The sequence below is a fragment of the Ictidomys tridecemlineatus genome, chromosome 5 (genome assembly GCF_052094955.1).
Source record: "Ictidomys tridecemlineatus isolate mIctTri1 chromosome 5, mIctTri1.hap1, whole genome shotgun sequence".
In the NCBI taxonomy this organism is placed as follows: Eukaryota; Metazoa; Chordata; class Mammalia; order Rodentia; family Sciuridae; genus Ictidomys; species Ictidomys tridecemlineatus.
The window spans coordinates 13,721,902-13,863,707 of NC_135481.1; the positions used below are offsets into that span (position 1 = coordinate 13,721,902).

At 50.8% G+C, this 141,806-nt stretch overlaps 1 protein-coding gene across 15 annotated transcripts; it reads left to right on the top strand.

Annotated features, from left to right (window-relative positions):
• Positions 1 to 52,339: 52,339 nt before the first annotated feature.
• Tle3 (TLE family member 3, transcriptional corepressor) lies at positions 52,340 to 100,996 on the top strand. 15 transcript variants are annotated; one of them, XM_078049364.1, is made up of 20 exons: positions 52,340 to 53,460; positions 53,997 to 54,097; positions 54,579 to 54,642; positions 55,666 to 55,710; positions 74,134 to 74,196; positions 75,952 to 76,056; positions 83,996 to 84,200; positions 85,621 to 85,637; positions 89,572 to 89,691; positions 90,634 to 90,684; positions 91,291 to 91,443; positions 91,813 to 91,954; positions 92,488 to 92,687; positions 93,395 to 93,471; positions 94,413 to 94,662; positions 95,019 to 95,266; positions 96,244 to 96,391; positions 97,142 to 97,292; positions 98,111 to 98,187; positions 98,968 to 100,996. In XM_078049364.1, the coding sequence occupies exons 1-20, from the start codon at positions 53,437 to 53,439 to the stop codon at positions 99,073 to 99,075; spliced, it is 2,349 nt and encodes a 782-aa protein (XP_077905490.1). In that variant the 5' UTR covers positions 52,340 to 53,436; the 3' UTR covers positions 99,076 to 100,996. The 15 variants fall into 15 exon arrangements, with proteins under 15 accessions (XP_077905490.1, XP_077905494.1, XP_077905492.1 ...); XM_078049368.1 differs by having other exon boundaries at positions 92,488 to 92,672; XM_078049366.1 differs by having other exon boundaries at positions 91,813 to 91,945.
• Positions 100,997 to 141,806: the final 40,810 nt, after the last annotated feature.

Consider the following 141,806-nt stretch of genomic DNA (forward strand, 5'->3'; position numbering starts at 1 on the left):
TTGGGCTTGGTCCAATTTTGCCTCCACCTATGCCCTTGAGGCCCCGAGGTCCACTCTCTGAGCTCCCCCCTCCCCAGTCTCCTGCGCTGCTGGTGCTGCTCTGAGAAGCCCCACAGGAGCCAAAAGCAGAACCAGGCCAGGGCAGGGGCAGTGCCAGGAGGAAGCCCGGAGCGTGTGCCAATGCTGTGAGCAAGATGGGAGGTTATTTTTAGAGGTAGCCTGATGGGGTAGCCGTCTGTCCCCGATGCACGGTGACATGGAGATGCCCTCAGGAGAAGGAGAGGAGCTTTCAGTCCCACACTTAGACTCTTCTAGCTTCCTCAGAGCCTGGGAAGAGCCTGCCTCCTGCAGGAAGCCATTCCTGGTTCCTGCAACCTACCAATGGCCCCTTTTTCTCAATTCTGTGGGCACGGAAGCAGAATGGGCCCAGGAAGTTGCTCATGTTGTTGAATGGCTACTCAGAGAGGCTAAGTCATTTGCCCAGGGTCACACAGCTTCTAAATGACAACGCTAGGATTCTAACCCAAGCCTCTCTGATGCCAAATCCTGCCCCTCTTTTCATTCCATGGTGGCTCTTGGAAATGTGTCCTCCATTTGCTGCCTGGATGAACACCATAAGGGCTGTAGTCCTTTACTCCCTCTGCAACATTCTGGGTAAGTCAGCCCTGGCACATGGCTCTTGCTGTGGGCAATGAGCATTTATTAAGTACCTACTGTGTAGCAGGCACAAAATCTATTAATCCTCCACAGCTGACCCATGAAGTGGTGAAATGGACAGCCCTCTGTACTGGGGACACCTATTCCACCTATTCCACCCTCTGTGCCCTAAACTGAGCCTCTGTTCTTCCATTCGATCTTCAAGGTGACCCCGAGAGGTATTTATGATCTCCATTTTTCAGACAGGGAAAATACAACCTGGAGAGGGCTTTGAGATCATTTGGTTCAGGGCCCTGTTGCACTTGCATTGCCTCTTTAAGCTTCGCCATCCATACTCTCCCTTGTTCTTACCAAGTGCCTCCTGGTTGCAGGCACGCTCAGGATTCAAAGGATTCTTGGAGAACCCCTCTGATTCAATACCCTTAAACCTTATCTTGCAAATTATTATCCCAGAGTCAGGTACCATTTATTGAACTGTCCATTTTGCAGATGAGAAATGTGAAGTTCACAGAGAGCACCACATTTTCTGCAAGTCGCATAGCAACAAAGAAAAGATGGAGGGTGCTTCCTCTGTCTGCCCTGGCTTTAGACAGAGGCCCTTGGCCCTGAGTGGAGAAGTCCAGGACGCCGTCACAGGATGGGTGGAGGTATCCTCTTAGAACCTATGTCTGTCTCAGGAAGCCGGAGACTCTGGGCAAAGTCCCAGCCTGGAGAGAGCTTTAGAAACCCAAGGGAAGTGTGTTCTGGAATGTACCAAAATTCAACATTTCATCAGGCATCAGGGTCAGGGGAGGCCTTGTCGGGGGCCAGGAGCAAGGGATGTGGTGTAGCAGGCAGAACTGATTCTGGGAGCCCAGTGCAGGGGCCTGTCCCTATGATCTCCCTTGCAACCATCAAGGAGGAGGCTGGAGTCCCGGACTCCTCTGGGCCTCATTCCCATCTGTAGACTAGGGATGACTGGCCTGGGGTCTCTCAGGTTTCCTCTCAGCTCTGTGAAGTAGTAGGTAAGGGTCTTTCCTTCTGTTGGGCTGAGGAAGAGTCACCAACAAGGCCGCATATTGGAACCCAGAGGAAAATGATCAGAGGTCAGGGGCAGGAGGAAGTCGGGAGAATAGGAGTGAGCAGGAGGGCCACCTGGGCAGGGAAGGTACTTCTGCAAGGATGCCTGTGGGAGAAGAGTAGGGGCCTGACAGTGGAGAGAGGCAAACAGCCCTTCAGCCTGCAAAGAGAGGGCCGTGGAGAGTGTGGCAGAGGGGTAGTGGCCGGGGTAAATGTATTAGTTTCCTGTTTCTGGTTTAACAGATCCTACAAACTGGACGTCGTAAAGAAATTGATTCTCTCGCAGTTCTGGAAGCTAGAAGTCTGACATCAAGGCATCCGCAGGACCGTGCTCCTCCAGGGACTCCGGGAGGAACTGTCTCCATGGCATGCCAGCTTCTGGAAGCTCCAGGTGTTCCCAAACTTGCGGCCGCATCACTCCAAGCTTGGCCTCACCAGCATCTGTCTCGAACTCCCCTGCCTTTCTCTCATAAGGACACTTGTCATTGGATTTAGGGCCACCTGGATAACCCAGCATGAGCCAGCCAAGATCTTTAACATCTGCAAAACCCCTTCTGTCAAATAAGATAGCATTTCCAGATTCTGGGAATTAAGAAAGATGTGGATACATCTTTGGGGGCCCACATTCAGCCCCCTTCAAAGCAGCCTATGGCTCTGGGAGTCTGAGAAGCCCTGGCAGCTCAGTACAGCTAGGTAGGAAATTCTGGCAAGGTGCAGCCTGCTTCCTACCTGCCTGCCTGGTGGGCCAACAGAGGGCTAAGGGCAGAGACCACTCCTAGAGAGAGGGAGACTTCTGTGCAAAGTCTCCAGCTCTGGGGGATAGCCACCTCTGCAAGCCTCTTCCTGCCCAGAGACAAATTTGCCAGCTGATTCAACTCCATCAACTCAAATGACCAAGCCCCTTCCTTTTAAACCCAAGGACAGAGAGAGCACAATGAATGGGGTAGAGGTCCAAGAGAGGGATTTCCAGCACACAGGATGGCATATGGTAGAACTTCCCTTGCAGCTCAAACATGCTCCAATCCCAACTCCACCCCATTTTCATTCCAGCTAAAGTGTAAGCCTCCAAGTTCTGATGGGGCACATTATCAGAACCCTTGCCATTCATGCCCCAAATCAGGGTTTTGAGTACATGTCAGGGACACACAGGGCTCTTCTGGCCCCAGATCATCCAAGGGTGAGCTCTGAGCAGTGCCATGGCCTACTGCTGACAGCGTGGGGAGAAGAAAAGCACAAGGCATTGTCCCAGGGACCGGAGAGCTGTAAGACTGAGCAGCAATTGTGCACACGAGGAAACGTGACAGAGAGTGGCCTGGAAGACAGGGAGATGGGCAATGATGCAGACAAGAAAGTATTCTGGGTGTTTGGGGGAACACCTGGAAGGAGGCTTGTGTAGAGGGAGTAGCTTTGGGATTGAGGCTAGAAGCAAGTATTCGAGGGACCCCAAAACCACTGGATCTTGTGGCTTCTAAATGATAACACTAGGCTGGATCCCAGAAAGCTATGCAGCCACCATATGTAAGATGGAATGGAAAACAGGAGAGCACAGGACAGAGAGACAAGCTGTCCAACGCTATTGAAAGGCAATGTGGGCTTAACCAAGGGTGGCGGCTCTGGGTCCGGAGAGGAAAGGGCACGGGGTGGAGGTGGGATACCCACGGGACACCCGTTCTGGTGCCAGCATTCAGCATGACACCTCTCACCCACCCTCCCCTTTAGTCTTCCCAATAATCACTGTGCAACTGGCTTCTCAGGAAACTACATGGTGTCGGGGGGAAAAAAATCCCAGAAGGAACTTTTGCAAAAGGAAAAGGAGAGATTACAGAACGAAGAAAATGGATTCACATGGAAGTTATTTTCTCTGTAGTAATTCCAATAATTAAAATGCTTCATAGCCAAACTCTATTTTGTGATTGCAAGCTAAAAATAATGGGACAGCATGTTTCCCACATGTAGGGGACATTATGTCATCACCCACTGTGATTATGTCATCCCCGATACAGTCCAGTGATAGGTCTCATGTTCCCTAATTAATCAGCCCTTCCATCTCCAGTTGAAGCCATGGACATGTGTGCGTGGGGAAGTGGAGACGGCCTGTGCTCCCCCCATGTTTATGTGGGGAGAAACAGGCTCGTGGCTATCTCAGAAAGATCCATCCAGCGGCCAATTCAGGAGGGCTGAGCAGACTTGAAAGCAGCCTGTCAGATGGGGGCTTTTCCACTCCATCCCCAGGACAAGGAAGGGCGAGGAAGGGCCTGGTGACGGATGCCCACTGACAGCCCAGGGGGAAGGGCCTGCACAGGTGGGGCTGCGGGCCAGAGCCTTAGGCTGGGCTGAGCCTCCCAAGCAGGCAGCCGAGGCCAGGCAATCCCTCTCCCGCTTGGCTAGGCTGTCCCTCTCCCCGCCAGGAGCCCTGATTGAGTGCGGCACTTTCAGAGCAGTGAAGGATGAAAATGGCAAAGGAGGAGAATGAGCAGACAGGGAGGGAGGGAACGTCTCACCCAGAGGGAAGACAGCACCCTATTTAGGCCAGACTGAGGGCAGCTCTGCCTGGCTATCTCTGCACTCCCTTTTAGCACTTTAATCAAATGCCTTACGAATGGGCTCGTCCGGATGTCAAAAATCCAATCGGATACATTTATTGGCCTGACAACCAATTTTCTGCGATGTATCATCAGGGACTGATGGTCTGTTCTCTGCAGCAGGGGAGTTGGTGATAATGGAGCTGGGAGAGCCACTGCAGGCCCTCGATCTTGTTTCAGGCTGTCAGCAGGGAGGAAGGGAGGCTGAGCCCACAGGCATGGACAGACAGACAGAGGGACAGGTGAATGGAGTCTGTCTTGAGCCTCAGCTCCCCCCACAGGAAAGAAGTGCAGAAGGAGAGGAGAGATTCCTCGTGGACTGGGACATTGCTGCCTCCTAACCTGGGCCTCCCCAAGTCCTCACTGGGACAATGGGAAGGTGAGCCCCTGGCAAGGTGGATGCCAAGACTCAGTACCCACTCAGTGCCTCCACGGGCAGGGCACACAGCCAGACAGGAGACAAGGACATGACTCCGTTTTCTGGAGCTTCTAGGAGTTGAGGAGAGACTTAATGGAAAGATTGGAGGGAAACACAGACCCTCTCCCCTGTCGTGTTTTTCTAGTAGGCACTGAGGTTTGGGCTGGTGTCGGGTGCCCTGAGCTTGCTTGGAGTGAATGCTGTCAGGAAGCAAGGGGCCACGTTTCTGTGCCAGGGTGGGCATCCATCAGGCTGAATGGTACCTAGAAGCAGGGATGCACAGGGCAGAGCTGAAGCCAAACTCTGTGAGGAAGCCGGGGCCCTGATATTAGCCAGGATTGGGGATGTTTGGTGAGCTTTGTGGTTTGGACAGAGTTCTTGTTTTTCATCTGTGTTCAGACACAATTATGGAGCGGTCTTGTTTTCGTCTTGCTGTGGCCTTGTCTGATATTTCTGTTCTGGGAAACTGTTTATGTCCAGCAGGAGATTCCCGCAGACTAGCCAGCAGTGCCAGGCCAGACCTGGCTGTCCGGGGCTGTCTGTGTCCTCCAGGGCAGGAGCTGAGCCCAGGGCCTGGCACAGGGCAGGCACTCGACCGTTGAGTCCGACGTGGTACCCGGGGCTGCAGTGTGCAGGGCAGATCTGAGGAATCAGCGAGCTGCCCAGGGATGCAGCTGGGGGTCAGGAGCAGGCCTCGGGTGCCAACTAATCACAGGAGATAACTGAGGGGCTCGTGCTCTGGAGAGTAGAAAGTCCAGGCGGATGGTGAAGGATTAGTCTTATCTCCTGCTCCTTCCTCCCTGGACATTGGCCTGGAGGCTCACAAGCTGTTGGCAATCTCGCCAGCCTCTAGAGACAGGAAGGGAGAGAAAGCCCAGCTCAGCAGAAGCAGGAGGAACCCCTCCCGGGAGGGAGGGAGGGCCAAGGAATGCTATTTATCCCGAGGACGCCCCTGACCTTTCCCCACACAACAGGGACAGACGCACAGCCTGGCTGCATCCTTCTCCTTTAAAACAAGAAATGGAAGCATTACTCACCAAGCCTGGCCATTTATCATGGTCTGGGGACATTAATTTGACAGTGTGTCATTTTCCATTTGGTTTGGGCCCGATGGAGGCTGCCCTCGAAACACCTTCAATTAAATGCAGCTAATAACACAGAGCTATTTTGAGCAAGGAGGCCCTCTGCCTCCCCCCAGAGCTCCCAGTGTTCTGGAGTTGGGAGGGTGGGTTGCCGGGGTGGGGAGGTGGGGAGGTGGGGCTAGAGTGTGCAGTGAACTTGGGAGGGCGGATGGTTTCCCACAAGTCTAGGCCCTGCTCCAGCTCCAGGCAGGTGAATTGCAGGCAAGATGGGGAGAAGAACTGCCTCATGCCTGCAAGAGGAGATTCCAGCAACCAGCTCTTTCCAAAGGATGAGGGAAGATGTGGCCCTCATCCAGCACAGAGAGAGCGCAGGTTTTGGAATCCACACAGACCTGGAAGTGGATCTCAGCTGTTCTGCTTTCTGCTGTGTGACTTCAGGCAAGTCCTAACTTCTCTAAGGCTCAGTTTCTGCATCTGTAAAATGGAGACAGAAGTTCTTTTACAGGACAGCATGATGATTCTTATTATTTTATGAGTCCAAATAAAAGAGCATATGCCTGAGGCTTAGTTATTTCATGAGGGATCACTCATAATAACCTTTTTTTTTTTAATTTTCCAAATTTAAAATTTGGGGAAAGATTATGAATTATTCAACACCCAAGACTCCTCCTGTAGTGGGACTCGGAAGTGTCAGAGAGCGTTGGGGAAAGCACACCGTTTCCAGATATCTGTATTCCAATCCCAGCTCTGTTACCAACGTCCTGTGTGATTTGGGCAAATTTATTTAACCTTCTGTGCCTCGAGTCCTCATCTGTAAGATGGAGATGAACTTGGGATTTTTGAGAAGCTGTACTGATATGACATACAAAGTCCCTAGCAAACAGTAGGTGCTCAGTTCACCTTAGCTCACTTTTTCTTCCCTGCCCAAGCCCTGAGTCTAGAAAATAACACTCGCATTGCTGGTTACTTCAGTTTAGTGAGATATGTGTTAAGCATTGGGTAAAGAGGATCTCATCTGAATCCTCAAAATGCGGTTAAGTAGGCCACGTGAAATTTGTTGAGTCTGACATCAAAAAATGGGTATTATAAATTTCATACATTCAAACTGACCCCTTCCCTCTATTGGTGAGGTCCTGAAACTCTGGAACATTAAAGTGCTCAAGGCTCAAGGGCACCAGAGCATATTAGCTTCAGCCTGATGGGGAGGTGCAAACAGTCCACACACAGGCTCTGGGGAACAAAGCACAACACCCAAGTCCTGTTTTTAGCTCCATCCCCAATTCAAACTGGTGGTCCCAGAAACACAGGGTCAGACTTCATTGGAGATCCAGAAAGACCCAGCATAAGGATCAAAGCAAGACTTCCATGTGGGGCAGGATGCCAGGGTCTTCCCTGTATCACCTGAGGGCCACCAGACTTCCCTCCTCTAAGCTTCAGGGCCCAGCCCACCTCCCATGGCTGCCCTCCCCGCAGGAAGGCTTCTGATAACTATGAATGCCGCTTGTCCAGCTCTCCCGGGCTCCTGCAAGTGTGCTGTTGGTTCAACTATTACTGCCAGGGTTCCTCCGGAGAACTATACTGGGGGAAAGCCCACAGCCCACCTGCGCCACCACTGAGATGTTATTTGTCACAAGATGCTGACCGATGCCAGTCATGATTCAGCTGACTCAGGGCAGCGTTCTGGTCCAGGTGCACAGAGCCATCCGGCAATGGTGGTTTGTGGTCCTGGACCAGTCCCCTCCCCTCTCTGGGCACTCCTTCTTGTCTGCAGAATGGGTCCCTGAATAAATGACCTCGCCCAGACCTCCAGCACATTCAGAAGGTGGCCGGCTCCATGGCTGCATGGAGACCCCTTTGCGTCTGGAGGAAGGAGGGGAACAGTACGACGCTCTTGTTCACTGTGACTGACCGTAACAGGCTGGTTTCAACTCAGGTTATTATTTTTTTTTTTAGGTTGATATATCTCAGGTATTTTATTTTAGTAATGGAAATCTATCAGAGCATGCCAGATATCTTTTAAGAAAAGCCTGGAGAAGAAAATTATAATTTGATTCAAAGTATATTCATTATGGGGAAATCCTAATCCTATAATGAACTAATCTAATAATCCTTACTTTAAAAGGATTCACTTGAAGATATTATTTCACTAAATATTTGAGAGGTATTTGGGTGTAAGGAGCCATGACAGATGTGAGGGAGATGTGAAGATGAATCCAAATAGACTCCATTCTTCAAAGAACTACCAGTTTGGAGAGAGACTTGACCCACTCACACTAGGGCTTCTCTGATGATTGGCGTGGTTGGATTCAGACTCGGCCATTAGTGGAAATTTTAACCTTTTAAAATGTATCTTTCTTTTTCCTGTACTTTGTCACCCCATACAGAGGTAAGACTATAGAAGAAAAGAAGGGAGTCCATGGCACTCACCTGTAGTCCCAGATATTAGGGAGGCTGAAGCAGGAGGATCCCTTGAGCCAGTCTGAGACCTACCTGGGCAACAAAATGAGACCCCATCTTAAAAAAAAGAAAGAAAAAAAAGAAGCTGTTCATTTTCTTTTTTTCATTTACCAGCAATTTTCCTTTTCAAATGGGTTGAGACAAAGCGTTTGCACTATTCTCAGCAAGAATGGACACCCTTGTCAGATTCCACACACTCGATTAGAACTGGATACCAGAGCAAACCACAGGAGACCTGAAGTTTGCCCAGGAGACAGTACAGCCATCAAAGGCCACGCTGGGCAGTTTTGTCCAGCTACTCCTTCCTCTTGCCCCTAGGTAAAACGAGAACAAAAATTCTTAGGGCTGTAGAGAGATTCATATCTTTTGGAATGTGTCCTAAGGACTTGATGCAAAGAGTCACAGGCATCAAAGTGTTCATTATGTGAAAAATTAAATCAAATGTCCGGCAATAAGGGATTGGTTAAGTAAACCATTCCACATCTTTTTGGTAGGATATAAAACATTATATAGCATTTTTAAAAAGAAGTCCATAAAACGTACAGTTACATGAAAATAAATATGTTTTAACAGTAAGCGGGGAAAAATCAGGGTTCCAATCCAGTTAAGCAGGGTGGATTAAATGTACATTGACCTTCTCTTCCCAGTAACATTTCATTAAATTGACAGTAAGGGAGGGGCTGTTTAAAACCCCAGTCTAGAGTGGCTTGGCATCAGGAGAGAAGAGATGTCAACAACTACCTGGGCTCTGAGTGGCAATGACTCAGCAGAGTGGGGAAGCGACAAACCACCACGCTGGCAGAGGGGAGACCAACGAGAAGCAAATTGATTTGTCTCAAAGAATTCCTGAGAGGCTCAATGCTTGAAAGCTCCACGTCTGCACAAATCCATGGTGATGTGCAGAGCTGAAGGCAGTTAGTTAAAAGCCTGCATATGGAGCCTCCGCCTTCCCAGGGACCCCTCCCCATCTCCATAGCATCAACGTGGTGTCAGGCTTCAGCTGGAACTGAAGAAATAGAAGAGAGTGGAAACACACCTCCAAAATGCAGACAGGAACATTATTTCCAACACAAATTCTATACTCATCCTAATAAAAAATCAAGTGTGAGGATGATAAGTGCATTTCAGACAAGTAAATAATTGGCTTCCTATGTACCTTTTCTTAGGAAGTTACTGTAGGATGTGCTTCAGGCCAACGAGAGAATAAACCAAGATACAAAAACATATGGGATACAGGAAATAGATGATATCACCTCAAAAACTGGTACAATTCAAATTACCACTGTTGTGTAGTAACAGCATGCAGAGAGACCCAGAGAACAGCCAGACCAAGAGTTCCAAATGAAAATGTGAGGATGGAAGGGGAATGAAGGTGAAACATATTATCCAATATGTCATTTCAACCTTTTAAAAAACAATATTGGTAAGCATTCAATAGTTCTTTTAGTTCTCTTAGAACATAGAGAATGGAGCAAATAGAAAAAGCAAAGATCCATACTAAGAAAAACAAAGCAATATGCAAGAAGGTGTGTGGTTTTAGTACCTGACCTGGGTAATTGGGGAACAGTATTTTCATAGCCATAATAATGTAAACACAGCCCCAAACTGTAATATAACAGAGTAGGAAAATGAGAGGAGAAATAAGGATGGGAGTGTGTAAAGTAACTAAATCCTCAACTACCAGAATAAGATGTCAATAGGTAATGGGAGGAAAAACAGCATAGCAGAACATTTAGATGCATATGAAGATAAACAACAGAAGCAGTTGCTACGGGAGTTAGATTGCTTCCTCCAGGGAATGATTGGGTGGATGAGAAGCCACAGGGCAGGAGATAGCTGCTTTGCACGTGAACACTTTTAGAGTTATTTGATTTCTTAGAAATATATTCATATATTACTTTGGGAAAAATAAAAATTAATTTTTCAAAAATTTTTTTCCAGTCTGGTGTTGTGGTGAACGCCTATAATCCCAGAGCCTCAGGAGGCTGAGGCAGGAAGATCCAGAGTTCAAAGCCAGCCTCAGCAACTTAACAAGGCCCTAAGCAATTTAGAGAGACTCTGTCTCTAAATAAAAAAAGTAAAAAAGGATAGGGATGTGGGTCTGTGGCTAAGTGCCCCTTAGTTCAATCCCTGGTACAAATATATATATATATATTTTTTTTTTTCTCCAGTCTAACCCTGTCAGCTCCATGCATGGTTCCTGAAGGAAGCTGACACAGCTTCATATCATGCCCCAATGCAGCTATTAAGTACTTGCAAATAGCAAAGTAGTAAAGACTTGGTACTTTGGTGATTTTGAGCAGTTTCCAAAGCAATGGCTTCCTTTTTGCTTCCTCACCTGATTCTCACACTTCCATGCCCCTTGCCCTTACCCCTGATTCTAAAGGATGTCTGTATTTTTGTCTCTGATTTTCAGTTTCAAAGATGCTCTTGGTTTGTTTGGACTCAGCCCTTCAATTTCAGTTTCCCCTTCATTTTCTCCCCAGCTTCCCTTTGCCAGGGTGGGGGCTTCCCAAGACAACCCAGGCTCCCGGCAGCCATGTTTATACCACATGACCCTGCCCAGTGGTCCTCGCTGATTGGAACAAGGGTGAGCACCTGACCCAGGTAGAGCCAATCCGGTTCTTCCTTGGGGAAATTTGTAATTGAGACTGAGAAACAGCCAGACAGCTGGACTGCTTACTTACATAGTGGCAATGTAAATGTGGGAGCTGTGGGCTGGAAGATTTCCAACTCCATGGGCATGAAGAGCAGACAGTCAGTCTGGAGAGAGAGAGAGAGAGAGAGGCTCAGATAAGCACTGGAGAAGCAGACTCAAGAGCCCATGGAGTGTCAAGTAGAAAAACAGGTCAAGAAACAAGCTAGGTGCTAATGGTCCTTCTTGAGGCTTTGAATTCTTCAAGTCCTTCTACTTCCTTAGGAGAGGCCCCCTTTTTTCCTATCTTGAGTTAGTTTCTATCACTTACAACACCAACCCAATACATTTCCCAAGCCCCCCACCCAGGGAGGGACAGTGAGAAGCAGGTAGTTGGATTTTTGAAACCCCAGAATCTAGTCCCTTCTCTCCACATTCTGCAGTGACCCCTCTCAGTTTGGAGTCAACAGGGGAAGGCTGGCTCTCACTGGAAGGGTGGAGGAACACCCTACTTCCATTGACTGGGACCTTTCCCTCACTGGTTTGCTTCAGCCAGGGGACAGACACGTGACCAACTCCTGTCACATGGGACAAAGGCATTGGAGGAGGCAGGGGGTTCATTCAGCCCTCTAGGGGTGCGCAGCCTGGAGGTAGACAAGAGTTTCAGAAACCACGGTTCACTTTTTATCCTCCTTTGCATCTGTGGCTTCCCCCAAATTCTTCCATTAAGCACTTTTTGTTTGTTGGAATTAGTCCAATCAGCTTCCTGTTGCGTGCAACCCAAAAGCCCTAACCCAGCGAGGAAGAAGGACCGTGAGACAATGGGGCAGCTGTGTGCGCAGCCTCCACAGCTCCAAAGGCTTCCAAGGCCTCAGAGGCCACACCTCATGCTGTGGCTTCAGCAGTGGCAGCAAGAGAGACTTCAGCAGCCACGGAGGCTTTGGGAATGCAGGAACAAAATGACTGATGGCGTGTGGCTGCGGGACAGACAGACTCCCAGAGCAGTGGACAGGTCCTTACAAGCAGTCTGCAGAGCCTTGGGGCCTGGAGCTAGAGGCTGCCCGTGCGCTGTGTGGTCATGACCTTGTTTTCCCCACCAGGCTGCGTGGCCTGGGAAGCATGGATTATATAGCTAGGGATTTGGCTGGAGGAAGATTACACAGTGAAAAACGACTGGCAGGAAATAAGTAGTCTTTGTTTTTCTCCTTTTTCTTCTAAAAACTCCCTCTCCCTTTCTTATCCCTTACTGCCATGTCTGTGACCATGCCCCTCTCATGCCCACTACGTCTTCTCAGATAACCCATGTGAATTTAATGTGTGTCCTTCCTGGTTGTTTTTGTTTTGTTTGTTGTTTGGTTTGGGTGCTGGGGAGGGAAACTAGGCACGCTCTACCACTGAGTTCTATCAGCCCTTTTTATTTATTTATTTTTTTTTTAGTTTGAGACAGAGTCTTGCTAAGTTGCAGGGACAGGCCTTGAACTTGTGATCCCTCTGCCTCAGCCTTTGGAATCACTGGGATTAAGTTTATGGAGCCACCACACCCAGAGCATCCTTCTATGATATTTATACACAAACTAGTATGATGCTCTACAGAGCCACAGCTACAGCTACATATAGGTACACATATACAAACATGAAAGCAGTTCTTGTGTGTTATTGTTTTCCAAAATGTGTGTTATGTCACACATTTTTCTGTGTCTCCTCTCTCTCTCTCTCTCTCTCTCTCTCTCTCTCTTTGGTATCAGGAATTGAACTAGGGATGCTTAACCATTGAGCCACATCCCTAGCCCTTTTTAATATTTTATTACAGACAGGGTCTCTCTCAGTTGCTTAGGACCTTACTAAATTGCTAAGGCTGGTTTGAAACTCAGGGTCCTCCTACCTCAGCCTTCTGTGCCACTGGGATTACAGGCGTGTGCCACTGTGCCCCAGTTTGCTTTTCCCTCTCCACTCCAGTCAACTGGGGTGACGGTGCTAATTCATTCCTTTTAATGGCCCTATAATAGTCCACAGTTTATGCACTCTCATGTATGCAGTAATTCTCCTGATGGGCATGCACTGTGTTTCCGTCGTGTGTATGTGCTCGCACATGTGCACAAACATAGATGCAGAAGCACTGCTCAAATAATGCTGCCAATAGACATCCTTGTGCTTATATTGTTACCTAATGGAACTTTTATTCCCCTGGGCTGCATTCCCAGGAGTGGGACTTCCTAGCTGAAGACTATATACAGTTTTTAAAATTTTAATAGATGTTGCCAGACTGCTTCTTGCAAAGGTTATATCACTTCTTATTTCTTCCCAAACATAAGAGGGTAGGTACACGTTCCCCACATCCTCCAGGGCTGGCAGAAAATACTTCAAAATATTAACAGCAGCAGTATTTGCATATTGAAACTATGGATGTTTTTCTCCCCTCTATTTTCTTCTTATTTTCCAGAGTTTTCCTCTTTAAATGAGAAAAGTCATAATATGTTACCCCACCTGCACCCATGAGGCTGCTCAGGTAAAGGATTCCCAGCAGCCTGCAGGCCCTAGGACCCCCTGTGCAGCCCCTCCCAGAATACCAGCTGCCCCTGGTTCCCTCATGGGTGATCTCATGCCAGCAAGTGAAGACCCAGACCCTCAGCACAACATAGGCACACCATAGGTTTGCCAGAACTCACCCTCAAGGTCACTTGGAAGGTACACGGTGCTCTGGCAGAAACACTTCTAGGCTCAGATGCGGATAGATCTGGTCTTGAAGCTGCAGTTTGCCAAGTGGCTTAACACGTCTGAACCTCAGCTTCCTGGTCTATAAAATGGGGGCAACAAACTGGCTACATCTTGTTAAAGAGCTAAGTGCTCCCTATTTACAATGTTTAGGGAAAGGTATGGCAAAGAGTCCAGGCTAGGCTGGCTCAATGACAGCATCTGCTTCCTAATGTCGTCCTCAGATCACGGGAACCCAGGTGCCTCTCCAGTGCACTTGTTGAGAATCTGAAAGATCTGAGTGTCTGTTGGGCTCAGTGCGCTCCTTGGCCCTCCCTGTGCCACTGCTGTCCCTGTTCTCAGAGGCCACTGCAGTCAGCTCTGGTTTCCTTGCTTTCCTCTCTGCTCTTCTGGTGCCTGACTGGCCCTGCACGTGGTTGAATGCACCGCTGTCACCACCTTGAATGCTGACCCTATGTGTTCGGTAGCTGGTCCTTCCTTGCATGGTGCCTGACGTGAAATGGGTCCTTAATAAAGGTGTGTCAGAGGGAAACCATCTAAATGATAAATGAGGCGTTGCTTCTGCTTCGGAGTGCTCCAGGTCTCATCAAGAAGAGAGCTACAGGACTCTGAAGAGCAGGAAGACCCCCACCGAGGACGTGGTGTGTCCATTAGAAGCTTTGGCTTGGAGTCAGACTCAGAGCCCAGTGAAATGCAGGGTGAAGAATCGACCCCCTAGGTGCCTTAGTTTCCTCAGCTGGGAACCAGAAGTAAGATTGGCAAGGCAGCCTGTCTGGAAGGTCAGTTCCCAGGGTCAGCCTGTGGGGGGGGGGGGAGAGGGGGAAGGGAGAGGGGGAAGGCAGGGGGGAAGGGAGAGGGGGAAGGCAGGGGGAAGGGGGGATAGATAGGGGAGGGAGGGGGAGGGGAGGGCAGGGGAGGGTAAGGGCAGGGGAGGGTGAGGGAGGGGGTAGGCAGGGGATGGTAGGGGAAGGGGAGGAGAGGGGAGCACAGGGGAGACAATCTCCTGCTTAGTTGTCCTGGTTTGGAGCCTGGCTTGGGCACTGGCAGTCTGTACCTCTGGGGTTAGTGAAAGGCCCCGTTTTCCATAGTCCCTTGGGTCCTCAATCTGTCCTGGGGTTTCTTGATGGCCTTGTCAGGGATGCATTCCTGGGGACTGTAACACCTGGGCACTGAAACGGGCCTTGGCTGCAAGGGCACAGCCTCTTCTGCTCACAAGAGTCTGGCTAACATCTAAAGGCCACGTGGGCCTTAAAGCTACCAAAGGGCAGCATCAGCACGGGTCCCCCAACTTAATCCCCAGCCCGTTCTCCTCACCCCCAGATTCTAAGGACAGCATTTCCCCATTCTTCTCCACCATCCTTACTCCATCCTGGACTGACCTATCTCCAACATGGCTCCCAAGGCCTGAGGCCCCTGGCAGTCGGGGTGGAAGTGATAGCACCAACCTGCCTGCAGTCTTGCAGAAAGCAATGGGGTCCAATGGCCAGCGCTCCAAGTTCCTCTCTGGGAATTGCATGGACCTAAACATATCGCTCACACAGATCTGCTGAACTCCAAGGGCGAAGCCTTGAGTGCAACCCAGTTCACGGGCAGTCAGTCGTTCAGGCAGGGGGTTGGTGGTGGTGAACAATCACACAGGAGCTCTTGATGATGAATGGCTCGGACTAGGTTAGCCTGAGTTACCTGGCTACAAAAATTAAGATTCCATTGTGAGGTCCATCCTGGGTCCCTCTCACCTCTGTCCCCAACCCCACCATCGGCACCTCCCTGAATTTCTCTAGTGTCACTTCTTCTCCCCCAGGCACTCCTCTGTTCTTAAGGCCATCTTCAGAGAACCCCACTGTAGGAGAGGAGGGATCTTAATCAAATTCTACCTAAAAGTTCCATGGGCTTCCCAGCGCCTGTCCCCCACCTACTCACCCCAGCCCCCACCCACGAATCTTCCCACAGGGTCACCCTGAGGACAAGCTGTTTACTAACTCAGGAGAGAGCAGGGAACTCACAACCCAGGTATCAGTGACATGTATGAGTCATGGATCTCCTAAGACCCCGCTTTCACTGGACTTCATTCACCACTTCCTTTCTTCATATTAATTTCTCCCAACAGCCCACTTATCTCCCTCTTGGAGCCCTGCCCACCCTCACTCTCCCCGATATGGCGGTATCTCTAACAGCGAGAGCACTCAGCACCGTGATTGCTGCGGAGCTGGCGCGCCCAAGCACTCACAAGTCACTCTCTGTGGCTAATCAAATGTCAAAACAACCTCCTCCTGCGATTTGGAGGAGCTTGGTGACAGGAAGACATTGGCCACAGAGCCATCAAGAGCAGACCACGTTTGTTTGGTGGCAGGCAGTGAGACCGGTTTCCATCAAGTTATATTCCTGGTGGCAGCAAGCAAGTTGTTGGCTTTTCCTGAGAGGCAACTGCTCTGTGGTTGGTGGCGTTTGGCTTTTTCTTTTGAAAGCAAAGAGATGCTCCGCGCCAAGGGTCAGCTGAGTGGTGGTTAAATTCTTTTCTGTGATGAAATGTTGCAAAGCCTCTGAATCATAGCAGCAATGGCAGTGGTTAAAGGGAAGAGACTGCATCTAGGAGGTGGTCTTGGTGCTGCCACAAGATAATTCAGAGAAGTCCCAGCCACTCTGAACTTCTGTTTCCTCTTGTGGAATATGAGAAAATTTGGTTAAGTGGTCAATAAGGTCCTTGAACCGGTAGTTGATGCAACGTTATTCTGTACCTTACAGTTGAAACAATACTTCTGTCTTGTTACTTCAGCTGATGTTCACGAGAACCCCAACAGCGAGCCAGGAGAGGGATAATTATCTCCACTTTATAGCACTGAAATGATCTGCTTGTGGTTACCTATCCTGCACACGTCAGAGCTGGACTTGATCATGGACTGCTCTCCTCTTCCTCCCGGCCCAGGCTTGTCCCTTCCTCATGCGGTCAGGGCAGCCTCCCCACTGCCCTTCCCTTCATTTCCAAGCAGGAGCTTTTGCTCAAATCAGAATTCAGGAATCATCTTGCTCCCCTGGGTTTCTGATACAAAAGCTAAGCCCCATCCAGGCACACAAATGGGCCTTCTCAAGCTCACACTGCAAAGTACCCCATTCTGACACACGCTGTGAGCTGTCCCACTACATGGGTCTCATCGCTTCCATGGGAATGAGAACATCAGCATCTTAGGCCAGGCTAGGGATGGGTCTGTCAAAAGGAGATATCAGCAAGTCCTGAGAGTATTCGAGATACCAGCACCTGACTTCACTACTTACACCGACTATCATGGAACCTTGAGAAATTGTCACTGGGGACCCCAAGGGACTCAGGTGTCAAGAGAGGCCAAGGCAGGGTGATCAGTGTCCTCTCAGCATGTCTGCAGTGACCTGGCTCATCCTCAGGGAGCCTCAAAGCCCTAAGTTCTACAGAGGTCCCGCCCCACCCTACTTTAGCCCCTCCCAAGACTCAGAGTAAGTGCACCCTGGGCCACCCTGCAGTCACAGCAAACACCGCTTGCTGGCCTGGGTGGCTGCCGAGCCTGGAATATCCTCTGCAGTTCATCTGCTAGGTACAGGCCAAGGCTTTCTTCCACTTGGCTCAGGTGGCTCCTCTTCTAGGCATTGCTCTTTGCCCGACTCCCAGCATCCTTTGGAACTCTCTGGGAGAGCCCTTGCACTCTCACATGAAAGTCCATGAGGCCGCTCCGTGAAGGCGGGGCTGCACTGCATCCCTCTGGGTGTCTTCATTGCCTGGATGGCTCGACTCCCGTGACCTGGGAGGGAAGGAGGGAGGGAGAGAAGGGGGAAGTACACACCTTACACACTAAGGGGCACGGCCCTCGCAGCAGGCGGGGCTGCACTGAAACCCGGATGTCATCCACGCCTCTCTGAGCTTCACTTTTCTAATCTCCAAAATGGGGAGAGCACACCCACAATCTCATCAGGATTCAAGGGGATAAACCCTGAGAAGAGCTTATCCCAGGCAATAACCGGGAACTGTTAGCTCTTCTTCTTCTTCTTGGGGAATTCCCCAAAGGTTCCTCCATGAGCTCACAAGAAAGCCCCAGGGTCTCCACAGGGTTTGCAGGAAGCGCTCAGGGGAGTTGGCAACTCCTTCCAGGCTGCCGTCCTTCTCCGGCCCTGGTTGGAAAACCCCTTTGTTAGGCTGCCCCGGCCCAGTCAAGCTGTTTTCCTTTCCCTTGTTGACACAGGGAAGACCTGGCTGCCCCACAGCCTCCCTGGGGCCTCCCACTCTTTGAAGTGCAAACACTAGGCTGTGTGTTTTGGGCCCCTCTGAAGGGCCATTTCTGCTGAAAGACCAGGTCCTGAAATACTTACTCCTTGTTTGCATTCAGAAGCTCCTACATGACCAGGTCTCTCAAGGCCTGTGCTCAGAGGATGGAGATTCTGTGCGCTGGCAAAATCAGGCCCCTAGGGGGACACACTCGGTTCTGCCCCCTGGCTGAGGTGCTCCAGGGATCCGACCTGCAAAGAGTCCAGGTGAGAGAGGAGACAAAGATGCTCAGGGGAGGGGAAGTGAACCTCCCCCAGGCAGCTCTGACAAGGGCAGGAGGAAAAAGCCGAGCCCCCACATCCAAGCTCCAGACACCCCCCCCCCCAGGCTCTGCTTCCTCAGCCCCTGCTCTGCTCCCACTGCCCCCTGGCTCCACCCAAGAGTACATAAGATTTTCTGCCTAGGAGGACAGGGAGGCATGGCTGCTTATCTGAGCTGTGTTGTTCTAAGAAGGTGCTGTCTTAGCCCAGAGGCCTGGAACAGACAGCAGCCCAGTGGGGAGGTAGTGCTGACTCCATGGAGAGCCCCAGTTTGGAGAGGTTTGATCTGGTCCTCTAGGAAGACTGGGGTGATGGCTGGGCCCGGGCTCTACCAGCCCTGTCTACTCCAAGCCTCATAAAGTGGGTGGACACCGCCCAGACCATAGATGAAGCTGTTTTGAGAGATGGGCCCTGGTGGAAGGTCCTGAGGATGGCACCTGGAGGGGCTCATCTGTCCCTGTCAGAGCTCCCTCTAGGGACCTCCCTCATATGCAAAGGCTCTTAGGAGATGTCCTGAAGGAAGGTGGTGGGGCTTACAGAGAAGCTGGCACAAAAGCATCACAGTGAGGAGAGGCTATTGGGGACAAGTTCAGAGGCCAAGGGAAGTCACATTGGCAGAAGGGCAGGGGGCTGTGGGTGGAGAATCACAGGACCTCCCACCCCTCCTTATATGGCACAGGGTGACCCACTGTAAGACAGCCAATGCTTGGAGCCTTGTTGATTGTGCCTGATGCTGGGATCGCCCAAGGAACAAACAGAAGGCAAAGATTCAGAGATCTCAGGAATCAACAGAGATCTCTGGAATCCTCCACAACAGAGATCTCGAGAATCCTCCACAATGACGACAGGTTTCCAAAGCCTATGCACAGCCCACTTGAGTTACCCAGAGAAAGGGCCATTATCTCCCGCCTCCATCAGAGCCTGCTTCCTCTAAGTTTGCAGAGTTCCAACTGAGTGGCCTATAGGGCCAGCTCTGGGTTGACTAAAGCTCTGGTCCAGAACAGTGTGACACAGAAGTGGCACGCAGGCCACATGAAAGGATGTTAGGAGTGACCAGCTATGAAGAAGGGGCTGGAACAACCAAAGCAAAGATGGGATTTGGTCCATCCCACTTATACAGCAGGACTTGGGGACAAGACAGCCAAGCATCTCAGCTCTGCTGCTGGCTCACCAAGTGAGGGTGGGCAAGTTCCTGCTATACTGAGTCTCAGTTTCCCCATCTGGAAGGCCACCAAATAATGGCAAGGATTCAAGGAAACGGGACCCACAGCCACCAGCTGAGTGTCTGACCCGGGAATAGTCGCTTGGATCACTGTTTCTATGTTAGATATTGCTTTTCATTTTTGTGGGAAATTCAATGCTCTCTAGCAGAAGTAGGTCTCAAACTTGTCTACACATCTGGGGAGATTTAAAAAACACTAGGACCTGGGTCTACCTTCCAGAGGTTCTCGATGAAAGGGTCTGAGGTTGGTATGGGCATCCGGACTTTGTAAAGCTCTCGAGATGATTCTGACATGCATCTGGGGCTGAGAACCACCACCTTAGGAGCAACTGAACCTCCACCCAGCCCAGAAACAGATGTTGAGAATTCTATCAGAGCTGCCAAGAAGGGGCCAGACCTCTGTCTGCATACCCAGGCTCTGGAAGCAGAGCAACATGCTTTTGAGAGCCTTCTGTCTAAGTGCTTCATTTGTTTTTGGCCTGGGCTCTTCGGGGAATAAAGTTCAATTATCTGGAAAACTCACTTATGTGGAACTCCTCATTCCCTAATGACACTGGCTAAATGAGGTGTTGCGAGTCTATAGATTCTCAAATTGGAGTCTTTGTGATTCTTCACCCAGAAGAAAAAATTATCCAAAGGCTTGTACTTGAAGTACACCCTCTCACTGCCCTGAGCCCAGGTGCAGCTGAGCCCTGGTGAAAACGTGTTTTAGGTAAGGGCTCCCTTGGTAGTGTAAGAAGATTTTTCTTCAATCCTTAACCTGCCAAATTGACATGACTCCCATGTGCTCTCTGCTCCATGGGGTCTTTGAGCCCATTTGCAGTGAAACGGCAAGTGCCCTCTTCTCCCACAACCAGTAACCACATCCCGCCACCCTGGGAAAAATCACCTTCATCCTGCCAAGCACGTGGCCACCTGTGAGTATTTTTTTTGTGTGTGTGTATTTTTTAATATGTAAAGAATAAAAATAAAGGATTTCTTTCATTTGTATTCTTAGCCCATTTTTTTTTAACCAGAGGAGTGAGAAAAAAGAAAACAAAAGGTACTTCAATTATTTAAAATCACATTTTGTTCTTAAGGATCCCACATAAGTAAAACTCAGAGATGGAACATTTTTTTCCCCATGAATTTCACGACTCATATGAGAGAAAGAGAATGGAAAAAAAGGAGCCGGGTGCAATGTCCCACACCTGCAATCCCAGCTACTCAGGAGGCTGAGGCCACAGGATCCCAAATTCAAGGTCAGCCTGGGCAACTAAGCAAGATCCTGCCTCAAAGGAAAAAAAGGGATGGAGATGTAGCTCAATGGCAGAGCCCTTGTGGATTCTGTCCCTAGTACAAAAGAAAGAAAGGATGGAAGAAGAAAAGAAAAATGAGCCAGATCCCAGGGCCTTTGCCACCACCATTGTTAGATAGGTACTTGCTTATTTATTTGTGGCCTGTCTCCCTTCAGGAACAGAAGCTCCAAAAGGGAAGGGATGGTGTCCCTTGTGTTCACTGCTGTCTCTCCCAGGCCACGACACACCTTGCCCATAGTAAGCAAGCAACAAATGTGTAGAATAAAAAGAGACCCTTGAACTCTGTCTGCAGTCCAAGTTCTCAATGCGCCCACTGCCTTCTGCTGTCATTTGCTAGGACGACTGTGTGACGGGCTGGCAACAGAGAGGCTGGCACAACAGAAACATGCTCGCTTACAGCTCTGGAGGCTGGAAGTCCAAGATCAAGGTGTCTACAGAGTTGGTTCTCTCCTGAGGGCTGTGGTGGAAAATCTGTTTTAGCCCTCTCCCTGAGCTTCTAGAGGTTGCTAGAAATCTGTAGCATTCCTTGGCTTATAGAAGCACCACCCAATCTCTGCCTTCATCCTCACATGGTCTTCTCCCCGTGTGTAGATCTGTGGGCAAATTTTCCTTTTGATAAGGGTCCCAGCCATATAGGACAAGGACTTTCTCTAATGACCTCACATCTACTTAATTTCTCCTATGGAGACTCTGTCTCCAAAGGTCACATTCTGAGATACTGAGGGTTAGGGATTGAACATATGAACTTTTAGTTCACAGCTCAACCATATCACCTGCTGATTAAACATGAATTCATTCATTCATTAAATCCATTCTTATCATGACATGTAGTAGGTGCCTTCTACCTACTAGCTGCTTTATGGGAGGCTAAGATGGCCAAAATAGATCTCTTCCTCCACAGAGGGCAAAGGCACCAACTGGAAGATTGAGGATTAGCTGAAGTCACCCAAGGGAGAGAGGGACAGAAGAGAAATGCTCACACATGGAGCAGGCTCCAGGATAGGAAGCGGTCACCTCTGAGGAGGAGTCAAGGCGCAGAAGTGACATTTGGGCTGGGCATTTGCAGGACATGTGGGGTGCCCATGGGTGGACAAGAGAGGGAGGGTGATGAGAGCAGGAACGAAGGCAGGAGGCAGGAGGACACTGGGTATGTAAGGGGGCACTGAGCAGCTCAGTGAGGCTGGGACACCAGAGGTGAAGCTTGTGTGTGTATTTCCTGTAGGTCAAGGGGACCTATGGCTGGTGGTCAAGGAGAGGAATGATTTAGGAAGATCACAAACAGCAGGGAGCTGGGGCTTAGCAACTTCCAAAATGCCCTGTCTGGAGCTATTCGGGTAACTTGATCAGGAATGGAAAGAGCCTCAGACCTCCCCAGGTATGAGGCAGAACAGGGGGAAATCCTGAGCCAGGGGCAAAAATAGAGAAGACAGGAAGAGGCCCTGAGGTAGGTGGTGGACATTGTGAGTAGATGGTGGTCTAGGAGGTCTTGAAAGGCAGGAAGAAGGGGCTGGGGTTGTGGCTCAGTGGTAGAGCGTTTGCCTAGCATGCATGAGGCACCGGGTTTGATCCTCAGCACCACATTAAAAATAATACTAATAATGTGTCCGCCTAAAATTAAAGATACATAGGTAAATAAAATTTCTTTTAAGGCAGGAAGAATGCCAGAGGAGGTCAGGGTTGTAAACAGAAGTGCAAGAAGAAGCTCTATGCAAGACACAAGGTTCAGGAAGGTGGGGGGAGGAGGGGTGTATGCTTGGAGAAAAAGGGTAAGGACAGGGCCCAGAGGCCTCTTGAAGGATGGGTCTCCATGGTGGCTACACATGACTCCACTGGAGAACTTGGAAGTCATACAAATTAGCCAAGACCTATTCTAGAGGAGCCTGGTTCAATTTCGTGGGAAGAGGAATCAGTATTGGTATTTTGTAGAGGTTCTCAAATTTGGTAGCATCTTAGGATCACCTAGTACTTCTCAAAACATGACTGATGCACAGAGATTATGCCAGAGATCCTGACTCAGTCCATCTGGGGTAAGGCCTGGGCACGCACGAGGAGTTCAAATGCTCCCTAAAGGAGTCAAACACACAGGATCAAGAGCACTGCTCCACAAGGCAGGTGGTGAAAAGGATCCAAAGAGAAGCAAAGGTGTCTGGTGAGAATGAGAGCCAGAAGGCCCCTTCAGGCTCAGAAGCCCAGGGAAGGGGTCAAGTACTGTGGAGAGGTTGGAAGAGTTGGTGCTGGGAGGTAGTCTGGCTGTGATGTGCTGAAGCTTGCATTCATGCATGACAGCCACTTGGGCACATCTGTTCAAGTCTGCATTCAAGGGTTTCATGTGGGAGACTTGACATTAGCCTTGTTGAGAAGATGGCCACAGCAAAACTCAGCAATGCTACCAATCAGGGTGCAAATCAGTTTTCTCCCATAGAGCCTGTTGTTAAACATTTACCAGCACACCACTGTCTTTAGACTCTGCCAGCTGGGCAGAGTCTGCCGGGCTGGGTCAGGCAGCGTGGAAGCAAGCCAGGTTATAGAAGCTGCCATTGGTAATTGCAAAGGGAGCTCAGGCTGGGGACAAGAAAGTGCCTTCTGAGGTCAGAGTCTTAATCCATGTGCCTTCCATTCCAGGTCAGGCTCCAGGGCTCCTGGTTTCCAGGCTGAAATGGGACTTCCTTGCTCCCAGCCCCGGGGTCTTTGTTTTCCTCCATCCAGGCAACTTTACTTCCTGGGTCCCCTGCTGCCCACAGCAAACCAGAACTACAAACACTGGCTGGCCCTTTCTTTGCATGGGGCTCAGGAGGGACCACAGAGACTGTAAAACTTAACTTTGGCCCTCAAGGTCTCCATCTCACTGGAGATGGAGACAAAATGTAAATGACCACAGAAGAGGTTGCTGCCCAGGCTTATCCAAATCTCCTCTCTCCATCTCCCACACACGTTCAGGTTTGATCATCGAGCCCTTTCCACACACACTCTGGTTGGGCAATGGTGGATGAGCTTATCTGGTCAACTCCAGGTGGTTTCCACAGTGGTCCTCTGAAGCACCGGCAGGGGGGAAATAAAGATTGGCCCATTCTTAGGGGGAAGCATTCATAAAATGGAATAGATCCAAAAGCTAGTGATCAAGTTCTACCTCCAAAGCTAGGTCACTGGAGGCGGCCCAGGGACCAGGTATCATTCACTCAGGTGAGATTCTGCCCCAGGAACTTACCTTGGAAGCTGGCAGAACCATCATGTGGATGCGGAATACATCTTCTCTGTGAAAGTGAAGGGCCAAACTTGGCCAAAGAAAGGGGCATCCACAAAGCATTGCCACTCGGTTCCAGGCATCACTCTGGCTTTTAATTCTATCCTGCTGCTGCCTCTAGAGGCCTTAGAAGTTGGCATAAGTAAGGTTAGACTGTCAGCAGCCTGGACACTTGTCAAAGAGGGCCACCTTTTAAGATTATCACTGCTGATACACGGGGTAATGCCCAAATCCCTCACCACCCTCCAGCCCCAGTATCTAAGGGGATAAAGCCTCAGGAGGTGAACAAAGGGACCACTTTCTTTTCATTGTTTTGGTGCTGGGGATCCCACCCAGGCCCTCACAGATGCTGTACCATTGAGCTACCCCCCCAGCCCCAAAGCTGGCACTTTGTATGTGTTCACCTCTCCTGCGCTAGAACCGATTGCACATCTCACACCCCCTTCCTTGCTGGCATGGAGGCAAGACACCTGTGAAGCATGGTTCAAACAGGCCATGATGACATGGAAATGGCCAATCACAGTGAGATCTCAGTCTCTAAGGCTGGGAAGGAATATTAACCCAGACCATGACCTTGAGCTAAAGAGAAAAGCATCCTAGGTGTAATAACAGATAATGCCAAGCTGGACCTGAAACTGGTCATTTCAGACCTCAGTGCCAAGTCCTGTGCTGGGGGCTAGTCTTTCCTACTTTATTTAATATTCCTTCTCAAACCTCCCTGGAGACAAGGTCAGACCTGATGTGGAGTTGGGAAGGTGAATCTTTTAAAAGATACATGTCTTGACTCTCCTTCATGGAACAGCATTTTACATTATTAAACAGAATACCACACCGGAGCAGATCTTGCAGTCAGATAAAATAGACGGTGAACTCAGCCCCATTGCTAAAAGATCAGGACTGCGAAAACCATGTAGGGCCCGTAGGTAGCCTCTTCTCCAGTGTTTGTTTTCAGATCATTAAATACTTAACAGTGGGAGCGACCGAAAGCCCAAGTGTTCCAAACCACTGCTGATGAAGTATCAATCAGAAATTAAGATGGAACAAGTGTGAAATTGTAATGAGCCTTCTTAAGGACAGGTCCCGGTCCACGTGATGCATTTTTTTTTTTTTTAAACTTTGCCTGGCAGAAAACTAAGCAGCTAAAGCACACACTTAAATACAGGACACCTGTGACCTTGACAGTCTGCTAGGTATCCTTCTCCTTGTCTTACTGGTGAGAAGCCTGGTGCACTGGGGTGTGCAAGAGCCCCAAAGTCACACAGCTACTGAGCTGTGCATGGAGAGCCACAGTTAGATCCCAGCAGCGAGCTGACAACACCCAGGAAGCACTACCCTTACTGCCCACCACCCTCACTGCCCACCATCACATCTCGCTCCTGCAGGCGGAGGGCACACGTTCAAATCCTTTCCTCCCGCCTCTCTGGCAGCAACCTGGGTTCTCTTTGCCAGCATGAAGATGGGTTCTTGGGCAAAGACAACGAACTCACACTTATGGAGGCTTTTCTTTGTTTTAGGTTCTTCAGTACATTTATCAAGCCACAGGATCGCCACAGTCACCAGGTGAAGCGGGTACCACCATGAGCCCCACTGGACAATAAGAGCATTGAGACCTGGAGAGGGGGAGAAATCTGTCCAAGACATCAGCATGGTAACCACTGGATTCAACTTGGGAATCCAGCCATTTGGATTCCAGGATCCCCAAGCTGGGTGGACAGCCAGATCCTCTCCTGGCTGCAGCCTGGGCCCCAGGTCCCTCTGTCTTCCCAGATCCTGCTCTGAAGATCAGATGATGACATTGGTGCCGGCCCCTTCTAATTGGCTCCATGAGAAACCATGTTCCCCGGGGGTTCAGGAGTCAAGAGTTAACTGGAATTTCACTGCCCTTTCAAAGGAAATGAAACAGAGGCCTGATCTGAGGGTAGGCCCTAGGCCTGAGTCACTTTGGCACTTAATTGCTTATTATTTAATTGCTGTATTGGGGAGCACCAAGTGATCTACTGCAAAGTTATTAGTAAATTCCAGTTTTAAGGAAATAATTACTGAATTCTCCCTCCCTGGGTTGAGTAATTCCTTCCAAGATGCTCAACGACATTAAGCATTTTCACTGGGGCCGCTAGCAGCTCTGTAATATGCAAATAAAGTAACTCTGTAATTACCAATAAAATGCTTACTGAAGTGACAAATTTTTACTCAGCAGCGAGTTGGGGGGAAAAATGGCATCATTTGCTTTTAAGGATCTTTTAACCTTGTTAGTTGGCATTCATTTCCGGGCTTTTTTATGGTCATTTAAAAAGACAGGGAACCAACAGGCCTCCCCCAGTGGGGAGAAAGCACTCCTGGGAGCTCTCTCTTCCCACCAGCCTGGGTGGAGCCTTAGAGGCATGGATGGGCCAGGTTCCCCAGAGGCCATGTCGTGTGGAGGCACATTCTCCGGAGGCAGGCAAAAATAGGCCACTCTGCTGCACACGGCAGACCTGAAGGTGTCTGAGTGTGCCAGAGTTTGACTTTCAATGGGGTTCAGGGCTGATCTTTCCAGAAGAACCAGTAGAGACTGACCTTTCAGCCAGAAGCAGCTGCCAGAGTGATCATTCTGAAAGCCCAAGCATGACTGTGTTGCTTCCTGGGTTTAAAACCCTTCCCTGGTGCTCCAGAGTTAACAACACAGAGTCCAGTCATTCACCAGGTCCTCATGACCTTTCCTAATTAGATGGTCAGACTGGGCATTGAGCACAATAAGGGCTTCAGCCACCTCTTCTCTAAGGTTATCCAGGCTTCCCCAGGAGACTTCAATGTCTTCATCTGGAAAAGGGTAGATTGGTCAGCATGAGCTAGCTGAGGTGGCAATCACAAGCAAGTCCAAAAATCTCAGTGGGCTTAAAACAATCAAAATGGTCCCATGCAGTGCCACATGCCTGTAGTCCCAGCCACTTGGGAGCCTGAGGCAGGAGGATCCAGAATTCAAAGCCAGCCTCAGCAACTTAGTAAGGCCCTAAGCAACTCAGGGAGACTCTGTCTCTAATAAAATACAAAAATGAGTAGGGATGTGACCCAGTGGTTAAGCCCTCCTGGGTTCAATCCCCAACACATACATACATACATACATACATACATAAAATGTATTTCTTCCTGTAATTCTAGCTGCTCAGGAGACCAAGGCAGGAGGATTGCAAGTTCACAGCCAGCCTCAGCAACTTAGCAAAGCCTAAGTAACTCAGTGAGACCTCTTTAAAATACAAAATAGGGCTGGGCATGTGGCTCAGTGGTCAATGGCCCCTGGATTCACTCCCCACTACCAAAAAAAAAAGTCTTTCCTGCTTCTACTACATATCCATCATGGGTCAGAGGCATTTTTGCTCATTGTACTCCCTCAGCAAAAACTAGGCTAAAGAAGCAGTCACCTTCTCAAACACTACTGGCCTGTCACCGTGCTGGTGGGGGTGGACACAAAACATCCTACCCCTTAGAACGACATGTTACTTCCTCTCACAAGTCATTGGCCAGAACTGTCCACATGGCCCCACCCAACCACATGGGTTTATGCCATGAAATTCTACTTTGTACTCAGAAGGAGGGGAACCAGGGGGTGTAGGATGACAACCTAATGATTGCCACCAATTTGGGTTTTTAAATTGTATAAGAGTAATCTTCACAGTGATGCCCTGAGAGCTGAGTGTGCACACACTTGTAGAGTGCTCAGCACAGGCCTGACTCGTGGTCCATCCGATACACCCCGTGTGGTCACCCAGGACCAGTCCCCACCGCCACCCCGACACCACACACACTCTCTCTCTTCTACTCTCTAGATCCCTATAAATTGTGGTGAGCAAAGAAAACAAGAAAGTTCATAGAAAGAGTAAGGATGGGACCCAGTGTGTGGGACCTTGGGAGGGCAGGAGGTGGCACTTTGAGAGGAGGGAAGACATGGCCAGCACTGGGAGATGAACTTCACTGGCCGATGGTCTTCCAAGGACAGTGTTTACATGTCCTGGATGAATGAGAAAAGAGGCTCCATTCTGAAGCCCTAGTTAACAGAAACAAGTCACCCCTTGGGAAAACTCCTTCATGTCTCCATGCACCTAATTCTTGGCTCCCGAGATGTCACTGGGAAATAAGGTTCCAGTTAGATGAACAGAAACCTTGATCTGAAGCCCAGATCGCCACTGGGAACGGAGGTCTCTTGACTCCAAATCCAGAGGCCTCTCAGCAGCCCCAGGAAAATCTCCATGCAGCGCCTGACCTCCTTTTCTCTCCTTCTTACTGCCAAAGGCTCCATTTCTGGGTGACCACACTTGCCCCCGGGATAAGTCTTTTCCCTTCTATTTGCATTAGTAACTGCTCCAAGTCCCACGAGGCCTTGGAATGGTGCCAGCCACATCCTCTCACACTGGCCCAATTGTTCATGGCAAATGCCTCGCTTTTGAACTCTGGACCTTCTGGAGGAAACGGTTTCAATAGGAATAACTCCGAACTCTCCCCGGCCTTGCCATCTGGGCGTCGGGAATGGAGCTTCCAGGATATATGGCTCTTCTGAAGGAAATACATTCAATTGGCGATTGTGTTCCCATTTAATATGCTTAAGGAGTGGTCTTGTATTCCTGCCAGTGCATTTCTTTTTCATTCAACAAACACATATTGATCTCCTGCGAATTATACGTTGAGTTTGGGTGTGGGGCAAGAAGGTGGGAGAGTGGACACTTTAAAAATATGACTGACCCACTATAGTAAGAACATCATGGAGACAAGAGCAAAGGATTATGGGAGCTAAGCACAAGGGATGGGTAACAGCACCCGACAGAGGAAAGAGGGCTCAGAAATGGGTCCACGGCCACCAGGCACCGAAGGAAATGGCCCTGCAGAAATTTAGAAGGCATCTTACACCTACTCCAAAGAGGAGGCTCATGGTATTTCTGGACAAGTTTGAGGTGCACACAATATAACTGAGTCCACCGAACAGGCATTTTAATATGGACATGTTACCTGGCAGGCACAAGGTGACTGAGAGATCCAAAAAAGAACAGGACATCTCTTTGCCTTCAAATTGCTTATGGTCTGGTGGGAGAGACTGAGCACAGATCACTGTAGCATACAGCCAACAGCGGGAGTCACATTGTTTGAGACACCCTATGAAAGTCCTTCCACATGGAGAGGTGCAAAATATTCCCAGGAATAGGGAGATCCCAGGGCAGGCTTCCTGGAGGAGGCCGCAGAACTGGATTTGTGAAGGAGAGAGAGAATTTGGAAAGATGGCGTGGGCAGCAGGGAGGAGGGGGCTTGAGCACAAACAGGCAGGGGGCCACAAGTCAAGCCTCAGACACAACCACACATATGTCCCAGATGGAATGACAGGCTGTCTGAAGCAGTAGGGGCAGGACTGGGAGGTGAGCCTGAGATCACCAGAGTTGTCACCACTAGAACACTTTTATTCCATGTTCTTTGAGGATCTCATTTTTTGCAGGCTTTTTCTACTGAATATGTCACATCTATTAAACACCAAGTCATGTGTTTTCCCACAGCATATCCAGTGTTGGTTGGGTTAAGATTTTTCTAGCCATAGAGAAAAAGATTTTTAAATATACCATTCTGTTGCTCCAGACTCTTCAATAGCTCCCCATTTCCCCTAGGATGCAGTCCAGCATGCAAGGTCTTCACCTTCTGCTCGGCCACACAGAAGTACTTATAGTTCTTTGCACGTGTGTATTTCCTCTTCTGGGCACAGTAAACTGTTCCTCTACATGGAAGCCTCTGGCTTGTCCCCACCTCCATCTCTCCTGGCCTGTGAGCCACAATCCTGAACGCTTCCTCCAGGCACACTGAGTCCGGTCACACAGTGTTCATACGTTCTTCGCGGGTCTGTCTCGCACTGGTGCTGTGAACATCTGGAGGACAGGAATTCCATGTCCAATGCCCAGCGTCCCACACTACAGACTATAGGAGTATTCCAGAAAGTCTGAGTGGATGAGATGCCACTTTAGGTCACTGTTTTTATGCACAGACAGGGTGCATTGTCACAGCACAGGGTCCCCACCAAACTCTTGGAAGGAACAGAAAGAAGCTGCAAAGGGAGGCTTCTTCTCTGCCACCGTGGAGTGTGTTTGGTGGCCCCTTTGCCCAGCTCATGCCTGTCAATTGGGCTCTCTGTTCGCTGTTGAAAAAGAGATCACATCACCATTTGCAGAGAATGTCAGGGGTCCACAAAAGCAGCAGCCAGCCAGCCGTGTAGTTATGTGGATAGTGGCGACTGTCTGGACAGAACTCCCAGCCTTGGGGGTAAGGATAAGAAGGGGCAAATGAAGCAAGGGTCTCCCTGTTTTCCATGGAGGGCCCCAACCTGTCTCTCTCTCTGCTTCTGGTCTTCCCCCACTCCCGACCCCAACCATTAGAACCCACACTTGTTCCTAGTGAGCTCTGGTCTGTGCCAGATTCTGACCTCACTCGATCCTCTACAACCCGGGGGGGCTCTGTCACCATCCCTGCTCTACAGAGGAGGAAACAGAGGCTTAGAGGGGCTCATCATTTGTTTTCATCAGCTTTTGCATCCAAAATCCCTGACTGGCACAACTTAGAGGAGGGAAGGTTTATTTGAGGCTCACAGTTTTAGAGGTCTCAGCTCAGAGACGGCCGACTCCATGACTCTGGGCTTAGGGTGAGTTAGAACATCGTGGGGGAAGGGCCCAGCTGAGGAAAACCGCTCAGCTCATAGCAGGGTCAGGAAGCAGAGGAGGGTGGGCAGGGAAGGGGTGGCAGGGAAGATGCACCCTTCCAGGACATGTCCCAGCGACCACCTCTTCCAGTGAACTCATGGTTCCCCTGCTCCCCACCACAAATGTTCACTGAGGAGGGGGCTTTTCCTGGCCCCACCGTAGCCCCAGTGTTGAGCCCTGAGCCTGGTGCCAATGACTATTTAAGGATTGAGCAGCTGGCTCTCGTGCTGCTTTTCTAGGGTCCCGGGACCTTAGGTCTGTCCCACCTGCCTATAGTTACCATCCAGCCATTCAAACCAGGACGGGCTGACAGGTCACAGTTCTCATGATCGACTCTTTTGACCTCTGGAGGCACCTCTTACTCAAATCACAACATCATCCAAGGCTGTGAAATCAGGGGCTGGGATTCCAACTCAGGGCTGCCTGTTTCTGGCCTCTCCCAGAGTCCAGGAAGCCTCTCATTTACTCGCTGTCCAAACAAGAAGGGAGGAGCCCAGGAGCTCAGTATCCATGATCAGAAGATTCCAGAATCTAGGGCCCTTTCCCCTCAGACTTTGGCCCAGTCCCACACCCCTAAAGGAAGTCCCTTGCCTCCCTTGGGTTCCCCCCCTCCACAGCCCCTGAACACTTATCTCCATCACCAGGGCAGGCGAGAGAGGACTAATTAACAGTCTGCAGAGGGCTTTGAAGATGAAAAGCAGCCTTCAAGTGGCAGCCTATTATCCCCAAGCATCACGTGGAAATAATGAAATTCCAGGTTCCAAATGAAGAGCAAAACTCCTTTAACAAGGTGATAAAGAGGCGGGTTGAGGGGAGGCTGGAGGATGGAGAAGCTTCCATGTCACTCATACCTTCTCTGTGCAGACCCCTAGGGTAAGCTAAAAGCACGCGAGAGAGTGACGAGTGACTGTGTGAGCCATGTGCTCCTGCAGCAGCCTGCGGTGGAGGCCAGAGGTTCCCAAGGCAGGTGTCAGAATTAAGAGGGTGGGGCTGGGGGCATGGGGCCCCAGTTTCTAGTCCCTGTTCTGCTTCCAATCACCACCCTGGAGGAGTCCTGCCTTCTCTGGGCTCAGGACTTTTACTTTATCTTTACCCATGGTCCCCTGTCCCCCACCACAGATGTCCACTGAAGATGGGGGCTTGGTCTGGCCCCACTGGATCCCCAATGTTGAGCCCTGAATCTGGTGCCAATGGCTATTTGAAGACTGAGCAGCTGGCTCTAGGGCTGATATTCTAGGGTTCCAGGACTTTAGGCCTGTTCCAGATTAGCACAACTGACAAAGGACAGCTCTCCCTGTACCTCAGGGAGTTTCTTGACTGGCTGGGAAGCTAAGAATCACCCTCCCCACGCCCCCTCTCTCCTCTCTCTCTCTCTCTTCTCTCTCTCTCTCTCTCTCTCTCTCTCTCTCTCTCTCTCTCTCTCTCTCTCTCACACACACACACACACACACACACACACACTCTGGACAATGCTCTGGGGTGGGCATGGCTGGAGGTCTAAAGCACGCCTGTCTCCTCTGCTCCCACGCTCCACTCCTGGCTGTCCCCATCCTGGGAGATGTGCTCCCTGGGTATAGGGATCAGTCCTGCTCACTGCTGGGCCTCCAGGGCCTGTCGCAGAAGCAAAGGCACACTCCAACACTCCTGGATTTAGCCGTCCGATAAACAGTAATGAAACCAAACTAGCAAAGTTATTACACTAAGAGGATTTGAAAAAGTCCCATCAAAAATTAACACTTGATTCTAATTCCCCTATTTGGTCAGGTTCCTCCATTTTTTTTCACCTATAAAACAAGGACCATAATGGCATCAACCTTTTTGGGTTGTTTTAAGTTTATTTTTATTTTTTTGACAGTGCTGGAGATTGAACCCAGGGCTTTGCACGTGCTAAGAAAGCACTCCACCACCTAGCCAGCTCCCAGGGCTTAAGGAGTTAATTTTATAAAGAACTGAGAACAGCATCTGACAAAGTATTTAATAAAGGCAATTATTATTTTATTATTATCTACTTGGTTGTAATTGCTATTCCACTAGTTAGATGGTTATTCTCTTTACCTCTTAGCTGTCACCTGGAGTTTCCTTTAATCCCTTTGTGCACAAAGGAGGGGAGGTGGGGGGCAGCTGTATTTGGACGCACACTGTGACTAGTACCCTAGCACCCCAACACACATGGCAGGTGCTCAGACTCCTATCAAGCACCACATTTGATCCTAGCAATCTTACAATCCAGAAAGACGGGGTACTGTCCTCCCCATTTGCAGATGATAGGGCTGAGGCACCAAGGGCAAGGGAGTTGTCTCTGGTGACCCAGCCGGGTGGGGCAGAGTGCAGATTTGAGAAATCAATCCGACAGTCCAGATATACATTCTGAACACAGATGGGGCGGCCACCAGGGATGTGAGAGGGGAGGAGACACACGCGTATCCCACCCTGCTAGAGCCAACATTCTATAAACAGACAACAAACCCGAGGAAGGTGAGTAAGCATGGCAGCTGTCTTCAGGGCTATGAAGAGAAGAAAGTTCAATTATCATAAGGAAAGAGGTTGTTCCAAGAACACTTCTAACTTGGCTAAGCTAAACCCTGAAAGATGAACAGAAACCAGCGCCTTCCCTTGGCTTCTCGCTGCCTCACCACTCATTCTTAGGAAGGTGTAAATGACCAAGTGCACGCTTGAGCCTGGAAGCCAGATTTTCAGAGAATCAGAGAACAGAATGGAGACTCTAAGGGAGGAAGGGGGGAAAGATGCGAGAGAAGGAGCGGGCTCAGAAAGACAGGGGAGACTCGCAGAGTTGAGGATGTGGTTGCAACCCGTGGGACTTTGCTCAAAACAGAAAGCCAGGCTTGGAGGGCCAAGAAGACACATGGTGATGAAGGGAAAGGATAAGCGCTGAGGCCTCTCAGAGACAGGCTGAGATTGAAAGCTATTAAGGCTGAAAATGAAAGTCCTTGGAGGGACAGATGCTGAATGAAGATTTGGGGTTTTTGTTTTGTTGTGATTTTTGCAGAGCTGGGGATGGAACCCAGGGCCTGGCGCATGCTGGGCAAGTGCTCTACTATTGAGCCACGACAGCAGCCCAGGGCGTCCTTCTTAACCAGAGCAGAGTGGGGAGCACTGGCCAGCTCCCAGCCAAGGGCGTCCACCAGTCCTCCCCTCTGACAACCATCATGCCTTAGGTGGTTCCTTGTCCCTCCTCACATCCTACTAGTCACCCCTCACTCTGCTCAGCTCTGAGGAGAGACACAAGAAACAGGCTTGTGACAGCAGGGGTGACCAGGCCCGGGAAAGCAGAAGGCCTCCCAGAGGAAGCCCCATCTGAAGGGTAAAAAAAAAAAAAAGAGGAAAGCAGTTCCCGGAAAAAGGAGCACAGTGGTCTGCTGGTGAGTTCCCAGAAGCTGGCTCTGGGGGCGGGGCAGCTGATGAGCGTCACTTGCCCATAACTCTGTTGTAAACACTCTCACAGTAGCGTGACGTCACTGAATGTGGACCATCACCAGCCAGTGGAGCCTGTTCCAGCCCCACACTGAGACTGAGGTGGAGGCAGCAGGCACTTGGCTGGTTGAAGAAGGAACCAAGGGCCCTTGTGGCCGGAGCCCAGTGTGAGATGCCACGAGGCAGCTGAGGTATCTGGGCCCTGATGGCCTTGGAGGGAGACGGGCGTTAGCCTACAAGTGGCATGCATGGGCCGGGACCACAGTTCTCTGTTTCATCTCCCGGTTCCCCTCAGATTCCAGCCAGGGTACATCCCTAACCCAGAGTTCCTGGTGTCAGGTATCGAGGAGAAAATGAACTGATTAGGTCCTCATAGGAGCAGTGGGTGGCTTTTTAAGTGGTGAAAGGGGGGCCGGTGCTTTGGAACCCTGGATGGTATTCCTGGGCATGCCTCGCACCCCTCTCCACTATGGACCACTCTTTCCGCACCCCACTTTTTCCCCCTCAAAAGGCCTGGTCCTGAGTACGGTCAGTCTCTGGGACACTTCTCCCTTCCCTTTGTAGAGAAGGCCAGAGCAGGGCAGAGGCAAACCAGGAAAGGAGAGCTGGGAGGCAGGGACTCCAGCTCTGGACCCCCCAGGAGGATGGCCGTTCAGAAGGAGGAGAGGGAGGCGGCTTGGATGGTAGGACTACTGTTTGGCCTCTCTGCCCTCCACTGCCCTTCCGCTGGGCCTGACACCTGTGCCTAGGCCATCCCAATCCTTCCCTGCCCTGACCTCATGGGCCATCGTGGGGACTGGGGAAGGTCACAGAGTAGAGGGAGGCTGCCAGAGACCCCTGAACCTGCAGTCAGGAGATGGCCCAGCCGTGCTGCTCACAGCTGCAGGACCATGGGCCAGTCGTCGTCCCTCTATGCCCTCGTGCTCATCCAAACCACAGAGGGGCTGGGTAGTGACCTCTGAAGGTCCTTTACCTCTAACCCATGCGTGCCCCAGTGAAAGAGTTCTCCCTCTGGCCAGCGTAGTAAGGCAGTCTACCTAAAAGTGGGGTCGCAGAGAGGAGCAGGTGGAAAGAGGACTCGGAAGACCTCTCTGCTCCTCACAGTCTCTGTCTGAGAACTTGATCCATACTTGGTTTCCCTGGTGTATTCCTTTCTTTTTAAAAAAATATCTATTTATTTATTTATTTTAATTAGGTATACATGACAGCAGAGTGCATTTCGATTCAGTGTCCACAATTGCAGCACAACTTTTCATTTCTCTGGTTGTACATGATGTAGCATCGTACCATGTGTGCAGTCATATGTGTACCTAGGGTAATGGTGTCCACCTCATTCCACCATCTTTCCTGCCCCCATACCCCCTTCCCTCCTCTCCCTCCACTTTGCCCAATCTAAGTTACTCCATTTTTCCCATGTTCCTTCCCCATTATGGATCAGCATCCACTTATCAGAGAGAACAATCAGATTTGTTTTTTTGGGGATTGGCTTACTTTGCTTAGCATGATATTCTTCAATTCCATCCATTTACCTGCAAATGCCATGATTTTATTTGCTTTTAATGCTGAGTAATATTTCATTGTGTATATATACCATAGTTTCTTTATCCATTTATCTATTGAAGGGCATCTAGGTTGGTTCCACAGTTTAGCTATTGTGAATTGAGCTGTTATAAACATTGATGTGGCTGCGTTATTATAGTATGCTGATTTTAAGTCCTTTGGGTTAAACCAAGGCTTCGGATAGCTGGGTCAAATGGTGGTTCCATTATGAGGAATCTCCATACTGCTTTCCAGAGTGGTTGCACCAATTTGCAGTCCCAACAGCAATGTATGAGTGTGCCTTTCCCCCACATCCTTGCTAACATATATTGTTGTCTGTATTCTTGATAACTGCCATTCTGACTGGTATGAGATGAAATCTTAGAGTAGTTTTGATTTGCATTTTTCTAATTACTAGAGATGTTGAACATTTTTTCATATATTTGTTGATCGAATGCATATCTTCTGAGAAGTGTCAGTCTGCTCTTTTGCCCATTTATTGATTGGGTTGTTTGGTACATTTGAGGGTACATTTGTTATAATCTGTCAATCTACATGAATACATCATTTTCCCCCAGAATTCATAGTTCACATTGGTGTGGTACGCTCTATGAGTACTTTTAGTGTTGTATATTCTATGGCTTTTGACAAATATGTAATGACATATTATTTGACAAAAGTGATGACGTATGATCCTGTACAGGATGTGGATGCCATGTAGTATCACACAGAGCAGTTTCACCACCCTAAGAACCCTCTGAGCTCCAAGTACTCATCTCTCCACACCCCTAGCCCTTGGCAACCACTCTTCTTTCTACAGTCTTCATAGTTTTGCCTTTTCCAGAATGTCATGTAGTTGAATCGTGATCTGTAGTCTCTTCAGGTTGGCTGCTTTCACTTAGTAATTTAAGGTTCATTTATGTCTTTTCATAGTTCATATATTTTTAAGATTTCTGAGTAATATTCCATTGTCTGGATATACCACAGTTTACCCATTCATCTCTTTTTGGGATGAGTACTGAGGATTCAACCTGGGGTGCTTTATCCCTGAAATACATCCTCAGTTCTTTTTTTTTAAATTTATTTTGAGGCAGGGTCTTGCTAAATTGCTGAGGGCCTTGCTAAGTTTCTGAGGCTGGCCTCCAACTTGTGATCCTCCTCTCTCAGCCTCCCCAGTCACTGGGATTTACAGGTATGCTCCACAACACTCAGCTCCACTGAAGGACTCTTGAAAGAATGTGTCTTATCCTTCTATGTCTCCAAGACTTACACATAATTTACTCAATAAATATCTGTTGAAATGAAAGTGCAAATATATCTCAGATTTTACAGTATGCTTTAAATTTCATATCATTTTGTTCTTTGCAACAAAGGTGATTTAATACAAGCACAATCAGATGAAGACTGAAAATGCCTGTGTGTGGCTTTCCATATTAACATTAACCAACTGGTTTTTCACTGGTTGCCAGATACCTACCTACTTCTGCTTTGGGAAAAGTCCAAACATGCAGCTGCTAGAGAGAGGTGTGGGGAAAGGAACCCAGAATGACTTCAGCCAAAGCCTCTCCGACCTCAATCAAGCCCCTTTCTCACAAGGGACCTCAGTGTTCCCCTATGAAACAAGCACAGGGGCCGGACTAGCAAACCTCCAGTTTCCTTCAAGGGAGACTGTTCTAGGAATCCCTGGCCAAGGAACTCCCTACCCATCAACCTCTGTGGAAGAGGCAGAGAAGGGCAGCTGTGTGGGGAAGCCGGGTCCCTGTCAGCTAAGGTTCCACTCACAGAATGGCCCTCAGGCACCCCCAACAGGAAGGAAGAGGGCAGGTGCACCCTCCCCTTCATGGGGAAGCCCCTTTATAATAAGTATCTTCCCAGCCCGTCTGTTTAGTATATTAATCATAAAAACATCCACTGCGTACTTACCATGGCCAGGCGCTGGGCTAAGTGTTCCTAATGGACTGATTTAAGCTTCCCAGCCTAGTGATATAGGGACTGTTGTCATCCCCATTGACAGACTCAGCTCAACCCACAAATATTAACTGAGTGCATCCCGCATTCCCAGGGGCTGCTTTAGGGCTACAGTAGTGAATGAGACAGAGTCCCTGGCCTCATGGAGTGGACACACCAGGGCAGGAAGCAGTCAGCATCAGTGAGTTTTATGATTCGTGCTACTGAAGAGGCAGAAAGCAGAGCAGGGTGGGGTTGGGAGTGAGCTGACTTCAGAATAAAACAGGGCGGCCAGCTCAGCCTTACTGGAAAGGCAAGGTGTGAAGGAAGGGGAAAGCTAGTTCACAAGATTTCTGGGGAAAGATCCTTCCAGCTGCAGTGGAGGGGGTGTGTCTTGCACAGAGGAGCTGGTGGTGAGGTGGGGAGAGCCAGGTGAGCAGGGCAGAGGATGCAGGGACAGATCATGGGCTTTTCTCAAAAATGGGCAGTGAGGACAAGGCTTGGAGTGGCAGAGTGACATGACCATCCTGACTGTTCTATGGAGAGAACACTGAAATGGGGTGGATGGTGGAAACCGGGGCCTGATGGAGGGAATGCTGCAGTCACCCAGCAGAGACACCTTGGTGCCCAGGATGTGCGGGCTGCCGTGGGGGAGGGAGTGAGAGAAGTAGGATTTGGGCTCTGCTGGGACTAGAGACCCATCATATTCTTTGAGGAAACCGCTCACTCTAAAGGCTCAGGATGGAAGCCCCTGTCTGGGTGGTGTCCTCAGGGCAGCCCTGTGGCGGCCAGAGAACATGAGAGTCCAGGTCTGTCTCTCTCTCTGGTGGGCCGGTGATGCCGGAAAGCACCCCTTCAGGCTTTCTCCAGGGCTGCCGACGTGGGCCCCAGTCCCAGTTCTGCTTACCTTACTGGCAATGGCACAATGGGGGGGGGGAGCTTCCCATTGCACTCCCCAGAAGCTGACCTCCCGGTCACCCAGCCAGCATTCCAGTTAAAGAGGAAGCAAGCCAAACCAGAAGTGGAACTCCTGCCCGAGCCTCCCCAGAGCCCGCAGGAGCCAGGCAGGCATGGGCAGGGCGGGGAAGGAGCCAGCCAGGGGTTCCTCTCAGCATTACCCCTGTCCACTGGGCCAGGTGGGCTTCGCGGAGGGGGTCCTAAGTCATAGTACACACTGGAAAGTGCTGCACGAGGCTCAGATGAATCTCACAGCCTGCAGGAGAGACCCAAGCCTGCCCAGCTACACGAGGGCAGGACACCCTGGGGCGAGGGCATCAGGCATGAGGTGGAGTACCTGGTAGCTAGGAGGGGCAGTGACTTGGTCTGACCCAGGAGGTGTGGGCAAAGGCTTCACAGAAGAGCAGGGTCTTAAAGAATGGCTGGGATTTCATTAGCACAGAGAGGTGCATGGTCTGTGGTTCTAGGGAACTACAGAGGGGTCTTGAACGGGGGAGTAGTGGAACCCTCTTGCTTAGGGGTCACACCCAGCTAGAAGGGAGGAAGAGTGGAATCGCCACACACCCAGTGAGCAGGGCTGGGGCTTGAGTCCGCTTGGCTCTCCAGAGAAAGGCAGATGGAAATGGGCAGCCAGAGAGAGTGGGCGCCTGGGCCAGGCAGAGCCAGCTGGTTGGCCCTCCCCCTCCCCAAGCCTCCTCTGCCCCAGCTGGCCCCCAGCCCCTGGGAGTCTGGAGACCTGTTTGTTTTCTGTGTAAAGAGGGGAGCCCTGCCCTTTGTGAGATCTCTGCTTGGGAAGGAGCGAAATGTCTACTTGTGCCGCTGCCTGGATTTCCAGCTATTGACACAGACTCTGACAATGAAAGCAAAGGCCAAGAGAGGCTGAGACAAGGTGGCTGATTAAAATGTTCTTCCAGGGGGTTGTTCAGCCCTGCCCTGGGAAGGCTGTCTGGAAAACCTGGGCTGGAGCCCTTTTCTCCAGAGCTGCAGGCCCGGTGAGTTACAGGTGGTGCTTTGAAGCTGTTCCAGAGGTTTCGGCACTCACCAACAGTCCCTAGCGCCAGCTCCCAAACCCATCGCTGTAGTTTCACTCCTCCTTGAGAGGCAGGGTCACTTATGTGACAGAACTCAGTTTTCTGTTTCTAAAATGGGGGCAAGAGTAGTACCCACATCATGGTCATGTGGTTTGTTATAGGTCTGATATCCCAGAGGACAGACTCAGAAATGATGAAGCAGCCTTGCCAGATAAATATAGGGCACCCAGTTAAATCTGTCCAGATAAACAAGGAGAGATTTTTTTTAGGCAATTTTTTTAGTATTACTTAAAAAAAAAAAGTTTGAATGAAATTCAAATTTAACTGAATGTCCTGTATTTTTATGTGCTAAATCTGGCAACTGTAAAGCCGAGAACACTCATATGGGGGTTTTGTGAGAAATGCTTTCTGCGTTAACCCCTGTTGAGAAGCGGGATGGGGCACAGGGAAGTCACAGAAAGGCCTCAGTGGCCCTTTGGGGAGCTCTGGAACTGGGCTGGCATTTCAGAGTTACCCTAAACTGAGATACAGAGCCTCTGTACCCCACTTCCCTCCTATCACTGGATGCTGGCTTTCCCCTGAAGGGCATGAACTTGGACAAGATGTCTGACCTTGGCCTGGGGCAGTTCCTGGAGGAGGCCCAGTATTCCAGCTTCCAATACTCTCTGTAGCCAGGGCACTTTGGTCCTGAGAGGGTCTGGGCAGACCGAGCCGCTCTACAGTTTGATGAGTCAGTTATGTAAACAGCTTAGCAGGAGTCCAACAACCAGTAGTCACTGATTTCAGTGTCCCCCCAGTACGGGCCAGGTCACTTAGCCTGGCCCTCAAAATCATCAGCCACCCAGGGCCAAGTCATCTGCTCTTCTGCTCTCCCTCAGCTCCTTTTGGGGAGCTCTTTCTAAATCGGGGCATATTGACTTATCATCTGGGAGTCGGTCTGTGTTCACAGTGCCCTGGGTGGTGGATAACCACTTGTGTTGATTCTGCCCAGGCTGCAGTCCTGCAGATCCCAACCAAGAGCATCACACGTGTCTTCTCCTAGGACTCAGCCTGAAGTTCAGGTCCACAGACCCCATCGGGGAGTGCTTCTTCCTGTGTCTAGACTCACTCCTGCCTGGGTCTGTAGTTCTGAGCCCACAATTCATTAGGCTGAAGAGGGTCTCCTATTAGCTAAGGGGGATCGATGCTTGCCAATTGTGGGGGCAGCCCGACTCTGGTTCCCAAACGGAGAGAGGTGTGGCCTCCATAGTGAGGGAGGCTGCAGACAGGTGGCTGCTTCCACATTTGGCCCTTGCTGGCTCTGGATGAGCAAGTCCCCCCGCCCCAAACCCTCCCAAAACTTACACATTTGGGTCCTACTGAAAACTCATCTACCTGTACCCCGCTTTTCCCAGGGCTCCAAGAACCCTCTGATCAGCCCTGACTTCCTGCATTTGGGCCTCTGAGTATCCAGTTTCCCTTCTTTCCAGGTCTCCAGTTAACATGAGACATATTTAAGATCTGGGAGCAGAGAATCTGGCCCTAGTTAAGGAAAGCATCCATGCTTGGGGTTAGATACAGGCTGAGGAGTCCCTGTGCATTGAGACAGAGCGGTTGATGTGTCCTCATTCATTCAGAATCACTAACAGTCAGGGAAGGTTTGCCGCCTGCCCACAGGATCCTGTGTACTTCTCACAACAGCTCTGGAGAAGGGCACTATCATCGTTCCATTTCACAGATGAGAAAACTGAGGTTTGGCAAAACCAAGTGTCTTGTCCAAGGCCTCACAGCAAAAATATGTAGACATGTCAGGATTCCAAACTGTGCCTGTCCATTAATAGCTTCAGCTCTGCCAGGGTTCTTCTCCCTGTGCACACCACTGAGGGCCATGAGTCATCGATATCACCATTCTTGTGAACCAGGTAAACGTCAAGGAAAAACAAAACGCCTCAGAAGTTTCATTCAGGCCGAGCTGGACATGGCAGGGATTTGATGGAAGAAGCTGGTCCTGATTCAGGTACTGGAAAGAGGAACCAGTCCCTCTAGCTATTGGATACAGAAAACATTTAATAGAAGTGTGTTATTGAGCTCTTCAGCCCTGTGACCAAAAAACCTGACAAGAACAACTTAGAGGGGGAGAGATTTATGTGGGCTCATGGTTTCAGCTTATGGTCGGCTGGCTGCCTTGCTCTGGGCCTGAGATGAGACAGATACAGGGGAGTGGCAAGAGAGCGCTGCTGGGCTCAAGACAGCAGGGACTCAGAGAGAGGGGAAGGGGCTGGGGAGGAGACAAAAGCTTCCGGGGGCACGCTTCCAGCGACCTGCTTCCTCCAACAGGTCCCACTTGCCAGCCGTCCATTCGGCCATCAATGGGTTAACACACTGCCCAGGTGAAGGACCTCGGATCCAATCACTTCCTCAAAGTGATTCTTTTGAGCATCCCTTCTCTGGGCTCATGAGACTTCAGGGGACATTCCAGATCCAGACCATAACAAGTAGGAAGGAGAGGGTCAAGGACCGGTCTCCTGCAACCACGCTAGCCACATGAAGAACTCACTCAACGTCACTCACTTGCCCTCTGCTGCAGGGGCAGCCTGGTTTTTTTTTTAATCATCTTCCCCTTTTTTAGTGTTATCTATAGGCACGTTTGTGTGCAACAGATCCCTAGGTCTTTCCTTCTTGTAAAATTGAACTTCTGTGCCCACTGAACAATCCCTGTTCATCCTCTCCCCTCAGTGTGGAACCACCAGGATCCATTTCTGTTGCTCTGACTGTGACTTCTTTAGATGCTTCCTAAAAGTGCATATATTTGTCTTTTTCTGACTTGTTTTCCTTAACATCATGTTCTCAAGGTTCACCCAAGTTGTACCAGGTGGCAGGATTTTCTTCTTTTTGAAGGCTGACTAATATCCCATTGCATGTTTTATTCCATTTTCTTTATCCATATGTCTGTGGCCTAAATTCAGGTTGCTTCCATCTCTTGGCTATTATAAATGATGTTGTAATGAACAATGTTGATGAATGTTTAACCAATCTCTTCGAGATTCTGTTTTCGATTCTTTTGGATATAGAACAGATTGTGGGATCACTGTATCACATGACCATTCTATTTTTGTATTTGGAGGAAACACCTTATTGTTTCCCACCGTGGCTGTGTCATTTTACATTCCCACCAACACTGCCCAAGAGTCCCAACGTCTCCATGTCCTCACCAATGCTGCACTTTTTTTGTTTTGTTTTGTAGTGGCTATCCTAATGGTGTGAGATGATATCTCCTGGTGGTTTCTGACTTGCATTTCTCTAATAATTAGTATCATTCAGTATCTTTTCAAATACTCATTGGCCATTTGTATGTCTTCTTTGGAGAAATATCTTTCCAGGCCTTGGTTGATCTTTAAATTGTTTTTGTTGTTGTTGAGTTGTAGGAGTTCTTGATGTATTCTGGATACTAATCCCTTATCAAACACATGATTTAATAATATTTTCTCTCATTCTGTACGCTGCTTTTTCAGTCTGCTGACCATTTGGTTTGATGCTCAGAAGTTTTAAAATTTGATTTATGCCCATTTGTTTATTTTTGCTTTTGCTGCCTGTACTTTTGGTGTCATGTCCAAAACATCACTGCCAAATCCATTGTCACCAAGTGTTCCCAGAATGTTTTCTTCTAGTTTGTAGGGGATGGGGGACTGCCTCTTCTGATACAGTCAGGAGGACATGGGAATCAGGTGGTCCCCTCTAGACCCTCTGATTTCAAGAAGATTTGCTGTCACCAAAATTCAGAACTCAGAAGGTGGTCCCCTCTGCACACATAGGCCTTCACCTTGGCAGGTAGGAAGGCATGGCTAACACTGGAATGTGGGTGCAGAAGAACCCATCAACTCCACAAAGAGTTTGCTAACCTGAATGACTGGTGACTGCCTTACTGCTGCTTTCTCATCTTGCTTGAGAGCATCTGATCTTGCAACCATGTTTTTCATCCAGAATGCTGACAGGGAGGAAAGCATGATACTTAGCTGTTAAGTTTCCACAGTACAGGAAGTTGCCCCATAGGGGGGCTGGAATGCATGATGAGTGTCAGGAGGTCAACACCATAAGTTAGATGACATCTCAGAAAGTGCCAGCACCCTGTTTTCTAGAGAGCAGAGCACTGTTCCAACAAGACCTTCACTGGAAGGTTGGTGAGGCCAGATGGTAGTGTAGGGTAGGACAATGGGTGTGGGCACAGACTCTGCAGCTGAACCAGGTCGGCATGGAAGCCCAGGCCCGCCACTCATGAGCTGTGTGATGTGGACAAACCACTCCACCTCTCTGGGTCTCCCTTGCCTCCAATGGTGGGAGGGAGGGCTGCTCAGAACCTGCCATGACCATTTGTTCTGGGAGACAAATCCCTCAAATCTCTGGTCCTCTATCTCTTCTTCTACAGACAAGGTCACCTCCCCTGCCCCATAAGTGGTATCTTATCTAGAGTATATAGACATGGTGTCTAAGCCCAAAAGAGAGGACAAAAGGAAAGGGGTATTAGCTTTTGTTTTCTGTGCCTTGCTTCATCCTGTAGATGTTTTGTGGTGACTTCATTGTCAGATAGTTGGATCTCCAGGCTCCCCAAATGAGAGATTTTTGCAATTCTATTCCCGTATTAAAATCTGGAGCCATTTATTTGCCTTATTTCCTCTATTTTTCCAAGTGAAGTCCACTTGCTCTTTTTCTTACTACCATCTCTCCATGTTCCCTAACTTCCAGGGTCGACCTGAAGCCTAGACCTTCAGAGTCCCTTCATTCCCTCTGTTTTGCACCCCATCCTTGTTCCCTCCCACCTTTCTTTGTTGCCTCAATCTCCCTCCTGCAGAACCTCAACCTCAGGAAAGACACCCTTAAAGGAAGCAAAGAATACCCCCTTACTGGGCCATCCCTCCCCACAAACTTCATAGGACCTCCTTCTATTTGACCTCCCACCCTGACACCCTTTCAGAGCTGGGCCAACAGCAACGGCTGCCACTGCTTCCATGGAACCTAGACGCTCACAGGGTTCAGGCCTATGTTCCTGCTGCAGGAGCTTCCAGTGGATCCCAAATCTTGTCTAGATTCACCCAGCCCTCCACAGAGGGGTTTATTTGGAATAACTACAAAACTGTTAGTTTTTCGGGCAGCTGTAAAATAGAGAAACTCTATACATTGGTAGGAACCCGCAGCTGGTTGGCTTGGATCGCTTTCTAGTAGAGAGGACACTAAGAATAGAGAAAAGAGAATGAGCTTTGGAGGCAGAGGATTTGGGGTTCAACCATCAGCTCCTTCCCTTCCTGCACATGTGACACATTGTATTTCAGTTGACTCCTCTGCAAAACAGGGGCACAAAGAACTACCCTAGTTGTTAAAATTAGATAAGAGAGTATGTGTCAGTTCCTCAGCCTTAACATTATTGGCATTGGATCCAGATAATTCTTTCTTGTGGGGGATGCTGTAGGCATTGTAGGATATTTAGAGTGATGCCTACTCTGAATGCTTGTGGCACCCCCAGCCTGAGTCATGACTATTAGAAATGTCTCCAGATATTGCCCAATGTCCCAAGGGGGCAAGTCACCCCAACTGAGAAGCACTGGTATATATTAGCATACCTGATAAACAGACTCATCACTATTACAGAATATATATGACAAACTCATTTATAAATTCGTTTAATGGAAAGATAGAAAGCTGTGAGCAGATTTGGAAATGAAAATCAAAACTATCAGGCAAATGCTCTCTCCTCTCTCCTCTGACCCCGACTCAGAACCCCCATCAGAGACCAGATATGCTCAGCTAGAGTCCTGCCCTAATCATCTAGGCCCACCCCCAGCACTCCCCTCCACTGCCTGGATAATACTTGCTGTTTGGGCTCCACCCTTGTGAAGTTGGATGCATTAATACCAGCAAACTATTTCTTAATCTCCTAAGCCTCGGCTTTGAATCCTTAAAAAGGAAAGAAAGAAACAGCACAAATCTCTTAATTAGGACGCCCAATCACTTCGATAAATATTTACCCGGTTCCAGCATGAGGCATGGAAACCCTGCGCCATTAGTCAATAGAGGTCAGCAAAGTGCACCTTGGGGACAGCAGCTTGCAATTCGCTTGGCTTTTGGAGGACGTGTGGGGAGGATGTTTCCAGTCTTTGCCTCTGCTAAAGACAGGTGAACAAACACATTCTCTGCCCACTCTGCACACCTGCCCCCCCCACAAAGTCCCAGGTGGACACGAGTGCCTCATTGTAAATCGCCACCTGGCAGTCTGGCTGCCTTAGGTTTCTGGAGAGAAGGCAGTGGTATCCTTTGCCTGTTGGGCCACCAAGCGAATCGGACTTCCCCGGTGTTCTCTGAAGTACCCTAGCAGGGCACCTTTGCTCTTATCTGGAAGTCTCCTCTTGCCCCTTCTCTCTGATGTATCAGGGGTCACACTCCACAGGCTGCTTCCCTATCACCCTCCCTTCTACTCCATTCTTACTTCCCTACCTGGACTCTCATTTAATACTGAGAGGCTACAAACAGCCTAGAATTGAAGCAGTCTAGGCTTATGTATGTCCCAAAGGCAAGGCCTTCCCTAGATTTTGGTACTTCCAAAGAAATCTTGCCGAGAGTAGGCTTTCGGTAAACTTTTGCCAGGTAAGCAATCAGGTGCCATTATTTTCATTTTACAGGTGTGGAAACTGAGACCCCCAAGAGTTTTGAGGTCTCTACTGTACAGGAAGTTTGCCCAAGATCTGACAGATCTTCAGGTTTCCTGGTTCTGAGCAAGTGCTGCCACACAGGAGATTCATTCTGCTGGTGAGTAGATGCATTCTCTCCTGACTTTATTATCCTTCAGGGACATCCTTCATTGGAGCCTGAGATGAGAGAGGGGATGAGGACAAGGGTCACAGAGAAGCAAGTTCTCAGCTTCCTTTCTCAGGGAGCAGATGACACCTTGTCAGGAAATGAAACAAAGAAAGGACCCAGGAAGGGAGACTACCCTGGGAGGCTGAGAGGCAAAGGAAGAATTTTGTTAGAAGCCTTTGCTCATTCTGCTTCTCTCTCTTTACCCACTGGGATATGTTAATATTTGCCAAGGGCTTAGAATAGCATGAGATGTCTGTCCATCCTGCTGGTCTGAGCTCAAGCTTCACCTTCTCAGGAAGTCCTTTGAGAACCCCTTCTTATACACTGTTCCCCCTCTGAACAAAATTAAACTCCCCCCTCTCTCTCTCTTTCTTTCTTTCTTTTTATTGGGGATTGAACCCAGGGCCCTGCACATGCTAGGCAAGTGCTCTACCACCTGAGCTACACTCTCAGCCCAAGATTATACTTTTGTACACTTGTGTGGCTCATCTCGAAATCCTGTGAGCTCCACTGTGGTGGCAGTCATGTCTCTCCCTACCTCTGTCTATCCCTACATCCCTCTGGGGTTAACTTTGAATTGCCCCCACATTCTTTCCTTCCCTTCTCCCCACACCCCAGGGGTCCATGGGCAATAGGGATAACCAAGGTCATTTGAGGACCATGGTATAGAATGGAAAATCTGGAGAAGGAAGGAAGGCCCTAGGATGCCCAGAGGGCCTTCCTGAGAACTCCAAGGGAGCTGGGAATCCCTACCAGGGCTTGGCTATATGGATATAGAATACGGTGGGAGCATCTGCCTGACTTACCCTCCACTAGGACTGGCATTCTGAGCCTTCCTCGCCTCTACCGGCAGAAAACCTTCAAGAAGTTGAATCCCTGAGCTGGTACTACATCATCATCATGGCCACCGTAGCTAACTGTTATTGATCACTTAATGTGCCAGCTCTGTACTAAGTACATCACATGCATTATCTCCATCGATCCTCAACAATCCTCTGAGGTCGACAGGATTGTTATCTCCACTTTACAGATGAGGAAATGGAGGCTTAGCAAGATTAAATAGGTCCCCCAATGGGCTGGGGATGTGGCTCAAGCGGTAGCGCGCTCGCCTGGCATGTGTGCGGCCCGGGTTCGATCCTCAGCACCACATACCAACAAAGATGTTGTGTCCGCCGAGAACTAAAAAATAAATATGAAAAATTCTCTCTCTCTCTCTCCCCCTCCTCTCTCACTCTCTCTTTAAAAAAAAAAAAAAAATAAATAGGTCCCCCAAGGTCACACAGAAGAGGAGTTGGGAGGCTCTGGGAAGTCCCTCCAACTTCATGAGGCTCCTTTCCCTGAAATGAGATGACTGCAGGATGCATTCTCTAGAAGCTGCCTTAGGGACTTCTGGGGGCCCTTCAGATTCTTACGGCCCATCCTGTAGTTCCCGTCACAGTCCTGGAAAGCCAACCTTGTAGAGGCAGCAAGGGATGCTTAGTTAAGGACTCTGGAGCTGAATTGCTTGGTTCAAGTACCTCAGTCACTGAAGTAACCTTGGGCAAGTTATTGTACCACTGTATCAATTTCTCATCTGTAAAATGGGAGTGATATTAATGGCAACCACTTCATTCTTTGTGTGAGGATTAAATATGTTAATATTTGCCAAGGGCTTAGAATAGCATCTGGTACAGAGTAAGCACTATGTAAGTTTGTCAAATAAATACCAATTCCCCTTCCTCTTGCTCTCTGGTGAGGTGCTGGCTTGTGGAGAAAGGTCTGAGAGGATTGGTGGATGGAGGGGTGGAGAATTACCCTCGTGAGGAAGATAAAGTCTAAGAATCGGAGGAACCTAAAAGAATCAACTTGAGGGGAGTGGTGAGGAAGATTTCTTTCCCCTTTGGGCAGTTCCAGGAAGAGCCTTCCAAAAAATCAAAGCTTGTGGAGGCTCTAGGAGAAGGGATGACAGAGAGAGGTTTATAACCCCACCCAAAGCACTGTGATCAGTTCCTCAAATAGGAGGCCACAGCCTGGTGGCTGGCCAGAACCAGGTCCTCTAATTCCTGAGAAAAGGGTGGAAACATATATTAACACTTATCTGAAGTATTTGACACTTATTTTTAAAGGACCAGAGGAGCAGCTCTTGGGGCTGGAAGAACCTGCCCATTAATCATCCTGCACCCAAAATGAGGGTCTAGGGAACCTCCACTGTAGATCCAGGCCGGGCTTTCTTTCTCACTCGGTGACTTTTTTTTTTTTTAAATGTGCCAGGAATTCCTCTCCCACGTGGGGTGGACTCCGAGGTACTCAATTAAGCAGCCAATGAAAAGTCAGCTCTCCGGTAGCAAATGACCCTGACACTTCTTGTAACATAAACAGTTGAAACGTTTCCAATTAGAACTGGAGACAGAGACGTTTGAACTCTTTCTCTCCACTCCCCCCTTTCTTTAAAATAATTGTCAAGCACTTTGGACAGGGTGTTGTATACATGTTTTTTATTTTCTTTTCTCTTTCTCAAGCAAAAAAGAAGTATATTTTTCTCCTTGTTTTTCCTAATTTGTGGGGTGGCATGAGAGTGGGGGGCAGAGCAGTGGGGAGCTTAAAGGGGTGTTGGCCTGGTTAATTAGCTCTCTGCCCCCTTCCTGCTCTGGGTTCAGGCTATGGGGCAGAGTAAGGAGCGATGCTAGTGCAGAGCAAGGGAGATCCACAGGCGGGAGCGCTGCCCCCACCCTCAGACCCTCAGAAAGGGCTGGGAATGAATGAAGGAAGAAGGACATAAGGAAGGAGGAATGAATTTCCTTCTGCAAATGCTCGCACAAGGGCCAGCTGCCCTGGATTCTAATTCTGACCCTCTGCCCAGTCTAGAACAAATTACTAAGATTTCTCGCCTCTGTTTTCTACTCTGTAAAGTGGGCCACCAGCCAGGCCTCTTAGGAAGTGGGGTGAGGATGCACACGGTGGTGTCTGGGAAGCTGTGGCTTGCCTTGTAACTATTAAGCGATCAAGAATTATTCTTCCTTACTGCCTGGCACGCTTTGGCGGTCCGGTTCTGCGGTAGAGACGGAGCTCTGCAAAACCTCGTCTATCAGGCCGGGTGACTGACTCCTCTAGTGTGCCATGACCGGCGCCCAGACTTACAGGTGAACTCGACCTGGGTTTGTCTGCCTTGCAGGAGCTCTCTAGCTCGCGGGGTTTCCCGGAGAGCCGCCAGAGAAACATACGGACCTGACACTGAGCTGCTGTGCTTTTCTGTACATAGTCCGCATAGACCCGACCTGGGGGGCCAGTGGCTCCCTTGGCCGCCAGCGGGCAGGCGCCGTCGGAGCCAGTCCGGAGGGAGACCCAGAGAAGGAGACCAGGCGAGGCGCCGCTTCCCGGGCATCTTGAAGGCATTGTGTTTAATAAATCTGGGCAAGACGTACACTCGCTCTCTCCCCCCTCTCTTCTCGGCTCCCAAATCGAGACCTGCTGTAGGACCCTCAGTTTACAGGGTCTTAAAACCCCCTCCACTTTGATTAGCAGCTTCAAAGAGCTCTCTTTAAAGTTGCCCTTCTCCCCACCCCCACCTTTCTTCCTACTTTACAGGACACCCTTCCCCCATCACTCCTAGACAGAAAGAGGAGGACAACAGCAAAACACTAAATGCAAGTTTAAAGGGGCGGGAGTGGGGGTGGGGTGAGTCGTCAGGCTTCGTTCGGAACGTGGCCTTAGAAATTACCTATTTCAGTCGTGCGCAAGAGTTAGAACACCATGGAGTTTGGGATTTCTTTTTCTTTCTTTCTCTCCCTCTCTTATTATTATTATTTTTGGTTCTTCTTTTTCTTTCTTTTTTTTTTCGGGTTTGTGTGTGTGTTTTTACCTTTTATTATTTAAATTGATACGTTTCATTACTAGGGAGAAAAATAAAATATTCCTTTGATACACAAAATCAAATTGATATTTAGCCTCTGCTTACTTTTTTATGCATGGCTCCTTTATACCACATGGTAGTGACAGATTGTTTGAGCTGGAAGGAAAAGCCATTCAAAGCTAATTAAGCAGCCATTCCAAGCACTATTTGCAAGCGGGAGGCTCAGAAGCCTCGGCATTTGTCAGCGCTCCCCCACCCCGCGTGGTTTTGACTGACAGCTCTGGTCACGGATTGACAGCTCCTGGAAGCTCCACCAATCAGTAACCTGAAGCTCCTTTCGCTATCTGTGATTGGTTGTTAAGGCTTGCTCGGGGCGTGGTTGGCGTTCCCCACGTGGGGGCCAGAGAAAAGATGGGCGGGGCGAGGAGGGAGCGGGTGCGCCCACCCGTGACGTAAGGGGGAGGGCAGAGACGGGGGAGGGGAAAAGGAAGCTCCAAAGAGGAGCCATTTTGTGTCTAATGAATGCTGTGGCCAGATGCTCGCATCTGTCGAGCCGGGTTTCTTCTAACTCCCCCCTTTTCGGTGCGTGCTGCACACGATTTATGTTTTTATTTAGGAGAATAAATAAATGAAGAGAGACTCGCGGTTCGGGGCAGGCGGCCGAAGCGGGCACGGGGAGACTCAATTCTGAGGCCGGCGTTCACGTGTAACTCCCTGCGCACCGGCCTCAGAGGGCCGGCTTGCTCTCAGCTCCTCATTAAGATGCAAAAGCGAACCTTCGGCTCTTAATGAGGGGAAAATATAGATACGGGGGCGCGCGGCCGGTTTGCGCGCGGCCGCCGCCGCCCCAGGGTGCGTTCTAGCTTGCGGAGAGGCCGGGGGACCTGCCTGGGCCGCCCACCCGGCAGTGCTGTCTCCGAGGGCCGCTAGCCTGAGGCTGGTCTACCCTGACGTAACCCCGAGCACGGGAGACGAGGCTATCTGTTGGCGGACAAACTGGCCCAAGAGTCGAGCGGCCTTTGGGACTGCTCAGGGAGTCTGCGAGGAGCCGTGCAGGGGTGCTCCAGGCGTGCGCGGGAGGCTGGGGAGCGGCTGCGCCCCCAGGGGCGTCGAGGCTCGCGCCCCAGACACCACAGGCTCTCACATAGACTGTCCTCCACAAGCTGCTGCCAACGCTGAGATAATACGGCGACTAGGCCGAGTAAAGCGGGTGGGGACTCTCGGGTTGCGGCCGGGAGAGCCCTGACCCTATTCCCAGCTCCACTCCTTTGGGCCTGGAGCGAAGCGGGGACCCCTCCCGGGAAGCCTGCGGCCAGGACGTAGCTGTCCCCACTGGGAAGGAACCCCGAGTGGGGTCAGCCGCGAACAGAGCCTGTTGTCCGCGGGCTGCTGGGCCCTTCCATCTGCGCTACCCGCCAAGCCAGAGTTCCTCAGACTTCTCTCAGGCAGCCGACGCTCATCAGAGGCGCTGTTTATTTGGCTTTCTGAAAAGAAGGGCGAACGAACAAAGAAGGGAAGCTGGGGGCTAATGGGCAGCGGTAGGAAGGGAGAAAGAGAGGGACAGCCTCAGTTCCGAGCAAAATTTTAAAGATCGAAGGCAACTTTGGGAGCCACCATTTTATCCGTCCTAAATCTTGTGAAGTGAAAACATTAAAGTGACAAAGTGATTCTGTTTGTTTTATAGTATCTAATTGGGCTGCTTTGCAGACCTAATGAGATTAGAGGGAGGAATCGTTCTCACCACTGCAGAATAAACCGATACATTACTACTAGCCACAGGTTTTGAAGATCGTACAGCTTGTCTTTTTTTTTTCTTTTGTTGTTATTCTTGTCTTCTCTTTCCCCCTCCTGCTAAATAATTATTTGCTAGTAGATCGTGGGAAAAAAAGAGGAGGAAAAAACTAGCAGCCCAGGACTATAATGTATATCTATTTATTATATGTCTTTTGGTTAATTCCTGATCTGAGGAGCGCTGTTTTTCACTCCCATGCGAAAGTCACCAGCGGGTAGGGCCTGATTGCTACTTTTCATGCATAGTTTTAGACACAAGAGGGCATTGTGACGTCGCGCCCGGCGGCGCCCAGTCGCAGGCCGAGCCCAGCAGCCCCACGTGGGGACTCCGCGCTCCCATTGGCCAGTGCCGGGCGAAGCTGCCACATTATTTTGTTACTTTTCAGTCCCTATTTGGAACTGCTCTCGCGGCAGTTCAGACCTCGTGCGCGTCCCCCTCGCCTGTCTGTGTGTGGTATCCGCAGGTCCGAGGCACTTTTTTTGGTGTGTGTGTATGTGTGTGTGTTGAGTGTTTGTGTTCGAGGGGTTTCTCGGGGCTCGGAGAGAGCCGGGCCGAAGGGAAGGAAGGAAGCCGCAGAGCTCCCTGTCTCAGGCTGCGTCTCTCCTCCAGCGCTCTCCTGCCTGCGCGCTGTGAGGCGGCAGCGGCGGTGGCGCCGAGCGCTCCTCGCTGGGTTCGCACAGCTCAAGTTGGGAGCAGCGAGGACCCCTTTGCTGAGGTTTTCCGTGCCCGCTGGGATAAGATGCCAGGGCGGTTGATTTGCACCTACTGAACCCGGAGTTCCTCCCCGGCCCTGGGAAGGGTTGGCGGCGGCGGCGGCGGCGGCAGTAGCAGACGGAACAGCAGGCTCTCCTCTCCGAGGGGGGGCGTCGAAGCGCCCGCGCCGGGCTCCAGCCCTCACCCTCCCGCGCTCCTGCGGCCCCGAGCAGCCACCTTCAGTGCCTGCCTTCTTCCTCTTCTCGTCGCGAGTCCCCGACCCGGCTGCCTCTAGGATCAGACCGGCTCGCCCCGGATGCTTGGGGTTGCCCCGCGCACCCCGCTCCAGGTTCTACGCGCTGAGTAATCCAAAGGGGACCCGCGCTCGCCCCGGGAAGAGCCCCCGGCCCTGGGACCCAGCTCTGGACCCGCCGGGGAGCCGACGATGTCCACGCAGCCCCAGGCGTTGACACTGTCCACGCAGCCAGGGGAAGGCGGCCGGCTGCAGCCCGCCGAGCCCTAGGAGCACAAAGCCCGCTCCCGCCGCCCGGCCTCGGCGCCCGCCGACGACTTTGCCGCCTGCTCCGCAGCTCTTTGTCTCCACTTGGGGCGGGCGCCCGACTCTGGGATTTCGCTGTGATAGCGGGCTGGGGGGGCCGGGGGCGAGTTCTCGGTTCCCCGGCCGCCCCCCGCTCGGGCTCGGCTCCCCCCTCCCCCGCACCTCTCCGGCCCGGGCTCTCGGCGCTTCCACGCTCTCGGAATCACGACCCCTCCCTGCCATGTATCCGCAAGGCAGACATCCGGTGAGTAATTGCAACTCGGTTTATTTAAGCATCTATCATGGCAGGGTAAACGAGGCAGTTTATCTGGCACCTCCATTTTGCATGTTGCTACCTATGATGTGTGTGTGTGTGTGTGTGTGTGTGTGTGTTCTCACACAAAGGGGCTGAGGTGGGGGTACGCTGTTGAGAGAAGGGTAATTCCGCCGGAGTGGAGTGGGGGCCGTGGACCTTCGGGGGGGGGGGAGCTGTTAACGCTGCCCCCGCCCCCTCTCCTAAGTCTCCCAACTCGCCCGGCGTGTCTCCCCGCCCCCGCCTACTTGGGAATGGGGGCCTTTAGTAGAAAGGATGGGAGCCCGCGACGGATAGGGAGCGATCGGGGCACCCCCGCCCCTGCCCCGTCGGGGAGCTGAGAAACTTGCTGGGAAGGTTCTGGGCGGTGAGGGTGGCCTCTCCCGTGGGTCTCGGCGGGGAGGGGCCGGGACGCCGCGGAGGGCCAGGCGGCTTGGAGCCCCTCTGAAGCCCGCGTCCCTCCCCTGTCTTGTCCTTGCGGGCTCCAGGCTCCCCATCAGCCCGGGCAGCCGGGATTTAAATTCACGGTGGCTGAGTCTTGTGACAGGATCAAAGACGAATTCCAGTTCCTGCAAGCTCAATACCACAGGTAAGGCTGGTGGGGGCGGCCCCGGGGCTGGCGGGGAGGGGGCGGCTCCTGCCACCCCCAGCGGGGACCGTGGGGCTGCCGACCCGGGGCGACAGGGCCTCCGCCTTTTGTTTCCCCTTTCGCAGCGCGCCGCCTTAACCCTTCGCTGCCCGCAGCTGCCCGGCTCTAGGTGCCGCTCCCGCATGAGGGTCGGGGTCACCTGCCGGTTTGCTCGGCTTTCTGGGGTCGCAAGCCTGCGTCAGGGGCCGCACCCCGGCGGCCAGGATAAGTCCGCTCGCCCGGCCGTGGGAAGTTTCGAGTAGTTTCGGTCCCGGTTCCCGGTGGCAGGGACCCAGCCCCCGCCCCGCCCCAGGCTGGCGGGGTAATGGGGTACCCCCTGGGTATCAGGGAAGTGGAGAAGTGTCTCTCGGAGGCCCTTGGGTTGGGTCCGGGAGGAGGTCGTGCAGGTGCCAGGCCTGAGCGGTTCCTCCTGCCCTCGCAGCCTCAAAGTGGAGTACGACAAGCTGGCGAACGAGAAGACGGAGATGCAGCGCCATTATGTGATGGTGAGAGGCGGCCCGGGGAGGGGAGCAGAGGGCAGGTCGCAGACCCTGTCGGGTCGCAGCTGGGATCTGCGGAGGCAGGAACCTAGTCCCCCACCGCGGCCCAGCCGCAGGGTAGCCGGGAGAGTCATGTAATCTGAATGTGCCCTCCACCCCTTCACCAGCTTCCCTTAGCCAGGCCACTTGGAGGAGGGTAGTGAAAGGAGAGGCAGAGAGAGGAAACCCAGATTCCAGACTGGAGACCTCTGCACTACCTTTGTGTGCCTTTGATTTGTGTTTTAAAGGTTTCTCAGAGGGCCGGTGGCCCTGTCTTGGCTAGTGAGGTAGGATTGGATCATTCCGCGTCAGGATTGGGTAAAAATCCCTCTTGGAGACCTCCTGGGGATGTTTGGAAACTTTTCTACTTTGCAGCCTTGGGATCCAGCCAGAGTGGGACAGAAGCACCCTCCCTCCTCAGGGTTTTCTGAGAAGTAGAAGAGCCTTTTAAATCTCTCTGCCTTCACGTCCCTCCTCAGTAAAGAGTCTTGTCTGCTGTGGGATCATAGATAGACATCTCCCCCTTTACCCAGTGTCTGTTCCAGCAAGTTTACATCTTCTGTTTGTCAGAGGGTATGGGAGGCCCTAAAGCATACTCCCTGTGCCTCTTTCCACATAAGAGGCTTTCTACACAGTGCTAAATAACTCTCAGAGGACAAGGGGGGCCCAGTGTACACACCATTCCCTGTTGAGCCCGCACCTTGTATAAACAGGATATATGGCACATGTGGTGCTTGTGGGAGGGAGGGCCTGGCTTTTCTTACTACTGTGTATGTAATGTTCTGTTGAGATGAGAAGAACACTCGCCCACTCGCCTGATGCCAGCGCTTAAACCTCAACATGGGCTGGCTTTGGTGTTTGTTTTAAACTTCCATAACTCATGGATCATAAAGTATGGTTTTGCCAAAACCTTCTCAGGAAAAAAAAATGATGTTGAAACATGAACAGATTTCTGTGTTGTCTTTTAATGGCAGTTCTCTTTACTTTTAGTACTATGAGATGTCCTATGGCTTGAACATTGAAATGCACAAACAGGTAAGTGCTTTTCTCTTTAAGAAATGAATTTGGTTTTTAAAAACATATGTGTGGACTTCTGTGACTCCCCTTGTTTGAAAATGAGCTGGTTCTTCTGTTCCTCTCACTTCTCCCAGAGTAAGTGGATCTAGTCCTTGAAATGCAGGTGTTGAGTCTTGGCAGATTTCTTGGACATGTTGAGCTTTTAGCATTGGAGCTTGTGAAATTAGTCCTGGTCTTGGATCTTGGTGGAGGATAAAGGACCAAAGAGAAAGTCATACCTACAGGATTTGCTTTACAGACTCCTGAGAACCTAGAGCTGGCTGACTGCTTTTATCTGTTTTAATGTAAAACCCTCCAGAGGAAATGCAGTAGGTTTTTTTTTTTTTTTCTCTTTTTCTGTGTTTTTTTTTTTCTTGCAAAAAATGTGATGTTCTGCCTTGATAAGATTAAACTTCAAGAGCCTTAAAAGCCAGACTGAGCTGTCAAAATTTAAGGGAATGAAGCCACTAACGGCTTAAAAACATAAAACCAAAATGAAATAGAGCTCTAATGCCTCACATTTAGAAGGCGACTTTTTCATCTGGATCTTAATTTGAAGGCAGCTGTGTTCCCATTTTACAGAGAAGGAAGCTGAAGCTGAGGATGAAGTAACTGGCCCGGGGCAGCCTGGCCAGGCCTTTTGAGATGGTTGGGGGTTGAGCTCAGCTTTGAAATCCTCAAGTCAAACCAGTTTAGCTAGTGTGGTGTCATTTGATGGATATGTAAACTACCCCCTATTGTCACTCTTCTAATAACAGTATACCTCAAACCTGGCAAATACAAACACCCTTTATCTCGGTGCATATCAGTAACTAGTCCCAGTGCTAGGCTGGCCGTGGGAGAGGCCTGTTTGTGTATTTGTGTTCGGAGGAGAGGAGAGGCTGTCTATAATTTGGCTTGGCGGACCGATTAGCGTTGACTTGGCAAGAATAAATGGCGCAGGCCCGGTTGTTCTTTTTAACAATTGGTGTTCTTGAAATCTCAGAAGGCTGTTGACTCATTCTAGCCTTTGGTGACCGTGACTTGAATGGATTTTCTGCTCTAAATTAACAGTCGTTTACAAGGTTTAAATTTTGCTCTTTAAAGCAGGCAGGACCTAGAGCAGGTGAGAAGGGTAAGTGACCCCCTCCCTGCTCCAGTGGCTTCCTGTAAAGTCTTTCCCTGTCCTGGAGGGAGCCCCAGTGTTGGGTGAAGAGCCAGGGGCCCGAGTTTACAGAGCAGTGTGGGAAGCCAGTTTGTGGCTTTCTGAGGGGTTAGTTCTCTAGGAAGGCACATGAAGGCTACCACGTTTTCACTTCTTGGTCCACAAAAATATAAACAGATCCTGATTTATATGTAAATAAGGTTTCCCTTGGGAGACTAGAGATAGATTCTGCCCCATTGGAGGTGGAACTGACTAGGTCTGACTGGTCCAGAAAAAAATGCATGTGGCGAAACTGGGGTCTCCCAGGTATTTCAAGGACCTTGGTGTGTTATACAGGGTGTCACTTCCTCCCTTTCTCCACCTTTCAACACACACACACACACACACACATTCATATTCTCTCTCTCTCTCTCTCTCTCTGCTTAGTATCTTGGGTATGTTTAAAGAGGTTTAAAGAGGGTAATTGCAACCAGGTTTAAATTTATAGCAGCAGTTATTCTAAGAGCTTCGTAATTAAGGTGTAATATGTCGTTGCATGTTGAGGTCTGCATGGGTGGTGTCCCCATATCTATGAGTGGATGCTTCTTTGGCACAAAGGAACCACCTTGGCTGGCAGAGCAAAGCTATTCTCCAAGTCCTGGGGACACTGTGAACCCAGAAGAGTTAAACATCTTAACGCATTTGGTGGTGGGGTTTGTATAAAGAGCAGCTGTGTGCATCTGGGATTTCTGGCCATTCCCCAAACAGGGTTCTTAGGGGGAGAATGCCTGAGGTTTGGCTACATTGTCTCCTTTAATCCTCTCAGCTGCCAGTGGTGGCTAAAGGGATTCTTTGCCCTTTTTATAGGTGGGGAAACCAAGGCCTCAGGGAGGCCAGAGGGCAGAGCTAGGACTCACATCAGAGACTCTGGATTCTCAGCTGGATGCTTTATCCCACTGGCCTCTCACCTTTGCCTTCTAGCCCATTCCCAGCATGAATGCTTGTGCCCTGAATGTGCTGTCTCTGCTGGCTGTGGCAGTCTCTTGAGTTGGGTGAAATCACCCTGTGGCGGTATAGAAACAAAGAGGCAAGGAGGTGAGGAAACTCTGGGCTTAGAAATGCAACCCTGACCTAATGGCGCTGGCCACTCCCTAGGTTTGCTAGGGCTCTGCAGAAGAAAACCCTGCCACTAATTGTAGTGTGGGTCTTGGGTGCATTTGGTGGATGGTGGTTAGGCCTGAGCAAACAAGTTTATCAGCTGACCTGTTTAGCGGTTGACTGGTGTTTTATCTGCACACACAATCAAGTGACTGGAGTGCTTGAATTATTCATGCAGTGTCCTGCCCTCTAGACTTGACTGTTCGTGTGATTACATCTGCCTGGAACAAACAGGCTGGATTCTTCATCTTTAAGCTCCAGGGTGGGGGGTGGGGACTGTCTGTACTTTTTTATATAATAGATGATCTACGGAGCTCACACCTTGGGGAAGTGTGGTGCTCCACAGTCTGCTTACACACACACACACACACACACACACACACACACACACATGCGTACACTCATACACACTCACTACACCATGTTTTTTTTTTTTTTAAGCTCTTCTTTGCTGGCTCTATGGGAAATGCCAATTAGCTGGGAACCTCGAGTTCTGCCAGATGGGCCCAAGTATTGACAGAGGGCAGCTGATGAGGTGCGTCCAGCCCATTTTTATTTTACTGAGAGGTTAAACTCACTGTGGCTGGCTCCTTCCCTGGCTGTTTCTCTTTCTCCCTCTCCAAGCTGTCAAATCCCAGAGAAGTAATAAATGGTTTCTCCTCCTACTCTTCTGCTTCCCTCCCTAATTATGGTAAAGCAAAGATTACAGAATCACAGGCCTGGCCTGGGGCTTCAAGAGGTCACCCACCTCCTCGGAACTCCTGCTTCCAGGCAGAATGTCAAGGGTGATTCAGCAAGACTAGGGAGGCGAGGATGACTGACCAGCTCATCAGTTTCCATCTTGTTCCTGCAGAGGCTTTCCAATATCAGCCCCAGATGACAAAGCCAGCTGACAAGCAGGGGCTCCATAGCAATTGTCATGCATTGACTTTGAGGCACTGAGGCTGTGGGAAGCTAGGTCAGTCTGGCCTTTTACCCTCTGTTGGTGAGCATGAATGTTTTGAAAGTGAACTTCAGTTATTTTTTATTTGGGGACAGTGTCATTGCCAATACTGTGTGGTCACCTTTTCTGTAAGCCAAATAACCCTGCCTTTTAAGTTTTCTTTTGGAGTCCTGTAACTGAAAGAGCCCTTTAGATTTTCATCCAAACCTTTCAAGTTCCACTAAGGAAACTGAGGCCCAGAGAGAAGAACTGGTGTATCCAGACTCCTACAGCCCGGTGTTCATGATAAGGCTGCCACTGTAGGCTTCCTTTCTAACCTCAGGTCTCTTTTTGTAAGACTCAAGAAAGGTGGCGTGCTCCTTTACTAGCTCCTAGCACTAGGTGTCTTCAATTAACTATTGCTTCTCTGCATCATCATTCAAAGAGGCTAAGGCCATAAACCCAGCTCCACCAAAGTTCAAATTACCTCATTTCTGGTTGTATAACTGTGTTAGCTGAGCCCTCTTTGTCTGCAGCCTTGTTCCAAGTTGCCAGCTATTTGCACAACTCCTGATTTGATGTGTACAGTAACAACACAGAGTGCATAACGAGCAATCCCAGAGGGAAGGTTCATAGGTGCTAAAAACCTATGAACTTTTTAGCTGACAGGAGTGGCCATAAATAGCGGCCATAAATGCAAGGCCAACGTGGTCCATAGAAAATCTCTCTCTGCCTGTCACCCGCTTCCTCTCTGAACCTTCTCACTTAAGTAATATGGTGCTTGGGCTGGAAGATTTCCAGGCAAACCGGCTTGAAGTTCTGTGACCATAGTCAAGGTGCAGTCACTGGGTACAAAGTACAAGAGTGCAAAGAACCTGCCAAGGAGTTGGGTCTACCTTGGTAGTCTACTTTGAGACCACCCTCAGGAATGAAAGGGTGTGTGCTTATACTAGGGTCGTGCCTATTTGTGTGGCATTTGGGTTGAGCTGCAAATTTTTTATTTTATTTTTTTTTGCCCGAGTGCTGGCAACCAGGGAGCCCCTCCACACCCTGGATTCTATCTGGCCTTTCCTGCCACTTCTCTCTTCCCTGGAATAGATTCCTCTCTCAGCACACAGGTTATGTCATCTTACTAACTGGGTTGCTGCCTGGCTTAGCAGGGTCTGCTGAGCCCAGAGTATCCTTCACTCTGTCCAGGGAACTATAGGGAGCTACAGGTCTGCTGAGCCCCCACCCTCAGGACTGCCGGCCACCCCACGCTTCCTTTCTCTGGCTGATAATAAAGCAGTACAGAATGGGAGTTTCTGTGCTTCTCTGGGTCTTTTTCTGCTTCTGTATTTGACAATGGAAATGAGCCTGGGAGATGGACAAGTGGTTCCTTATCCTTACTGTACCGGTCAAAGAAACTGAGCCTGGGTGGGGACCAGGCTTCTGATTCTACTTGTTCCACGACCAGGAGCCTTGGATGGCCCTGAGCTTTCCCCTCCACTCTTTGGACTCCTCCCTCCCTGGGTGCCTGAAGGAAGGTTCTCAAAGGAAGGGTCTGGTTTACAGAGGCCCATTCATTTCCATTTTGTTTTGTTGAAGGAGTGAGTCAGTCAAGGAATAAATTCGCTTTTCCTTTCTGCATAGGAGAATGCTTTTCTCTCATTGTTTGTACAGAATCCCGGGGATGCCAGGGACCAAAAGGTGATAAAGGCCTACTCCCAGCTGGCCTGTCCCTGTGCTCTGGCACACATGTGTCTTTCTCACATCTCCTTATCTCATTGTCAGAGCTGTGGAAGAAGCCCCTCTGCTAAGGTCACTGTGGCACTTAATATGTAATAGTTGCTCAGTGAACACGTTGGATAGTCTGAGGGTGGGGTTGTATTCTTTGAGCCCCGTGAGTTGGAAGTGGGGGTTTTCATTGTGGGCTGGCTGCTGCCTGTGCAGGCTTCTTTCTGTGGCTCTGCATCCAGTTTCTTCATCAGTGAAATGAGGGGGTTGGATTCATTCCCAAAACAGTTATTAGGGGCCTGGGATGTGCTGGGTGTGGGCTGGGGTTGGTGACACTGACGAATAAGACACCGTTCCCTCCGCTGGGGAGTCAGGCATCTAAATAAGTAATTGCAGTGCAGTGAGGTAAGTGCCAATGTGGCCCACAGTGACAGGCTCCGCTAGCTCTCACTGTTCCTGGGAAAGGGGACTTGGGTCAGAGGGGACTGCGCTGAAGTGCTGCTACTTGAGAGCCTTAAAGGGAGGGCAGGGGTTTATGGGGCAGCAGCCAGCAGCCTGGGCTCCCCCAGGGTGGCAACGGGGCTCCCCCAGGGTGGCAACGGCTCCTGGGAAGGCTTTGAGATAGTCAGGAAGCCGTAAGCCTCTGGAATGGTGTGGGGCGGGGACTGCACTTGGGAAGTGAGGCGAGGTGGTGACATTTTGCAGCAAAGTGATCTCCAAGGCCTCTCTGCCCTCACATTCGCCACTTACGACTCAGTGACTCCCTCTGTCCCCATATGGCTCTCCAGAGCTGGCCTGAGTCCATCTGCCGCAGGGTGGGGGTGGGGAAGACACCCTGGGCCATCATAGCCCCCCCTGCCTTTGCCTCCACCATAATGTGCTGGTTTGAACTTTATTCCCCAAAGTGGCCTTGCCTCCTTTCTCATATTGGTAATTCCGTAATGACTGGTTATGACCCGCCCCCTCCCCCATATTTAATTCTCATCAGCCTAGCTCTCCACTTTGCTATTAATGATAGCAGCCAGCAAAATAGCTTTCAACATGCCATTGACAGTCTGGTTTAAGAGCGCACTTGAAGTAGTGCTAGACAGCTGAAAGCACCCATAATTGTGTACCAGAGTGAGAACTGCGTGCTCAAGGGCCTTGTTTTTATATGCTTAAAGGGACAATATCTTGTTTTCAACAAATGCTCTCTGAGACACATCCAAGATGCTTGCTTGCTTTCTCCCTTTCCTCTCCTCTCCTGCCTTTTTCTTTTCTTTCTCTTGCCTTTCAGAGTAAATGTTCCCCTCAAGTTGGGGCGAAAAGAAACTTAGGGAAGGGTGAATGTCCTTTGAGTGTTTGGTGAGATTGTTGCTCTAGGGTCTGACTCAGACCACAAACCTCCCTTCAGCCTCTCCCCACTGAGGGACTCTGGGACCTTGGATTTCTCCAGGAGGAAAATGGGGGGGGGGGTTGTCTCAATTCTCATGGCACTGGTTTCAGATTTTTTCATTTGATTAAGAAAGTTGCACATTCAGCCGGAGGGTGGGGAATTGGGGCTGCCGAGCTTATCACTGAGTATCCAGGCAGACACCTGGGGACAGTCACCCTGTGTAAGAGTTGTGCCCGAATGCTAAACCCCTTTCTAATCAGGTTCCAGGGTGCTATTCAGTGTACAGAGCTCCTGGGCCCAAGAGTCCTGCTTGGAAAGCCTGAGTGAGGGTAGCACAGGTTGGGTGTGTTCTTAAGTGGGGGTTCACACCAGGGTTGGGGGTTGCCAGAGTTCTCATCTAGTCAACCCCAAAGCATTTACCCCTTCTCTTTGGCCCCCTTTATTGTTGGCAGCCCTTGTTCACTTGCCTTCTGTGAAGAGTAAGGAGATAGTCAAGGGCTCAGCTGTGGGAAGGCCCCAGGTGGGGCCTGAGAGGCCAGGGAGATGTGTCCAGATCTGGGGTTGGGCCTGTGGCTGGTGCCCTATTCCCTCCCAACGCCAGCTGCTTCTGCAGAAGGGGCAACATGGGTGGACTTGGCTTGAATGTCTGTGGAAGACCCTTCCTTCTGTTCACCGACTATGCGAGTGACAGGCAGGGTCCAGCGTTCTGGAGCAGCTGCTGCTGCTGCCGCCAGATAATCCCAGGAAAGGCCTTTATTGAGGACAGAGTGGTTGAGAAATTGATCTTCCAAATATTGAAGATTGTGGCAATATAGCACCTTCACTTTTCTGTAGCAAAGCAGATTAGACATTTGCATCAAAAATAACGAGCAGTTGTGTTGAAGACAACAGCCATTAGTACAAAAGCATCCCAATCCCTTAGAAGGCCTGGGGTGTGGAGATGACCTATATGCACTCCGGTCACTGGCAGGTCACTGTCAGGCACAGGTGTGGAAACAGGGCTGTGCATTCCCTGAGGGACAGACCTTTTGTGGTTTTTTTTGTTTTTTTTTTTTTTATTTTTTTAGTTCTCAGCGGACACAACATCTTTGTTGGTATGTGGTGCTGAGGATCGAACCCGGGCTGCACGCATGCCAGGCGAGCACGCTACCACTTGAGCCACATCCCCAGCCCCGGGATAGATCCTTTGTATTGACTGGCCCCTGAGCCCTTCATGACCCTTAGCCCATAGAGTGAGTGTGTGCATTTTGTGGGTATTCCGGGAGGAGGGCACTGTCACAGTTTAGGGTTCACTCCCTGAGCCTGTGGAGCATTATACGTTTTCTGGGAAGGACACAGGCTTCCTAAGGTTTCTGAGAGGCCTGCAGGCTGCAAAAATTGTGTTTGTGGAAAGGGTCCTTAAAGTGTCATGCCCCCCCTTTATTTTTAAATGTCTTTAATGAATCCAAAGGTTTTTTTTTTTTTGGTTTTTAACTTCTCATCTCACTCCATGAACAGTGTAAATGTAAAAGGGGAAGACGAGGGGGAGGGGGAGAGATGATACAGCAGAGATGGGGGCGCAAGAAATGAGGAAGAGACAGGTGAAACATGCCCAATTTGGATTATGAGGAGGAACTGAGCCGTGAATTTGTAAACTAGGCTTGTCCCGCCGTGGCTGTTTGTTTGGGCATGGAGTTCCAAGTGTTGTGGCCTTATCTCATTTGCCTTTTAAATCCTTGATAGCTATTGTTCATAGCTCTTCGACTGTTTTCTCATTTTTTAATTCTGAGTGAAAACTACACTAACCCAGTGGGAGAAAATCCCTTTCAGTTTGCTCTGGAAGGCGACGTCGGCCCCTCGAATGCAGACTCAGATGCAGCGAGCGTTCTTCTTGCTGGTCATGGAGCACGGGAATACCCAGGGCAACTCGGGACCCCCCTCCTAGCCCACTCTGAAGGCTTTGGGTTTGGAGTCTACTCCACCCTGCCAGCTGTGTGACTGAGAGGTTGGAGGAGGCCTTCTACCCACTCCCCTGGTGCCTCCCTAGGGACAGCCCTTAATGATCTTGCCTGACCTTGGGTCTGAGGCTGAGTGCGTCCATTGTACTAGCAGGGGCACTCCTGTGGGAGCAGAGGTACTTGGGAACAGCAGTGATTCCTGCTGGTCAAGTGGAGAGGAGGGCAGTTCCATGTGGACAAGGGGAAGGAGTGAGTCGTAACGTGGGTGGGAGTCAAGTGCAGAACTGTCCACCGTTCTGCCCTCTCCCTGGGCAGATCTAGGACCACAGGGGGCTCCAGAGGTATGGCAGATGATATCAAGTGGTCTGGGATGGCTCAGTGACCTGGGTCTACAGAGTAGAGATGAGAGCGTGAAATGGAGAAGGCAGGCCCTGCAGGACAGCCCCGTCAGCGGGTGCTTGGGTTCATCCCTAGACCCTCACTGCGGCTTCTGCAGAAGTGAGTCCTTCCTCTCATCTCCTTCTCCAGGGAGAAGGCCTAGGGAAAGGCGGGAACAACTGGGTGTCAGTACCGCCCCAGTCTGTACCCCTCAACTTTGGGCTCTCATGCTTCACCTTGGAGAATGGTGGCGCTCCGTGAAGCCGACCTGAAGTGGAGAAGCTGCAGTGTTTAGAGTCCCAGAGAAATGCCCTGCCACTTCCAGGGTCCTCCATGTCACCTGTATTTGGTGTGGCCCCAGCAGCCTAGCCTGCAGGGAGCTCACAGTGGGGGCTGTGGACTCCTTTCTCAGCCTTTTCGGGTTTTCTTTGTTCTTTCACGTGTTTCTTACCCTGCTTCTCAGGGGACCCCTCATGGCTGTTCCTCACTTTACTTAACCGGACTCTGTAACCCTGTGACGGCGAATGCCCGCTGGGCATTTCCCAGGCCTGCTAGGTGGTGGTAGTGGGTCCCTGATGAGACAGTTTTTACTGGCGTCTGTGCTGGTGGATCCAGGTTCGCCCTCAGGAGTCAGCTGGTGCTTGCAGGATGATCCTGAGATGGTAGGTGCAGAGCACCAGCAACTGTGACGTGGTTGGTCTGCAGTCAGACTATCCTAGGTCCAGACTTACTGCTGTGAGACTTTGGGCAACTACTTGACTTCTCTGAGCTTCAATTTGTGATGGGGACAATAATAATACCTACCTGCTAGAGTAGAGCTGTCCAGTAGAACTCTGTGCAGTGATAGAAATGTCATATCTCTGTGCAGTTTAGCCTGATCACCATCAACTGTGTATGGCTCTTGAGCACTTGAAATGTGGCCCTTGTGGCTGAGAAACTGTTTTGAATTTAATTGAAATGTGTCTAGCCGCATGTGACTGGTGGCTTTCACACTGGACAGTGCAGCTATGGAGAGTGCTGGGAAGATGCCACCAGACAGTGTGTATGACTACTCAGCACAGTACCTTGCACATAGATGGGTCTCAACAAGGTATCTTCAATAGTGGGACAGAGTCCCAATTGCCGGGGCCTCAAAGACATAGGACAGGGTCCTTGGTATTTTGTAAGACTTCCCAGAACCCAACCCATAATGTTACCTGGTCACTCCCCGTGCCAGTCCTGCAACCTCCCCTGCCCATCTCGAGCACTGTGAACACTGCCAGTCACAGAGGTCAGGTGACTTGCTCCTGAGCCCACAGTGGACCAGCAGGAGGGTCAGAACTGTTTTATTTGGGGACCAGTGCTCCTCATCCACAGGCATGTCAAGGTGTGGTCCTCACACATGCCACCTCAGGCCACCACCCGTGGGGGCCTTGATTCCAACACTGGCAAGGCCCCAGCAAAATCTTCAAGGATCCAGTCAAGCCTGGGCCTCTGCAGCATGCAGAGGGGGCTTCTCAGCCTGCTCCCCACTGTCTTCTGGGGCTGGCTGACTCTCTGTGGTGGGGCTGCTCTGTGTATTACAGGATATACAGCAGGGTCCCTGGCCTCTACCCACTAGTTGTCAGTAGCACTGCCTCTCTGACACCCAAAAAGTGCCACAGATCCCCAGGGGATGTGGCAGAATCACCACTCGTTGAGGACTCTTAAGGTAGAGGGAAGAATGCCGGCTCTAGAGCCAGGGGACTTGATTACCTCTGTGCTGCTGTTGTGAGTGAGGGCATTTCCTTGCCCTCTCTGGGCCTCTTGCTTCTTGTGTGAAATGAGAGGTTGAATGTGGAAGTCAATTTGAGATAGAACGGACGGTAGAAGATGAGTTTCTAAATAACTGATCTGGATTTTTTCAAAGCCTCTGAAATGCTACTGCGCTTGCCAATTCTTATTTGGGGAAAAAGGACTCTCTGACCCTTTTAATGGAAGGAGGGGATGGGCTCTTTGGTTGTGAACTTAGGCTGGGTGGGTTGAATGGGGCTCTGTCTCTGAGCACCGTCAAGTCTGCCCCCGCCACCACTTTATTTCCCCTTCATGCCACCCAAAGAGCCTCTGTCCTCAAAATGTCATAGTCCTAATTTCATTTGTAGCCCTGACCTGATGGGGAGACCCCCAAAATTTAATGAGCTGCCTCTGCAAGGGTAATGTGACTTTTACAGCCTGTTGAGGGGCAAAGGGAGATTTGCATAATGTTCCAAGGGGGATTAGGTGGCTGGGGGTTGCCATGGTAACCCCACAGGGATGAATTGAGAATTTTTCCTCCTGGCGGGTATGGGCCAATGGAGTTGGAGGAGGTGGGGGAGGGGCAGGGGTTATCTGAGGGGAGGGCTGGGGGAGGGGGAGGGGGTTCCTGGGATGAATGGGCAGTGTTGGGGGAAGGTGTAATCTGAAAAGGCTTTGCCTGTTCTGTCTATACAAGCAAGCTCTTTGAGAGCCATCCCTCCTAAGTGGGGGTGGGAGGCAAGCAGAGTTTAATGTGTTTGGGAACCAAGAAATTAAAGTGAACAAATATTTAAAGATTATTGGATCTTGTTAACAGGAAGCCTGGTGGATGGAAACTGAGAGTCAGAAATGAAAGTCTTAGAGACTCTTAGAGCTGGGAGGGACTCGGGCTGTCATTAGGCCCAGTTCCCTCCTGTGGAGTGGGGCCTGCCTCCACATCTCAACGAACACTCCCCAGGGCAGAGCCACGTGCACATGGTGTCTGATTCATATTTTGAGAGCACCCGTGATAATTCTGCACCCAATTCGGTTTCCTTCATGCCACAGAAACTGAGGCTCTAATGCTGGCATCCCGGGCAGGGAGCACCACCCTCCAGGCTGTGCTGCCCAGGCCTCCCGCTGGGGGCAGTGGGCTGCCTTCGTCCTCACCATTCCCAATTCCCTCGCACCCCAGACTTCTTGGAGGAAAAGGGAAGTGTACCCAAGGGCTGTGTCACAATCCGGAAATCCCAGCCCCCTTTCAGCTCACTGACCCTTGCAGGAGAAGGGTGGGTGTTTCCTTCCTCCTGTCATCTCACTGTGTTGGGAAGGGCACAGGGCTGGTGCACAGGGTGGCCATCCCTGGCTGTCTGGCCAGTGTCCTCTTCCCTCCCCCAGGAAGCCAATCGTCAGAGTCATGCTGAGGGCTAGGCCTTGCTTGTCCCAAGTCCTCCCCGAATAAAGAATTCTGTAGCCTTCCTCGGAAGGCATAAATATTTAATGACGTTGTAGTTATATATAATTTGATCAATATGTCAGTGCTAAGAGAGTCTTTAAAAAGGAGGCTTGCCTATCATCGAGTGATCTGTGGTGTAAGCCAGCCTCTCTAGGACAGGGCGTTGTCTCCTGAGGCTGCTGAATGCATCATTTATTTACCCCTTTCTTCCACCACAGAGGGCCAGGGCACGGATGGAAAGGGGCCTAGGAAGCCACCCCAGCTTTGATTGGAGGTCTCCACCTTCTCCCTCCCTGGATTTTCCTTCCGATGTTGATAAACATTCACTGCTTAGCCCAGGGAGAAACCGCCTGACAAGGAATGCCATCTTTTTAGTTAATAATTGAGGGGCTATCAATTTAGAATTGCCTGGTAAATGCAATGGGATATTTTAAGTTAAGATTGCCCAGACGCATTATTCTGGAATCTTCCAGTCTTTGACGGCTGGGTGATGGTGGCACCCAGCTGCTGGGAACATTAGGGCAGGAGCCACCTCCTGCGCAGTCCTCCCCTCAGTCCTTCCCCATGCCTCTTGACTTGAGTTCAGGATCAAGCAGGTTCACTGTGTTACCTCAGGACAGGACAGGACAGGCTGTCATGAGAGAAACAGGTAAAACTTCATTCACATTCAAGAACCTCAGGAGCTGATGGAGACCTCACCCCAGACACACAGGCTTCTAGAGGAGTGACCTGAGACCCAAAGACCAGGGCCAGTCTTTCCAAAGGTCATGGTTTCTACATGGCTTGAGTATAATTGAAGCTTCAGAATAGGCAGGTATCTGTTCCTCATCTCATCTTTCTGACACATGTCCACACCCATGCGACTGTGTTCTTTCCAAGGTACTGCCCTGATTCTTTGAGGAAGGAATCCTCATTTCAGAGATGTCACTGGAAATCTAATAGCATGGGACGGCCATTCCCTTGCCTAACAGACATGGGACAGATTTCCCACTAAAGGAAACTTCTAGAAGAACCCTTGCCTGGCTGTCTTAGGCTCACCAACCAGCTTTTCTTGTGAATCAGAGAATCTGGACAGGAGATGCTTAACACTTAAAAATGGCCATCCTGACCCTTGCCTGTGGCCTCTGACAACCCTGCACAGATCTGCTGTGAACAAACTGAAATGATCTATGCTATGAAGACAGAACCTGGGGACCTGGCCCCAACCCGCCCCCAACCCGCCCCCAGCCTCCTGCCCAACATCTGCCCACCTCTCCACGTGGCTTGGTTCCTCCCTGCTTGTCTTTTAAATGCCTGTGATGCTCTGTTTCACAGAGCTGTCTGGAAGAAGGGGTGTGATGAGAGTAGGTCAAAAGGGTGTGGCATTCTAAATCAGGACTCCTGGACTTAATACATTATCCAGTCAGACCTTCCATCCTTCCATTTTGGAGGCATTAAAGCTGGGAGGAGGGAAGTAATTTGCCAGAAAGCCACAGGGCAAGATAGAGGAAGGGCTTGGGGGAGAATTCAGGTCACTTCTGTGTGGCACTGGAGCAAGACCTGCTCTTTAAAGAGGCAGTTTTCTCCCTGGCCTTGCTTTTGTTTGGCTGAGGTTGAAAGGAAGTGTGCGCTCAGGGTCCACAGGTGCAGATGACTGGGCAGTTTAAAACTAACTAGGGGAGGGCTGGGGTTACAGCTCAGTTGGTAGAGTGCCTGCCTTGCATGCACAAGGCCCTGGGTTCAGGCCCCAGCACACATACACATGCTCACACACACACATGTGCAAACACACAAAGGAGAAAAAAAAAAAAGAGGCTCTCTTGGTACAGTAGTTGTCAGGGTGGCTGTTGACTGTGTTGAGCACAGTCAGCTAAGGAAGCAAAATGACCAAGGATGAACTCTGGATGCTGATGGGCCCAGCAGCAGGTGGTTGCTGAGGGGTGAGAGCCAAGAGCAGGCTCTGTCCCTCTACCTCAGTGCTGATGGTCAAGGAGCACCATGGTCTGAAGTCACAGCAAATGTGGCTGGCAGGCCGTGGTTAGGGAGATGTACTTTTAGATTCCTCGGCTTCCACCGAGATGTTTAGAGGTCCTGTGTTAATGAGGAGACGAGCGTGCGAATGGGAGCTACTACGGCGCGGGGAACAGATTGCTCTTTGGGAAATTACACTTGCCCCCCACTATCTCGTTTTCTGTCATTTATTTGTCTAACAATCTCGACAGAGACGCAGGACAGATGTTATTCCCAGCGCCCAGTTGGTAGCACAGATTCTGAATGTAGCGGGACCTCTGTGCCCGTTTGTCTCAGCTGCTGCGTCTGCATCTAGTAGATTAGTTACTTCTGAGGAGCTATGTTTTTCCACCAGCAAAGCCTCCCTCTTTGAACCACACTTGAAAAGCAACTTTCAAAGGCTGCATCAGCCTCCCCAAATACCTTTTCCCAGAGTGTTCCAGAGAAGCCCTCTCCCCTCCCACCACCTTGCAGGTGCTTCTGAAGACCTGGCTCGCAGCCAGTGGCCTTGTGGCATCACGACGGACTGAAGGACCAAGGTGAGCCTCCTGGACCTCAGCTGCCTGTTGATAACAGGCTGTGCCCAGTTGCCAGAAGGAGTTGTCCAACGTATGGCCTGGTTCCAGTCTGTGATTTGTGACTTGTCCCCATTGTTCAAGTCCTGTGTCTTGATTCTTTTTTTCCCCTCTTTTTTGGAGCTGAATCTTAGAGGTTTTTTGAGTTGGATCAAAGGCTGTTTGGACAGCTGTTCTAATCGGAAATGCTGTCAATCATTAACACTGATGGTCATTTTTTTCTTACAAAAATCTCACTCTGAGCCCTCCCCAAATTCTGAAATTTGGCTTCTTGGCAGAAAGCCCTTCAGTGAAGTTACTTAATCACTGAGCATCAGTTTCCCCATCTGAAGATTGGAGATTTTAATAAGTGCCTTCCTTCCAGTGTTATCACAGCTCCCAAGCTTCTCACAGTTGGCTCGGTGGACATCATTCGTTATGTGATTGTCATTTTTGTTAGAGTGATTCTGTCTGGGCAATTGCTTCCCCTCCCTCAAACACCAAAAAAATACTCTTAAGTAAAGTTTTCCAGTTCATTTTTTGACTCTTCAAAGTTTATGGAGTGTGTGGAGGTCATTCTCAGATTGGGCAGCCTGTGTAGAGATGGGTTTTTGTGTACTGCTAGTTTTAGGGGGAGCAAGGGATGATATTCAGCAGCAAACATGGCAGAGTTACCACGGGGAGGAATGAGCTTTGCTTGCTTTCTCCACATCCTTCCATCCTTCATCCCACAAAAAAACTCAGGACAGGGTCAGAGAAGCTCTGATCGAGTATTAAAGTTCTCCAAATATAAAACCACCTTTGCCTTTTCACACGCCCCACCCCTGTCCTGGAGCCTTGCTGCCACACCAAGGCCTCTCTATTGGGTTTGGGCCCCAGGAAAGACAGTGTGAGTGCTGAGGTGAAAGGGTGCTGCTAAGTGGGAATTTGCCCTGGGCCGCCCACAGGGCTTCTGAGCAATCCCTCTGTGGGCACCTGGTGGCCTGTGTGCCAGACCTTGAACTGGGCATGTCTGTGTGAAATCCCAATGGATCCCTTTTACTCATAACCAGAGGAGGCTGGGCTCTGGACCAGGCCCTGCAGGAAGATCCCACCTGTGGGAAGTATGTGTGTGGCCACATGTTTGTTAAAGGTGTGGGGAAGGGGGAAGATGGCTACTCCCTCCACACCCCCCACAAGACCCTGACCCTTGACCCATTTGCCAGAGGAAATAAGCAACACAAGGAACCCTTTTATGATTCCCCAGACATTGTGAGTTGGAGGCCAAAGTGACTGGCAAAGTTCCCAGCCTGCCCATCTTCCTGGCTGTGAGGAGGGGGCAGCAGCCAGAGACCCTTGTGGGTGGCTTGCCTTGGTCTGGCTTTACTGCACTACCTTACTCCATTGTGCAGGGCCTGGGCTTCCCCACCTCCCTGTGGTTTGTCAGTGTTCCTTCTACCTGGGCTCCTCCACAGATGCTCCCATAGTGGGGTAGACCCAGATCAAGATGAGGATCACTCTGCAAATTGAAGGCTCAAAAAATAAATACACAGGCGCAGTGGTGCACGCCTGTAATCTCAACGGCTCAGGAGGCTGAGGTGAGTCTCAGGAGGATTGTGAGTTCAAAGCCAGCCTCAGCAATTTAGCAAGGCCCTAAGTAACTCAGTGAGACCCTGTCTCTCAATAAAATACTAAAAAACGGCTGGCAATGTGGCTTAGTGGTTAAGCACCCCTGGGATTACTCCCCAGTACCAAATAAATAAACATAAAAGAAATGCAGACAGGCTGTCAATATTATTTTTTGGCCAAACGTTTATTAAATTCATACTATGTTTCAGTCGTTAATATCCTATTCATTTGAGGCAAGAGGGCTTGGACCAATGAAATTCCTAAGCAACAAGACTGGTTCGTTTTTGGGTTTTGTATTTTTCTGTTTTTATTTGGCACATAAACATGACAGGTGAGTGAACTTGTTGCTCTATGTAGGTTTAGATTGTGGTGGAGGCTGGATGATTGTTTCTAGAATTCCTACCGTATACAATCCTGACTATTATGCTCATCCTTATTCCCCCACTCAGTGGATTTGAGGTAGGAAAAAGTAAATAGAGGTGAGAAAGGACCCTGTTTTGGAGTGCATTGTTTTTCTTTTTTTCTAGATTAATTTATACAATAATTAGAAAACTTCTCAGGTTCTTTATGATGGAGTAAGTGATAGACACTCCTGGGTAGAGAGGACAGGGGTGCTATTAAAAATCCTGCAATACAACTGAGCACGGGTGGCGCATGCCTGTAATCCAGTGGCTTGGAGGCTGAGGCAGGAGGATCCAGAGTTCACAGCCAGCCTCAGCAACAGCGAGGCACTAAGCAACTCAGTGAGACCCTGTCTCTAAATAAAATACAAAAATAGGTCTTGGGGTATGGTTCAGTGGTCAAGTGCCCCTGAGTTTAATCCCCAGTATCCCCACCCAAAAAAATCATGTAATGCACAGAACAGGTGCACACATCAAAAAAATTATCAGGTCCCAAATATCAACATTACTGAGGTTGAGAAGGTAGGTATCCTTGTGAGTGTATAATACCTGTGGGCAAATTCACAGATTCTTAGCTGGGATGATACTTCTGCCTCCCACCCCAGGGAGTCTGGAAGTGAGGATCATTAGTGACACAGTTGGTCTGGGGTTGGAGGGACAGTCCTTCATAACAAAGAATTGTTCTACTCCAAATGCCAGAGTGGTGCCTGCTGGGAACACTGGCTCTGCTCCTGAGGATCTGAGTGTTCCAGGCAGAGAGCTGCCAGCAACAATGCCTCTCCCCACCCAGGAGTCCCTGCTGTTGTGGGCAGCATTCTGGGTTGGAGAGTCCGGCCACCCTGGCTGGCAGCCCAGGACACAGGCCTGCAAAAACTCATCAGCTTCTTCAGTCCAAGGCGTGTTCTCACCACAAACTGCAAACCCCTGTAGGCCTCCTTAGTGTGTGTGAGCGTGTGGGTGTGGGTGTGTGCTGGAGGTTGGTGGGGGCCATTGGCCCCAGGAACTCTACCGAGGCCCAGGGTCTGTTGGTTAGGCTTCAGACAGCATTGTTTTTATTTTAAGTGCTCATGGATTTCTCATCCAGAATCATTTGACATGCAGATGATCACAGATTTTTAAAGGCTGTTGTCATGGTTTTGTCTCTGAAAGATTGCTATGTGCTGATGAAAGCTTTGAAGCTGGCCCCGGGACCTCAGCCCTGGCTGCTCTGGATTCCCAATGAGATGAGGAAAGCAATTCAGAGAGTTGTCTGTCGGTGGAGATTCTAGGCCTTCCTGTCTGGAAGCAGTTAACCATTTAGCACCACTTGTGATCTGATATCTGGGGGTCACACAGGAGACCGGTGGGAATGCTTGATGGTTTCCTAAATGTGGTCTGTCGTGGGTGTTGGGGACGAGACAGCTGATCTGCTTCTCTTCATCAGCCGGTGTGAGGGGCTGGAATGAGAGGGTCACCTCTCTGAGCAGCTTCTTAGATGAGGTGGTCTACATGTTTGATGCAGAGCACAGCTGGTACCCTCTGGGGGGTGAAATCCCTGATTAAATCAGCTTCTTAGATATGCCCTATGGAAACTAATGTTGGGGTTCCAGGCTGAGTTGCACATTTATGGGAGGGGATTGGTCTGTGTGGGGGAGAGGCAGCAGTGACCAGTGGGGAGCAAGGGGAGCCCCAGGGAGCCCTTTGCTCCCTGCTTACCAGGGGCTTCCATGTGCCTGGCCCATCACAGTAGGCACACTGGACAGAGCGCTTCCTTCCTCATCCAGCTGGGCTTTCCTGGGGGCAGGGTACTGCTCTTGGTTTAATTAGGGATTCTACCCAGAGGGTACCAGCTGTGTAGACCACCCCTGACGGGAAATGGGAGCTCTCCAAGATGTAGGCAGCCTGGCTGCTGGAGAGTTGGAAGAGACGGCTCCCTGAGGTGGAGGTGGAGGGTGGAAAGGATGGAACCTGTGGAGAGGGGCCGCAGTTTGGGGGTTTTCAGTTCCACTTGTCTCTGATATTTTGCTGATGTGATTTGTTTGCTGAGGCTTCACGTGGTCTCTTTTCCTTTGCAGACAGAGATTGCGAAGAGACTGAACACAATTTTAGCCCAGATCATGCCCTTCCTGTCACAAGAGGTGAGACCTTCTTTTATTGTTTCCTCTTGTTCTCTTGAGTCAGCTCAGTGGCCCTCTGGTCTCGCTGTAGTCCAGACTTCCACCTGTTCAGTCCTGTGGACCCCGCTGACACCCAGGGGATTTATGGAGCCTTCTTCAGCTGATCCAGGGGTGGGGGCCACAGCCGAGGGACTCTTTGCTCCTTCTGTCATTGCCTGAAGCCAGGGAGGTGGGTCTTGAGCTGCAGCTGCAGCTGTGGTGGACAGCAGGTCCTCTGTCCCATTCGGAGATCATCCTCACCCTCTGCTTTCTTGTGCTCCATCCTCACATCTAGGAGCAAGCAAGAGAGGCCAGTCAGTGCCAAGGGCAGACTCTGTGTGGGGAACCAACACTCAAAGGGGACTTCAGCCCCTAGGTGCAGAGTGCCCTCACCAGAGGCATGACCAGTAGTCACATCACCTTCTAAGCACACTTTCCAAGGGACTCCCCTAGGCAGCAGCCAGGCTACAGGGCTTACTCGAGGGAAACATCTTCAAGGAACCGCCTTGCTGTGCCAGGCAGATAAATGGGCTGACCTTGGTGGGCCCCTTTCTGTCCAGCAAGGGTAGGCCCTATCCTCCAACCCCCTCAGTGGCCGTGTCCACGTCAGCTCCCTCTTGGACACATGGGTTTCTGAGGCAAAGTGGTGAACAAGAAATGATTGGAATCAGACCCGACAGTGTCCTGGGAGCTTGCAGCCTGGTAGAGGAGACGGCTGCGTGTGTGGCTGGTACTACCTTAAGGCCAAAGGCAATGAAAGAAACAGGTTTTTTTTTGTTGTTGTTGTTTTTAATAATAGACTTTATTTATTTATTTTTTTTTTTAAAGAGAGAGTGAGAGAGGAGAGAGAGAGAGAGAGAGAGAGAGAGAGAATTTTTTTTAATATTTATTTTTTAGTTCTTGGCGGACACAACATCTTTGTTGGTATGTGGTGCTGAGGATCGAACCCGGGCCGCACGCATGCCAGGCGAGCGCGCTACCGCTTGAGCCACATCCCCAGCCCCTAGACTTTATTTTTTAAAAGCAGTTTTAGTTGAGTGGAAAGTAGAGATTTCCCATAGCGTCTCCAATAACAGAGTGGTTTATTTATTAGGATTCATGAATCTGTACCAACACATCACCACCACTCAGAAAAGTCCATGGTGTTCATTAGGGTTCATTTCATGACTTTCTCTCTCTAGCTGGGCATACTTTGTTTTCTCTCTTATGTAAACATACATAAACTTTTCTGCTGAATCCTCGAATGTAAATCGTAGACATTCCCACATTTCTCCACTAACTATTGTAGCTGTGCTAAAAATGGGGACCTCCTCATGTAGGCACTATAGTTAGAAAATTTATAATTATTCTGTAATATTGTATAATATCCAATTTATATTCACATTGCATTAAAGAAAGGCTTTTGTTTTGTTTTTATTTATTAATTTTTCATGTATATGGTGGAGGGACACGGCTTACTGAGTCAGTTTTGGCACTTATCTCTATTTTAAGACGGAAAGCCATTAAAGGGAAGTTAACACGGGCTCAGAAGTTAATACATGCTCATTTGAAAGGTTTTAAAGAAGAAAGTAAAATCACCCATCACCCCCTTTCCCTGTGTCCTGGGCCTGGTTAGTGGGTCTCCTGTTGTCTCGGGGCGGGGCTGTGTCCCAGGAGGCTCCTCTGGTGCTCTTCTGCCCACCAGCCTCCTCCTTGCTGGTCAGGACAGCCATGTCTAACCACCTATGTTCCCTCCAGCACCAGCAGCAGGTGGCTCAGGCAGTGGAGCGTGCCAAGCAGGTCACCATGACAGAGCTGAACGCCATCATCGGGGTACGTGGACTCCCCAATCTGCCTCTCACCGTGTGTATAGCCCTTTTATTCCTCTCATTTACCATAACCAGAGATGGACCCTGACCTTAGCTGGCCTCAAAGAATGGCGGCCCCAGGGCTCCGGCTTCCCCAAGCATCCCAGTGGGATCCATTTGGGACTCTCTTGCTTGTGACTCTCAATTCCCTCCAGGCCCCAAACTGAAGGAATGCCAGGCATGCCTCAAGTCCACTTCTGAACTCACCAGCCTCCTTGTCCCTTAACTTCGGTATCCCTGCCATTGAGGAGGGCAGTGGCCTGGGATCATCTCTGAGGCCAAGTTGACTGACCAGTACCTGGCCATTGCCTCATGCCTCTCCCGGGGCCTTCTGCCTCCTCCTGCAGAGGTCTGCCCTTCTTTGGCCGCCTGGGGTCAGAACTGTCTCTGCTGTACTATTGATGTGCATTATGCTATGGAACCTGGTTTGGGTCTTGCTGTCCCATGTGCTGAGCTGCATGGCTGAGTATCATGTGCCCTCGTGAATTCCATCAGGGGCACCTAGACAAGTCTTCCTGACCTCAAGTTCCATTCACCCAGACATGGGGAAAACAAATGGAGCAAAAAAGTGCCCCGTGAGGCCCCTGCTAGTCTGACCACTCCATGGAAAGGGGAAGCCAGGTGCTCCTCTTCAGTAACTGTACTTGGCTCCCATTTTTTTTGTGCATTTCTTGGATTCAGATAGGAGCCGCCTTCTACTTGTTTCTTTGGTGTGAGGCTAAGGATATTTAAAATAAGCACCTGAGAAGTAAGTTTTTTTCAGTGACTTTGGGGTATCCCTGTCCAACCACTTGTCCCTAAAATGAAGGGAGTAGTGGGGTCACTGCTTTCCCACCCACAAACCACTCAGTTGGTGTTTCCCAAGGATCTTATAGGAAACATCAATTCCGGGTAACTTGTCCCACAGATTTGTGGATGGGGCTGGGAATCTGTGCTCCTGCCATTTTGTGGGCGCATAGTCAGATTTGGGAAGCAGTGGACTGGTTAGCTGAGGTCCCTTTAGCCCTAGCATTTTCTGAGTTAGTGATTGGTCTTTGTTATTTTTCTTTTTGTTCTTACGTGAGGTCATTATTTCAAGGTAGAATTGAGACCCTGGGATTTTCTTCTGCATGGTGGGATAAATGGCACTTCCTGGCTTTTCAGTCTGGGGCAGAAAACTGGAGGCCTGTGTTTTACTCATGGTGCTTCCCTGCATGACCTTGGGCAGGCTCTTCTCTTCCTGGGCTTCAGTTCTGCATCTATAAAAGAAGAGGGTGGACATGTCATCTCTCTGGGCTTTCCTGGCTCCTACAGGACTTCTGGGAGATCAGAGTCAGCTTGGCAGAGTGATGGTGGGTGGACACTGACCCTTCTTCCATCCTGCCATTGCGACCCATCTGAAATGGTTGGTGGAGGCACCCTGGTGGGCCTCTCCTCCTGGTGTGAGCACCTATTCAAGCTGCTGCTGCTGCTGGAGGGGGAGGGAGGTATTAGGCTGCTTTGACCCCTGCAGTGCTAGGGGGAGACTCTGGGAGGAAATAGGAAGGTGAGCAAAGGGTTGGGCAGCACCCCCTGAGGAGAAAGCAGGATATTTTAAAAGTTTTGCAGCAGCGTCTTCAGTGGTCATCTAGCACAGGATTGTTCTACTTCAACACTATTGAAATTTAGGAGCAGGTAATTTTTTTTTTGTGGTCCTGGGCATTGTAGGATGCTCAGCAGCATCCTGGACCTGCATGTGTTAGATGTCAGTAGCCCCCCACATGCATCTGTGACATCCAAAAATGTCCCTGGACCTTGCTAATGTCTGTGGACAAAAGTGATTGAGGATCACTGACTTAGCCCAATGCCCTTGTTTTAAGAAATCTTCAGCAGCCAAGACAGGCCCAAGACCCAGGGCTCTCCCACTTGCCAGGTGCAGCTCTAGCATGGTGTCCTCCTCATCGGCCAGGGACTATCTTAGTGGCTCTGCAGTGGTGGTGGTGGTGCAAGGGTGGGGCGTGCACTTTGAGTTCCCTGCTCAAATCCCCCCTACCCCAGGCATCGTCTTAGGTTTCCAGGCTGAGTGCTTTCACCCCCTATAGTGGTTATAGTGGGGTTCCCACTCCCCCCTGCCTCTCTTTGGGGAATTAAAAACCTCTTATTAAAAAAAAATACATATATATATGTATATATATTTACATTTGAAGAAAGGGATAAAATTGGGGAAGAAGCACTGCTTGGATTAGCTCCACTTCCTTTAAGTAGTATTTAGGAAGCTACAAGTTAGGTCAAGGCAGCTCGAGGCAGATATTGGAATTCAATTAAAGCGGACGAGTGGGGCCTGTGACCCCCATTTTCAAGGTAATTGCTTCTCAGGCTCTGAGTGAATGCAGCCGTCGCCCTGTCATTAAGCAGGCAGCCGTCTAATCGCCGTGCCTGACAGAGCCTCACCAGGCAGGAATTACGGACAGCTGAGGCATGCCCGCGCGGGAGCCGCGCTTCGCTGCACTCCAGCCAAGGAGGTGGCTAATCTAGTCGGAGAGTCTTTTATCTCCTCCTGGAGGATCGAGGAGAGCAAGCCTGCAGCTGAGCTGCCCCTAGAAAGTGAGGAGGAGACGCATGACATGCCGGGGGTGTAGGGCCAAGGACTGCCAGAAGGGCAGGCGCTGCAGGGTTTGTCAGTGTGGAAGGAAAAGCAGCCTCTGGCCAGCAGCCTGGTCTGGGAGTTAGCCATATTGTTCCTTGGGGCCTCAATTTCCCCACGTGAGGAGGAGGAGGATTGGCAGGTGTCACGTGGCACATCTGCTTCAGTTGTCCAAGGCCCTCTTGGGCAGGGAGTCCAAGGAATCTGAGGTTGTGAGTCAGTTCAACTCAAAGAGAAATCAGTTAAATACGTCTAGCATGGGCATGGCTGCAGCCAATGGCATGTTTACCAGGAGGATTAGAGTCTTTCTGGGATCTTCTTTCTGATTGAGAAAGGCTGGAGTCCAGGTCAGGGTGGTGTGTGTGGAGAGGAGAAGGAAGGACAGATGGAGGGAGCCAGGCTTGCTGGCCAAACCCACCCACTGCCCTGCTGGACCACAGGGAGCTCCTGTCCCCCTGGGAAGGCAGTCCCAAAGGTTGTCTCTCTTCCATTTGAGTTGACAAGACCTGTATGCTCTACTCCTGGGATCCACATTATTAGGGGATCCTTAGAAGGATAAGATCCTCAACATGAGGTGGGAAGTGTGATACTTGGTCAGCAGCTTGTGGGGGCGCTGGATCCATGACCCCATGAGCTGATTTATCAACCATTTCCAGAACCCGCTTTTTAGTATTCTGTGATGGGCCAAGGCCTTTGCACTGGGAGGGGCTTTTGCCCGGTTGCCCACACGTGGATTGACCTGCATTCCCTGGGGAATTATCAGGAGAAGAGATACGCTGTAAAGTGTTGACTTGTTTTTTTGTTTATTTTTGTTTCATTTTAATTGGGGGGGAGGAGGGGAAGGGAGGAGATAGCTTGTCACAAACCACACAAGGACTGTGAAGCCCCACCTGAGGTTCTGGCGTCTGTGGCAAGGATGCTGATGAGCTGGATTCGGTTGGTGAGATCCTGCACAGTGGAATGGCACGGCAGCGTCTGTGCCCTCAACCGTCGGTTTTGTTCAGCCAGGCAGCTGTGCTAGGGGAGGTCCTGCTGGTTTGTGTCCTGGCTCTGGTCGCTGCTGGCTTTCTGGACTTGCTCAGCCCCAGGAGCCATCGTTGCCTGTTTCTGAAGTGGGGATAACAAGGATTGTCGTGAGCTCGTAAAGCTGTTCCCAAACTGGAAAGTGGGATTCCGTGTGGAACTGTGCTGTGTGCCCGCCAAGCTTTGTGAAAGAACAATCAGAGGCCTGAGAATGTTCTCCCGCCCCTGGGGATCAGGGGTGTTCATTTTTTGCATTAGGACCCTGTCTTTGCTTCCTCTGGCGGGGAGCCTTTGCCCAGTTTGGCTCTGGAAATGAAGTGGTTAGACAACGTCGCCAAGTTTCACTGACATGGGAAACCTCAGAAGCGAAGCAATGCACCAGCTAGCAAAGGTGCACGGCAGGAGGAGTATTTGCCCAGCTACGCACAAGGTCTTCCTGTCGTCTCTCCTGTGGGTGCCACACCTTCTGAGCCCAGGCCACAGTGCCTGGCACAGATGCGGAGGACGGAGGACCCATGTACACCCCAAGAGATGTGGATTTGGACATGTTTGTGTTCTGACATGCAATATTTGAGGAGGGAGACAGAAGCACTAGGAGCCGGCTTGGTTCCAGGCTCCTGGCCCCGCTTTTGGGGCTGCGGGTGAAAAGAGGAGTCCTTGACATTCTTCGTGTTATGGATGGAGAAGTGCCAGAATTGAAGTAATGGTAAGGTGAGCTCAGACTGTGGAGTTCATGCCATTTCTCTACCATGGAGTAGGCTTCTAGTTGAAAAACAGTGTCACCCTCTCACTCAGACATCACCGTGTTTGAGCATGTTGTGCTCTGAAGCTGGAGGATATGTTGTAGGGAATAGAACTACAGCCTGAGGGTGGCTGCCTGCTGCAGGGCTAAGGCTGTAACAGAGATGTTGAGTCAGGCGGGTCACTGCCAGCTGGACACTGCCTACCCCATCAGGGAGAAAACTTATTTTATTCTGTATTGCAACCAAGATTATTATTGTTGGCAAACCCTCTGCCTGACAAGCCATGGCAACTGCTCTCTCCCTAAGCAAGAATCCTTGTGGTGTGGCTCTTCTGTCCCTGTATCCCAGAATCTGCTGGGCCAGTCCTAACCATGCCTTCAGACCACCCCCAGGAGACTACAGGCTCTGCAGAGCAGGTTTTTCTTGTCTTTAAAGATAAGAAACTTTTGAGTTTTGTACAGAAGATTCCTTTCCTCCACCGCAAAGAGAATGCTCCTCCCTGAGATGCAAAAGCAGAGTGGCATTATCTCCATCTTGGAAGCCCAGCGGCTTTTGTCCCAGGTTTCTGGTGATGGTTCACTGGGTCATGATTTGAGGAAGCAGAATGCCCAACACCCTGCTGATGCTGTCTGTGCCAACTAACTGTTCCAGCTGCCTCGCACTGGACCTCAGAGACACGGATCTGGGAGGCAATTGGTCCCCTTTGGACAGAGCTGACTGACTTCTCAGTCTCTTCTTTTATATCTTTTCCAATGTTTCACTTATTCACTCAGAAAATGTGCCCTGCACTGTTGGAGCTTCTGAGATAGATGAGACAAGGGCCTGTTGTCCTGGAGTTCAAAAGGTACTAAGCACATGTAAAGATGGCAGAAAGCGGTGGCGTCTGATCCTTTCATCAAGTTTGCTGACGGCTGGTTGAACACGTCCTTGATTTCTATGTAGCAATGTGTGTGATTCTCGTCCAGCCTGAAGAGGGGAGCTCCACTTTGGGGGGGTCTCTTTGGCAGATGAGGAAGCTGAGGCCCAGAAAGGTCCACTGATTTGTCCTAGAACTCATCGCTGATAAAGAATAGAGATGCAAGTCCACCTCGGGTGTCTGGCTCCCAAGTCTGGGCTCTGAGAACCCTCAGAAGGGAGAGATCTGTTCCCACTAGGAGGGTAGAAAGGGCATCCAGAGGAGGTGACATTTAACTGGGCACAGTTGAGCCTGGATGTTTGAGTAGGAGAGGAGGCCTTAACCTGGTAGGTGAAAGGGTGTTTGGAACTATTCATCTACATCTTTCTCTGGATACCCACCTTCAGTAAGTTTGGCTGTGTTCACTAACTGGGTGTGTGGAAGGAGTTGGCAGTGGCTGTAGCGAGCAAAGACACTTTGAAGCCGTCTTCCCCCTCCTCTTTCTTGTTTCTTCCTTAAAGGGTCTTACCGGCTCTGCACTGTGAAAAGTGGATGAAATGCCTTCACCCTTGCTTCCTGGGATTTTACTAAATAGTCATCACAAGCAGATTAAAGGGCCTCACAGCAGCAAGTTTAAAACCATAGGGTCCCCACTGAGGGCTCATTGTAACTTGATATCTAGATGAGATTGTATGGTCCTGCCACACCAGGGAATACTAAGTAGTCATGCAAAAGGACAAGTTGATTTCTTTGGAACACTTAAATTAAAATCAGATTATCTAGCATTCTGGTTGACGAGCCCATTTTTGTGTAGAAATACATTTAAAATTTGTAGATTATCATAAAGGAAAATCTAGACAAGTAACAGAGTCTTCTAGGGGTGTGATTGAAAGATAATCCAAAAAAAAAAAAAAAAAAACCTTCCAAGTTTTTACTCAGTTTTTTTTTCCTCCGTGAGCATGTATAATTTTTAGAATAAGATGCAAAAATCATATTTTCTCTGAAAGATGGCATGGCTCCCATTTGAGAGCAGTCTGAGCTCTTTAGCTTGGAGGGTTGATGTCTGCATGGGCCCTGTGAGTCTGGCTGCAAGGGCCGCCTTAACCCTGTACCTGTTGTAGTAAGTCTCAGGTAGACCTGGGGTCAGACCATTTTAGGACCAGTGGCTTCTGGGGCCAGGAGCATGGTGACCTCCATGGCTGCCTTAACTTTGGGGTAGAGCCCAGGCTGACAATTTGCAGCTTAGTTGAGGGAGAACAAGGGCCGTTAACTTTCTACCAAACACATGTAGGCCTTCTTCATATCCTGTTGTGTGTGAGCCATTTTCAGAAAGCCATTTCATGTTGACAGGCAAGCTCCCTGTCTGGAGTGAAGTCTTGATGTGAGATCTTTGCTCTCTGTCACTCCCCGACCCCCCTCCCCACCTCCTCTTATTTGAAGGACCTTCTTACAACACTCTTAGGATGAGGTTGATTGGAGTCCAAATCCCACTTAGCAGTGGCAGGACTTGTGTCAGTTACTGACTGCCCACTCTATCCCCCTAAGCATCCATCTGTCATCTGTAAAATAGGCACAGCCCCTCCCTTGCCAGGTAGTTGGAATGATTGGGGGTAGGGTCTGGAAAGTGCCTGGGCATTCAGTAAGTGTTGGGTTCCTTTTCTTGTGCTAATGGAGGAGAAAGGTGTGTGTGTTGCTGGAGACCAGCATGCCCTGGCCCTGCCGCACCCATCCCTAAGAAATATTGGCATGGTGTAGCTTGGTTCCTGGCACAGTTTAGGAAATATATGTGGCATATCTGTCTGTCTACTTGGCTGTGGGGGAGGAAGGGAACAGGGAGCCCTGAGTGCCCTGGGGAGCAGAGTCCTGGGTTGGGAGTGGGGAGAATTGCTGCTGTTGATGACGGGATTACTAAATGGGAGCCATTGGGGGGCCCATTCAGAGCTCTGCCATTGCTAGGGGCTGTCCCAGTGCCTAGTGAGTCGGGGGCTGTGGCCCAAGCCCTGTGCACATTGTCTTATAGTGATCCTCTGCTTCAGTAGGTGGTTCTTTCCCCATATAACAGATGAGGAACTTTGAGGTTCAGGGAGTTGAAGTCACCTGCCCAAGGCCACACAGTTAGTTGCCAATGTCCCCGGACATCAGCTCTCATTCCACTGGCTCCAAGTTCATCTTACTCATGGTGCTGTCTGCTATGACCTTCCCTCTCTTGGCTCCAGACCAGGCTTGGAGTGCTTCAGAATTAGGGAGTCTCCCCTAGGATACAGCTGCAGGGTGGGAGGCTCTGGCTGCTGATGTTGAAGGCATGTACGCATGAATTGTGAGCTTAAAAGCAGATTCCCCTCCACTGAGAGGGAGCCCTGGTGGCTGTGTGGTTTATAAATGCATGTATTACTTATCTCTGGCTTGGAAACAAAGACTGCGAAATTCTGTCCTGCAACTGCAGTGTGGGGCTGGGTGGGGTGCCTGAAGACATAAAATCTTTTATCTAAATTGCCATCCATTTATAGACTTCCTTTAGTGATACGAGCATGTGGACTGAACTGGGGGGCAAAGGTTTGGGGGTGGTTTTCCCTCTGCTACCTCCTGATGGCGGAGCAAGGGAGATGGGAAGAGGTAGTCCGAGCTCCCCTGCCCGTCCACTCAGCTATGCTCACCACTGACTTCATTGCAGCAGCAGCAGCTCCAGGCGCAGCACCTCTCCCATGCCACGCATGGCCCCCCTGTACAACTGCCGCCCCACCCATCAGGCCTCCAGCCTCCTGGGATCCCCCCAGTGACGGGAAGCAGCTCTGGACTGCTGGCACTTGGCGCCCTGGGCAGCCAGGCCCACCTGTCGGTGAAGGATGAGAAGAACCACCATGAACTTGATCATCGAGGTGCGGCTTGAGCTGGGGCTGGGAACTGGGTGGGGATGGGTTGGGTTCCTATGCCTGCAAACCCCATGGTGTGTGGACATGGCAGGTGCTGTCACTCTAGGACTAGGAGTCAGACAGATTTGGAGTAATCTGTTGACACCCTGGTGTGTGGAAACCAGCACCTCATTCCTACGCACCATGCCCCAGTCCATCTTGTGCCCTGGCAGGCGTCTGTCCATTCCTCTGGAGCAGCCCACCCTTCATCATTCAGCTTGCAGCTGTGAGAGCTCGTCCAGCCCCTGTTCCCTTAAGATGTCTTTCTGGTCAGATTGGGGACCTTTTTCAAATTCCCATGAAAGTTTAAGAATTGTGGCCCCAATACCGTCATTTGTTGCTGTCCTTTTATGTTCTATTCCTGGAAAATATTTCCTCCTTACCAAGACCATCCAGTTTCTTGAGAACAGGGACCAACTTTCTAGATATTTTTCTGAGCATATTCTCACCAATACAGAAGCCTCAGGAAAGGTACAGAGTCAGTGCTCAAGTAGAGGAAGCGAGCACATTCCAGCAGGGAGGGGATTGGGAAACTGGAATCAGAACTTATTCTCCTAACCTGCATCTAGGCCCTGACCATGAGGACCCAGGAACCTACACTGAGTTGGGGCTTGAAGGGATTCTTGGATCAGGAAAGGCAAGGGCCTGGCTCCGAGGCAGACCCTTCACAAAGCTGGCCAGCTTGTGTGCTTTGCCCTTGGATATTTACAGAGCCACGTAGCCAATGCCTTCTGAGTCTCCTGGGCCCAGGGAATTGCAGTGTCACCATCTTGCCATGGCCCGGGCCATGACCTGGGAACTAGAAGCCAAGTTTTTTGTCTCCTATAGTAAAATGGCCCTTTTGGCCCAGGGAAAGGGGCCTCCACAGCAGGCAGGAGAATGGGAGCTACTGCTTAGCTAGGCAAATAATCAGGCTTCAGCTTCCAGAGTCGTCTTGGCAAAGAAACAGAGGACAGTGTTAATTAAAATAACAAGACAAAAGCCACTCCTGTATTCCTTTCTTTTCTTTTTTCCCAGATCTCATGGGTATTTTGCATAGCGTGATCCTTCCCAGGCTTGTGACTTTAAGAACCCTAGACTGTTGAAGAGTAAACTGATGTCCTTATGGCATGCTAGGAAGAGCTGGGCCGAAAGCCTCCCCTGGCCCACCCTGGGAACTAAGGAGGGGCACTGGAATTGGGTTGGATAATTTCCAAACTGAGATATATCGCCCACTGACCCTTCTTTGGCTGACCCTTAGAGAGTACCAGGCCCTTTTCCCTTTGGAAGACCAGTGAAATGGGCTTATATCAGCCAGCAGGACTGAGGAAACTGACCTTTTTACTTTCTTTTTTGTTCTTTTTCTTGGGGGTCCTGACTCTTCTGCCCTGGCCTTCCTTCCCCAAAGAGAGAGAATCCAGTGCGGTAAGTATCAGTGCTCTATACCCTGCAAGGTTGTGTTTGGGTGCTGGGAGGAAGAGGGATTGCTGGGCTCCTGGCCTGGGGGTTTGTCCAAGAACCGTGCACCCGAGACCCACCTATTGCCCACCCTGGGCTCAGGATTCTCTGTTGCTCTGTGGGTTGAAGCTGAGGGTTTGTGATTTATGCATGCCCAGGACTGGGAGACCTGGCTTCAGCTGACGTTCTGGTGACAGTGCCTTCATCCCCTAGTGGAGGGGGGATGGTTACTGTCCTAAAGTAGGAGTTGCTGTCACCTGTTGAGTGGCATTCAGTTACGGAAGTCCTTTATCTCTCCAGGCTTTTGGTACATCATTTATCAAATGAAGAGCTTTGGCTAAATCAGCTCTGTCTCTCATGTGAAACCAGGTCAGCTGACAACCTGGGTCTTCCAAGGGGCTTTGTGGAGCCTCTGGACCTCAGCCCAGGGCTAAGGACCTAGTTGTCCCCTTTGCCGGCCAAGGTTCTTACCCGCCCTGCAGGCTGGATGCCTCCTGCACATCCTGAATCCTCCACTGCTTCAAATGCCTGAGGCTTCTCCCTGTTCTGAGCTTTCACTTGGTTTAAGAAAGTGCTAGCAAGCAAGCATTAAGGCCAGGCCGCCTGCGTGTCTGCCAGCTCTGAGATTTGTTGTAAATCTTTCTGATCACACTGAGGCTCCGAGGTTCTGTTTCAAGTGAATAAGCCTTCTGAATAAGCACAGTGGAGTCTGGATAAAAAAAATCCTCCAGCGATTAGTGGAGCTATTTTATTCCTCATCGCCATCCTTGTATCTGGGGCCATCTAATCTGTTAGGATGGCTTTGGTTATTACCTCGTGTTAAGTAGGACTTGGAAGGTCAGGCAGTTAACTAACCATCTAGACAGCAGCCTCAGCGGGCACCTCCCTCTGATCAGACCCATCTTCCCTCCCCAGCCCTCCCTTTACCCAGATAGGGTGCTGCTGTCTTCTCTCCCCATGCCCACGTGCTCAGAAATCCAGGTCCTGTTTTGGGCCAGGGAATGGCTAGGTACAGAAGAAAGGAATAATTGAAGCTGAAAATCCATTTTGATTGCTTCACTGTTGATCCTCGAACAGTGGCATTTTTGAAGAAGCTGTTTGCCTAGATAGAAGGAAGGCTGCAGTGGACACATTCAGGCTTGGCTCTGGTCCCAGCTTTATGAGACATAGGGTAGCACTCATGGCCTCTCAGAGCCTCAGTTTCCTTTTGCATAACACAGGAATAATAAGCCAGCCTTCCAGCCTGCTCCTCAGTGCCATCGGAAGGACTGCTTATAACAAGTCCAGATTTCCCGGGGAACAGTAATCTCTTGCAGGGAAACAGTGTTTGAGCCTAGCACCCTTGGGTCCTCACCTCATCTGCCTCCTCACCCTCATTCCTATTTGCTTTTGGCTTTGCGCCCCTGTTGATTAAAGTTTCTGCTAGAAGAAGCCCAAAGGCACCTCTCAGGAGCCCGAGCTCTTCACTCCACAGCATTTGCCGACTTCCGCTCGGGCCAGACTCTCAGAGCAGAGGGGGCACACCTAGGCTGCAGGAGAATGGAGTGGGAGTGGATCAGATGCCATCCCCGGGCTGAGGTGGGAGGGAAGGCTAGGCCTGGCAGCTCAGAGTCAGGGCACTGGGGCTGTGGGCATGTGGCGATGGTGTCGGAGGGTGTAGACTGAAGTAATGAGCCTTTGGAAGCCAGGTTGTCAACAGATGAGGCCTACGGCAGGAAGGACAGGGCTGTGTCAGAGCGGGAGGGGGACGGGTGGACGGGCTGGAAACTGTCCCAGAGGGGTTAGTCTGGAGTCCAATTAGAGGTAGCTTCATTCATATTTCCTTGCCTAGCCGAAGCAATAAAAAATACTTAGTTTTTTGGCCGCCTGCCAGCCAGAGGCGGGCTGGATCGATGCCGCTAAATGCCTGACATGACTCTCCGGTAGCGGCGAGGGTTTTCAGCCTGACTGCATGAGAAGAAAGAGCTCGCTGTTCTCCCGAGCCGCGCACCGGGTCGCAGGGAGAAACACGAGCAGCCGCGCGCCCCCCTCCTCTCCACCCGCCCTCCCGCCTGCGAGGGGCAGCCAGCCCGAGGGGCTGGAAGCATTTCTGCTTAGCACGGGGTGGCCGCCACCGTCGGAGGAAATGAAATGAAATGACGGTGATTTTTCTGCCGGCGCTTGCAGCAGCTAATTGAATTGCGGCTGTGCGCGCATCGCCGCCGCTCTGCACGGCTGTGGGAAGGTTGAGCTGCAGTTCCATTATAGCCTCCATTTTTTCTTCAAGGCTTGATAACTCTGCCATTTTAATTTGCTTCAGGCAGAAACTTGGCAGGGACGGGATGCCCAGAAACCGGCTTAGGAACGGAAATTAAGTTCTGCGGCTGGCTCCCGCACCGGCCCCCAAACACCGGCCCATCCCCTCTCAGCAACCTTTGCCCTTGCACCAGCATTGGCCTCCAGGACGATGAGGGGATGAGAAGTGAGGCTTCTCCTACTTGCCCTGGATGCCCCTTCTCTTCTGAACAGATGTCTCTCTGTCCTGCTATGACCCCATCACACATTTCTCACTGCCTCAGGCTGTGGATCAGCTAGTCTTTTTCTCTCCTCTGGCTAGACTTGAACTCGTGGAGGGCAGGGACTGGTCTTGCTCATTCTGCCACCCAGTGCCAGTCCCGACCCACGGCAGGTGCTTTGAAAATGCTGGCTGGGTAGGCGAAGGAGTAACAGTATAGTGCTCTTCTTGGAGAGGGGTGAGCCTCAGCAGCATCCTGGAGGGACATTGATCCTCAAAAGGTTGCTGCCTCGGGTGCCCTTGCCAGTAGCTCCCCACTACATGCTGACAGCCATGGACAGAAGTTGTTCCTGTCCCCTTCCAGGACAGCTCCATTTCCAGACCGGCCTGCCAGTCTACCCTATTCCCCAGTCTTTGATGCTCAAGGGTCCCCATGCTTCCTCTTTCTGTAGGTGAGAGAGATCTCCAGCTATTTCCAGGCTGGCAACCTCATAGGGCCCTTGCTTTCTGACAGAGGGGGACATTTCTCCCTGCCTTTGTGTTCCCTGCCTTGCAGAGGGAGATGCTTTGTAACATTAGGGTTTTTATTTGTCTGTGACCCTGATGTCTCTCTAGGTTGCTGGCAGCCTGGCTGTGGAGAGGAGTAGGATGGTCCCAGTTGCTTGTCCACAATTAAGAACACTGTTGATAGGCTGACACTCTTTTCCTACCCATTTCCCCATTCCTGTGGGATGATGATGAAGTACTGTCACATTCCTGTCTGCCGCCTCAGATCCATCTTTCAAGACTCAGGGCAGCTGTCCCTCATCCTTCCTTGGGGCAAATAAATGTGGCGGACATGAGAGGGGTGGGTAGTGAGCCACACAGGTGACTCTCACCCTATAGGGAGGGGCCTCTCGGGCTAGAATGCGAAGAACTCAATATTGAAAGACTCAATATTTAATAGTAGTGTCTTGCTACAAAAGTCAACGGGGAGCTGGGCCTGGCGGTGCACATCTGTTACCCAGCTACTCTGGAGGTAGAAGGGAAGATCAAAAGTTGAGGCCAGCCTAGGCAACATAGTCAGACCCTGACCCAGATGTGCTGGGGGTGTGGCTCAGACTTGGAGCGCTTACCTGGCATGGCATGCAGGAGGCCCTGGGCTTGGATCTTGGGTACCACCAAAAACAAAATAAAAAAATAAGGATGGGCCAGAGCAGCTCCCAGGGAAGCGAGCCTAGCGGGGTTAAGGAAGGGCTCAGCTCCCTGTCTAGGCTTCGAGTGAGCAGAGACACAGATACAGGGTGGAAGAGGCTCTTTTCCCTCCTCGGGCCTCCTGTGTAGCCTGCGTTTAGCTGTGTGGGAGGTTGTGTGAGAGGTTAGGATCGGGTACAAGGCTTTGACCCAAAATCATCTTCTTGCTTCCAGAATAACTCAGTGTCACCCTCAGAAAGCCTCAGGGCCAGCGAGAAGCACCGAGGCTCTGCAGACTACAGCATGGAAGCCAAGAAGCGGAAGGCCGAGGAGAAGGACAGCCTGAGCCGATACGTACGTCTGAGAGCAGCGGGTACCACTGGACTGGTTGGGCAGGACAGGTCCCAGGCTGTGGCTGAGCTGTGGCCTGAGCCCTCTGGAGGTCGGTTAGTGAGTCAGAGTTACAGGTGGGACAGGAGGCCTGCGGGGGAAAGTCATACACCCTGTGAGCATGCGAGTCACTGAGTGGAGTGGACAGGACTGTCGTCCTGGCCTTCCTGGGGTCTGGGGAGGTGGTGGGCTCCTCCATCAATGGGCCAGTATTCCCGTGCTGCCGTTGATCGTACTCACGGAATCTGCTAGAGATGGTCCCCACAGGTTGGCCCTGCTGTCCTCACAGTCTGTCCCAGGCATTCAGCCTCTCAGCCGTGACTTCTGGTAGCTTTATAATGTGAGACCCTGTGGGAATGTGGCCATCGTGTCTTCCATTGCCAGGCTGAGCAGGACTGGGCTGGGATGGGCATGGGGACAGTGCCGTGCTGAGCCTCGGAGGACCCGCAGCGACCTGCCTCAGTGCTTGGCCGCTCTGCGGCTTTGGATGTGTTGTGCACTCGGAGCTCAGCTGTATTTCTGTGAAATGAGGCCAGTGGCCCACCCCAGAGTGGTGAGGACACCAAGATGAGAGTCACCCACGGTTTCGTGATAGCCCCTGTAAAGCCAGCTGGGAAGGAGGCTCCAGCTTCCGAGAGATGAGTGAAAGGGCAGGCTGTAGGGAGGGGATGGGAAGTATGGTCGGGGGCAGGAGTCTACCCAGTGGGCACAGTGGCAGAGAGGCCCCGGAGCCCAGGAGGAAGGCCGACTTTGACCTGGAATGCTGCTGGCACCGGGCACAGGGCACAGTAGATACAGTGAGGACTTTGGCATTTGGCAGGGGTGGAGAGCAGGGGGTGGCTCAGGCTGGGTTGGAGAGGGGAGGGTGTGGTCTCTTACTGGTCTGCTGGCTTCTCTTGGTTGCAGGACAGTGATGGGGACAAGAGCGATGATCTGGTGGTGGATGTTTCTAACGAGGTAAGGGCAGGCCCCCATTGTAGGGTTTGGGGTGGTTTAGGATTGTTTCTTCTTAGAGTGGCATCTGTTTTGTTGCCTGAGCAGAGCAGTGAGGCCTCTAGTCTTGGCACATCAGGTGGATCAGGAGGAGCGGGGCAGGGCTTTCCTGCATGGTGGCGGGGTGTTCGTAGACCCTGAGAACTTCCTGTGATGGGTCTCCAGAGAGACCCTGAAAGAGCCCAGAGAAGGGCCACCTTGTTCCTTGTAGTCTCTCAGGTCAGCTCTGCTCCATCCTCATGTTGAGGGAGAGTTGTGAGTCCTCTGCAGAAGAGCAGCTGCTGAAGAGAAGCTACCCGATGCCAAGCCCAGCCTCACCAATTTGAGTCCTGAACTTGTGTTTGATCGTGGACAGCTCACTCCCCCCACCCTATCCTAGGCCTCAGTCTGCTTGCTGGTGACATAGAAGGGTCAGACTAAATTAATAGCTAGTCGGCCCTCCTTGGGGCCCCCAGACTCTTAGCCAGACTCTCCCCATCACTCATGCCCTTTCTGAGCCCATTCTTAGGGAGCGAAGACTCTAGCCTAGGCGTGGCTTTCAGAGCATTTCTGTGTAACTTGTGTTTTTAGGACCCAGCAACGCCCCGGGTCAGCCCGGCACACTCCCCTCCTGAAAATGGACTGGACAAGGCCCGGGGCCTGAAAAAGGACGCCCCCACCAGCCCCGCCTCGGTGGCCTCCTCCAGCAGTACACCTTCTTCCAAGACCAAAGACCTTGGTCATGTATGTAGGGTCTGCTTGGTGCTTCCAAGGAGGTGGGGCAGAAAGGGATGGGGAATGGGGGTGCACAGAGGCTACAGCTGGAGTGGTGTTGACTGGGGAGGGGAGAGAGTGGAAAGGACCCGGCTATGGGCTTGCTCAGGTCCACGCCTGAACCTACCACTTGCTGGCTGGTCCTGCACTAGTCAAGGAACCTTTTTGAGCCTTGTTTGCTGCATCTGTAAAATGGAACCATGTCTTTCTGTTCAGCAGAGGGTCCAGAACTGGGGTTGGGGCTGAGCTTCTTGTGGGGATGGTATTAGGTGCTGTGCTAGCTCTCAGGAGAGAGGGGTCTTCAGGACTTCCCTTGGTCTCTACCTCTTCCCTTCCCAGAATGACAAATCCTCAACGCCTGGCCTCAAGTCCAACACACCAACTCCAAGGAATGATGCCCCGACCCCAGGCACCAGCACAACCCCGGGGCTCCGCTCAATGCCAGGCAAACCTCCAGGCATGGACCCGATAGGTATAATGGGTAGGCACCATGGGGCTGGGTTGATCTGATCGTGTGGGGGGAGGGTTGGCCTCAGGCCAGGGTTGGAGCCGCGTGTCTGGGCCAGAGCACAAAGAGTGTCCAAGCTGGGGTTCTCCTAGGACCTGCCCTTGGCTTCACAGTTAGGTTTGAGGAGGGCTTGGGTGCGCCTTCAACACTCAGGTCAGGGATTCCTGGGCCACTACTAGGCTGCATGTGTAGAAGGAGCATCAAGTAGGTTAGGGCACCCCAGACCTGTTTCTGCCCCTGCCATTAGTTTTGTAAGGCTCTCAACGAGCCTTCTCTGGGCCTCCATGTCGTGTTGTGTAGAAAGAGGTAGATGTGTCCCAGCTAGAGCTTGCTCAGGCTCTGAAGTCAAGGGTCCCCTGTGGGTGGGTTCAGTGCTGGAGGACTCCCAAGAGCAGGCAGCTTCAGTATGCAGGAAGGATTGCTGCTGCGCAAGGAGGTGGCTACAGTGTGGTTGGGGCCCACTCCCCTTGATGCCCACCTCCCCACTGACACCCACCTTCTCGTAGCCTCAGCCCTGCGCACGCCCATCTCCATCACCAGCTCCTATGCCACACCCTTTGCCATGATGAGCCACCACGAAATGAACGGCTCCCTCACCAGCCCAAGCGCCTACGCTGGCCTCCACAACATCCCGCCCCAGATGAGTGCCGCCGCCGCCGCTGCAGCTGCTGCCTATGGCCGATCGCCAATGGTGAGCTTTGGAGCTGTACGTAGACCTTTTGGCTCCTTTTTTGGGGACTGGGCAGGGAGTAGAGAGCTGGTGGAGGTTGCAGTGGTGCTCCCTGCATGCTAAAGGGAAACAGGGGTCTGGAAATCATACAGCTGCCCTAAGGAGAACATTTATGGGAAAGAGGGTCCACTGTGGGGTTGGCCTGGGTTTGGTTCCATCCCCATTGCCCGTCGTGTAACCTCCCACAGGGCAGCCTTCCTGCAGGCATGGCTCCTGGCCACTCTGGGACATGGGCTGACAGCTGCTTCCTGGGCTCAGGGCGGGATGGGAAATGACGTCCACCTGGCAGGTTTGGGAGGTGGAGCTGGTTGTTCACAGCTGTCATGATAGAGGATCAGTTAGGATCTGGGTTGGTGGAGAAAGGCCCCTTTTCGGGACAGTTCTGTCCTTACTTCGTATACCTAGGGTGGTCTCCTTTCCATCCTAGTAACAGGCTCACTGGGGCAGCAGGAGGGGCAGGGTCAGCTGGCTGTGCCTTGTGGCACTGGTTCAGAGTCAGGTCTGGAATGCACTGTCCTGGGCAAGGCACTTGGCCTTTCTAGCCGGCCTCCTGTGCTGTGCTGTGCTGATGCCCTGATCCTGAAGAGGCTGAGCTGAGTGGGCAGGGCCCAGTGGGTGGTAGGGGGCAGAAGGGAGGGGCTGTATGGTGGCATCACTAACAGCTGCCTTGCCTTTTCTTGCAGGTTGGTTTTGACCCTCACCCTCCCATGCGGGCCACAGGCCTGCCCTCAAGCCTCGCCTCCATTCCCGGAGGGAAACCGTAAGCTATGGCTATGTTTCTTGCATGCCTCACAAGGCTGACAGGGGAGAGTACACAACCCCATCCTCCCATCCCCTGAGCACACCAGTTTGCCAGGCTTTGTCTCCCCTTCCTTGGAAAGGTTTGGATCCCTCTAGAGGCATTTAGGCCCGTGACCCTGGGAAACCACCAAGTGTGACCAGCCCCAGAGGCTTCCTCCAACAGGAAACCAAGAGGTGCTGAGTCCAGTCTCTGGCTCTGAGAGGGAAGGCGCACTTCTAACCAAAGGCATGGGGCTTCTGTGGGTATTGGGGACCCCTTTGGGATCTACCTGCTGGAAGGGAAAGGCCACCAGCCTTGCTAGACTTATCCCTCCCCTGTCTCCAGTGTTCCACCCCCCACAGGGCACACTTCCCCTTTGCCCCTCACCTCCATGGGCTGTTGGGAAATAAAAGGCTGAGTAGACATTAGAGATACTGCCTTAGGCTTTCCCAGAGCTCACCTCATCAAGGAGGATCTTGCAGCCCACTGAGAAGGCTCCCTCAGAATCCCAGAACAGCGGGTCATCCAGCTGTGGCTTGTGGCTCTGATGAATCCCTGCAGTTTGGTTTTGGAGGGGCAGGCAGATTCCCCTCCCTGCCACCACTGACTCCTAAAATAGGTGGCATTTAGCTGGATCCCACTAGGACCAGAATGTCAGGGGACTTTATAATTGTTGGGAAAGGGTACCTGTGGGGCTTTCGATCCAATTTGGAATGAGAATATAAGTGAGAATAAAGTTCAAGGTTGGAAGGTGAAGCAGACCCACCCTGGTGGACCCACCTTCCGGTCACATAGGGTTCCTGGATTTAAAGATTTCAGGAGATAGGGCAGGACACCCAGTCAGGGGTGGTTCACACTGACTGGGATGGGACCTGGGAGGCAGAGATGGGTGGCTAGAGTGAAGTTTCTTGCTTTTTCAGAGCCTACTCTTTCCATGTGAGCGCTGATGGGCAGATGCAGCCCGTGCCCTTCCCCCATGATGCTCTGGCAGGCCCTGGTATCCCAAGGCATGCCCGCCAGATCAACACACTCAGCCACGGGGAGGTGGTGTGTGCCGTGACCATCAGCAACCCCACAAGGCACGTCTACACGGGTGGCAAAGGCTGCGTGAAGATCTGGGATATCAGCCAGCCGGGCAGTAAGAGCCCCATCTCCCAGCTGGACTGCCTGGTGAGCACTCCGGGGCTGCGGACATCTCCAGTGGGAGTGGGAGAGCAGAGCAGCCTGGGCTAGAGGCGAGAGCCCCAGTCCTGGCCTGGCTCAGCCCTGGATTGGCTGAGCAGCTCTGGGCCCTCGTTTTGCCATTTGCAAGTGGAAATGATCCTGACCTCATGGAGTATTTGAAGGAGTGGGAGAGAATAATGGAATGTAAATTTGAAAACCCAGGGGCAGCCTAGTAGCTGCTATGTTTTAGGGGGTGCTGGGAGCTTAGGTGGCAAGGGGGCGAGGGGTCACTAGATGTGACTTTCGAGGTGCCCAGGAAAGGAAGTGTGGACAATGCTTAGCCCTGCCCCTTCTCCCTCTAGAACAGGGACAACTATATTCGCTCCTGCAAGCTACTCCCTGATGGGCGCACACTCATTGTGGGTGGAGAGGCCAGCACACTCACCATCTGGGATCTGGCCTCACCCACACCCCGCATCAAGGCCGAGCTGACGTCCTCCGCTCCTGCCTGTTACGCTCTGGCCATTAGCCCTGATGCAAAAGTCTGCTTTTCCTGCTGCAGCGATGGGAACATTGCCGTCTGGGACCTGCACAACCAGACCCTAGTCAGGTGAGGTCACAGGAGGGAGCATCTGCCTCGTCCTGCGGGTTTTATACCCACCTAGCCTGGTGCAGCATCCTGCTGTGGCCTTGCCCTGTCTGCGGAGTGGGGTAGCCAGGGCAGTTTGGATGAGAGTACTCTGGCAGAGAGACAGACTGGCCTGTGAGGGACAGGGGAGAGAGGGCTGCTTGGGCCTGGGAGATTGGAGGAGGCTATGCAGAATTGGTGAAGCTGGAATCAACTTGGGAGGGACACAGCCAAGAGGATGGAAGAGGTCAGAGCAGAGAAATAGCCTCACTTGGTGGTGTGACGTGGGCCTCAGGAGCACTGCTGCTCAGCTCTGCAGTGATGACCTGTGCAGGTCATCTTACCCTGTGTTAACTGGGCACCGTGTAGGTTGCACTTCAGTGCAGCGGCAAACAGCGGTGCCTGGCCTGGAGTTGGCTCTCGGTACCCACCAGCTGCCTGTATTCTTCATGGTTGTTTGGCACGTTTGTGGCCTCAGCCTGTATTCCACAAAGGTCAAGGAGAGTGGGTCAAGACAGCCCAAGACATGCAGAGTGCAAGCCCAGGAGCTGTGTCCTAGACAGGGGGCTTGCCTTCTCTCTGTGAAACGCCTCACAGAATTCTCCAGGGCCTTTCGCCTTCTTGAACTTTGGACCTCCAGTCCCACCACCTCCAGAGTAGGGTGGGCTCACTGAAGGACCCACCTGGAGGGAACCAATCTCAGGATCCTGTGCCACGTCCTCTGGCTGCCTCTCTTTTACAGGGGACCTGGTCCTGGGCAAGGCCTCTGAGTGAGATGGGAGCCCTGGCCAGCTCGGCTTCTGGCTCACCAAGGGATCATGCCACGCCACGTGTTGCTGCCCCTTTGAGCCTCAGTTTCCTCCTCTGCTGGCTCACAGGAAGAACTGGCTGACTCCCTGGATGGCCACCAGTCAGGGATTGCCTGGGGCTCATGCTTCCTCCCTGCTTGGCTTTCATAGGCAGTTCCAGGGCCATACAGATGGGGCCAGCTGCATAGACATCTCCCACGATGGCACCAAGCTGTGGACTGGGGGCCTGGACAACACCGTGCGCTCCTGGGATCTGCGGGAGGGCCGGCAGCTGCAGCAGCATGACTTCACCTCCCAGGTGTGCAGCCAGGCTCCTCTCCTCCCACAGAGCTCCCTTCCCCTCCAGGGCCCCAGTGCCTGGCTCAGGGGACAAAGGACCCTCACAGGGTCACCATTGCCAAGGGACTTGGGACCACCCTGGGCCATGTGGGAAGGCTTTCTGAAGGAAACAGCAATGAAACAGAGTGGACAAGACCCTGGACCTAGACACTTGACCTGCCTGGGGATTTGGCTCCCAGCTCCACTCCTGTTAAGCACTCTGACCCCGGTTTCCTCATACATGGGGTACAAATAATAGTCGTTCCCTGCAAGGCCTAGTGTGACTCCTGGCATACTCCTTAAAGCCAGGGCCACCAGCCTGGCTCTTAGACAGCATCAGTAAGCGCCAGGCATTGCTGTTTGTTGTTATTTTGTTACTTGTTTTAATATTTTGACCCTGAATATTTAGTACTTTAGTGTTTTATTTATTCATGTTTATCTTAAGGAGAGACCAAAGTCTCAGGGGCAGAAGATGTCCTTGGACATGAAGTGTCTGTGCTCCTCTGAGTTTGAACCCGGGTTCCACTGCCTCCTCTCTAAACCTGGCTTTTTTTATCTTTAGATAAAATGACATCCCATCCCCTTGGGTCAGTGGGCAGGTGGTCATTTGGCTTGGTCTGTGAATGGCCGGGGGTGGGTGGGGAGCCTGGCCCTGGGTACCTGAGCAGGGCCTTGGGGAACTGCCCCCTCCTTGGAGGGAGAGGGTGCTGACCTGTGTATGCCCCTGCAGATCTTCTCACTAGGTTACTGCCCCACTGGGGAGTGGCTGGCTGTGGGCATGGAGAGCAGCAACGTGGAGGTGTTGCACCACACCAAGCCCGACAAGTACCAGCTGCACCTGCACGAGAGCTGCGTGCTGTCCCTCAAGTTTGCCTACTGTGGTAAGCCTGGGTCCCAGCCTGACACGGCTTGGGGGAGGGCTAGCATCCTGGCTCAGCCATGTGTGCCGAGTGGTCCAGAACTTACAGAAAGAGCTCAGCCCCGGTTGGTGTCCCTTCAACACCCTTTGGGGATCTTGTCCTCCATCCTGTTCCTCAGAGGCACTGAGCTCTCAGGACAAGGCCATAACTTGTCCTCAGCAGCCTGGGACAAAGGAATAGACACGAAGGCAGTCCAGGTAGCTCCTCCCGGTGGCCGGTGGCTACAGCCATAGGCTTGCCGTCTGGTAGCCCCCCCACCCCCCCAAGCCATCAGACCAAGGGCTCACCTCACCTGCTCTAAACCTCAATGAGGTTCTCTGAGGCAGAAGAGAGCATGGTGCCTGCCACATAGCTTTGGGGGGAGCATTAGTGTATTAGTGTGGATCCGTGGTCACGTGCCCACCTGGAGGAGGTCGTCTGGGTCTGCAGTTTGTTGGGGCTTTGCTCCTTCCAATACTTTCTGCCACCTTCTAGTAGTAAATTTAGGAGGGCCAGTTGGCCTTAGTGCTTTCAATGGAGAAGTGTAAAAATTACAGTTACCCTCAAATCCTACCTTTTCCTGTCCATCCCAGCCCCCTATTCCTGCAGGTGGCAGAGAGAGATGTTCTTTGGGTTTCCATGTGTTCATTTGCAAAATGCTACTCCTGAGTGGAGAGTCACACTAAGCCCTGGTTAGCGGTCCTTGGGGTGTTTCCATGGTAGCCAGCCATGTTGGGGCAGCTCTTGCTTTAGAGGGCAGCAAGCCATACCCTAACTATTCCTTTGGCTCCCCCCTGCAGGCAAGTGGTTCGTGAGCACGGGGAAAGATAACCTTCTCAATGCCTGGAGGACACCTTACGGAGCCAGCATCTTCCAGGTATGCCCACCTACACGTCCTCTCCATCTGACCTGAGTCAGGATCCACTACCACTGGGCCCACTGTGCGGGAGGCGAGAATGGCGGGAGGCAGAACAGGAAGAGCATGGAGCAAGGAGCAGACCTTCCTGACCCTTTTCCTGCTCCTACCTGATAGGTACCCAGGTTGGGTTTTGCAGAGGAAAAGGCTTAGGGACCACAGGGAACACATATTTTGTTGCTAATGGCTTCTGACTCCTGAAGATGAGGGCTTCTAAGCAGAGGGCTCTTTGGGATCTAGAGCTTCCTCACCAAGCCACTCACTTCTTGACCCCAGGCTGAAATGTCTGGTATCCCATGTGTCACACATGTCCCTTTCGGAGTCTCTAGTTAAATTGAGTACTTCAAAGTCTGGGTACCAGTCCTTCTCTTGGCCTGTGGGGCTGAGGGTCTGGCAGGCTGACGTCTGCTCCAGTTCAGAAAGTCTCAGAGGGAGCGTCCCGTCTGAACTCTGAAGGAGGCGCTCACCTCTGTCCTGTTTTCCATCCTTAGAACATATTCTGAAAGTCCCGTGGGAGCTGTTAATGAGCTTTTCCTAGTGGCAAGGCCGGTGGGAGGCCCCCTAGCTGCACACGCCTCCAGACCCACCCTCTGCTGGGCTCGGGGTGGGAGCTAAGACAGTGCAGTGGGGCGACTTCATGCAGAGAGCGTTGAAATGGTCTGAAGGGCTCCAAATGAATTCCTGTCTTTTTTTCTCCCCACACCCCACGCCTTCCTGCTTCTCCTCGTCTCCCTCCTCCAGTCTAAAGAATCCTCGTCTGTCTTGAGTTGTGACATTTCAGCGGATGACAAATATATTGTAACAGGCTCTGGTGACAAGAAGGCCACAGTTTATGAGGTCATCTACTAAACAAGGACTCTAACAGGGCTGTCCAACTCTGGGAGAAACCATCTCGGCTCTGACAGGGAGACCCCAGTCGAGGCCCCTGAGGATGGCGGAGGAGGGGCCGAGAGTAGCCGCGCTCCGGGCTGTGCTCCAGCGGGCTGAGAGGGCACGTGCCCGCCATGGCCCGGACTCCTGGGCATGGATTGATGTGTCTCACAGACTCGGATGGATTCTCTTCTCCTCCTCCCCCTTAACAATGCTGGCAGATGCTACAAATAGATTTATTTGGAGGCTTGTGGCTCCAGTTCCCCCACAGACACCCTCATGAATCTCTGTCTCTTCCTCCCCATTCTTTTGACCTGTCCCCTCTCTGCTTGGGTGGGGGACAATGGAGTGGACCACATTGTTGTGCTGGGGAGGGGGATCTCGTTCCTGATTGTGCAGTGCACAAGATTTGTGAAAACTGTAAATAACAGACTCCTGTGGTGGACTGGTCAGTGGGGGAGGAAGCCCCTGCCCAGTGGGAGCTCGCCGTGTATTTCGCCTGCTGTATTTGTGATCCACTCGTGGTGGTGGCTTTTTGTTTTTGTTTGTTTGTTAAACAGAAGTTCCCATCAGGGAAAGGGACAGGGAGGGAGTAACAGGGAGAAGGGGTTGGAATAGGGAGGAGAGTCCTGGGATCGGGGAAGGACCTGCAGCGGCCAAGCAGACTGGCCACGGGGCACCTAACACCAGGTGAACGCGCCTCATGCGGGTTTGGCACCCTAGGCAAGCCTTGAGGGAGTGCCAGATGGACAGACGGACTGAAGGACAGTGCTGAGACCTGGCCGACCTGGGTTGATGTCCATAGGGGACAGCTGGGTTTCCTCCGCTCTGTCTGCCTCTTGCCCTGTCTCCAGTCTCCCTCTCTCTCAGGCCTCTGTCTCCATCTTTCTCTCCTTCCCCTCTTTCTCTTTGGTGCACACTGGGTCATTGTGATGAGAAATGGAGGTTCAGAGGAACTCCCTCTCCAGCCTTTCTTAATCTTCCGGATGGATGGATGGACACAGCCTGGAAATGACACCACGGTCGAGGGAAGCATAGCAACTCAGCTCAGGGAGCTACCAGAGAAAAACAGCAATGGATGTGGGTGCTTTTTTTTTTTTTTTTTAATTTGAATAAAAAGAATTAGAAGTGATGTCCTTTTATAAAATGGCTTCTCCCCCTTCCTGCCTTCAGCCCCTTCCTCTCTCCCTAGAGGGGACAAGCAGATTAACCTACAGGGTTATAAAGTCTGAGCCTGTGACTTGCCCTCTTCCCTTCCTGGGCAGGGCAGAGAGGGCCGGGGGCAGGGAGACGTCCTGGTGCACTGTGGTGATTCCTAACAGCTCTTAGTCTCTTGTGGCCCACACAGGTTCCAGGTAGAATATGGTCTCCTGCGGTTGGTTACCAAACTTTGGTACCAAATGTTCTGAGGTATTAGGATGTTGGGTTTTGGTCTTTTTTTTTTTTTTTTCCTTTAAAAAAGAAGAAGCTAAAGGCAGTGTGAGTCCTGGGGGTGGGCTCTCCATGGATGTAGCATATGGAAGATAATTTTTATACTGCATTTTTATGGATTATTTTATAATGTGTGAGTTGGTCTCGTGAGGAGGAGGAGGAGGGGCTTCTGTGAAAACCGCCCATCTTCAGGTGCTCCTGCGGCTGAGCAGCTTCCGGACGTGACGTGGAGGTCGTGGCTTGGAGCCGGCACAGCACCCTGTATCTGTCTGAGATGGGGACGTGGGGTGTCTGGAGTCTCTGTCTCTCTCCCTGAGTCTCAGATGTTCATCTGCCACCTCTTGTTAAGGCTCTAGCCCAGAGGGAGGGTGAGGGTAGAAGAAAGTTATTCCTGAAGAAAAAAAAAAGAAAATGAAAAGTCATTGTAATGAGCTGTTTTTATATTTTTAAAAGTTACTATTTAAAGGTTGGTTTGATTGTTGCGTTTTAATTGCCTTTCCCCCAGCGTGCCAGTCATTCCCAAGGAGAGCTGGGCCACCGTCGGCCTCAAACCCTTTGACCAGGGGCAGCTTCCCTGGTCAAGCCACACATCCGTAAACACGAGCTTTTCTCATTTTAAGGGACTTTTCCTCCCCCACCCCCAAGGTGGGGGTCCCAGCCTATGTCACCTCCCCGTCTAAGGCAGCAGCAGGGTGGGAGCTGGGATTGCATCTGCCCAGATAGGTGGGACAGTGCCCTGTAGGGAAGGCAGGCCACAGGATGACATCAAAGAACTGACTGTCCATGCAAGACTTTGGGGGAGATTAAACAAAGATTAGTGAACTTCAAATGAAACTTTAGTGTCTGTGAACATTCAGACCTGAAAACCTGAACTGTTCTTTTTAAAGCTTAACATGTTTAAACGTTAACAGGGAGACACTCAGTCTGACCACAGGTGTGTCTTGAGTGGTGAAGGAAGGATCTTCAGAAGGGGCAGGCCAAGAAAGGCAGGTCACTGTCCCCAGGGAGATAAGGCCAGATGGTAGGGCCAAGCACACTGGAGCCCCCATAGAAGTCCTAGGATCAGTTCCTGGGTGCTTGGACTTCAGGCAGCATCTGGTAGAACCGGGGACTCCAGCTCCTTAATTTCTCCTTATAAATCAGCACAAACAATTGCCGGCTGTTTCATGGAAGAAAGAAAAATTTTTTTTTTTTTTTAAAAAAGAAGTGATCTCAGAATGAAGCATAGTCTTTATGCAACAACTAGAAAGGACAGCTGCCCTCTGGGCTTACAGAAGGAGAGGGTTCAATCCTACCCCACGGAGGGGTTGCAGTCTCCCCTTCACCTCAGTCCTGACGGTTGCCCCATCTTGAGGAAACCTGGTCCCTCTGCACCGCCCCCTTCTATGTCCAGTTCCACTTTGCTGCAGTCAGGATAAGATTGGAGATGGGACTTACAGGCCCAGGTGGGTGGAAGAGGAAATATCTTAGTAAATGCACAACCTCCAGGTTGGTCCCAGGAGAGAAGGCCAGCGTTACTCCCGTTTCCTAGAAGAGGAGACAGCCTCTGAAAGGCTGCTCTATCAAGATTTCCTAGGCCTGGTCAAGGATGGAAAGACAACTGAGACTTGATTGTTGCCATAGAAGCGCAGTTTGTGGGGAGGGGCCATGCAGGGCACAGAGCCTCCAGCAGACATTCCAAGTGTCATCTGTGTCAGCCATAATGCAAGCACCCAGCCTCACCTGAGCTGATGCTCACACTGCAAGGGCTCCCTCCCTCTGCTTTCTCCCCCACCATGACTGTGCCATGCCCTCTGGCACACCTTGCAGTTGATCCCTGTGCACATAGAAGTCTGCTAAGTGCTTGTCTAATCTGTGAGGAGGGACCCACCCCTAAGGAAGGCAGCTTAATCCACTCAGGTCTCCCCACCACCACCACCACATTTATCAGGTGGAGGAGGCCTGATACCATCCTTCCAGTCTTTTCATAATCACCCCTAACTGCATTTGCTCTCTGAAAAAAATCCAGACTTGCATCAGTCAGCATCTGCAGCATTTCCCTGCACCTGTTTGCTTGTCTTGCCTTCCCAGCTCCACTAGTTCCCTGGAGGGCAGCACACAGGCATCATCTGCCCAGGGCAGTGCTAGCAAACATACAAGCTAGCTCTACCAGCTCCAGAATTAGCCTTCTGAGTAACAGCCTGGGAGTGCCGTCAGTGATTAACGTCTGCAGTTCTGTCAGTTCTATTGTGTGGCTTTTCCCAAAGCAAGATATGTTAAAAAAAAAAAAAAAAAAGCAATCGGGAGCTGCACACTGTGAGCAAATGAGGCAGGTAGAAGCAGGAGGAACACAAGTTCAAGGCCAGCCTGCACAACTTAGCCAGACTTAGTCTCAGTTTTTTTTTTGGTCTCAAAAAAAAAAAAAAAAAAAAAAGGACTGGGATATAGCTCAGAGCTGGAGTACCCCCTGGATTCAGTACCAGAAAAAAAAAAAAATAGAATGGGGACAGGGCTGTCAAGAGGACTTAATGGCTTTCATTCCCACCCAGTTATGTACAAGTATCCAGGTTGTTCCTGGCCACTTCTGAGGTTGCGAGATTTGGATGCTGGAGCTAGGAGCTCCCTAGCAAGACTGTTGCATGCTGTAAAGCAGCAACTGAATATTCCAAGATGATTTATTTCAAAGACAAGGTTTTTGAAGTGAGCATAGTTTTTAAATACAAAGTATAATAGAATTAAACTTTATTAGACACCATTTGATTTTGTGGGTGTGTGAGTGTGATAACAATATAAAATACATTCTGTATCTGTGAAGCATTTTAAAACATTACACCAAAATTGGATCTTTGGAATTCAAGGGGACATCTTATACAGAGTTCCTGATTTTCTAAGTGTGGTATTCAAGTCCCAGAAAGAACAAGTCACTTACCATGAATCACAAAGCCCAAGCCAAGGTTGTGGCTCAGCACTCCACCTCCCAATCCCCTCACACACTTCTCAGGAAGGACAGGAAGCTAGGAGGGAGGTGCCCAGTGGGCAATGACTGGAGGATTTATATCAGGGAAGAGTCTCCAACAGGACTGGCAAGGAACGTCCTCATGGAAGAAAGATGGAAACTAGCGTTCTACCTCAAGCACCTCTCAGAACTCCCATTCACCCATCTTGTCTATTCTCCCATCGCCCATCCTTCCACCCATCCTGAGCCTGTTCACTCATCCATCCAATCAATGTTTATGTTGTGAGAATCTAACATGTGCCAGGCATGATTCTACTTTCTAAGATGCAAAGATCAATAAGAAAATCTCTGCACTCAGAGCTCTCAGGTGCCTGGGGGTTACAGTCAGGAACAGACAATTAGCACTCCATGAGGGCTGCAAAGATGCAGACCTGGGCATAGGGGGGCAGAGCAAGGGCTCCTGAAAGGAGTGATAGATAACTAAACCGAGGCCTCCAGAATCCAGGTGGAATGCTAAAGGAGGTGGGGAGGAACGTTCCAGGGAGAAGGGGCAGTACATGCCAGAACGGGACTGGGAAGCCCCATCTTCATACCATGCCTGACCCAACCCCATCTAGCTCTTCTCCCCTGCTCTTGTTCCAGTCCAGCTTTCTCAGGTTCAAGTTCTTGGAGCCTCTCCCCTGACAGTCTCCTCTAGGCCAGAAGCTCTGCTAGGCCCCAGGTAGAGCAGGCTGGTGAAACAGGAGAAGGGACCCAAACCCCAGGCAGGGACCAGGATTCCAGCCTGAGCCAAGAGAGGCAGAGCAGGGGCAGGAGATGGAGGGCTCTGCAGTGCAGGGGCTGAGGATGCCTGCGCAGTTCCCAGGGCTCCAGCATCCCAGCACGACTGGCATTAGAAGCCCTGGGGCTCTCTACACTGGATGAGTAGGCAGGGGTGGCCCCCTGTTCTCTCCACCACACACGCACACACACTTTAAATCTGTGCCTCCTCATTCCCCCATTGGAGCCCCTCACTGGTCCTCAGCACAGCACGATGTCTAAGCTTATCACCAGGCCTGGACACATCTCTCGCTTTACTTCACACATCAGTCCAACGCCACTTCCGATGTTCATTTTAGGTCTAGAATGTGCTTCTCTTTCAGCTGGGAATACCTTGCATCCTTGTTTGAACTGCTGCTCATTTTCAGGACTCACCTGCCATGTCACTCTCTAGGAAAGCTTCCCAGATTCTCCCCTCCCATGCCCCTTTGTGCTCTCAGAGCATCCTGTGCCAACTGTATGTAGCACACACCAAGCAGGTTAGTCACAGCTCTTAGTTTAATGATATTCTGTTTTCTGATGCTCTCTAGACCCTTCTGCCAAGACTCATCACATAGTAGATGCTCAAGAAATGCTAGCTGAATCCGTGGGTGTGTGATGAAGATAAGAGCCAATGGTTCTAGAGGGCTTAGTATGTATCGGAGCTCCATAAATGTTGTTTCATCTCCCTCACAACTGTCCTGTGAGATCTTTGCCATTACTAGACTCACAGATGAGGGAGTGAGCTTCTACTGCCTGAGGTCACATCCATTGTAGGGCTTGGGTGACATTGCTGCTGGCTGGCTTGATGTGTGGATGGATACAAGGATGAAAGGATCGGTGAGGCGGGTGGTGGGAGGATGGATGGAGGACTGGCTGCCTCAGGAAGATTGGCTCAGAAGCTCAGAAAAAACTGACCCCATAGGTGGAGGAGATCATCCACGTTCTTGAGGTAAGAGCCGGAGAGACAGAAGCCCCTGTCTAAATCAGGCCTTATCCGGGTCCTCAGGACACTTCTGTCAGCGCCCAGAAGCTCCCCAGTGTGCTCACTGAATCCACTCCCCTCCCAGACAATTCAGACAAGGCAGGACTGATGGCTTAGAAGTGGAACCTTTGGAATCCAGAGTCTACTGAAACCCGATGACAGTGAGGATGGGACTGTATCCTTGTCCCTCTTGTGTTTGGTGACAATAGGTTATTAGACTTGAAAAGACCAGGTCTGGAATTTCCAATTCTGGTAATAAAACAGCAAACTAAGAAGGATTCCCTTTATGTGAACACAGACATGCTGGATTTGAATTAGAATTAAACAATTTTACTAGGCTACCTGAAAGAAGGAGGGGGGACCCTCTAATGTGATAAGGTCTTTAAAGGTAGAGTTGGGTATTCCTGAGCTCAGTACAGTACCTAAAACCAACACAAAGCACAACCCGACAGACTGGCAAGGAGGAGTGTTTAACATATCCAGAAGAGGAACTAGTAGAGAAAAACTTAGGGCTAAAACAGATATGAACAGCATAATTAACAAACGAGAGACATAGAACCCTACAACCAACTTTTGGAGAGAAGAAATTATTTTCCAGAACAGTTGGAAGACTTAGAACTACCAATCAAAGGCATCAGGGAAAGCATTTTACAAAAGTCAACAACCATTCCTGACTTTTCTTAAAATATCAAAGTAAGAATAAAAGAAAAAAAAGTTGAAGGGGCAGTGCACTGAGGATCAAACCCAGGCAGGGCCTTGTGCATGTTATGCAAGGGCTCTACCACTGAGCCACATCAAGAGCCTCCAAAGAATAGATTGCTATACTGGACCTGCAGCCAAATAATAGATAATGGTAAAGTTTGGGAAGCATCATTTAATCAGAAAAAAAAGATTATTCATTATATAGTGAAATAAACTAGACACAAAGGTAAGTATCACATTTTGTCTCGTGGGATCTAAGGTGGGAAAAAGACATGAAAGTATCAGGGAGACTATTAGAGAAGAAGAAAGAGATGGGGGGCAAGAGAAGGTATTGGGGATGGATATGATCAAAGTATGGTTTTGCAAGTACAAATGTGCCACAGTGAACCCCATTATTCAGTATAACTAAAATATACTAAAACAGGGGACAAACAATTTAACTAGGCACGGTGGCACACACCTGTAATCCCAGGAACTTGGGAGCTAAAGCAGGAGGATCACAATGTAGACACTATTTCAAAATAAAAAAAGGGGCTGGGAATGTAGCTCAGAGGTAGAACACTTGCCTAGCATGCCCAAAGCCCTGGGTTCCATCCTCAGCACCACAAAAAAGAGCACTAAGGACTCAATTTAACTCAGGTAATATATATTACTCTGGATAATGCATTTTCCAAAGTTTTGGAAACTACATTTGTTTTCTCTGTAACTAATCCATCATTTGGAAATAAAAGCTTGCCTCACAATATATGTCAGAATACTTTTAAAAAGAATATTCATTATTAGCGCCTTTATTCAATATTGTACTGGAGGTTCTAGCCAATGCAATAAGACAAAAATAAATAAACATGTAATGATTGAAATGAGAGAAACAAAGTAATTATTTTCAGATGATATGTCTGTTTACACAGACAATATATAAACAAATAAGAGAGTTTGGTTAAGTTGCTGGATTCAAGGCCAAATTTACTAATAGCATTCCTATTCACAAGCAGTGACCAATTAGAAATGCATTGTAAAGGCAAAATGCATTTATGCTAGCCATAAAAGCTAAACTATGAATAATCTAAGTAAAGCTGCATACGATCTTTATGGAGAAAAACACAAAATTTTATTGAAGAAGATTTTTTTTAAAAAAGACCTCTGTAGATCAAAGCTCTACCATAGTAATTGATGAGAAAATTAAATTTCACTTAAATGCTGTCACTCCCAGTAATTATAAATGCAGTATTAAACAAAATCCAAATAGCATATGTTCTTTGTAAGTTGATGCTAAAATACATATGAAGAGTAAGTGACCAAGCCTAGCAAATTTTGAAGAGAAATAGAAAAGAGGACTTGGCCTGCCAGATACTAGGACTTATGAAAAAGCTATGGCAAGTAGGAATTGTGATCTAGGTGCCCATGTACACAAGTGGACCAATGAAATAGCATACAGAGTCCACAAAGAGACCCCAACGCAGAGGAGAACGTGACAACTATCATAGCGATGGTGTCATGCATTGGAGAAAAACATGATTCTGCAGTCATTCCTGGAAGCTAGGCCATCTTTAGAATGGGAAAATTGATCACTAACTCACACAACACATAAAAATAAATTCCATGCTGAGTGCAGTGGTGCACCCCTGTAATCCCAGTGGCTCAGGAGGCGGAGGCAGGAGGATGGAGAGTTCAAAGCCATCCTCACCTATGGCGAGGTGCTTAGCAACTCAGTGAGACCCTGTCTCTCAAATAGGGCTGGGGATGTGGCTCAGTGGTGCAGTGGCCCTAAGTTTAGTCCCTGGCACCAAAATAAATAAATTAACTAATTAATTTTAAAAATAAATTCCAGAGGGATTAAAGTGTACTTAAGCTTTTAGGATAAAATATTGGAGAACAATCTCAGAACTCTGAGGAGTAAAAGGATTATTGAACAAGACACAGAAAGCAAAAAGTACAGTGAGAAAGAAAGATCAATTTGATTATATTAAAATTTTAAGCACCTGTACAACCAGCAACTTCCCAATCAGTACAGGAATGCTAACACCCAAGAAGATAGAGACGGCTGGTTCACAGGGGAGGAAGCAGGAATGGCTAGTGAACACGTGAAAAGTCCCTTCTCTGCAGAGATCAGGGACATGCAAATCGCAAAAACAATGATGGAACAACCCATTCCAATTGGATTGGCAAGTGTTTGAGTTTGACAGCAGGAAACTTCCGGGAGGACGAGAAGTACTAGTATTGTCTGATACTTTATGGGAACTTGAACTGGTTCAACTACTTTGTAGGACAACTTAGCAACAGTAAAGTGGAGGTGACAAAACCTTATGACCTGGTAACTCTACTTCCAGGAATGTACCCTGGAGAAGCTCTTCAGCAAGTACAGAAAGACATGTGTACAGAACTTTCATTTTTTTCTTGTTTGAGCAAAAATGAATGGAAACAACCTGTCCATTAATGGGGGGAATGGATATTTTAAATCTATGCATTTTCTAATATACCGAAATTGCTCAAGGCATTAAAATGCATAAGCCAGATCTTCATGTATCTACTTGGATAAGTCTCAAAAACAATGTTATGTGAAAAGAGCAAATTGCAAAGGAAATACATGATAGGATTCTGTTTAAGTGAAATATAAATCCACAAGATGAGTCTATATTTGAGCATGTATATACATATCAAGACATAAAAAGATGAATAGAATCAGCCCCCTCACCACCAGAATAATAACAATTATCTGTGGGGAGAGAGAGAAAGGGAATGAGGGTTGGCAGGAGTTCAGCTCTACTTATCACATTTTGTTACTTTTTTTTTTTAACCCAAAAAGAATGTTTACATGTTCACATTTTGGCAATTTGGTAGTTGTGGTGATGTTGTGTTAGTTTCTCTTTTCAATATGTTTGAAATATTTCATAATTTAAAAAAATAAGAAAATCAGAAAGATCAGAGCTCAATTAAGATGCACCCCTGCTGTGGTTTCTGGTGACTAAATGAGGGTGGGGTGGAGGGGTGACATGGTCAGGGGCAGAAAGCAAAACCCCCAGCTCACTGAGTCCCCTGGACCACTTGTTACGGTATCTCTCCTGTGTTCCATCTTCTCATCTATTAAGTGACGTTCAAAGGCTGGATGAGTCCTCCCAAGGTCCTCTAACAGCCTGCATGTTTGTGATTCTAATGGTTTTGGGAGTGTTCAGGGGTAGCTGTACCATGCACAAATGGATTGGATTTGAATAAATCCAAAGGCAGAGGGCAAAGCGTGGTGAATCTTGATGTGCCAATCACCAGCTCCAACTCTTATCAGTGCAGGAGTCTTGTGTTATTTTGCCCCACTCATTTCCACCTAGCCCCTACCACTGGAGTGTCATCCAGTAAATTCCAGTCATAGCACCAGTGAATCAGTAAATATTTTACCCAGTCCAAAAGGTAAGACCTATTTTTAAAATAAACCAAACTTTATAACAAATTAACCAAAATTCATAATACTAAATATCTAATCTACATTCAAAGTTCCTCTATTGTCTCATAATTTTTAAAAAGTTATTTATTTCAGTTTGAATTGAAATAAGGACCAGGCATGGTGGTGCATGCCTGTAATCCCAGCAGCTCAGGAAGCTGAGGCAGGGAGGATTGCAAGTTCAAAGCCAGCCTCAACAATTTAGCAAGGTCCCAAGCAACTTAGCAAGACCCTGTCTCTAAATAAAAAGAGGCTGGGGATGTAGTCAGTAATTAAGCACCCTGGGTTCAATCCCCAGTACCAAAAAAGAAAAAGAGAATCCATACAGAGCAAGTATAATTGATGTGTCTTTTCAGTTCCTCTTCCTTCCAGCCCCTGCCTTCCACCCCCATACATAAATGTACTTTTATTTATCAAAGAAAAACAAATTATTTGTCCTTAGAGCTTCACACAGCCTGAATTTTGCTGATTGCTAAATTGTAGTTAGATCTTGAAGCTTGATTAGAGATCCAGGCTTGATTTTGGGGGTGGCAAGAATAGATTGATTAGGAAACACACAGTGTCCCAGGAGAAGAGATCTCTGAGAGAGGGTCCTGAGGAGTTCCCGGGTAGAGAGGGGAACTTGACTCAGGACCAGTGTGGTCCTTGACCTAAGTTACAGGAGAGAACTGCAGCCTGTGCCCGCAGAGGTACAGAGATTTACTTAGGAAAGCAAGGAGTACACACATTCAGGGGAGAACGAGGGCCATCTTGAGAGTGAGATGCACTGGGGCTTCCCAATTCCTAAGGAAACTTGACAAGGGGTGGATATGGGAAGGTATGTGGGGATAGCATCCATCTGGCCAGTGTCTAGTTGTCTGGCCATTTTTTGTTGGCCATTATCTGATCAATAGGTAATGCTGGAAAGTCCCCTAAATTATAGATTTCTTAAAAATGTATTTTTTATTAATTGGTGGGCTGATAAACAGTGCACAAGGCAGATTTACAGATTTCCCCCCAATTTGGCAATGACTGGCCTGGGGGAGACACTGGTATGGGGAGTGACAAGCCTGGAAAGGTGTGCAGAAGCTCAGGTTAAAATTCTATTTCTGCCAGGTACAGTGGTGCACACTGGTAATCTTGGGCGGCTGAGGCAGGAGGATTGCAAGTTCAAAGCCAGCCTCACCAACGTGGAGAAACCCTGTCTCAAAAAAGGACAATGTTCTAATTGTGTCACTCCTTTTTCATGTATTTGCTCTAAAGAAAACCCTGCCCACCACCATTTGGTTACCTTGAAACACAGTTTGTATAGGAAATGCAGGATAAATGCTTGGCTTATTTGATATATTTGACGGTTTTAAAAAATAATAAATTAATTCCTCCATATCTTCAAAAGTTGGCCAAAGAAGTTTCAAAAATACTATACATGTGTGGATTTAAACAGATTTGATGTGTTTCAGGCAGGTGGAGTTGTCCTCACTGCTTCTCAAATCATCCTCTTTGGGGAGCCTCACAGTGCCTCCTGAATCTTTTTGAGATTAGCCTTGGAAAGCCTCATTGCTTTCTGGCAGAAGATCATGCATCCTGGCTCATGATGTGAATCTCTGTCCTGGATGACATACATTTAGTCATCTCTCCAAAAAATTTTGAAGCCTTTTAGTGGGAAGTGGAAATAGAGACCATAATATGGGTCCTAGGGGTGCTTCATGCTAATGGGATGGCCATGTTAGGGGGCCTTTCTAGTCACAAAGCTAAGAAACATATGTGTATTTATATATTTGTTAAAATCATGAGGACTACTGATGCTTCGACTATAGGGTTTTTTAATTTAACCTATTGATCTTCTGTCTGCATCTCCTTTCAAAGTAGATTAAATTCTGAGTGATTTACATCTAACTGAAGATGAATTTCAAATCCTTCCCTTGTTACCCATTCACTGCCCGCCTCATTTCTTCAACAATCAATTGTGGGTTTCCTGAGGCAAGGATTAAGTTTGGTTCATGTCTGTATTCCTGGTTTCTACCAGTACCTGTCACATGACAGGCACTGGTATGTAGTTATTGAATGCCTGAAAGATGATGCTTTCAATGAAAAGTTTCCTTTCCTTAAATAGAGAAGGGGAACAAATAGAATCTGAAAACTAGCTCAGAACTTTAAGCCAAGCCTATCCACCCGCTCAGTCATGCATTAATTCAATAATACAGACAGAGCACACCCGGCATCGGAGGGCAGGGACTTGAGATAAACTGTCCATGCTCTCACAGAAGACACTTTTTACTTTGGAAAACAAACTTCAACAATTATAAAATAATATTATTAGTAACTAATGGCCTGAACAACTTGCTACGGGGGTCCACAGCAGGGGTGTTAGGCAACATTTAGGTGGGTCAGGAGGGAAAGTACCCTCAAGGGCTTTGCAGAGGAGATCCCATTTGAACTGGGCGTTGAGGGAATGAATAGAAGTTGGGAGTTGGGAGGAGAGGCATTTTAGACACTCTCATCCCAGAGCTGACTGCTCCTCCGCATGCTGAGCCATAGGAGAGGGGCCTGAAAGGTTTCTTGGTCCCTTGTGCTGGGGCTGGGGCTTCTCCTTAGAGAAACCTGAATGTCCCCCAGAGAGAGGGATGCAGGGGGGTAGACAGGCAGTGGGGAAAGGAAGGGAGGAGAGAGGGGACCCGCAGGCTTAGTTCACTTTGCTGAAGCTGCACAGAGGATTATTTTGCAAACTGCTGCCAATTGCTGTGCATGCACTATGTAGATGGGGTTTATTTGTCAACGAAAGCCATTTGCATTCTAGCTTGTTTGGGGACAAACTTTCTAGTCCCTTGGGAAGGCCCGAGGACAGATGTTACCCAAGCCTCTGCTACTTGACTCACCATCTTCTTTTTCTCAGGGTGAGGCACCTTCCTCAGTCCCTGCTGGCCCAGGCCCAGGAGGTTCTGAGCCCTTCCCCAAACTTGATCAAAGCCACCTGGGTCCACAGAGTCTAAAACCACAGTCATTTGTAAATGATCCTCTAATGATATTTGCTGTGGTCTAGAACCCACCGGCCTATGACTGACTTAACAGTTTTTTTCTTAAATAACTTTATCTTTGAAAGCAAATTAAATAGTTTAAAAGGAAAGTTCATATCATTATCCTAAATGGAAAAAAGAAACTAAGATTAAATTTATCTTAAATTTAAAAAGCTTGATTCTAAAAAAATTCATCGCCAACTATTCTAACTAGCCATACCCCAAGTCCTTTTCATTTCTTATGGGGGGAGGCCTGAGCTGGGGGAGAGTAGTAAAAAGGAGAGGTGACCCCGTGTTTGAGAGGGGCAAAGGACCCATCAGCACCCAGGCCAGACTTGCTGCTATACCTGATTGGAGTGAGTGAGTGAGGATTGGAGACAGAAAGACTCCTGCTCTGGGGAGCAGTGGAAAACCCTGTGCCCTGGATTGGGAAAGCCAGATCTATTTCAACACTGGGCTCTTTGTTACAGATGAGGAAACTGGGGCCTAGAGAGCACTGTGACTTGGAATGGAAGCTCCTTGGAGGCAGGATCCCCATCAACCTGGGCCCTCTGGGTCCCCAGAGCCAAGTGCATTTGCAGAAAGAAGGAGTGAATAACTACACAGACTCAAGTCAGGCCTGACACCAAAGCCCAGGTTTTCTTGACTACTGAGTGGCTTCACCTGGCAGACCTTCCCCCCACCCCCGCCCACTCTGTCACTCCTCCCCAGCTTCCTCTTTCAGTTCTTCTTGGGGAATTACAGAGATTATGCTTCTCAGGCAGGGTGGAGTGTTCTTGCCTGAGTCTCATGCTTTCTATGGTATCTCCAGATGTCCCCAGCCAGTGACATCTTGATCCCTAAGTGGCCTGACCTGTGATAATTAGAGAAAGCATCAGCCCCCTCTTCCCCGTTGGGGGCAGCACAGAGTAGGTTTGATGGGCATGCACTGAGGTGCCCCCAATGGATGTTGGGGGGGGGCTGAGCTGGGGGAGAGTGGTGCCTGTCCCATGACCTCTGTTCTTAGGAACCACCCACCTCGTCATCACCTCTCTGCTCCCATCCATTCGCCATCTCTGCAGTCAACAAACATTCCTAAGATCCACTTAGTTCAGGCCCCAGACTTCAGAAATGAACAGGACCCAGCCCTGCCCCTAAGCTGCTGCCAGAGTTGCCCGGAACCAAGATGGTCCTAATATTCTATAGACAGTGCTCCCAGGTCACCAGCATGTGAGTATGGGAGCCCAAAGGAAGGGCAATTGCCAGGCCTAGGGGCCAGGAAGGGGTTTCCTGGAGGGGTGAGGTCTGAACTGGGCTCTGAAGGACAGGCGGGAGGAGGGAGGCCACAGAGCAGGGCAGCACTACAGTTTGCCCAGCCTGGAAGGAAGAAAAGAGGGAGCTCAAGGGAGAGCCAACCATGGAGGGCTCAGAAGTAACTGGGGGACAGGGGACCAAGGAGTCACTGATAGTTGGGCAGAGTGGACTCTTGGTGGGGTTTGAGTGTTAGGACACAAGTTCTACCTGTGGTATCAGATAGCACTAGGCAGGAAGAAGGGACAGTGGGCAGCAGCACCATGGGACACTACCATGCCTGTGGCCTCAGCCCTGCACAGCTGGAAAAACGTACTGGGTGAGGGGTGGTGGAACCGCCAAGAGAAGAAGTCCTCAGCCTCTCCTTTACCTCCCACACAGCCTGGCCCACAGGGACTTGGAAGACCCCCTTCCAGGTAGGGAACAGCTGTAACTGCTGGGCCAAGCACAGGTGTCCTCTCTTAGAAATCCAAAGCTGGAATCCCATTGTCCCAGTATGCCTGTGTCACTGCAGCCCCAAGAGGCAGCTCTGGTCTCACCGTCTCCACCTGATGGTAGCATTGATGGTAGCCATGGACTTCTGCCTCCACCCTCCCCTAGTCCCCCCTGGTTACGGTGACCAGTGTCCACCCAGGTCTGTGTCTGCTGACCAATGGCCTTTCCCCACTCCCTCCCTCTCCCCAGCATCCCTGCCCAAACCTAGTGCCCCTGCATTGCCACCACAGACCCTCCTGCCACCATCCTTGATTCATTCTGGGACCTGTCATCCTGGCCCCTCCAGCTTCTTGCAGTCCAGAGTGGCCCCAACATCTCAGTTTCCCTCTCTGAGACATTCAGGAAAGTCACAGCAGGTGTGAGCTGTGACTCTGCCCCAGGCTTGCTGGGTTAATCCTTTGTGCATCTGTGCCTCAGTTTCCTCATTCAGAACATGGAGGGGAAAACGGGGTCTCCGAATTCTATCCTCTTCCAACGTGGGCACCATCCCAGAGAGGCCCCGCCTGTGCCTCCCGTATCCCCATTCCAGGTGTTGGGGTGTCAGGCTCCCAGCTCTGTGGGAGGGTCCAGGCCCCTCCCCTCAGCCCAGAGGCCCCCCCAAGCGCTGTGCTCAAGTCCCCGCGGCAGCCCGGAGCAGCCCGTCTCAGCAGCTCTCTGCCACATGGGCCACTATTATCGCGGCAGCGGCCCTCGCCCCTCGGGCAGCCCGCACTGAGCAGATGGCAGGGGAGGCGAGCGGCCGCGTCAGCTGCTGTTATCTCTCGCTGATGACACGGAGTGTAAATTTTGTTGGCAACACTCCCTCCTGCCTCTGCATGCCACCAGCTTTAATCACTGTAATTGAGTTATAATGAATGATTGTGCGCTCGCATTGTCTGAGCCAGGCGCGGCTGAGCCAGCCAGCGAGCTGGGCCCGCCCAGGCGGGGGTCCTGACTGCTGGGGAGGGCGCATCGCCCCCTCACTGTGCCTCGGGCTCTGGTCCCCAGCTCCGTGGGCCCCTGGGCTCCCTTTCACCAGTGAGGAGGCTGCCACCCTCCGCAGCGGGGGACGGGCTTGTTTTTCTCTTTATTATTTTCAGATGACACATGAATTCAGGAATTCTGGAACATTTGGGAAATTCAGATAAGCAAGAAGAAAAGGAAGGAGAGTCACTGAAGCCCCGCCCGCCCGTGGTGGTAACCTCCCCGCTGTCCATTTTACGTTTTGGTGAACATCCTTTGGGACATTTTTTTACCATGCAAATAGAATGACCCTGCTGCTGCCACCCACGCACCCCGGTGCATCAGAGTCTGTGCTGAGTGCAGTGTCCGGAGCTTTGCCTCTCCTGACCTCTACTAGCAGTTCTGGACAGTAGCTCCTAAGTGTCCTCCTTCTTCAGGGGAGGCAGCAGAGGCTCAAAGAGCTTCAGGACCCTCCCAAGCTCAAGCAGCTACCAAGTGGGCAGCCTGCTTCCCCGCCCCGCACTGAGCATGCAAATGAAATGCTCACGTTAAACTCCCCTCTCTGTGCTCTCTCCAGCCCCCTGGTGCCCAACAGAAGAGCAAGATGCCTCCAGAATTTTGAAGTCCTTTATCCTGAGTCTCTGGACAGTGGCCCTGCCTGAGGGTTACTGTCTCTTACCTAGCTGGTTCCCAGGCAGTTTGCTGCCCCTCTGTAAATGATGACAAGAGGAACCTTCTGGGGTGGTCCTCAGCTCCTTTGCTCTTGGGGTCCCAGGAGGGTGGGCCAGCTGCTGGGGGTGGGCACCAGGGGCAGGTGCTGACCTCTCCAGACACTCAACACCGACAGAGAGCAGAGGGAGTCATCTCTCCAGGGACAGTGAGGGGCAGGGGCCCCTGGCTGCTCCTCCCTCTGTTGGGCTGTGTTTCTGCCGGCACAGGGCTGGGCCCCCAGGAGTGTGAAGAGCAGGACTCTGGGAGCCCGAAGACAAGAGCTCATGCCAGCTCCAGAGGGACTCAGTGTCACCTCTCCAGACTTCCCCTCTGAGCCCAGGTTCTGTGATCTAAAATGACACATTTGGAGTTTACCTGATATTCTTTCAGTCTTCCAGGTAGCAACATTCATTTTTTTATCAAGTGACAAAAAATATTATTATTAAAAATAAATTTATTATTTATATTTATGCCTAATATGTTTTCAAATAAATGATATTTTAATGCATACATAATAATCATAATAATATCATTTACTGAGCACTTGGTAGTATATGCCAGACACTGTGCTTCTTTGCTATTTCTCTTTTGTGACAGAGCACAGCATTTTTTCTACATCAACAAATTAAAAGCCATCCGGTCCCTTGAAACCTGCCTTTTTGTTTGTTTGTTCAGTGGTTCTGGGGATGGAACCTAGGGCCTGGCATATACTATGCAGTGCTCTAACCACTGAGATACACCCCCAGCCTGGAAATGTGCATTCCAAAAGCCAGGCTCTCTCTACAAGAGCTGTTGGCCCAGTCCTCTGCCTGGGACCCACCTTCACGGGCCTGTACTGGGTGGAGGAGGCTGGAGGCCTGGAAGCCTGCAGGGTGCTGCGCTTGGTGGAGTGTCTCCGTAAGGCATGTCAAGTGCCCTTGGAGAGCTGCTTCTCAGGGAAAACAATGATTACTTTGGTGGAGAGTTCTTAGTAAACAACATTCCCCAGGTTTCAGGTGTTCTAGCACCTTGAACCTGTGCTTTTGATGATGGTTCTCATTTCTAGGATCAAAAGTCCCTTTTCCCCGCTGGCTTGGAGCCAGAAGGATGCCAGGTGCCAGCTCTCATGTTTCTGGATACTGCACAAGGGATGCTGGCAAGGGGAGCATGCCTGGTCCTTTCACTATCCCATTAAATCCTCCCTAATGCCCCAAACTAGCTCCATTTTTTTTAAAAAAGAGGAATATGAAGCACAGAGAGGTTAAGTAACTTATCCAGGGTTCCACAGCTCCGTGATGGTACAAACTAAGGCATCCTAAGCACTGCCATAGGCACTGTGAGCAAGATGCCCACAGCTCCTGCCCTCCTTACACAGAAACAGCCCCAGTTCCTTTACAGATTTCAGAGCTCCCTCTGACAGCTGGCCTGTCTTCATGCATGGCCCCTGCAAACACACACACACACACACACACACACACACACACACGTGCACACCCATGACAGCACTGTTGGCTCAGCTTGGTGGCCTGCCTCTCTATTGTGCCCCAGCTGCCTGGACTTGTCTGACTGGAAGCCCCTGGCGAGGCCTGTGAGTTGCAGGGGCCAGTCTGCTCCCTCTCCTCAGAAGAGCCATGTGGACCCCAGGATCTTGGAGATTAAGACAGTCCTCTCTCAGATGCATGTGACAACAACCTACTACAGGAGACTCACGTAAGCCCCTGATGCTTCCCCACAGAAGCCATGACGCTGCCTCAGGCCACAGCCTGCACAGATCCCTGGGGTCAAAGTGCTCCTCTAGCCTCCCCCTTCTGTCCCCAGTGTGGGGCCTGTCCTCTGGAGGCTCTGCTGCTTTCTCTGGGTTGGGGATCTCCACTCCATGGAGGCCCAGCCTGTTCCTCTGCAGTCCCCAGTCCCTAGGTGCAGCCCGCTGGCTCCAGCCTCCATGGCTCCTGCCATAGGGTGTCAGAAGGGAATGTTCCACATAGGGAATGGACAGTAGGTAAGGGACCCAGAAGAGAGGAGGTGCTCATTCCTGTGAGCCTGGGGTGGGGCCCCAGGTTGGGCAAGGCAGCTCCATCCTTCCTCCTGGTGCCTCACCTAACTTCATCTTGGTCCTCAGCCCTCCTGACAGGGGCACGTGCCTCCCTAGAGGAGCTCATTTATTTGCTCTTTTCTTGGGAACTTTCCGAGGACCCCCTAGAGGAGAGAGTAGGAGAAGGAGGTGGGTCTGACTGCGCATTGCCTTTCTCATATCCCCCCTGTGACACTAGGAATCTTCCCGGGGACATGGGCTTTGAACTGGATCTGAAGAATCCTAACCACCTGTGCAGACAGATGATGGTTGGTCTGGAGTCTTTGCCGCTCCCTCTGTGTACCCCCGCTGAGGGCGCAGCGGCACAGGAATTGGGCTGCTGCTGCTGCTTTTTATTTTTTTTAACTTCATTCTATTTATTTATTTATTTATTTATAATGTGGTGCTGAGGATCGAACCCAGGGCCTTGCACGTATGAGGCGAGCGCTCTACCGCTGAGCCACAACCCCAGCCCCACACGGCTGCTTCTTGGTGGGTCTGAATAACAGTGCAGTCAAAAGAGCCCTGGGCTCAGGTCAGGGTTGGCTCCAAGCCCTGGATTTGCCCTTGACCTGATGCAAACACTGGGGAAGTCAACCTCCCTGGCCCCCAGTCTCTGAAATGAGTCTAAATAGATTTATCTTCCAGGGCTATGAGGCTTGTGAAGAAGATGGTTAAAGACACGTTTTGTGGACTGTCGAGTTTCACCCACGTGAGGGATGAGGAACTGTTACTCGCCAAGGAAATGTGCCTCAGCCACCCACGGAAGTTGGTGAGGTTTGTGCTCTAAGCTGCACTTGGTCTCTCTTTGTGCCCCATTTTGGCCTTCAGCCTTGGGCCTCACCCCATCCAGGTGCTATCAGGCCCTGCAGCTGCCTGGGTGAGACAGGCCGCTCAGCCAGAAACGGGTGCTTTCCAAATGAAGGAGAAGGCGATGCTGAACTCGAGGGGATGCTTGGCAGTAGCACCTCGACTCCTCCTGGGGAGATATTTTTTTGGATGAAGCTTGCTCTTTAAGAGTGCCTCAAATGACAAATGGTGAGTGGCCTCTCACCTGCCACTGTTCAGGAAGCGTGGTGTCCATTCACACAGCCTGAGCAGACTCCCCTCCCGGTTCTCACCGAATCACTGTAGGTGGACCTCAAAGGGCTCTCTGAGGTTCCTGCCAAGCAGTCAGAGCTTATCCTCACAGCTCCCCTGGAGGGGTCTATCATGTCCCCCATTTCACAGGCAGTGAAGCAGGGACGTGGACCAGGAAAGCTGACCAAGGTCTCAGAGTGGGATCCAAGTGTGCCCCCCGAGTGCAGCATGTCCCCCTTTGTGCTGCTCTAGGGGTGCTGGGGCAGCTCCTCCTGGCTGACCTGCTAGGATGCCCTTGGCCAGCAAGTGCTCAGCTGAGCTTGCAGTGCTGCTCTGGGTCAGGGCGACCTGGGCCCAGCTGTGCAAGACGAGGCCCAGGAGACGGCAGCAACAGCTGCTGCCCTCCAGCTCGCTCCTCTCCCAGTGGGTTGCTGCCACCTGCAGCCTTGCTCAGGATGAGTAGCCAGGGCCCCACGGTTCTGCCCGACTGGCCATTTCAGAGAAACTGGTGGGTGAGGGAAATAGGGGTGGGGCCAGGGAAATGCAGCCTGGAAGTCTCCGAAGAGGAGAGCAGGGCCCGGCAGGCAAGGTCTTGTGCTTCAGGAAGGCTGATGCAAAACCAGCCCGAGAAGAGAGGTCTAGCGTGGCCCACAGCCACAACCTGGATGAGCATCGGGGGGATTCCAAATGGTTGTATATGACTTCACGGCCAGAGCCACCATCCAGGGGCCTAGTGGGGTCATATCTGACAGAGCGGGCCCAGGAGAGCAAGCAGGTGGTGAGAGATGCAGGGGCTTGCTGAGAGCCCAGGAAGAAGGGGGACCTTCAGTAGTGGTCCAGAGGCCTGTGGGTCTGCTTAGAACCCCTAACCAGGAGAAGGTGCCACCACGCCTGTCTCCTAGGCCCCTTGGGAGAATGAAGTGAGTTAATGTGTGCCAAGGACTTGTCTGACTGTGTGGCACATAGTAAGTGCCCTGCGAGTGACGCCAAAGGGAAGAACCTCCCTGAGGCCTAGTCTCAGGACCTCCAGCTCCCTACCCAGGGCCTTGGGACCTAGAAAACCCTAGGTCGCTGTCATCCTTCCCTTCCCTAACATTCAGTCCTTCTCTCTCCAGCCACCAGAGCCCCATGGTCAGTTTTCAGAGGAGGATGCTGATCCTGGAGGCTGGGACGGTGTCTCATCCACCTTGCGTCCCAGTGCCCAGGACTGGGGTCACAGGCTGAGTGGGATGGGTGAGGCCTGCTGAGCCCGGCTGGGCATTTGGTATCCCAGCCTCCCAACACCCCTCTGTGGCCTCAGAGGGTGGCGTGCACCCACCTCCTGGACTAAACCCAGAGCTTAGCTGGCGTGTGCTGCCCTGCCTTCTCCCGGCCCGACTGCCCCTCCCCTGACTCACTCACCAGCAGAAGTTTCTGATTGTCTTGTTTTTGTCTTTTATGGGGAGGGGGGGGGGTAAGGCATTTTACTTCCTCAGAATCCCTCCATTATCCACGTTGGCTGTTCCATCAGCTGTCTCTTCCACGTTTTTCTCGTGTGCTCCCATTTACCCACAGCTTCACAGCTTCAGGATCTAAAAATGAGATGATTTAGTAACATCATTTAAAAAATTCATTTGACTGTTTAACAAATAATTAATGAAGACAGAGAGGGAGGGGGAGAGAGAGGAGAGACTGAACCAAAGCTGAAATCAGGATGTGGGGGATGGGGCGCCCTGGTGGGTCACATCCTCCCTTTGTGAATGTTGCCCTTGGGCTGAGCCTGGGCTCCTGGGCTCTTCCTGGGGGCAACTCTGGAAGCACAGCTGGCAAGGCAGGAAGCATGCGCCCAGGCACACATCTGGGGGGGATGGACGCCAGAGGGCCTATGAGCAGAGCAGATCAGCGAAACTGGCCTCACTTCTCCAGGTGAAGATCCTGGGGGAGCCTGGCCAGAGGCTGGAGAGTTCTGCACTGAGGAGGGAGGCACAGGCTCCTTCCCAGGGAAGACTTCTCTTTTTTCTACACATCAGTTAACACCCTGTGCCAAGCTGGCAGGGGAGAAAGGATCTTAAAGTAAACACTTCCAGATGCGCAGGATTTTTAACATGGATGATGACTTCATTGCTCATTGGACCTTACTGGCTCCAGAGTTGAGCATCTCCATTTGACGTAGAGAAGTACGAGGCTCAGAGAGGGCAAGCCATTTGTCCAAGGCCACACAACTTGGCAAAGGAAGCCATAGGACTTCTTCCAGGCCTTGCCCTTGCTCATCTATGCAGCTGGGTCCAGGGCTAGGCCCTTGCCCCATCCTCAAACTTGGCTCGCACACAGGAGTGTGGGAAGATTTTTCCCAGCAGGTTCTACAAGGCGCTTCCCAAATGGGCACTGAGAAGCGCGGCTTAGGCTGCAGCCACGGAGCTGAAAGTCCTGGTCACACAGATTTCTAGACTGAAGTGTGAGTGGGCCGGACTCCCTTCAGGATGTTGTCGGTCTCCTGCCCAGTGGTCCCCAGGGTGCCGGGTTTCTGTTCTTGTGACTAAAACGCTCAGGGGTCACTCCAGTTGAACTGGGCTGACTGGGCTGCATGAAATAACCACACAAGAGACACAAATACCTTTTTCTTTGGGGTTGCTGTGACGGCTCCTCCTCTGACCTTAAGGGTCCACGGGAAGAGAGAGCGAGAGCATGCGCTGACCCCTTTCATTGAGGAGAAGCTATTCAAGTGAGGCAAGGGGTCAGGTTTCTGGGGGCTGAGTCTGTCTTCATGATGTCCACTGTCAGCAGGTTGACTGACACCTGGGTAGACCACACCTAAGGGCACAGTAAGAGAAGGGGACACACACAAGGCACTTCCATGGAAGATTCTATCCTAAACAGGGCAAGGGGTTAGATTACAAAGGAACAGGTGAGCGTAGCTTCACCCATGGGGCTGTAACAAGACACGCCCATGCACGAGACACTGACCCCCAAACTCAAGTAGGATGGGGAAAGCTCTGCCCCATTTCTGTGACTGAGCGCCTCAGCACCCAGCTGGGGAGTGTGACTCAGTCACATGCAAGGTTGGTCTCCCACACCAGGGCTTGCAGATGAAGGTTGACCTTGAAAGCCCTCGTGGTGTCCCTCAAAGCCTTGCAAGACCTGGCCTCCAGCCATGCATTCAGACCCCTCCCGCCTGCCTCCTCTTTGCTTCCGCAGCTAGGCCTCATGGTCTTCAAAAGCTGCCCAAGACTGCTGCGGCCTCAGGCCCTGCTGTGCTGAGATCCCTTGACCAACCTGGAAAGGCCCTTCCCATACCCGCCACCCCCCAGGCTCCTGTTCACAGGCTTCCTGTCCCTGTTCACTGGTTACCCTGGACCCTCCACACGATGGCCCACTTGCCATCACTTGCCATCACCCCTGGGCTTGGTGTTTCTCCTCCGTCACCTTTGTCATCGCTGGATGTCATCATGTCATCATTGTTACCTGTCTCCCCTGCTGGCACTAGGAGGGCAGGGCTGTGCTGTGCTGTATCTCCAGCACTTGGAGCAGTGCCTGGTCTGGGAGGGAATGGGATAAAAATGCAGCGACTGAGTACATCGCCTGACGGCCAGCCTCCCCCTCAGTGGGATGTTGTTCTAGTCTATTTTGTGACCTGAGACTGGTCATTTAGAATGGAGAGAAATATATTGGCTCACCATTCTGGAGGCAGGCAAATACAAAATCAAGCTGGCTGAGGGCACCCCAACTTGGCAGAAGTCGTGCCAAGGTGGAAGGGCAAAGCGAGGGTGAAAGAAAGAGAATAAGAAGGGGCCAGACTTGTCCTTTCATGGTGAACCCTCTCCAGAGATCACCCTATTAATCCATCCAGGAGGATCGAGGCCTCGGGACCTACCACGTCTTCAATGGCCCACCTCTCAACCCTGTGACATTGGCAGTCAATGTCAACATGTTTTGAAGGGAACACATCCAAACCAAGGCAGATGTTGAATATCCCTTTTCTCCAAGAGGAGAATTGGTGGTGGTGGTGGTGGGGGGCACAGGGAGCCTGTGGGAGTGAAGGGGCAATAGCGTCAGGGCTCTTGCTGTGGGGTTTGCCGGCCCCTTCGTGTCTCAGCCAGGTGGACACAGCCAGGTGAGGGCCCACTCACCAGCTCGAAATGCTCTCACCCATTCCTCCTATCCCTGTTGCCATTGTATCCCTAGGTGACCCTGTTGCCCAGTAGATCTGCTTCTCCAATCCAACACCCCCTTCTGCAGCCAGAGTTAGAAATCTCTTAAGTCCCTGACCATGCCCCTCATTTCCTGGCAGCAGTTTGTAAGCACCTAAGCACAGCAAAAAATCTGGAGCCTGTTCTGAGGCCAAATCCTGCTTTCTTGCTACCAGCTGGGTGGCCTTGAGCAAGTTACTGAACTTCTCTGAGCCTCCTCATCAATCTAGCAGATGAGATAGGAACCATTCCCAGGCCTTTACTCAGCACTGATAGCATTACCTTTACAAAATGGAGCTGAGCATTCTGACGTGACGGGAGCATCTAGGGAGTAAATGGCTAAAGCATTTGAAAATACCCAGCCACGTGCCTAGAACATGGTGGGTGCTCAGAGGATATTAACTGGCTCTTGCCCAGAATTGTTTGGCTGTGAACTCACTCAGCATAAAGACAAGGGAGAAGACCAGGGGAGGTGGCCTGTGCCTGTAATCCTAGCGGATTGGGAGGCTGAGGCAGGAGGATTGCAAGTTCAAAGCAGCCTCAGCAAAAGCGAGGTGCTAAGCAACTCAGTGAGACCCTGTCTCTAAATAAAATACAAAACAGTGGCTCAGAGGTCAAGTGGCCTTGGGCTCAATTCCCGGTACCAAATACAGGAGAGGAGAAGAGGCTGCTGGGAGGAGAGGGTGTGAGGGGCAGTGTGTCCTTTAACAATCCCCGATGGTTTAAAGACAGCCCTGAGCATCAACCTCAGGCCCTTTGCAGTGTCCCCCAAGCCTGTCTCTCTGTGGGCTTCCTTGGCCCAGTTGGTTGACAGAGTTCTCAGCTTGGGGAGGGAGAGAGGAAGGGATCGGGGCTGCTGGAGGGAGTCTGCCTGGACTGGACTCTAGCACAGGAGCACCAGCCTCCTCAGGGCCTGGAGGCCATTGGAGGCCCAGCCTCAGGATGACTGTTTGAAGGTGATGTCTGCCACCTCCCTTCCTGGCACAGCTGGGTCTCAGTGAGGTGAGGCTGTAGCTTTCCTGCCGACCTCTGAACATGCTAGGGAGGGGGTGGCTCAAGGGTTCCCCATCGGGACCTGTCTAAGGGTGTGTATGGGTGTGTGCCTTTGTGTCTCTGTCCTCCTGTGGCACCCGAGTCAGGTGCAATGCCTGTACCCCAGTGTGTCCATCTGTCTGTGACTGTCGGTCTGCAGCCTTTCTAGGTGTGGGTTTGAGGCTGTGTGTGGGTGTCTGCATGTGCCCCTGGTTGATGCCTATGAATGTCTTCCTCTGTGAGAGGCTTTCTTTTGTGTCTGTGCTTCTAAAGTCAACAAAACCAAATGCACACGTGGCTGGCTTTCCCTGCCCTGCTGTGGAGCGCGTGAACCCAGGAACACATTCCGAAGAGCCTTTGGAAAGCTCCAGCAGGTCTCTCCTCTTTAAAGGTAAATTCCAGGGGGATGAACGCTACAGAGGAATTGTCCCGGAGATAGCTGGCTGGTGGCCAATTCGTCTTGTAAAAAAGATCCCCGGTGCCTGTGGAGCCAAGATGAAACAATTCTTTGGAATTAACCAAGCTAATTTTGACGAGCAAACATTTTGCTACAATGAAAGTTTTTATTGTAGCACATAAAAGTCAAAACAACACCCAGTTCCCTTGGGGTAGACAGGCGGGCGGGAAGAAGAAAAACAGCGAGCACACAAGCTCCAACTAATCATCGTGAAATCAAAAGTGCTCAGCACCGCCAAATTAAATGCGACTAAAAATACCCGTGGAGAGGAGCTGCTGAAGGGCAGCCCCCAGAAGCTGGGATTCTTTGGCTTACTTAAAGAATCCCATACCCAGAGCTCTTTAAGCACAAGCCATTATGTTCCAGGCAAGAGAAAGGCTAGGGAAAGAGCATCACCAGCTTCTAGAACATTCTTCAGAAACTCTTGCCCCCTCTCATCAGAACCTAGACCACAAAGTGTCAAGGGTCATATCTGGATGCTTCTAGAAATGCAAAGACGCTCAGCAATGAGACTCTTCCCCTGCTCCCCAGCATCAAAGTCCTCAACCCTACCAAGATCATGTGACCCACATTTTTATAGTAAAGACCTTGCGGGGGGGGGTCTGGGGTCCCAGCTCAGCATCCCCCCAAACTTGCCATGTGGCCCCAAGCAGGTCACTTGGTTTCTCTGGGTCTTGCTACCCTCATCTAAAGGGAACAGTACTGGATCTGCGGATGCCCATGTGGCTTGTGAAGACCTGTCAAGTGTGGGAATTACCTGGGGGCTATGATACAGGTCAGGGTGAAGCGGAGATTGGACTGGTGACAGAGTTGGAGGATGTTGCTCTTAGGCTTCTCGGCAGCTCGCAGGTGGTTGAAGCAGGTATGCTTTAAGATATCCTCCAGCTTGGATGTGCTCAGATCCTGTGCCCAGCCTAGTAAATGGCCACCTGGATTTAGATCGAAAGCTCGGTTACTTTCAAGCTGTGTGAGCTATGGCCATATTGCTTAACCCCTCGGAGCCTCAGTTGTCTCACCTACAGAAATAGGGATTATTATAAGGTTGTAGTAGGAGGCTCCTTTGAAAGAATGCTTGTGAAGCTCTTACAAGTTCCTGCATGGTGCCTGGCACACTGGTAAGCGCTGGACAAATGGGGGATACTGTTGCTGGGATATAGCTTTATATCATTCTAACAGCAACCCCAGAACCCTCATTTCATAGTCGAGGCCCTGAGTGGTAAGGAGATTTTCCTTGGTCCTTCAGCCAGTGCAAAGCAGAGTTAGAACCCTGACCTTCTAGCTCCTGCCTCTTTTCTGGCGCTCGATTCCAGCCTGGGAAACAGCATGGCTAGGCCAGGAGCCCAGCCTTGGACCTTAGGACCCTATATAGTCATTTTACCCTCTCTGGGCTCTATTTAAAATAAGGGAGCTCACACCCCCGGGGACCCTTCTTCACCTCTGCAGCCCCTCTCCCCACTATGTGCCGCCCTCCTGCCCCCTCTCACATACACAATGACACACACAGGCACTCACAGACATGTGGGCATATCCAGACACTCTTCCTTGTGTCACACCCCCTCTACACTTGGTCACAGGTGCAGACACTGTAGAGCTGACCTCAGTGCCCTGGTTCGGTGACTCCGAAACCTGGCTACACATTAGAATCCTCTGGGAGCTTCTAAAAGTCCCACCTGCCAAGGCCACACTCAGACCCATCACAAGTGCTGCAAGCTGGCTGCAGGCATGGGTACTTTTCAAACCTCCCCAGGGGACTCAGTGTATGGTGTCTCCACTTGAGAACCACCAGTGTGTGGTGTCTCCACTTGAGAAATGACCCCAAGTCATTTCCTCACCCATGGAGGAGGCCTACAGAGTGACTGACAGCACACCCAGCGTGAGATACAGCACTGTGTTCCAAACCCAGCTTGTCTTCCCCCGGCTTGTCTAATAAGCCCTCCACCCTAACCATCCCTCTAAGGAGCAAGAGGGCATCACCATGAGCCAGTCCTTTCCTGCTACCCTGGGGGAGAGGGCTGAGCAAGAGTCACCCACTTCAACTCAGACACTGTGGGGGGATGTTTGTCAGAGTCCTGGGAGAGAACCACCCACATCAGGATTCCACAGAAGTAACTGAAAGGCAGAATCTTAGGCTCCAACCCAGCCCTCCAGGGCTCTGCTTGGGGCCTCCTGTTGTACACATGGTGGGCGAGATGGGGAGTCAGGAGGCCAGGGCTGAGCCCCAGCTCTGATCCTAACTCACCAGCTCACTGTGAGTGGGATCTGGCCTCTGCTCTGTGACCTCTCACCTCACCAGGATTCTCCCAAGAAACACACACACAGGCTGCCTGGGAGAGGCCCCTTGGGGGCTAGTGCTTGGTATGAGCAGATTGATGAATGGCTATGGGTGTTCCTGTGCATGTTGATTAGGTTCAGCTGGTCCTCCGGTGTCCTAATGTTCCTATAAATGAGGGAATTTGGGCCAGGACAGCTGAGGGCGCACCATGCACGGGACAGTGGTGAGGGCCAGTTCTATGCATCAATAAATGTCTCTGTGCCGTGGTCAGTTCATGTATTAAGTGCAATACTAAACTAGACCTGTCCTAATGGGGTGTCCCACCACTCCTTTGAGGGCTAGGCTTCTAGAGGGAAGAGTGGGGCGGGGGGACGGGGTGTTTTTGAGTACTTGCTATATACTAAGCAATCCCCGGGTGCTTAGGGAGGTGCTTCATGCATATGAGGGTTTGCAGGATTTGCAAGCAGCCTCTCTTCCAAGCCCTTGAAGGATCGTAATCACATGATTTCTGGGGTAACCCGGCCAGACTCCCAGGGCCAGTGTCTGCAGGCTGCCTGGGGAGGTGGAAACATCTGAAGTCAATAGGTTTCTAACAACATAGGTTCAAAGAAAGATAAAGATCAAAGGCAGAGGAGGTCAAAGAACCCAAAGCCAGATCACCCCCAGATTAAAGCAAGGAGCTGTGCTCCCCGCAGGCTGAGGTCTCCAGGAGGCCCCTCCTGGCCTGCTGCCCGAAAAGCCTCTCCGGCCTAGAATCCAGCATCTGTCAGCTAGTGCTGTGACACCGAGGGCAGGTCAGGGACAGGCGGTCACCCAGGGCAGGGCAAGGCAGGGCCGAGAGAGAGAGAGAGAGAGAGAGAGAGAGAGAGAGAGAGAGAGAGAGAGAGAGAGAGAGAGAGGGGGAGAGAGAGAGCGCGCAAGATAGAGACATACAGAGCAAGACAGTGAATGAGAGGAAGAAGGAGAGAGAGAAGGGGAGAGAAAAAGAGAGGAAGAGAGAAAGAGGGAGAGATTGAGGAACAGAGAGCGAAAACCAAAACAAAACAGAAAGCCGAAGACAGAGCCACAGAGGCAAAGTGAGGCAGTGAGGCACGAAAAAAGAGAGTCAGATGGACGCAGAGCATGGCGGCCCAGGAGACATGTGGCAGGGGACATGCAGGAGTGCATGGACAAGGTGTTGTGTAAGCCCAGCGTCCCTAGCCCTGCATGCTCCATCTGCTGGCTTCCCCTCCTCAAGGAGGCTGGCCTGGTGTCTAGGTGGAAGGCCGAGGCTGCCCAGCAGAGGCTGGTAGCTAACCCTCCACACAGGCTGGAGGGGTTTCCTTGGGGAACAGGAGAGCTGCAGGGTCCTCATTCCTCAGGTCCCTTAGAGACTGGAGGCCCCTGTTCCCACCCCCCAGGCCCTGGTCAGTGGCCCCAACCCCAGGTTCCTGAGCCCTCCCACAGTCCCCATGCCTTCCTTTCTCCCTCTACCTGTGTGCCCCACTCCTGCCAAACTGATCCAGGCTCCTCTTCCTCCTCCAGGAAGACCACTGCCCCCGGGGAATCTCTGCAGGCTTCTTTTGCACAGTGACACAGTATTTGTGTTCTAAACATCATGCCCCTAAGTTGTGCTTCCCCTTTTTTCCATCTGGATTAAAATCCCCCCCTCTTCCCCTCCCTCCCTCGCTGGTCTCATGCCTGTGTGCCGAGAGGCTTCTCCAAGGTTCCAGCAGGGGCTACCTTGGTTCACACAGAGCTCATCCCTCTCTCCATGTGGGCTCAGGTGAAGCCCTCACTCGGCCCTCATTTTGGAGAACGTGGTTCCCTTCAACAGGGCAAGAAGGCTGGCAGGCTGCTTGTGCAGCTCATCTGAGGCTCTTGACTTGGTTTGCCCCATGGCCCCAGCCCCTCTTCCTCAACCTCATTCAGGTCAAGAGCAAGCATTTGCATCTGGGGCCAGGAGAACCAGCTTCTCCGGAGCAGCTCATCCCCAGGGCCTGTCTGCAACCTGGCTCCACTTGCTCTCGCTTCCCCTCTCATGGGTCAGCACACCTGCTGTTCTCCCACACCCCTGTTCTCACCCCTGCTGGGCACACCCTCTTCCTTTCCCAAGGGGCCTTCTTCTGGGCTGGTTCTCCTGGGCCAAAGTGAGACACCAGCCATTTAACATTCAGTGGGTGGGGAAATGCAAGCCTGCCACTCGGGCCATCAGTAAGCAGCCCCAGAGTGCAGTGGCTTCCCCTGTTCCACCCAGGCAGGAGCTGAGGCCACCCTTGCCCTGTATTCCCCCAACCCAACACAGGGGTCGGCAGGTGGCAGACACTGGGGTCAATGGCTGAGCAGGTGCAGTGGGTCGCAAAATGGCAGGAGCCCTGGCAACGTGGAACTGCGCTGCCGTCCCTCCTGCTGGGATGAGGAGGAGGACAATGGTGACGATAAATAGAAATATGGCAGAACAAAGCCCTTATTGTGTCAGGCTAATTCCCATAGCTCAGTTGTTTAGGACGTGGGTGGGGAGAGGTCAGGGACTGGTCCAAGGCGACGAAGCCAGCGAGCGGTGAGGTGCCTGCTTGGGCTCAGTCTAAACTCCCCAACACTTTGCTAGACAGGAGTGGGTTTGGGTGGTTCCCCTGTGTGACCTTGGGTGAGTTCCCCTCCCCACAGAGCCTTAAGCTCCTGCTAAGGAAAATGAGGACTTGAACTCCTTGGGTACTAGTTCCCTTTTCTCTTTTGACATTTCCTGATCCTAAGGGAGTGACACCCCTGCTCTGACCCTAGAGAACATGACAAGGATGAGGAATACAGGCCAGATTCCTGCCCTCAAAGATCACGCAGTCCAGGAGGGCAAGAAATAGTTCACCTGTGAGGGATCCCGGAGGAGGGCCAGGGCTGGGCCGGGCCTGATGGGAGGTGGCATTTGGCTGTGCTGAGAGGGGGCTGGGGGAGTTGCCTTAGAATGTAGACAGGTGTGTTTGGCAGCCTCTGAGGACACTGGGCAGCAGAAATGGAGGAAGCAATGACTTTCTAGCAATTTCCCTTTCTGAGTCCCCTCTTGCAAGTGAACGTCTTTAATTTATGAAGGGACAGATTTTAAATCATCCCCTCTCTCTCCCTGCCCACCCTCCACCTTCCACAGTCTAGATTTCCTCTGCCCATAAATTTTTTTTAATGACAGTTTAGAAAATGAGCAAATCTTTGGTGACACTTTTATCACCTCCAGAATACTTTTAATAAGAGGTTTCAGTAGATTGCATTCTGGGAGTGAGGGGAGGGGAGAGGAAAGGCAGCAGCTCCAGGAACCTGGGTGGGACAGCTCTTCCTGTGTCGGTCCTGCATCCCCAGGGTCACCTGCTCCCCACTTACTCCCTCCTGGAGAGGACAGCCCCACCTAGGACCCCAGTTCCCCAGGTGCCAGTCCCAGCCTGACAACTCCCTCAGCTGGTAACCTTGAGCCCATCTTCCACCGGCCCCTCCCTCCATCTCTCATCTGTGAAATCTTGCCTATGTGCAAGAGATAATTAATAATGGTTAAAAGTAATTAGTTGCTGACATTTTGTGCCACACCTAGTTACTCAGACTGGCAAATCAGGACCCAGAACATTTCTCAGACTCAAAGCAGAGCCAGCTCAGCTGGACTGGAACACATGGGACCCAGCCACCCAGTCAACCACCAGGAAGGTGTGCTGCGGGCCTCTCTCTGTGCTCACCTGTGTCAGGTGTTGGGCAGGGGGGACTGAGGCTCCATGCAGCACCTGGAACAGAGGAGCACCTTCAGGAGATCTCGGCAGAGTTGGGAAATGGAGACTACCCTGAGTGATGCCATGGGAGAAGGACAGGCTCAGAGAGCCAGGAATGGGTGGGGCAGGCAGAGGGGCTTCTGACCACAGTTCCTGCAGAGACAGTTGATGGCCACAAAGGGAGATTTATTACGAGGGATTGATTGGGAAGAAAAGGAGCTAGAGGGACTTGTCACAGCCCAAGACTGAGAGAGTGGCCGGACAGGAAACAGGAGCAAGGCCTGGGAATGAGGGGCATTTGAGAGGAAATCCACAAGGCCTGGCTGGCTAGAGGGCTGGTGAGCATCAAGGCTTGGGAGGGTATGTGGGGAGACCACAAAAAATAGCAAGCCCAGGAAGTGTGTGTCTATCATTTGGTGACCTGCAAAAAGACTGCCCATTTAAAAAGACGCAGAGGGACCATTGCTTTTTGTTTGGTTGTTTTTGTTTTTAAGAAACACATTGTTGGGGTTGGGGTTGTGGCTCAGCTGTAGAGTGCTTGCCTAGCACATGTGAGGCCTTGGGTTCAATCCTCAGCACCACATAAAAATAAATGAATAAAATAAAGGTATTGTGTCCAACTACAACTAAAAAATAAATATTAAAAAAAAGAAACACATTGTTGATGGCGATCGATTTGTTTCTAATTGAATTATGCAATAAAAAAAAAAAACGGACTGGGGATGTGGCTCAAGCGGTAGCGCGCTCGCCTGGCATGCGTGCGGCCCGGGTTCGATCCTCAGCACCACATACCAACAAAGATGTTGTGTCCGCCGAGAACTAAAAAAATAAATATTAAAAATTCTCTCTCTCTCTCCTCTCTCACTCTCTCTTTAAAAACAAAAAAACAAAACAAAACAAAAAAAACAAAGGAAGAGGGGTTATAAGTTAACTGACGGGGAAAGTAACTTGGGTCCTCAGGGAGTCTGATGTTTGTAGAGCACCTACTATGTGCCATATACCATGCTTGGCACTTTGGGGAGTGGGTGCTTCTAGAAAGCTTGGTGCTACACGTGGTTTTGTGGATGGGAGTTACCTGCCTCTTGTCTTCATCATTAGGAGGAAATCCTTATGGTCAGGGATGTAAAGAGAATACTTAGGGCAGAGAAAATAATAACAGTACCTAATAGATGTGAAGCACTTGCTAAGGGCCAGACACGGTTCCAATTGCATTTCACCTGGAACATAGTACCAGGGATTTAATGTATTCATTCATTAAATCCCACAAAAAAAAATCCCACAAGGTGGGGTCAATGCTCTTGTTATCAACTTTGCTTCATTATTATTTTGGGGGTGCTGCTGGGAATTGACTTGGGTCCTGGTGCATGCTAAGATTCACTCTACCATTGAGCTACACTCCCAGCTTCCAACTTATTTTATAAACGAGGAAGCAGAAGCACAGAAAGGTTGAGGAACTCTCCCAAGGCCACACAGTCAATGCCAATTCAGGGTTTGAACCTGGTGGCCTGGCTCCAGTGCCCACAAAGGCAATTACTCCCCAGACTGCAGTCTTGTGTATTTCTGACCCAGAAGAGGAACACTTATAAAACAGAGAAGAAGAGCCAGGACCAGGAAACACACCTAGAAAGGGAAAACCAAACTCCTTGTAAACAGGGGCTGGAGGGGTTGAACTGACTTGAGAGATGGTCCTTGTTCCAGTTCACTCTTCTTTGCATTTTGGTCTCTATTGGAAAAGATCTAGACATGGGAACAAGAAGAATTTCAGGTTAAGAAACTCTAGCTTTGCCAAACAGGGACTGTGGGGTCATGGGCAAGCTGCTGGCCTCACTGAAGCCTGTCTTCTGGCCTGCAAAATGCCACAGAGCATCCCTGTCCCAGAAGACAGGAGCTGGCCTCTCATATTCTGCTCCTGGCCCAGATTCGGCCTTCGTATTCCATAATTGGTAGCTATTATTATTATTATGGTTATAACTATAGATCATTAATTTACAGTTTAAAAATGCTTCACCTATTTCATTTTGCACTGTTATTTTATTGGAGAATTAAATTTTTATGGGAAATCCTCCTAATTGGCTGGATTCGATGTCACCCCTGCTTCTTCCAAGCATGCACCACAGATAGGCAATAACAGGCGCTCACCCAGGCCGCTCGACTTTATTGCCTACTATCCGCTAAATGTCACTTCTGGGCCAGACACCATCCCCTCTGCTTTGTGGACAGTATTTTTGGTTCTGACAACAGCCCTGCAGAGAGGATTTCCACCCCCACTTTGTCTCTGAGGAAGCAAAGGCTCAGAGAGGTTAGGTGGCTTGTCTGGGGTCCTGCAGCTGCAAAATGCTGAGCTGGCATTCAGAACCAGATCTGTCTTTCAGGAGGGCCCAGGCCTCCCAGATGGAAGATTCAGAACTTAGGAGATACTCCAAATGAAGATGACCTTGACATGATGAAGTGACCAGCTAAAACACCATCCTGATGCTGGACAATGTGAGCTTACCCTTCTGGGCTAATTCCTCCCTTGGAACCCCAAGATTCCTCATGCCTGCCCTGGGCTTTGTGATTTGCAGGGTCCTTTCCACACACCACGGCTTCTGAGCTCCCAAGGAACCCGGGGATACATTACCCTGGGATACAGCCCAGGCTGTGGGGAAACACTGACCAGGATCAAGTCCCTTCTCTGCCTCTTGTCTGCTGTGTGAACATGAGCAAGTCACTTCACCTCTCTGAGCCTTGGTTTTCTTACCATAGCAATGATAAAAGTACTTACTACACAGTAAGGTCAGTGAGTCCAGGGCTGTCTGCCCAAAACTCCACCCAGAGCACTTAGCAATGTGCCTGACACACAGCAGGGCCTCAATAAATCTTTGTTGTTGAATCAATTACCTTGTTTAATCCTTGAAGCAGACCTTTGAAATAAGTGCCCTTATTGTTGCCATTTTGCAGATGAGGAAATGGAGATTCAGAGAGGTGAGGGAGGTCACAGTGTTAGGAAAGGCTGGGATCAGGATTCACGTGCAGGCTCTTGACCCATGGCTCTGTGCTATGAGCTGTGAACTGTCCTGCCAGGGAGGGGTCTTTCTCTGCAGAAACAGAGGACCAGAAGCTGGGCTGTGGGCTGGAGGCCCTGGACACGGCTATCCACATGAAGGCTGGCCATCCCAAGGCCCAGGACCCCAGTTTTCTGAGGAGCACTAACTAGGCAATTATGGAGCAAGGGAAATGGCTATGCTCACCATGGCCCTGTGCCCACATGGTGGGACTTAAAGCAGGCTAGAGACAATGCATGCTTTCTGTGTCCCCACCACAGGAAGGAGCTCTGTCATGCTGGGAGTGGGGGGCACAACTCTCCAGGAGGAAGGACAGCTGTGGGTTGCAGTGAACTGGGACAAGGAGCTGGGGCTGGGCCTCTCTAGTCTTGCCCTCCCTGGGGACTTCAGGAAAGTGGTGACTTAGAAGGCTTTGCAGAGAGGAGCCTTGGCAGCAGCTTGCAAAGGTCTGTCCTGGCACAGGGGCTTTCCTCATTCATGACTAAAGGAGCTCATTTCTCCAGGGCTCAGGAGAAGCTGGCAGGAAGTCTTCTGGAAACAGCAGCTGGTCAGTTTGCTCCAGATGTTTGGGAGCACCCATTGGGCCCTGTGTTGCCCCCCCCCCCAATTCCTTTAGAGTATCTTCTTTCTCTGATATCTATAATGGACCTCCGGGGATACCAAAATCTGAGGACGCGCAAGTCCCTATATGAAATGGTGTAGGATTTGCAAATAACCACATTCTCCCAACTATGCATAGTCATTGCACTGAATTGTTTAGGGAATAATGACACACACAAAAAAATCTGTACACCTTCAGTACAGATGACATTTTTTTTTTCGATCCATAGATTCAGAATCCATGGATATGGAGGTCTGGTGGCAACTGTTATCCTTTCCAGGCCTCCGGGAGCTGGAAGATCAGATGGCGGGTCCTGTGAGATGGAGATCCAGACCCGTCTGACTTCAGGAGCTCCGAGGTCTCCCTTAACGTCAATCTGCATTTTATTGGTCAGGTGGAAGTGCTGCTGTGCGGGTGGGAAACCTGCCCAGGGACATCCTCTGGCGGCTACTTCACCCAGAGGTCCTTTTCAGTTCCTAGGTGGAGAGCAGGAGGGTGCCAGGGCCTCTGGAGAAGAGGTGCATCACTTGGGGGAGGAATCTGCAGAAAAGGGGCGAGGTGCTGTGAACTGCCTGCTGCCCTCCCCAGTGCCCCCACTGCACTGCAGGTTCCTGCTTCTGATGGGTGCTGAGGAGGTGGAGTCTGGAGGGGTACCTGTGTGTGTGTGTGTGTGTGTGTGTGTGTGTGTGTGTGTGTGTGTGTGTGAGCATGCGCATGTATGTATTAGAAGCACAATGAATTGGGAGTCAGGAAATGTGGCTCTGCTCCCGAGTCCTGGTGCAAAGAAAACTGGAGAACTTGGAAGTAAGTTTCCCTTTTTGTATCAGGTCACCTCAGGAAGGTGAGCTAGGTGCTGCCTGAGGCCCTGCCAGCAGTCCCTCCACCTTCTCAAGTTTCTAAACTAAACAGATTCAGAGACTGAAGCCTGACCTTCCTAAGACCCATCTGGGCTCCACCTGTGAGCCACCATGTAAAATGGGCATGTGAATCAACCTCCCTAGTTTCCCAGCCTCCACTACAAGATGGGGATAACAATAGCCCCTGCTCTCCTGGACTTTCTGCAGGAATTCACTGTGTTAATGCATGTTCATCAGTAAAAGCTCAGGAAATAGTAGCTGTCGTTCTCATTACTATCCGGATCCTTTATCCACAATCACAAACACTCTGAACACAACTTTTTTTTTTGATACTGGGGATTAAACTCAGGGGCACTTTACCACTGAGCCACATCCCCAGCCCTCTTTTGTATTTTATTATTATTATTTATTTTTTAAATTTTTAGTTGGAATGGATACAATACCATGATGTCATAGTTATATTGCTGAGGATTGAACCCAGTGCCTCATAGGTGCAACGCAAGTGCTCTGCCACTGAGCCACAACCCCAGCCCATATATTTTTTTTTAGTTGTTCTAATTAGTTATACCATGACAGCAGAATGCATTTTGATTCATTGAACACAAATGGAGCACAGCTTTTCATTTCTCTGGTTGTAGACAACGCAGAGTCGCACCATATATGCAGTCAGTCGCACATGTACCTCAGGTAATGATGTCCATCTCATTCCACCATCTTTCCTACCCCTGTATCCCCTCCCCTCCCCCCTCCCTTTGCCCAAGTTTCCTCCCCTCTTCCCATGCCAACCTCCCCATTGTGGATCAGCATCCATTTATCAGGGAGAACATTTGGCCTTTGGTTTTTTGGGACTGGCTTACTTTACTTCACATGATATTCTCCAATTCCATCCATTTGCCTGCAGATGCCATGGTTTTATTTATTTAGTCTCACTGAGTTGCTTAGTGCCTCTCTTTTTTTTTTTTTAAGAGAGAGTAAGAGAGGAGAGAGAGAGAGAGAGAATTTTTTTTTTAATATTTATTTTTTAGTTCTCGGCGGACACAACATCTTTGTTGGTATGTGGTGCTGAGGATCGAACCCGGGCCGCACGCATGCCAGGCGAGCGCGCTACCGCTTGAGCCACATCCCCAGCCCCTTAGTGCCTCTCTTTTGCTGAGGCTGGCTTTGAACTCATGATTCTCCTGCCTCAGCCTCCCACGCTGCTGTGATTACAGGCATGTTCTATCACACCCAGCTTGAACACAACTTTTAAAATATTCATTCAGCAGCTATTTTAAGTGTTTATTCTGTAGGCTGTTAATGTACATTAGTTTCGTGAGGAAATATTAATGAGTTTTATCACAGACCTTTGTCCTAGACCATGCTGGAGTGGCATAGTAGTATAACCACCTTATTCCATTTCTGAAATCCTAAAAAATATATTTCAGTACTGAGTATATTGAGCCCCAAGGAATTGAGGGTATGGATCAAAAGATTATGGTCCTGTATTGTTTTTCAATCCTTTCAAATTCTGAAAGCAAATGAACTTTATTCCTATCGTATAGATATAGAAGAAGCTTGGGCTTGGAGGAGTTAAAGAACTCATCCTGCAAACAATGGCTGGTACATGGCAGGGCCAAGACTCTATTCCTGGCCTCTGCAGATCTGATGCTGGTCTCCTCTGTAGCCCTGCTAGGCTGTCAGACCCCTGAGGTCCAAGAGGCCCTGTGTCCAGTTCCGCACTGGCCCTCAGAACTCTGAATGAGCTTCTGGGCACTGATTGCTGGCTAGATTAAGCATTTGAGAATAAACAAACGTATGCATGCGCAAACAGGAGACATGGAATTCTTTCCTTGGATTGACAAGCAGCTCCCAAGACTTGAAGGAAAAAGATGAACTTCAGAAGCATTACCCCATATGAGCCTCCCCAGGGACTCTGCCATCTGTGCCCAAGTCAGAGTCAGTCATTTCTGGTTCTGCCCAGACTCACTCCCAGTGGGACCCTGAGTGAGTGGTCTGAGCCTTTGTTTCGTTGTTCCATGAATCATGATAATCACAATCCCACCTAGCACAGCCCCTGTTGCAATGGCCCTGCAGGTGGCTGGGGGCCGATTTGGCCAGGTAACACAGGCACCAGGCTGCTCTAGAGCATCTGGAACTGAAGGGACCAGCCACTCTTCCCAGGAGACTTCCTGCCTACTTCTCCTGAGCCCCAGAGAAATGGGCTCCTCCAGCCATGGATGAGGAAAGCCCCTGTGCCAGGACAGACCTTTGCAAGCTGCCACCAAGGCTCCTCTCTGCAGTGCCTTTCAAGTCACCACTTTCCTGAAGTCCCCAGGGAGACCAAGACTAGAGAGGCCCACCCCAGCTCCTGGCCCCCACCAGCTCACTGCAGCCGTCCTTCTGTTCCTCCTCTGTCATGTACCCCTCTGCAAAGGAAAGAGCCCCATGAGAGGACTCCCTGGGGACAGAGTTTGTACTCTCTCTAATCTGCTTACCACCTGGGGACATGAAGATGGTGGGGACAACACAACATCAGAAAGGTTTGTGGTTAAGTGATCCTAAATTCCTGCTGCTTGCTGTCCTTAAACCTGCTTTACATACTGGATGGGGTCCCCTGATGTTGTCTCTGCACTTGCCCACACACCAGACCCGCCCCCTGCCCCCTTCCGCACCACCCCCTGTGCCTGTGCCTAGGCTTATCCAGCTGTTGCTGCAAAACCTCCCTCCTCCCAGCCCTCCCAATTGCACTGTTGAAATAAAACATCCATCATGTTTCATTTGCCTAATAAGCCTCAGTCTCCTCCGCTGGCTGATTACCCAGCTAGAATACCGTGAGCTCCCACGACAGGCTTTGGGCCACTGCTGGGAGGGCCCCTGGAGTACCCTGAGCTGGTATAGGCTGGTCTACCCCTCCTTTAGCAACCAGTTCCCCACGCCTCCTTTTTTTTTTTTTTCCAAATGAAAAATGACCCAGTGATTCCATTAAGTTCCTGTGCAATAGCAATCATTCTGGAGAAATTGATTGTGACTCTGTTAATGACTACTTGGTTGGATGTTAATGTAGCAGGGGACAGTTTGCACCATACTGCTTCCTGCAGCCAGAGCCGGGAAGGATTCCCAGGGAGGGCAGAGGGGACACAGGTGCAAGAAGGCAGGGCAGGGACACAGGGCGGGCAACATACAGACTCCAGAGGGTCAGGGCAAGGAATAAAAGGGAAATTTTGCTAATACAGTTATTTCCTGTGCATCTCAGAGTTTCTCCACCTGTCAATGATGCCTGGGAGGAATGTGGTCATTTCCCTCCCTGTCTAGGGAGATTTACCCCTGGTGGGGGGAGGGCAAGGCTGAAGCCTTGTTTTCTGTCCCTGGCCTTAGTTTATAATATCACGAGGAGGGTGTATACCCCAAGATGGAGCAGGACATCTAATCAGAGAGCTGACCCCTCTCTATAGCCAGGGGCCAAGCATTGCTCCTTGTCCTTGGACACAGCTATGAGAGTGTGATGCTTGCAGCTGCAGCAGCCATCTCAGAGCCTGAAGAGACATGCCAGACGACCCACACTAACCTTCTAAGGATGACAGGAGGAGCAGCTGAGGGATCTGGGTCCTTGATGACATTGTGGAGCAGCCACATTTACAAAGTCTGAGACTGCTAACCCTAACCCCTTCCTTCCTCTGAAGTGGCCTCCTCTGGATACTGCTTCTTCATAAAGTTTTCTGTGACAAGCAGCCCAAAGTAGAGAAGGAAGAATCACAGCACCAGGGCAGGAGAATGGGGAAAGCAGGGACATGAGAAGGAGTTCTGCTTCCCCAGGAAGCCGAGCCTGAGGCTGGCGGTTTGGTGCCACCGGTCTAAATGGAAAGTGATTCCCAGAAGCCAGATTGAGGGTGGGGGGCGGAGGGGCGGGGTGCAAGGGACACAGTCCCTGCTGAGAGCCTGGGGGCTCACCGTTATGGAGACCTCTGGGCAGGCAGCCAGGCTATGGCTACCTGGCATCTCTTGGAACCGTCTTACTGGGACGGGGGATTGGGGGGATGACTTTTATCCACCTCTTATTGGAAAGAGTTTGCTCCAGAGGCCTCAACTTCTGCCTCATCCCACTCTCTGGACTGTGCAGGCTGTGTTCCCATGGACCCTGCCCAAGAGACTGTGAAGAGACACCCAGTGGCCTTGACAGGGGGTGGGGGGTGTCTCAGCATCAAACATCCACCTCACTGGGCTGAACTCAGCGGAGGAGCAAGTGTATGTGACGGGACATGGCGGGGGCGGTGTGGTGAAGGGTAATGGTGATGGCTTGTTCATGAGCACATGTGAGATATTCTGGGGATGCTAAGAAATCCCTGGGGAGCTCCTTGATGGCTAGGGTTGGGCCTTTGCAGGTGGGAGAGAGAACCAGTGAGTTGTGCTTAGATTACAATTCATCACAGGCCCAGAGAACTTGGCCCTGATGGCGACTCCAGAGGGGAGCCTGCACCCACTCAGGTGTCTCTGAGTGCAATAGCTGCAGGGACAGACAGACAGGGAGGGATCTGACCACTCAAGAGCTTTCAGCTGGAGTGATTTTTATGGCAAGGATTAGAAACTGTTGTAATATTTTTCTTAATTGATTCTACTAATTGCAAATCAATACAACTAATTTGCACCCTGGTTGGGTTTATTCTGTCGTGAAGTGACTGGGGCCCTGGAGCACTCGCTGTGTGAGGGGGGCTTCAGGAGGGGAGAAGTCTTTAGGAGAGGGATGGGCCAGGATAGGCAGCTGCTTCCTCTCCTTCTCCAAAATTTCAGCTTGTACAAGTCACTGTGCAGGAAAAGACAGAAACCAAGAACAAACTCAAAAACCAAGCAGCCGGGAAGGGGTGGCTGATGAGCTGTCCCTTCAGCTGAGGGCTGGCTCTGACAATTTGACCCACAGAAGAAATAGCCCTGGGTCCAGATTTCTCTCAGCAGTAGCGAGGTCACTTGGTAATTCACTCCTGGAGCTAGTACATCACCAAGCTCCAGAGAGTGGCAGAAGGTGACTGGGGACTTACTAGTAGACAAGAGGACTAGGCTTCAACCCTCACAGAGGTTTAAATGAAGAAACTTGCATTAAAAGAAGAAATTAATCTGGATTGAATTGCAAAGAACAGACCCCACCCTGGCAGTTTGTGTAGAAAGGGGTTTTCTCAAGTTCCTAGGAAGTCTGGAGAAACAGGCATGAGGCTGAATGTCCAGCTGACTAAGAGCTGGTGCAGACAGTGTCCCATTGGGGTCCACCCATCTACCCCAGTTCCTTGGGCAAGAAGTGTGCTGGACATGTCCCACCCTCTTGGCTTAGGCCACCAGCCCTGCATACTTCCAGAGGACTCTCGGTGATCTTTTCTGGTGTCAGCTGCACCCCCCCCCTCCAGTGGCTGAGTGATCTGGTCTACAAGAAAGCCCCATTATTCCCTGCCTTGGCTCAAGGTTTCATGAAGGTCGGTCCAGGGACCAACTAATCAGATTTTTTTTCAACCTTATATTTTTAATTGAAAAACAGCCCCCAGCCCCACCACCATGCCTGTTTCCCCTCGGCATGCCATAGACCCACCAAATGGTCTCAGTCAGGGAAAATACATAGTGGCCCTGATAGGCCCACCACCAGGGACACTGCTCTGAGCACACAGCCTAGAGAAGTGCAGGTCATGGGAGGCCCTTAAGACTTGCCATCACAGCCCAGAGTCACCTCTTTCCTTTAATCACCAGATTCTGGCCATCCTGCTGTGAGGCTCAGTCTCCTGGCCTGAAAAATGGGCTGGCCCTGTGCTCTGCTTCCCATTTCATGGTGGTCATGAAATAGTGCCCCAAAAGCCTCGAGTCAACATTTAAACCCCCATGTGGCACTTAGGAGCCTCAGTGAGGGTGACATTTAGTAGGCAGAGTTCAACAATCCTGGGTCATTTAAAAAACATTCCTAAGTTTCTCAGAGGACTTCAGAGGGATTCAAACGCATCATCCACACCACACTCTGTCAGCCTCTCGTGTACCTGCTTTGGCAGGCTCTCCAACCCAGCCCTTGCTCCCCCAGAACCCCACACTTGCCCCTACCTCCATCCAGGGGGACTCTTTCTCCTCTCCCCGCCCCCCAGCCTCTTCTCCCTCTCCCAAACAGCACTCCCAGGAGAAGGGAGCAGGGAGCTGAGGGGACAAGGGTTGTTCTCCAGGGGACTGGGTGGGGCCAGGGGCAGGTGGGGGACACATCCACCTCCACTCAGTTCTTCCTCTGTGGCCTGTAGAAGTGACCATGATGGCCCTTCCCTCCAGACCCTCCCTGCCTTCCCTCTTTCTTCTCTGTGGGTCTCTCTGCTGGTCTCTTTCTCCTACTTATAAAATCGGCTTATTCAGTTATCCAACAACCATTTATTTGATCTGTAATATTTAACGAGTTTTCTTTGCAATTCCACGAGTCAATAAATGCTGTGTGAAAATTTTCAAATAGGGCAGATCAGCGTGAGATCACAAAGTAAGAGTCCTCTGAGTGTCAGTTACCTTGTTTACAAAAGGTGGGGGTGCTCATGCCTCCCGAGGGGCTGAGCAAGGAGATTCCCTTTCTCTGCACTGGCTCTCTGGGCCCTGCTGGGACTGAGTGACCAGTATCCTGAGTGTCTCTCCTTCCACTAGAGGAGTAGGAGTCATTGGGAAGGGAGGACAAGGGATGCTGGGTGGGGTGTGGGGGTGTGTTTGCATGTGTGAAAATGTGTCTGGTGATGCAGGGGCCTGGTC

What these genes read in the sequence shown, in the direction of transcription:
- Tle3 (XM_078049364.1), top strand. Translation starts at nt 53,437, where the DNA reads ATGTATCCGCAAGGCAGACATCCG. An exon ending in TGCAGCGCCATTATGTGATG is followed by an intron (nt 54,643 to 55,665) that starts GTGAGAGGCGGC and finishes CTTTACTTTTAG; the next exon opens with TACTATGAGATGTCCTATGG. An exon ending in ACGGAGCCAGCATCTTCCAG is followed by an intron (nt 98,188 to 98,967) that starts GTATGCCCACCT and finishes TCCCTCCTCCAG; the next exon opens with TCTAAAGAATCCTCGTCTGT.